Here is a 144,179-nt window from a genome sequence, read left to right on the forward strand (position 1 = left end):
AGTATCTGAAGAAAGTACGTACTTGAATTCTTTAGGAAAAATATGTTTTAACAAAGGGGGTTTAAAAGGTAGGGTTGTTTTTATATTTTGATGGATCTCCACAGTAATTTATATATTGGAATGAATAATTTACTTTCCAAACAAACATATATATATTTTTTTTCCAAAATTTTTAACTGCTGGGGAATGATCAGACCACATGGACACCTGACAGGGGAATGTGGAGATGATTGAAAGATAAAAGAAAATATTCAAGGGCCGGGGTTTAGCTCAGTCACACAAACTCCCTATCTGGCAAGTGCAAGGTCAGGAGTTCCATCCATTGTACAAAAAAGATAATGTTCACGATACAAGGGCACCATGAGGAACTTGACTCTAGTGGAGAGGCACACCAATCTCCACAGCTGGCCCACTTTTATCAGCAAGAGAAAAGCACAGGGAAGTGAGTAGGTTGCTTTTCATGGGACAGAAATTGTAGTAAATGGGGACCAAATGAACGCAGAACAAGGCCGACTCCAGATCAACACACTTGTACCCTTCACACTGTCCTCTACGGACGTCCTCTTGCCTGAGAACTGCTGTGGCTGCAGGCTTTTTCCATGCATCCAGGAAGCATGCAACTTTCTCCATGCTCCTCTGTTGCCAAAGCAAGGTCACACTGGTCTCAAAGCCATGGGACCCCAGTCATGTAGCCTGATCCCCAACATTCAGCATTATCCTTTGTTAGGTATATGGTGTTTATTCAGATGAGGGAGGTGTAATTTTAAGGCACTATATATTTGTATTTCACAGAGAGATAATGATGTAGAAAATATTTTTATAAACTTTTTTCCCATAAATTCTTTTGAGAAATAACAACTGAATTCATTTTTACATTTACTGATTTTATATGTCATATTTTAGTGTAAATTTTGAAGTTATTTTTATACTATAAATATTAATATTCTATATTATCAGCTGTTGTCAAAGAATTTCTTGCATTCTGTAACCTGTCTCTTCACTCTGTCTTCATTGTGCATGTTTTCAGTTTGATAACATCATATTTTTAGTTATTTCTGTCATTTATTTGCTATTTAAATCCCATTCAGAAAACTTCATTTATCCTTCTGGGCGAAATACTTCTTTCTAGTATCTCCAAGCTGAAATGGTTTTGACAATATGCTTGGGTATCTGATATATTTTCAGTGGATTTTTTATACCGTGTGAATATTTAGGATCTACTTTAAATCATCTTTTTTAAATGCCCAGTTTTTCCAAATTATTTGTTGATCATGTTATGGCAGAGAGAGAAAGGCAAGGAATCACCCATGGAGGAATCGAGCGGGTACAAGCAAGCTTTATTACCTGGCAGACAGCATTTTTACAAACTACTGGGACATGACACTGAGGGGCCACTGGGTTAGGTTTATACAGTTTAGTTCCTGACAGAAACAGGCAAAGATATATTGTCTTGGGGCTGGGGATTTAGCTCAGCGGCATGAGCGCCTGCTTTGTAAGCAGGCAGTCGTGAGTTCGATCCCTAGTACCGATAAAAATGAAAAAGACAAAAAAAAAAAAAAAAAAGATATATTGGGATGTCTTATTTAGCTTGAAGTATAGCTGGCATGGAGGGTACTGTCCATCATGGGTGGTGGGCACGGTTTAACCAATCATCCTACAGCAGCTCAGGGTACAGCAAAGGCAAGGCTTTGCAGTTTGATCTGTGCCGTTGTTTTTACAAGAAACAAGTGTGAGAATAGGATTTTATATTCTTCTTATAGCTAAGCTGTTGGCTGAGACCTGCGATGGCTCTGGAGTGTGGCTCATTCCCATATCTCTCAGAGTGCACATTTATGTTCATCTTTAAAGAGTCAGATAAGGATTATTGCATGTATTTCTTTCATTACTCTCCATTCCAATCACCTTTGTCTGCTTGTATACTGACATCAGGTAGTTTTGTGACTATTTGATTGTAATATCCTGATATCTAAAACTGTTTTGATTCCAGCCTTTTTCACTTTCTCTGCTGAAGATTGCTTTGGTTATTCTTGGTCTCTTCTGATAATGATGAATTTCAGGGTTGTTTTTCTCATCTTATAAAGAAGTGTTTTTAATGTTTTGATTGAAATGAATTGAATATGTAGATCTACTTTTATAAGAAAGTTCATAGAACAGTATCATTTCTATTGACTTATGAACTTAAGAGACTTTATTAGTTTCCGTTGTGCTTGTGCAGAAAAATATTTGATATAGACACTTTGTAGAAATAGGAATTTTACTGTGACTCACAATTTCAGAGGCTTCACTTTATGACTGGCTGAATGCAAAGGTGACTATCATGGCAGAATGGTAGGGGTTAGCACCTCACATCATGGAAAGTGAGGTTGGAAGACAGGAAGAGACAAAGTGAAAGGTAATGCAGGAGAGTTCCACTTTCCAAATCTTTTCCCATGACCACCCTCTTCCAGTCCGAGAGAACTTCCAAATATTGTACTCGGCTGTGAACTTCTCTGCATTTATTCAGTTATTGATTCTGTGCTGCCATTCTTCCTTCACTTTTGGAAATCCAAGTCATTTTCCACACAAAAATTTCATGTGACATTTTTTATCTACATTATAATAGAGCTCTTTCTATCTTTTGGTGTATTTTTCAACATCACATTTACTGTTCTGTAATTTAATTAATATAAACATTTTAAAATTTGGGTAAGCTTATATTTTTGAAAGGTATTGTCAATAGGATCATTTCCTGAATTTGGTTCAGTAGATTTTTTTCTGTCTAGAAAATCTATGAAGTTATTTTGATATTTGCTTCCCATCATTTGGATAAATTAGTTTTTAAACCAATAGTTTTCTAATGTTGGTGTTAGGGTCTTCGAACACAAGGATCATATCATCTGCAACTGTGAATTATTTGACTTATTTTTCTATTTTTACTTGCTATTTTCCATTATTCCTATTCCTTTTTTTCTTTCCATTTTCTAATTGTCTCATGTGAAAACACAAGCAGAAGTTTAAACAGGACTATACAGAAAACTTTTTCATATTGGTACTGTTTGTAGCACAGATATGTTAATATTCAGTATGATTTTATTGAGTTCATTGAAATTTACTATTATTAATAGTGGCACTTGGTCATTATGAAATTTCTGAATTTTTTGACATTGAAAGATATCAAATTTAAAGGAAGTGTTTCTGTTCATCATTTGACATCATTCTGGGATTTTTGTCTTTGAATCCATTTGTGTAATGTATGACAATTGTATTATGTTGCACCATCTTTGTATTCCAGTAATGAGTCAATGTGTATGATAAAAATGTGTTCTTGAGTTCTAATCTAAGAATTCTGTTGGCAATTTTTATATCCATTTTTATCATATACTTTAAACCGTAATTTTCTATTTTCACCATTTATTTATGCACTTTTGTTAGTGTGATAATGACTCCATAAAAAGAATTTAGATGCATTTCTTTCCTTCTTATTTTGTACTTTTAGTAGCAACACTGAAATCAATGCTTGCTTTATACTGTAGTAAATTTAGCAGCCATTCCTTTGGTAATGGCTTCTTTTGCGGGGAGCGAAATTTTAATGCTTCAATTTCATTTCTTATTATTCCCTTAGGTTTTCAACATTAGATACCATTTGGGTGCATTGTATTTATCTACATAGGTATTCTTTTTTCTAAGCCTTTCAGCTTATTACAATATAAGTTTTTTCAAGTTTATTATTATGGTTCTGAGTATTTCAGTGATATCTCTTGTAACATTCATATTCTTATGTATGTTTAAATTATTTAGCCTAGATCATTTTTCCTTTAGATTTTGATAGTATTATATTTTCTAAAGAAATTCTTCATTTAAGTGATAATATTTATTGTTTTTTGTATGTCTATCATTAATTTCAGAGCAGCATCTATTTATTTACTTTTATTAGCTTTCTGTTTGGTTTATTCTTGTTATTTTTGGGAATTTGACATATAAAATTATAGTATTTATTTGAGATCTGTTCAATTTGAATAAAAATAATTACACCTATGGCCTTGTTTGGTTTTTTTTTTTTTTTTTTTTTTTTTTGCCTTTGTCCTTTTTATCAGTACCAAACTCATGACTGCCTGCTTCCAAGTTAGGAGCTAAACCTCCAGCCCACACCTATGGCCTTCTATTACAGGACTTTCTTTTGAGTTTCCAGAATCTGGAGTATTTAAACTTCCAAATTTTATTGAATTTTAGAATTTTTCAAATTTCCTCAGTGATATCTTGCATACTCCACTGATCAGTCAAACCCTCATTTTTCAATCTACATATGTTTGTGTTAGATTTTTAGTACATCTATTTGCAAAATTCTAATTATTATTTAAGTAAGTGCCATGTATAAGAAAATAGACATTTGGTCTTGGTGTATTTCATTTTTTTCATTGCTCTCAATTACTGTTAATTATTCTTTTTTGCAATAATTGCAGGAAGCACAACTGCCCATAAAAAGGTAGAATGCATAATTACTCAACATATTCGCAGAAAGGACAGAGGAGCCATCAAGATAATGGTTAGTTGATGTACAACTGTACTTTTCATCTATGGTAAAAAATTTTTTATTGTGATAAGATAATAATTGAGCTCCTTTGCCTCACTGTAAATAAGATGTGATTAAGTATTCCCTTAAGTGAAGATTCTGAGTATTTTGAATCACATTAGAATTCACATGTTTTAAAAACATGATATGTGAACTTAGGAAAAAAATAAAAATATTGCACCTAGGGTTTGAAATGAATCAAGTACCCACATTAATGTAATACTTCCTACGTTGTGAAGCAAACAGAAAGCACTTACTATTACAGATAGAAATATTTTGAGAGTATTCAAGGTAAAAATAAAAAAAATAACACTAGACTTCAGTGATTAGTCTTGAATTCACATGTTGATAAAAATACCATAAGAACATATATATGAGTATATCATGAACAATAGTTTTATTGCCAAAAGATAAGTCTTTGAATGAATTAATTCAATTCCTTGAGTATTCAAGGTAAAAATAAAAAAAAAACACTAGACTTCAGTGATTAGTCTTGAATTCACATGTTGATAAAAATACCGTAAGAACATATATATGAGTATATCATGAACAATAGTTTTCTTGTCAAAAGATAAGTCTTCGAATGAATTAATTCAATTAGTATAAATTGTTAGGTTTTACTTACTCCTAAGCCTTTATTCATCACTTCTTAGTTCATATTGTAAATAATATGTGCTTCAACACAGAATGAAAACAATCTCTTGGAACTCATAGTTGAAGAGACAAAAAAATCCATTGTGAAATATTCAAAGAAATATCATCCACATGAGAAACACATGCGAACTGCTCAGAATGAGACAATGTGGTATGATTTCTAGTAGAGATAAGCTATAAGATTTTTATCTATTTGAAAAAGGATTCAGTGGTCTTATGAACTATAACCAATGTCACACTAAAGGAAAAAAGTTCTTATGTAATTTAAATGGTAATGACATGGAAAATCATCAAAGATAAATCCCCTCATAAAAGAATCAAGATGAGTTAATCTGGAAAAATGTATTAAAATGGAAAGCCTTTATAATTGCTATAACTTAGAGGTTACACTCAAAGTAATGTAGGAGAGAAGTATTCAGTCAGTCCCCTAATCTATATCAGCATGAGGAAACACATACAGTTGAGAAATAATATGAATGATATCTGTGTGGAAAAGTCACTCATCTAGCTATAGTAAACACAAAAAAACTTAAAAGGGGGGAAACTATATGAATGGCATTTGAATGGGAAAAGCTTTAATTAATTAATTACTCTCAAGCAGCTTGAGAGCCTACGAAGTGGAGAGAAACCCTATGAATGTCATCTGTGTAAGAAATCATTCACTACTTCATCAAGACTTAAAAGTCATCAGAGAACACACTCAGGAGAGAAACAACATCAATGCCATCTGTGTGGGAAAACCTTCACTCGTTCAGATTTCCTTCGTGAGCATGAGAAAATACACACTGGACGGAGACCATATGAATGCCGTCTGTGTGAGAAAGCATTCTTTCGTTCATCTCACCTGAGAAGGCATCACAGAACACATGTGGGAGAGAAACCATATGAATGCCATCTGTGTGGGAAAACTTTCACTCATTCATCTAACCTGAGAAAACATGAGAGAACACACACAGGAGAAAAACCACATCAGTGCCAGCTGTGTGGGAAAACCTTCACTCGTTCAGATTTACTTCATAAACATGAGAAAATACACACTGGTCAGAAACCATACAAATGCCATCTGTGTGAGAAAGCATTCTCTGATTCATCTTACCTAAGAAGGCATCACAGAACACATTATGGGAGAGAAACCATATGAGGGCCATCTGTGTGGGAAAACTTTCACTCATTCATTTACCCTGAAAGAACATGAGAGAACACATACTGGAGAGAAACCATACAAATGTCACTTGCGTAAGCAAGCATTCATTTCTTCAACTTACCTTAACAAACATAAAAGAACGCATACAAGAGAGAACCCATAAGGATATCAAGTGTATAGGAAAGTCTTTACTCAATCATCTACCCTTTGTCAGCATGTGAAAACACACAGGAGAGAAATCATATGAACGTCATCCATGCGGGAAAGCCTTAACTCGTTCTTCTAATCTTAAAATCAAAATAACACATTTATGAGATAACCATATGTATGTTATCTGTGTGTAAAAGACTTCAGTCATTCATATCACTTCAAAAGGCATGAAAAATGCACACAGGAGAAATGTTATGAATGTTATCTGTGTGGGAAAGTCTTCACAGGTTCAGATTGCTTACTCTGCATGAGAAATCACACACTGGACAGAAACCTAATGAATGCTATCTCAGTGCAGTGACCTTCCTCCAAACTTACCTTAGACAATAACAGTAATTTTTTAAAGAATTATGGTAGAGATGAACCATAAAATTTTCCTCTCTGGGAGAAATGTTTCTTCCAATATTCTGTAGATGGTCTTTTAAAAGACTGCTCATTACAGGAAAAAATCAATGCCACAGAATATATTGTGACAGATGTGAGAAAACAAATAAAATGAATCTGTGGAAATTGAGTCCGTTTAGACCTAACTCACCATAACTAAGAATTTATGAATTGTTATTATATGTATTAATAATGTGGTGCAATAATTTTGATATTTATCTGCCATGCATGGTTTCTGATAATTCACTCTGGAGTCTAATGTATATAGAATTCCTCAGACATACACATCAGGTAATATTTGGCATATAAAACTGTCTATAGTGAATGTTGGAATATGGCCATTTGTAATTTATTTTTAAGCAATATTAGAAATCTTCACTTGGCAGGATTCTCAGACCCTCCTTTGACGTTTGGAGCTGTTATTCTCAATATAATGCTTGGTTTACAAAAGAGTATTAGGGAATGAACAGGACATGAATAGCTTATAGGTGGATGAACATTGCTGAGCCACATCAAACCACTATCCCAAGGAAAAAATTTCCTCTGAAGCAACAAAAAGTTCTTTAGTCAAATAGCAACACCTGTGGAAAATGGGAGCGCCCTCACAGGAAGACACACTGTATCATGAATGAATCAAAGTTCAAAATGATTAGATATTTATCATCAAAGCTAAGATTTCCTTTCTGAGGAGCCATCTATTTTATAAGTAATTGGAGTAAACTTTAGATAAGTTTTACCTATAAAATGGTTTTGAAACACTACAACCAATGTAAAATAAGTTATATAGCACAAATTTCAGAATACCAACAAGATAATGATTTATCCTATAAGTTACATATTGATACATGACAATGTGATTATCTAAAGATATCAAATAAGGTTATGTGTGAGAAATTTCATTAAAATTACAAAAACCATATTCAACATACCTTGCCAACAGAATACAAAACAATTGTATTGTTTTAAAATAATTATTTTACTTGTTTTACTAATAAAAGCTAATAAAAAATCTGAATGTTCAGTAATAATTTTTAATGCACTTTTATACTCCTGGATTTAGGTACAAAAATATTGTGATGGATAGATATTTGGGTTTTATTTCTACTCCCACTTCTCCCAGAATTTCTGCCATACAGGTAAAGTCAACTCACACTCACTTCCTACCAACATCAGCAGTGCACGTGTATTCCATGAAGTGATTTGAGAAAATCACCATTCTGTCCATCTTTTTCAAGGTATTGAAACAAAATGTCATGTTGGAAAATACAGAAAGTGTTCATTGAAGCTATTTAGATTCCTTGAAATTCATGTATTTTCTTGCCAGTATAATGTGAGGCTAGAGACATCTATCCTTCCCTTTTATCTCATAGAACACCTGGTATATTTTCCCTTACATTTCAGAGTTGAACTAAGTTGATCCAAGAGCTCATCCACTGCTATCTCTCTCATTGATATCAAGCTAATTCTGTGATTACTTACAAACATCTCACAAAGTACTTTTTGCTAAAATAAAAGCAATCTTTATAAAAATAATTTATGCAAAGTTTTTGAAGCAAGTATTTAGTCTAATGTTTGAACAAATTGGCAGTGTCCTTCAATGAATCATCCTTCTGTTTTATAAAGGTCATGTTCACTAGATTTCTATAGCCATTCTTAAAGACATAATAGCAGTTACAGTGGAAGCTTTCATCAGAAGTAGTGAGTGCCTCCCACATGTGAAGGAACCTTGCTTTCATGTGTTGTTGGCATAACTATGTATGAATATCAAAGATGATTTTCAGGGCATTCATGAATTCAAGAAGAATTTAAAACTTTGAGAGTCAGCAGGTCATTATACTTTATAAAAGGTAAAAGCATTGAATTTCAATATATATTCATCAGTTTTGCTATTGGTGAAACAAACACAATACATAAAAATCTTTTTTTTTTTTTGTACTAGGGCTCGAACTCATGACCTCGAGCTTGCCAGGTTCCCACTGTGCTAAGTCCTCAGCCCCAGTGCACAAAAATCTTAAAGGAAAATTTCATTTGTCACATGGTTTCCAGTACTTCAGGCAGAAGTCAGTTGGCTTCAAGGATGAAGGCTTCAAGGCTTCAAGTGGAAGTGTGTAGTGGATCCAGGTTGCTTACTCCTGGCATTAGGTATGTGGAAGAGGCCGATATCATCAGGGAGGATGTAGCCACCAGACAGGAAGCACACAATGGCATGTCTGCACTACCCACTCACAGTCACTGAGAACCATGCTTGCCTGAGCCCCTCTTCAAAAATTTTGCCATCAATATCACACTTCTAAATGGCTGTCACATTTTTTCCCTTGTCAACTGACAGCTAAAGTCCTTCCCAGAATCTACACTTAACCTGTGATTGATTGCATATCCTTTCATCTAAAATGTTATAAAAACATATACTCATTTCTATTACCAAAATTTCCATTAGTTATCAAAACAGCACACTTCATGACTATTCTGAGACTCAAGGCAGTTTTACTTGTAAATAACTGAAAATTCAAAAAGTAAGTCATGTACAAGTACCAGCTCCGTAAAATAAATGTAATCATTTTGTAAAACGAACATATACTAATAACATAAAAATTACACAAATTAGTACACACAAATATATTTTAACAACATTTTGTGATTATTAGCATTTTAATAGGCAGGATGGAAAAGCCATCCTATCATTTGACCCGTGAGAGAGATGCCCATTTCGCTGGAACATCATTAACCTTTAGAGCCTCAGCTCCAGCATCTGGGGCCATCATGGAGAGAAGTGAGTACAGAAGTCTTGATTGGCCTCTTCAGTGATGTTGCCAGACACAGTCCACATGGCTTATCTTGAGCTGAATTTCCTCAGTGGCTCCAGTTTTACTGAAAGGACATTCTGTGCTTCTTGTATATTTAGTGCCCCAGGTCTTCACCTTTAAATTCATTCTCAAGCACATTTAATGAATATATTGCCTTGACTAAATTGATCTAAAATATTGAACACTTTCTCTCATAAACATCAGAGTTGCTCATAAAATTTTAGCAAACAATACATTAATGTGTCAAAAGTATAAACAAATGGAGTACTTTCTAAAAATGCAAGATTGGTAGGCATAGAGCTATCAGCATAATTTAGTTTATCAACAGACCAATGAAAGCATAAACAGTTGACAACATAAATATAATAAAGAATTCATTTATAATTAAAATTTTGAAAAAGTAGATCATAAAGAGATGATCTCACTCTACCAGTAGTACTTATGAAGGATTTCAAACGTTACAGTACGAAATGGTGAACATTTGAATATTTATGCTTATTAAAGGAAAAAGCTAAGATTTTTATGCCTACTCAGTTCAGGTGATATTCTGTAACCAGAAAAAGAAGTAACATGCCTATATAAAAAGACATTTATTTGGATATATAGAAAGAAAATTATATTTATTCACAATGTCATTTTTGTGGAAAAATTCTCATCCATAGGAGCAATAAATAATTTTAGTAACTTTATAGAAAACACTACATAATAGTTAATGATACCACAATATTTAACCAATGAAAAATTGACTACTGAATAAACACATTTTAAAATAGGTTCAAGAGCATAAAATAATCACACTAAATCTAGAAATACGTTTGCAGTATTTGTACCCTAACCAGTACCAAACTGTACAGGGAAAAACTAAACAAGTAAAAGAGTACATGGAGCCAGGCATGGTGGTGGAATCCTATAATCCCAGCATTCAGGAGGCTGAGGCAGGAGGACCACTGCAAGTTTGAGAGTAGTCTGGGCTACAAAGTAAGCCCAAGGTCAACCTGCATAGTGAGCCCCAACCCAAAAAGTTAAAAAAAAAAAGTGCATGGGACAGAAGAGTGGCAATAGCAAAAATGTCACTTCTCCAAATAGCTTTGTAATAAACACAATATCAAAAGAATTGAAATAATAAGATTATTTTTTATTTAAAAATAAAGGAGATTAAGATAAAAGAGGACATAACAACAAAGGTCAGAACAGAACAATTTAAGAAACATAGTGTTTCAACACAAGATAAACCGGCATAACAGTATTTACCATAGTGTCTCTTTCCTTGAAATATTTGAGTATACCTTCATATACTATAGCATCAAGCATAACAATACAGTGTAAAACCATTCAAGAGGATGAAAGTATTACAGGGTATTTAGAACCAACTAACAGAAAATGAACAGTGGTTACTATATTATCTCCTTGTCTATAAAAAATTTTTGTTTATACTATCACATATAATAAAATCCAGTAAGATAAAACATGATAAAACCAATGGAGACAGAAGGACAAAAGCTTGATGGGACTTCAAAAAAAGATGATATTAAATCAGCACTAGCTATTATAATGTCTTGTTTTCTTCAAAATAACTGTTCATACCATCACAGACAATAAAATCAAACACACCAGAATAAAACCATTCCAATTAATGAATGCAAACATTATAAGGCTTCAAAATAATATAATGGGGAATAATGATTACCACATACTTTTATGTATTCTTACAATTTTTTACACTAGGAAAACTATTCAGTATTTATACGTGTGAGTTTGATTTATTTTGCTTATGAGTATGGTCTCAAGCTGCACCCATTTACGTATAAATATCTCAATGTGCTCATCCTTAATAGCTAAGTAGTACTCCATTGTATAAAAATACAACTTTTTAATCCATTCCTCAGTTGACACTTAGGTTGTTTCCAAGATCTGGCTATTACAAATTGTGTTGCAATAAACATGGGTGCACATATATCACTATGGTGTGATGCTTTCAGTTCTTTTGGGAATATGCCTAGAAGTGGAATACCTGGAAATATGGGACTTGCAATACCAGCTTTTTGAGAAATCTCCAAACTGACCTCCACAATGGTTGCACCAGTGTACACTCCCACCAACAGTGCAGAGTTCCTTTTTCAACACAGCCTCTCCAGCATTTGTTGTTGGTGGTTTTCTTGATCCTGGCCATTCTTTCAGGAGTGAGATGGAATCTCAGTGTGGTTTTAATTTGCATTTCTCTAATGAGTAATGTTGTTGAACATTTTTTCATGTATTTATTTTCCATTTGTATTTCTTCATCTGAAAAGTGTGTATTCATCTTAGATGCCCATTTTTGGATTGGATCTTTGAATTTTGGGGGTCTGATTTTTTTTAATTCTTTCTATGTTTTAGACAGAAGTCCTTTGTCTGAGGGACAGTTCACTAAGATTTTTTCCCACTTTGTGGGTTTTCTTTTCACTATACTGGAGATTTCTTTTGACAAACAAAACTTTTTAATAAGACATGATCCCAGTTATTGATTCTGGGAAGTATTTCCCATGTGGTTTGAGCCCTGTTCATGAATTCTCTACACACCCCTATGTGTTCAAGGTTTTAACCCAATTGGTCTTCCAATAGATTTAGTGTTTCTGTTTTAATATTCAGATCTTTGATCCATTTAGATTTTAATTTAGTACATGGTGATAGGCATGGGTCTAGTTTTAGTTTTCAGCATATGGAGAGCCAGATTTTCCAACACCATTTATTAAAGAGACTCTCCTTTTTCCAGTTAACATGTTTGGCTCCTTTATAGAAGGTAATGTGGTTGAGTGTGTTTGTAGTTGTGATTATATCTTCTAATCTATTCCATTGATCTTCAGTACTGTTGTAGTCAGGGGTTGTACATAGAGAACAACTAGAAGTAGGACATGGAGTTTATAATATTTTTTTATGGTTACCGGAAGTTAACACAGGAAACTGCAGGAAATGTACTGGCAACACCAAAGACATAGATTATTTAGTGAAAAGCCTAAACCCCACAACAATGTCCCACATGAGTCCAGAAAAAAACCCAGAGCTCAGGACAATTCCTCCCATGAGTCCAACTGGAGGTCCAGAGCCACAAAAAGGACTCACGCCAGTCTCTTTTACAGATCCATGCCTGGAAGACCCAAGGGTCAGTGGTGGAAGCCAGAAAGTGTATGCCAGCAGCATGAAGGAGCTGTGCTAGCGGGATGAGGGTTCTACGCTGGAGCTGAGAAGTCACACTCACAACAAAGACTAGGGCTATCCTGAAAGGCACCACAGCTATCCTCAGTGACACGGAGGCCCCCCGAGCTCCTCTGACGACAAGCACAGTCAGGTACGTGCCAGGAAGCAGTGTGACGAGTTCATTGTGGAGACCAAGTAGTGCAGGTCTTCCCCTCCGGGGCCAGGAAGCAATGCTCGATGGGAGGACCAGAGCTTCTCCAGGAGAACCAACAGCTCAGAGAGCAACTCGTAGGAGAACCCACAATGCCTCCTTAACACCTCAACCCTCAACACCTCCCTTCTTCTCCACCTATTTATCCTGGCAACTTTCCTCAGGTGGAGCATCTCCACTCAATGCCTTGCTGATGTAATCCAGCTGGCATTAAGTTGACCACTAGTTCTCAACCCATAACAAGTACCATATTGATTTTACTACAGTTGCTTTGTAGTATATCAAGTCAGGGATTGTGATGCCTCCTGCCTTGCCTTTGCTGCTTAGAATGGTCTTTGCTATTCTAGGTCTCTTCTGGTTCCAGATGAATTTTAGGAGTGATTTCTCTAGATGTGTGAGTTATGTTGATGGTATTTTTATTGGGATTGCATTGAATCTGTATAACAGTTTTGGGAGAATGGCCATTTTCACAATATTTATTCTTCCCATACATGAGCAAGGGACATCTTTCCATTTTCTGAGACCCTCTTCAATTTCTTTTTCCAGTGTATTATAATTTTCCCTATATAGATCTTCCTAATTATTTCATTTTTGGGTTGCTAGTGTGAAGGGTGTGACTTCTCTTATTTCTCTCTCTGTGTTTGTTAGTGAATAAAAATATTGATTTTTGATTATTGATTTTGTATCCAGCTACATTGCTGAATTTATTTATTATATCTAATAGTCTTTCAGTGGTGCTTTGGGGGTCTGCTATGTACAGTATCATGTCATCTGCAAACAATGATAATTTAGCTTCTTCTTTTCCTATCTTTACCCTTTTATTTCACTCTCTTGCCTAATTGCTCTGGCTAATATTTGCAGTACTACATTAAACAGGAACTGTGAAAAGGGGCATCCTTGTCTTGTGCCTGATTTTAAGGTAAAGGCCTTTAGTTTTTGGCCATTTAGTGTGATACTTGCTGTTGGTTTGTCATAGATGGCCTTTATCATATTGAAGTAAAGACTATTCCAATTTTCTGTAAGGTTCTTATCATGAATGAATGTTGGACCATATCAAAAGCTTTTTCTGCATCTATAGAAATGATCATGTGATTCTTACTTTTGGCTTTATTGATATGGTGGATTACATTTATTGATATATGCATGTGAAACCATCCTGCATATCTGGGATGAATCCCACTTGGTCATGGTGTATAATCTTTTTGATGATTTGCTGCATCCTATTTACCAATATTTTATTGAGGATTTTTACATCTGTGTTTATTAGGGAAATTGGACTGTAGTTCTCTTTTTTAGTTGGGTCTTTCTCAGGTTTTGGTACTAGAGTAATATTTGCTTCCAGGAATGACTTAGGAAGGATTGCTTCCCTTTTGATTTCATTGAAGAGTTTGAGGAGTGTCAGCATCAAGTCTTTTGTAGAATTCTGCAGTGAATCCATCTGAGCCTGGGCTAATCTGTGTAGGTAAGGACCTAATTACATTGTCAATTTTATTAATAGAAATTGGGTTATTCAGCAGTTTTACATCTTCCTGACCTTGCTTTGGTACTTCATATGTTTCTAGGAGCCTGTCTATTTCTTCTGTATTATCAAACCTATGAGAGTAGAGGTTTTTGAAATAAGTATTGATGATCTTCTGTATTTCAAAGAGTTTATAGTGATTTCATGTTTTTCATTCCTTATTGCATGAATTTGATCTTTTTCTTCCCTTTTTTATAAGGTTGACAAAGGGCTTATCAATTTTATTTTTCTTTCAAAGAACCAACTCTTTGATTCATTGATTATTTGGATTGTTTTCTTAGTCTCTATTGCATAAATTTCTGTTGTGATTTTTATAATTTCCTCCCTTTTTTTGGCTTTGGGATTGACTTGCTCTTTTTCCAAATGTTTGAGGTGTAGCATCAGGTTATTTATTTGTATTTGTTCTGTTTTCCTGATGTGGGAACTCAGTGCAATAAATTTTCCTCTGAGGACAGTTTTCATTGCATCCCACAGATTCCAGTAATTCATTTTTGTATTTTTGTTTCCTTGGGGTATTGTTTAGTTTCTTCTTTAATTTCCCCTGTCACCCACTGATTACTCACGAGTGTGTTATTCAGTTTCTATCTGTTTGTGGGATTTTTACAGTATCTTTTATCATTAGTTTTTAATTTCTTGGCACTATGATCTGATAACATGCATGGGATAATTTCAACTCTTTTGCATTTATTTAAATATGTTCTGTGGGCTAGTATTTGGTCTATTTTAGAGAATGTCCCATGCACTGCTGAGAAGATTGTGTATTCTGATGTTGGATGGAACACTCTGTATATGTCTACTAAGTCCATTTGTTCAGAGGTGTGATTCAGTTCTGTTATTTCTTTGATGATTTTCTGTCTGGTTGATCTGTGCCTTAGTGTCAATGTTGTGTTAAGGTCTCCTGTTATAATTGCATTACAGCTAATTTGGTTTTTCATTTCTGTTAATACTTGCTTTTTATACCTGGATGCTCTAGAATTTGGTGCATATATGTTAAAGATAATTATCTCTTCCTCTTGATGTTTTCCCCTAACCAGTATGTAGTGACCTTCTTTATCTCCTCTAATCATTATTGGTTTAAAGTTCAAATTATCTGTAAACAGAATAGCTACCCCCACTTTTTGGGGGGTTCATGTTGCATGAAGTATTGTTTTCCATCCTTTGACTCTCAGTCTGTGAGTATCCTTTTGGGTTAGATGGGTTTCTTATAGATAGCATATGGTTGGATGTTTTTTTCTTGATCCATTCTGCCAGTCTGTTCTTTTAATTGATTAATTGAGACCATTTACATTAATGGTTATCACTGTTATATATTGGTTTATTGTTGACATGTTTTCTTTCTGCTGTTGCATCTTTACATTTCCATTCTATTTAATTGTTTGCTTTTCTTAGTGGTTTTTTCCTAAGTGTATCTAAACTGTTTTTCAATATTCTTTGCAGGGTTGGCTTGGTGATCCTGAAGTTCTTCAGCTGTTCTTTGTCATGGAAGTATCTTATTTTTCCATTGATTTTGAAAGACAGTTTTGCAGGGTACATCAGTCTAGGCTGGAAATCATTTTCCTTTAGGATCTGAAATACTTCACTCCATGCTCTTCTTAACTTTATTGTTTGTGCTGAGAAGTCTGCTGTGATTCTGAGAGTTTTTCCTTTATATTTGACCTGTCTTTTCTCTTTGACAGCTTTTAATATTCTATTCTTATGTTGAATTTCTGGGATGGTGATTTTTGTATGTCTGGGTGTAGTTTTATTTTGGTTATGGTTATTTGGAGTTCTACAAGCTTCATTGACCCATATGTCGGTTTCCATTCTCATGTTTGGGAAATTTTCAGCTATTTCTTCTGTAAATAACCTTTTGATATCATTTGTGTTGGTCTCTTCTTTTTATTTATCCCTATCAATCTTATGTTATTATTCTTTGAATCATCCCACAGCTGTTGAATTATTTCCTGATTCCTTCTTATTTTTGAAAGATCTTTCTTTTCCTGTTCACTAACTGCAATCTTGTCTTTGAAGTCTGAAATTCTATCTTCACTTTCATTGAGGTGGTTATTACAACTTTCAATGGAACTTTTGATTTCCTATATATCTCTTTGCATCTGCTTCATATATTATATTTGTTTCTTATATTATTCATCCAGGCATTCTGCCTTTTTGTTTAGTTCCTCCAATTTTTTAACTGTGTCTTATTTAGATATGTTCAGCATCTCTTTCATTTCTTTTATCATTTCTTCTTTTACTTGGGAGATTATTTCTAGTTTGAATTCCTTTAAAGCTTCCCAAAGTTGCTTCCTTATTTCAATTGGTATTGTGTCAGGTATTTCAGGTGTATGGCATATATTTTCTTCTGTGTACATAGCTCCCAAGGTTTCTTCAGGTGGGGTGGAGGTTTGAGATTGTATTTTGATCTTTCGTTTTGTCATTTTCCTATATTTCTGTGTTTCAAGTGTTATTCCAAGGCTTCCATAGGGCCTGTTGGAAATCCTCTTCTATCCCCTCAGCTCCTGGGTCTCTGGCCACCCATTTCCCTGGATTGAGAGAGAGTCACTGGGGGTGGGGCAGGCAGGCCCAAGCCCTAAGTTGCTGGTTGAGTGTGGCAGGAAGCTGTGAAGTTCCTTGGCTGGTGGGAGCAATGATCCCAAACTCCCCGGTTCTGGATTGTGCAGGGAACTCACCTCACGCTGCCCAGTTTCCAAAATTTAGAACACCCACAGACCCCAAACCCCAGAGTCCACCAAGCATGGCTGGAAGAGGGGCAGTTGGCGCAGGTGGGCTCAAGATCCACTGAGCTGTTCCAAGTGCAGCAGGAAGCTGCAAAGTTCCCTGGCTGGGGCTGCAGAGAGGATCCCAGACTCCCTGGCTCAGGAGATGGTGCAGGGACACTCACCCCAGGCCACCCAACTTCAGGAACTGAGAGTGCAGGCAGGCCCAGGACCCCAGAGTCTGCCAAGCACAGCAGGGAGCAGGGCAGTTGGTGCAAGCAGGCTCAAGATCCACTGAGCTGTTCCAGTGCAGCAGGAAGCCGCAAAGTTCCCTGGCCAGGGCTGAAGCAAGGATCCCCTAAGATTCTTTTTTTTTTAAAAAATGATAATCTGATTCCAAATCTTTTTCAGATACAAAGACTAGATTTATCACCATTTTGAAAAACAATGTTAAAATTTTATTATCCATTTTTAAAACGTATTGTAATTGGAATAATCAAGATAGTTTAGCTTTGATATAATGTTAAACATATAGATCAATGAGACAATAGTTTAGAACAAGTCTCACCAAATTATGGTCTATTGAAATTTGACAGTGCTATCAATGTAAACCGCATTTGATACTATATTTGAGGTCATGTCACTTTCATTTTTGTGGCACTGCAGAAGAGAAAGATTACACCTAATTTTGGATGATAAAATTTATTGCGTGAAGACATTTTCCTTAATTGTTACAGTTTTATCAATTCTGAATTAAAATGTTAGGAATGCACGCACATTCACACACAAACATACACACATGTTTCTCATGACAGCTAGTCAACATTTTGAATTAATGAGCCAAGAGTGTCCTTTCCAATAACCAGGATTTAGAAAAGCTGCTAGGGTCTAGTATGCATCAAACATCAGCTGGATACTTTGGCTAATGGTTAAGAATAGCACATGAAAGAGATTTTTATTTTGGAAAACAAGACTAATTAAAAGTTATTCTTATGGAGAGCCATGTGTTAGGAGGTCATTCTGGTCAAGAAACCCAAGCAATTGAAAAGCGAAACTACACAACAGTGTCCCACCATGTGTGGAAAGATGCCAGGAGGCCTCCTCCCTAACAATTCTAAGGGATCTTTCTCTCCATCTGGTTGGGAACAGTGGTGTTGTACCCAAAACTTGTTGACTCTTCCAAGGTCTTGACTCTTTCCTGTGTATCTGTAATGGTTTTGTTTTCTTTGCATCATCTGCCTTTTCTTGCAAACATTATGAACACAGTTTTGCAGTATTTTTGCTTTGTTTTATTAACACCATGTTCCAGAATACAACAGTAAGACAATCACTTTTAGCAGTTTATGGCATGCCAGGCCACGTGAGCATACTGAAAGCCATATCATTTTGAGTCAGGTTGTGATAGCTCATCCCGGAATAAAACCAAGGAAGCAAGAAATTAAAATTTGGGGAGCAAAGGCTTTATTTTAGGCCAGGCCTGGCGAAGCAATCTCCAGGATCCAATTTGGAGACTGTGTGCCTTACAGCTAAAAAGGTTGGGTTTTAAAGCCGAAAACCACAGGAATGTTGTGAACTTTGACCCAGTTTGATAACTTCTTTGTAGTTAAATGTTTCTTAAGGACAGCACATTGTATTGCAGATAGGCTGAAGGGGGTGGGGTGGATTACAAGAAACTGAAACTTAAATCTTTACTAGAGATGGAACTGTAATCTCTATTGAAATGATGCATACAGAACAGCAAGGGGCGCATTGATTAGAACTAGGTTACAACAAGGTCAGCCAGAGTGAGCCTCTGTTCTCTAACCCCAGGCTGAGGAGCATTCACGGGAAGTTAGTTTACTTGTGTCCCCGACTTCGTAGAGCTCAAATATGGATAAGCAATGAGAAGCCGGAAAGAACTCAGTTTATTATCTGCACCTGACAGAAATAGGTGTCCTAGTGAAACAGGAGCATCTGAGGTTGGGCTTGGCCAGGAGCTCTGCTAAGGGGAGTGGAAGGAAGGGCAAAGGAATGAGAGGAAATAACTGAGCTCATTCCCTTTGTGCACACTTGCCCTGATCTGTGGCATACCGCCACTGTTTTTAAGCATTTTTCTCCAACTTTAGTCAAGGTTGTCCCATATCAATGTGGAAAATAGCCACACTCTGATAATTTAATAATAAACTAAGCACTTCATAAATATTGCACTCTAGGTGGAGAGAAAGTGAGTCCTTAGGGTCCAATCATATATTTATAGTCCTCAGAGGTCTTAAAATGATATAATTGAAGATTTATCCCAATAATAAGTTTGAGTCCTGATACACAATCTCCATCTCATCACCTTCAATGAAGGCAAATAAGACTTCATGATAAAGAGAGTAAAATGCATTTGTGGTCAAAATTAAAGGAATATCAGAACTAATACTGACAGATTTTACTTCAAAGAGGTGGCTATGGTTTTATTCTAAAATGCTTCATTTCATTGAAGGGAAATGCTTTAGATATCCTAGTAAAATAAAGATTATCTCTAAATGATTATGATGTTGCTCATATGAAGAAAACCTGAAGATGTATTGGCTGGGTTTGAAGTTTTACAATAGTTAACACCCATGTATTTTGATCACAGAGAACACTTTCTTCTTCAACTTCTTTCTCTCTATCTCTTTCTTGCTCTCTCACTCTCTCTCACTCTCTTTCATTTTCACCTCCTGCTGAATAACTCTGAGTTAAAAATCTTTATGTATTGCTCCAGCATTTTTGTGTTGGCTTTATCCTGTCTTTCCTTCTTTCTCCCTATACCTATCCCTCTATGCTGACATATCCTAAAACTCCTCTACATGTTAGTTACTTCCCTGTTCTCTCTGTGTATATTTAATTAAGTTTTATATAATTATTCATTCTTGTAACTTTGTTGTTTGCCTTTTGGTCTTTCTGTGATGACAGGTAAAAACTGTTTCTTAAAGATTCTGTCAGTCTGTAAAATTTATAAAGTAATAACTTCTGAGTATATTTGAAATCTACTTTATTTATTTGTTTATTTATTGTTACTGACATTGGCCAATGAAAGGTGGTGAAAGCACTGGAAACATTTAACCTGAATGTTTATTCTTAGAGACTTAGAGACTGAGAGACTTAGACTGAGAACTGAGAATTTAGAGACTGAGAACCAAGAGCTTTTCTTTTGGTGCTTTTCATGATTTCATTTCAGCCGGGGCTTAAGTCCTTCTTCATATTCTGAAAAGATAACAGGTGTTGGAACAGGAAGTAGAATCCACCATGGTCGACAGCATTTCCAACGTCTTCGGCAGCCTCCAATTTCATCTTCGATTAGTTTGCAATTGGTTCTTCTGCAGATGCCTGAGAGACTGAGACAGTGGCCTTCAGCAGAAGCAATACCACTTCTTACTGCAGGAAAAGAAAGCCAGTGAGACACTCAGCCCTTGAATAGAATGGAAAACCATCACAATTCTCATGTGTGAGGACAGAATTATTTTGGTATGTTTCTTTGTGGAAAACAATGGCTGAAAGATGTAATTATAACTCCCTCACCCTGTTCCCTAGTTTAAGTCCCTTTACTTGGTATCCAGCATTTGAAGTACCAGTAACTCATTTGTCTTCCAATAAATTCTTGTGATGCCTAATTTAAGTTTCAAAAGTAACTTTGGTAAACATCAAAGTAGAACAAATGTTGGGTAGACAAGACATAGATCCTAAGTTCACTAATTGCTTCATGACTTTATTCTATTATATAATTTTTCACCAGATATTTACTAAGTGCTATTTTCGAGGCATTTTTTCAATGCATGATTAGAAAAGTAGAGTGGGAGAAACCTTTCTTACCCATATGGAGTGCATATCTTGTGAACAAAATTCTAACCACACAAAACTAGATTGAGATAACCCAGAAAGCAGTAAGTGCTTAAAACATATCACACACCAATGGGCCAAACACATTCTGCAACATGGAATTGGGATGAGGGTTAGAGTGCTTTAGGAGGTGGAATTTGAACTGATTTCAGAATGATGAAAACGCCAAAGGCAAAAAAAGAATGATGAGGTCACTTGACATATGTATAACAGCAAGCTTAAGGTCATCTACTAAGTTATTTAGAGAACAGAAAGAATTTTGTAGAAAAAGCATATTATAAAAGATATGTTTTTATAAAAGTACAATAGGAACAAAATCATACATGGCTTGTCAGATGGTCAGGTTGTAGGCTAACATACATCGTATTGCAGTTGTTTTATATTAACTCCTTTGGCAAACAAAGGGCATTTCTTGTTTCAAAATGATATTTCATTTTTTTCATGTCTTTCTTTCTCTATTTTCTTTACAGTAGGATTAATTTTAAAGTGTCATGGAAGAATATTGTATGGAGTTACAGACTGAATTTAGATGTTCTCCCTTGTAAATCTTTGTGTGCTCTCAGGTGGGACTTTTGAGATCTGGGTGGATCTAAGGTGTGTGAAACTGGAATTTAGTGTATGTGATAATAAATTAGTCCACTGATTGGTTTAGCATAGTTTTGGGGATGGAGAATCAGAGGGTCCGCTCTGGGTGTGGGTGGCACCACTGAAATGGCTTGTAGCCCTCATGACACAGAAGTTAAAGGCAGCCTCTCTGATTGGTGACTGCTTGTTTTGCTGCTTCTTTGCCTTCTGCCTGCTCTGGAATGGACTGCTTTTTCTCTGTGATGCAATTCTACTATTCCAACCTGCCATAGAACCTGTCAACTACTGGTTGAAATCTCTACAAATTGTGATCTGAAATAAATCTTTTGTTCTTTAACTCTTTAATTTGTGGGTGTTGTGTATCTTGGCTCAACAATAAGAAAAGTAAATAAAACAGATTTTGGTACTGAGAGCTGGGTCATTGCTGTGACTATTCCTCACTGTGTGGCTCAAGAATCTTTGGAACTGCCTTATTGAGAGAGGATGGAAAGGCTTGGAAATGCTGACTGGAGAAGAAACCCTGGCATGCAGTGAATTTAGCCTAATGAAGTTCTTGTCAGAGTTCAGAAAACTAGAATGTTTACTGCACTGCAGCTGGAAAAGACCAGCTTTGGGAGGTTTTATTTAAAAACAAGGAATGCTTTGATGGTTACACACTAGAACATGTGTGTTATTCTATAGCAGAAAATTTGTACATATTTTGCTTATCTCCAGAGACTTTGTACAGGACTAAGTTTAAGTGTTGTGGTCTACTTAATGTGACAAAAAATTTAAAGCATCCTAATTTTGAGCCTGTCAGATGGCTACTGTTGGCATTTAGTTGATGATCTATGCTGAGAATGTAGAAGAAAGGACCCATAAGAATGGGTTTTAAAAGTTTTGAGATTGGCAGAAAAGAAACTTCCAGTAAAGGTGTTGCCTACAAAGATGGAGCAGAAGAAAAATTGTTTGTTGAAAAGATAAAAATATAATAAACAGTCAAAAATCTTGGAGTGCAATAGAAAAGATGGCCTGAGGCTATTGCAAGTCTCAGAAGGACTCCAACCTTTACAGCCTCAAAATTGTAAAAGTGAAATAACTTCTCTTTGAGAAGACAACACCAAAGCACCATGCTTTAGAATGGCGTGGCCTAGAGTCTCCCCATTGGGACTGTGCTCAGAGTGCTCAATGATCCAAGTGCTTGATCCATATGGAAAAGGGGGCTTTTATATCATCCATGTGGTGCTGGTTTTAGTGCATACAGCAAGAAAGAGTCATGGGGTCAGGAAGGCTTCCACCCAGATTTCAGAAGAAGCCCTGGAAGGTTAAGCAGTGCTCTCCTTAGAAAGCAGTATGTGAACCTGGGAATGTGAAGCTGAATGTTTAGTGGAGAGACCAGAAGATTGGAGAATCCAGGTGCATGAATTATCTGATTAAAGCACCAAGGAGAGAACAAATCTAGCCAAAGAGAAAAGCCCTAGGAGATACTACTATCTGCAGTGCTGTAGTAGGGGAGCCCCCCAAGCACTTTGGAGTTTCTTGCCACAGATTGATATAGATGCTTGACATGGAACTAAAGACCTAAGTGTTTGCCCTGCTAGATTTTGGACCTGCTTTGGTCCCATTCCTTTGTAACCCCTCACTGAAATGGGAATGTTTATCTTGGGCGTTGTATGTTGGGAGTTTATAACTTCTTGTTCATTTGTCTAGGACTCGCAGCTAAGAGTTTGCCTTAAATCTCAGAACACATTTTGGACTCGCAGTTTTGATCAATGCTGAAACTGTTAGGACTGCTAGAGATAGATTAAATGTCTTTTGCATAAGGCAATGCACAAATGTCTTTTGATGGCCAGGTGCAGACTGTTATGGTTTGGATCTGAATGTCTCCCAAATGTTCATGTGCTCATAGGTAAAACTTTTGGGAGCTGGCTGGATCTAGGTTGTGTTATATTGGGATTAAGTATATATGGTAATAAATTAGTCCACTGATTGGTTCAGCATAGTTCTGGTTTGGATAATGCCACCTGAGTATGGGTGGTATGACCCAAATGGTTTGTAGCCTTGATGGGAAAAGAGATAGGTTTGATTCTTGATGCCTACTGGTTAGGCTGATCTCCTGCCTTCTCCCTGTTCTTCTATGGACTGTTTCTCCACTGCTATGTTCCTCAGCCATGCCACCCTGTCTTGAAGACTGCTCACTGTGGACTAAAGCTACCATAATCTGTAAGCTAAAATAAACTTTTTTTCCTTTAATTTTGTCAGATGTTTTGTCTCAGCAATGAGAGAGCTAACTAAGACAATATCTGTTTAGGTAAATTCTTAACTTATTCTTTCATTATGGAAGTTAAAGGGAATTTATTAAGCACACTAAAGGACATACATAAAATTGAGTGCAGGCCTTCAAGGGAGTCATTTTATAGTCTGAAGGAGGCGAAATTGATAGTTCATTGTTGGGTACACAGATAACAACTCATTTTACAAGTGAAAGATGACTTAATTTGTAGAATAAAGGCATGCTTCCCCCTAGGGGAAAATTCTTTGAAGCTTTTGAATATGTTTCTCTTACGGTCAAGTTTCTCTCTTACCTTTTCAAATAAGCTAATTTATGTACTTATAATATTTTTAATGGATTTTTGATGTGATGAGCCTGGAAGAAAAGAAGCATAGACAAACCTATGATGTACTGATATGGATGATATTGATAAATTTTGGGCGTGTATTGAAGTTGCAGTCTTCTTAAAGATTCAGTTTTTAAATTATAATTTTCTTAGGCTCCTTCTTCCTATCTTTGTTTATTCCATCCTGTAGCCTTTATTCCTTGAGTTGTCATCTTGTTTTTAATGGACACAAAGTAACCAAAAAATTCATATTCTTATAGTTTCTTTAGGCTGAGGAGAGGCACTGATTTTACCTAGACAGAGATTGAAAGTCTCATCCTGACTGATGTAAGACAACATAAGAATATCAGGTTCTGTTTTTCAAATCCATCAATTTCAATAATCTGGTAAAAAAGACAACAGCATTCTTGAATATTGGTGATTTATTGTCATCTTATAATTGGGTTAAATAAGAAAAGGCCAAAAATTGAAAGTAGAATCATGTTGCATAGTGGATTCAAAAAGTAATAGAAATCAGACAAAATTAGGCAGCAATTGGAAGTTTTATTAATCTCTATTTGTACAGAAGTTTTTACCTACCTTTAACAGGAAGATTTTAAGAGCCTAACCCAGGGGCTGGAGATTTAGTTCAGTGGCAAAGGCACTTGTCTGGAAAGCTTGAGGTCATGAGTTTGATCCCTGGTACTAGAAATCAGTAAGAACCTAGTTCCTAATCATGTTTTAGCAATAAAAAATCCAATTTCATCCTATTTTTAATCTTGCCATATTGTCTAGGCAGGAATCAAAATTATGATCCTCTTGCATTAGATTCTTCACCCATTTTAACTGGGATACTAGTTTATAAATAAATAGTTTATAAATAAATCACTATCTGGAAAGCTACTGCAGTATATACTAGAATTTTGTGAGTTTCTTACTACTTTGCAAATATATGATCAAATATTTTTCCATTCATAAATTTTCTTCCCACTCCACTCATTGTTTCATTTTCTATACATGAGCCTTTAGTTTGATGTGACCCCACTGATCTCTTCTTGTTTTTGATATCTGTGATTTGGGCGTCATATCCCAAGACATCATGCAGGCCAAAGTCATGGAGATTTTCATCTTATTTGTTTCATGTTTTTTTCCTTAATTTATTTTAAAAATAAATCACTATCTGGAAAGCTACTGCAATATATACTAATTTTGCATCCCTCAGGTTCACTAAGCTGACTTTTACTTCTAGTAGTCATCTGAAGCAGTGTTTATGGTTTTTCATACATGATGTTACATCATTTCCTGAGTCAATTTAGCTTTTTTTAAAATTTTGGAATCAGATGTGTTTCATGGCTATCTCTCTCTGCTTGCTCTAACTAGGACTTCTAGTATTATATTAAATAGAAAAGAGAGCAAAAGCATTTTTTTTGAACAGCACAAGTGAGGGTTTAATGTAGTCAGTTTTGTAAGTCTGGGTGTTTGATGGACACACAGAAACAGAGTTATCACAGCAAACCATTTATTACTCTACCATGCAGGCTCCCTCCCCAGTTTTTTTTCAAAAGCCTGAGAACTGTGGGAGGGACGTTCTTTCTGTATGATGCCAATGAATTCCCTGGTCCTCCTCTCAATTTGAGTTTAAGTGTTTTCATAGTGTTGTCTGTTTTTTAATTTGCAGATGCAGCCATTTTTGAGAAACAGATGTTTCAGGTACTCTTGGATATCTGTGATTACTATAATTGTGCCTACATTTTACAAGGTTCCTTTAGTCAATGTTTTTTAGAATGACTATCATTTTAACAACAAAACAACAACAACAAAAAAAGATAAAAATTTTCAAAACAAAATAATAGAAAATTAACATTAGTTAACATATTGCATGTTGCTGTCTTCTAAGGAGTTGTTCAGATCTCAAAATCTGAACATGAAACAAAAGTGATCAGACAATGAACGTACAAACTATTCTTTCTCATGAACTAATAGAGATTAGTAATATAGTTGTCTATCATATACATGTATGATATATTACTTCATTCAAGAAAGAATATCTGTCATCAAGAAAAAAAAAGAGTAACAAATGCTGGAGGGGGTCTGGGGAAAAAGGAACTCTTTCTGACTGTTGGTGGGAGTGTAGACTGGTACAACTACTGTGGAAATCAGTGTGCAGATTTCTCAAAAAACTAGGACAGGGTGGCCCATTCAATTCAGCTACTTCCCTTTTGAGTATCTTCCTAAAAGAAGTGAAAACATCATGCCACAACGATACACATGCAGTTACTCATTATTTTAATCTTTCTCTCAAGGTCCCACTTGCCTGGAGTCTCTCTAAGTGAATGAACTCTACCAGGCAGTTAGAAAACTGTCATTATTTACTCACTATTTATCATTATATCTTGAAAAATGGAACACATAGGCTTTTCTCACAAATTCCTTTTTTGTAACATTTATGGTATCATTTTAATGTTAGTTTTATTTATTTTAAAATCATACTTGCTGTTGTATTACTCAGTCTCAGTGCTAATCTTTGCAGGTAAAGGATAATGTAAGTACCCTACTGTAGTCAAGACTCCTGTCACAATTATAAGAGAGATGAGGGTTAAGGTTTCCATCTCTTTTTATTTTTTAAACCATCTCTTTTAACTACCTGATGAATGAATCAAATTTTTAGCATTTTTGACAGTTTATTGACTAATATTGTTAATCCTTGCAAGGTCTTTATAATATTTCCAACTGGAGCTGTGTTATTGGGAATGACATATTTTTCACCTAACATTACATCAACATTTTTTTGTATCATATCCAGCATAATTTTATTTTTCCACAGTATTTGACTGGTTGCATTTTGCTGGCTGGCTGTTTCTTGTAGAGCATCTCTCATTTCGTTAATAAATCCCTGTCAATTATAATATACATGCAATTAATATAATTTATATTTTTGTTAATAGTGGACCACCAGAAGAATACTAACACAAATCTAGCAGCTATCTAGCTCCCTGCTTTAAATTTATTGAGCATACCTCTGAGCACCCCAATTAAGTCAACACATGCTTGAGTGATGGAATATCCTGATAAATTCTTTGAGTTTGAGGAGTCTCTGGTTTTGTAAGGGAATGGCCAGCTGGACTAAGGCACACATCCCAGTCACATTTGGTGGGAGTGAACTCCAGACACTCCTTTTTGCACAATACCAGCAAACATCAGGGGAAATATGAGAGATACACAGTTGCTTGGTCTACCCGTGATATTTAGGATCTGGGTGCAGTTGGTTAAGCCTTCTACAGGTTTACTGAATTGCACTTGCTGCCTAGAGAGGGAAGAAGATTCACATTTTCTATGGAGAAAGCAGCGACATCCTTTGGATCCCTTTCCTGCGGCACAAGGGCTAGCAGCAATAAACTCTCACAAGCCTCATTTCCCCAAGCATTCTTCTCCTAATCTAAGGATAACATGCAATAAATTCCATCAGGACCAGTGCTCCACCCTAGAAGGAAAAGAGCCTCATATGTCTGGGGTATAGTTAGTCACTTTTGTTTTAAAGCATTTTCACTGAAATTTTATCCATTTAACCCAGGAATCCATTGCCTTAAATCCTGTTTCAGTGTCTAAGTCTATCTTGGGTTTTTTAGTTTAACCATTTTTAATCCTTTGGGGCTCATTTTTCTCTGAGTTAGGATCTAAGGTTGGAGTAAGCTTTGGTTCAGTTGAGTTAAAGTTCAATTCTAAGGGCAAGCCTGTCCACAGCATGTGCTTCTGTGACATTTGGACCTAATCTGTATACTGAAGGTGCCGCTTCATCTTGCTCTACAGTTACTGGGTTGTTGGTAATTATGCATATAGAATTGTGTTCTAGGTCTTGATATTTAGTTCTAGGGAAGCCCTTGTAAGGTCTGTCTTTTGGGGCATCACATTTGTTGTCTGCCAGCTAATATTGTCTATTGCTAATATTGGGTGATCCACCAGCTATCACTCCTGTGGACACAAGGAGGCCTAGAGTAACCCAAACTGGATTTGGGGATTTTTCCAACCGTAAGAGTTGCTTTTGACACTTTAAGTGATTATAAGATAGAACTTTCTAGGCATCAAATTTCAAAGTTAGAGTGGCCACAGTTTTAGTTACATTAACTATCAGTCCAACAGGGAACTAGAGAGTCCCATTATAATTTTCCCATTGCCACCTCCACCTCCAGATTTTTATATTCCAGGCAAATTAGAGAGACCAGCTCATATTTTTTTCTTTTATAGGATCAGCTTTAAAAGTTTCTCAGGTGACCATAATATCTCTCAATATTCTGCTATGTGTCCATTGACCCAAGTACACTGAGATCACTATTTTTTGGAAGTCTTCATGGACATCTCAATGGTCAAGAGCACTTATCAATACAGGTACTTAACTGCTGTAAAATTTTCACCTAAAACTGTTTTTGTTGCGTCTCATAAAATTTGCAGTGTCACATTTTTTGTTTGCTTTCCTCTAGACATTTTTATTTTTTATTATTGATGAATAGTTTCTCAAAATCTGTATAGTTACTGTGTATCTGTGTTTACAATACTTCCTCCTATCAATGATTTCTACTTTTATTTCATTGTGGATGGAAATATTAGTTGGAAATTTCAACTCTAAATTTTTAACAATTGTCATTATTGTTACAGGATCGCTTATGGAGAATCACAATATATAGCTCCTATCAAGAGACAACTGTTCACTGTCATCACCTTACTTTCATTACATCTACCTATCGAGACATTATTTGTGTAAAATGATAGGGAAGCCCTTAAATCTTAGAAATGATGTTTTTGTTTGCTAAAGCTGAAAATAAGTGTAATATATCAAGTTCATCACACTGTTTAGATGTTTGAATGAGACAATTGAAAAGAAAGTTCACATTACCTCCTGAAAAATATTTTTAAACATGAAGAATATTGAGTTCACAAAGTAACTTTTCTGCCCCAAAACACATAATCATTTCATAGTAAAATGTGAACCTTAATTCCATTGACATTAGAAACAAAGGAATGTTCACTGTTCTTTCTGTGTTAATTTCATTCTGTAATGTGCAGATACTAAAAAGAAAAATCAGTGTTGACCAACAGCCACAGTTTTCCTCTCTTTCTGTGCTAACACTATTAGGTTGTTACAAGTAGTACCTAAAGGAGTCTTCAGGAGCACTCAATATTACAGGCTTCAGTGAAGACATTGGAAGCCAAGCTACAGCTGGGAGTCATGGCCCACACCTGGATTCCTTGAACCCAGGAGGTTGAGGCAAGAGGATTATCTGGAGTTCAAGGCCAGCTTGGGCTACACATTGAGTTCAAGGACAACCTAAACTGTATAGCATGAGCCTGTCTCATAAAAGAGGAAGATGAAGAAGAAAAAGAGGAGGAAGAAGCAAAAGAAGCAGAAGCAGGAGCAGGAACAGGAGGAGGAGGAGGAGGAGAAGAAGAAGGAGGAGAAGGGGAGGAGGAACAAGAGGAGAAGGAGGAGGAGGAAGAGATGGAGGCAGAGGAAGAGGAAGAAGAGACTGATGTATAACAGAGACAGAAAATAAATCATTTAGACTGAAGTAAAGACTTAAGTTTGTGGCCCTAATTGTGCATTAGCTTCTTGCTGCAGAGCAATAGATCTTAGTGAATGTCTTTGAAATATTGCTATTTTTGAAAATGAGAGAATAATTTCCTGAATTACTACTAGGAAGACAACAATACACAATGTATTAATTGTTGTAACTGTCCTACTAACCTGTTTTGAAACTCCATTTCATTATTTTTATATTTTCCTATTTAAAACAAAACAAACAAACAAACAAAGAAAGCAAACTTGTCCTCCAGGCACAGCAATGGTCTGTGATCTGGAGGTGGAGCTTTGAGACACTATATTGATCAGCTGAGGAGGCTGGATTGATTACCTAGCATCCCCAGGTCAGCTCAACCAGCAGCAAAGCTAATGGGGATGCTGATTCCAAGCCTGCAGCAAGGCCTGTTTGTGAACCCTGATGTGAATCATGGTGATGATTTCACAGAGGTTTCTGTGCATGATTGCCACACATGGACCATTGGACAGTGGTGGATCACACATAAGCTAAGAGCTCACCATCTACAATGTGGCATTAGGTGGGGAATATAAGGAAAAGGTGATGAATTAACTATGATGCTTGTGTCCTCGAGGATAAAGAGACTATGGAAGTGGAGAAATAATTAAATAGTGATGCAGTTGTTCAGTGCAACAAGATCTATTACCATAAGCAATAAAAAGAAGAGGAAACAATACCTATGAAAAACTGAATTACATTTAAAGAGTATAAACTTTTAGAAATGGAAAGATTTTCAAAGGAAAAATGAAACAGTGAAATGACAAATTGTCATAGATGGCAGGGAAATCAGTGAATGAAGAGACATATTTAAACTACTTTAACAGAAAGTAGCACTGGGACATAATGACTAACATTTCTCTAATGCAAATCATAAGAAAAAAGAACAAGAATACCAATATTTTAAAAGATTTTTTAAAAATAAACAGTGTAAAACTATGACATAATGTTACTGAGAAACATTAGTCTTAACAGATAGTATAAAGAAGCAAGTTAGTTTAATTGTGAACTTTAAAAGCAAACGTCAGATGATAGAAACACTGAGAAATGAAGATAACTTATGATTGAATGTTAATCAAGCTGAGTATGATAGCAACAACAAAGGTGGCAAGTTTAACAATTTAATTAGTAATTGAATACTTCACAATTTTGCCTTTCAAGAACAAGCATAACCTTAGTAAAATGACAATAAAAGCTGAAAAGTTTTGCGACCAAGAGATGTGCTGAAAAGATAATCCTACACAAGATAGATCAGGAAGAAAGAATTTACAAAAGTTATCTCAGTGTCCAATTGGAACTCTGAGTGAGTAATGCAATCCTGACGGTAACAATAATTACCTCTAATATGAGAGTGTGAAAAGAAGCAAAAGGAGTGCCTCTAAGCGTGATCAAAAATTACAGTGAATGTTTAATACATTTTATCAGAATGACAGGCACAGTATCATTAACCCCCTTGAAATAATTCTCACTTCAAACACACATATCCATTTGTTCTTGCCAATTTCTAAAGCAGTTCTTCATGACTTCTGCTATGAGTAGTTTATGAAATATGACTTCATAAATAGAGTAAATTGTACTGAAGATGCCTCCTGACAGAGGCAGGATAATGAAAATATTCCAGTGTGTCCTCATCTCTCCTATTCACCAGGTCTAGCATTGTGTGATTTGGCCTCTTCCCCAAAGTCAGAACGGCAATTAAAGGTATACATTTTGAAATTAAAGGTAAACATTTTGAATTGACCCAAGAAGCTGCATTACTGCTACTAAACCCACTCAAAGACTTGCAGAACTGCTTCCGAGAGCATCAAGACTGGGGCCTATGTGTATCTGAAGCCAGGAGGATGAATGGCAAATGTGAATTTGAGGAGCATTACTGGCAATGTGTCTTTCACTACAGTAAGTCTTATAATTTGAACACACATCATATAGTCTGATCACACTTCCTATGTCTGTTAAGGATGTAGAAAGTTAAAAAAAAATGTTCTTGCCTTTCGAAAAAGGAAAAGTTGACTTTTAGTTTACAGGTTTGCAAAGCCCATGGCAGAGCTGAGCTCCCAGAGAAAGCTGATTAGCTGCAGTCTGGGTGACAGGGTCCTGCTGAAAGAAAGCGACTCCCCACGCCTTCATGTGTAGATGAGCTGCAGGAGAGGAACTGTGTAAAAGGGAGACGGGCCATAATTGTGAGCAGCAGGTTGTGAGTGTCAACAGTGTGCCTCAGTCATATGTCTGAAGAGTTCTTAAAGAGGTGGGTCCATAAGTGAGCAATAGCTGTATTATTATTTCTGTCCTTCTTTCTTTTTAGGTGTTCTATGCCATCCAGTCCAAATTTTCAAGATGACTGTATGTCTTATTGTTTGACTCACCTTTTTCCAGATCCATAGTTATGTTCATTACTGTGTGAGCCTCTTGCATACCGGGATCATTGCACTGTGGTGACTTTACTCGCTGCTCAGGTCCCTTGCTCAGGTCCCTTTATCTCTATTCCACAGGCTCACACTGGAAACCATGTGTCATATATAACTGAGTTCAATCATCAACCTTGTGAAATACTGTGTTTATACTTAGACATGTCTCACAAAAAGCACCAGATCTTCTATAACTATGTTATCAAACATTTAGCATGTGACTTCTCCCTTACTTTGGAATTATCATTTTATATGTTTTTTCACATTAAATTGTCAGATCTCCATGACCCTTACTTATCTCCTAGCAAATCCTTTCGATTGGATTCTGTCCTTTTCTGACCTAACAAGTGGACACAATTACAAATACTTCTGTAAACTGTTCTTGTCGGATATAACCACTTGCAGAAAGACTCCATTCTTTGTTTTTAACAAATAGTCTCAAGCTATAAAGAGTAAAGCAGAATGTACACTCAGTTGGCAGTTTGATTAAAGGCAACAGAATATGTCTTTTCTATTTTACCCTCTCAAAATCCTAGTTAAGCAGTTATTAGATGGCTAAACAGGCAAAATAGATTTCAAAATTGAGTCTGATTTGCCAAACCGCAGCCTTTTGTCAGACACCAACTTACCTGGAAGTAAGAGAGTCAAAAAGAAGAGGAGAGCGTACAGCAACAGCTGGAGTCGCATAGCTGAAGAGCCAGAGAAAGAGGCTACAGATTCGGCTGGACCTGGGGATGGTGAGCATGGCGGGTCTAGTCCTTTTTATAATGCCCTCTTGGTTTGTTCTTGGTTAGCAGAGCCTAACGAGAAAGAGAATAAGGCTGTCTCCCACATGAAGTCTCCAGAGACACCAAAGTACACAAATGTTGCAATAACTCAATGGATGAAGAAGCAGACCAAAACATATTGAAGGGAAAAAACAAAGTCAGAGAACAAAATTGATATTACATAGAGAGTGCCATAAAGAATTCTGCTGGCCATGGTAGGTATGTTTTCATTCTTTTTGTTTTGTTTTGCTTTTGATACCAGGGATTGAACTCACAATCTTGGGCTTACCAAGCAAGTGCTTGAACTGCTGAGCTAAATCCTCAGCCCAGTATGTTTTAATTCTAAAGTAGATAATTTGATTCTAGAATTTGCACTCTGTTATAAGGAGAGCTCTCTGTGATCCTAGAGTGACCTTCCTAAAAGGAGCACCTTTCTTTAGCTGGGAATTTTGACACAGAGAGCATTTTTTATAATTTGTGATGGGGGCTTTGGACCATGACGTTAAGTTCCCACAGCTGGGAGAACTGGCATATGTAAGTCTGGACAAACGTCCAATCCTCTATAAGGTGATGGAGGCTGTACACCTGGGCAGCATATGGTCTAGCCTCAACACACTGGTCATCGCAGATGGCTGGGCTTCTTGCTGGCCAGAGGTGCACTGGTGTCTGTCCAGTCCTGCTGGTCTCATGTGCAACCTTCTGCAATTTTAAAACTGTAATCCCACACACAGAGGCCCCTAGTTCTGGGAGTCATTTTAGGGAATTGTCAAATCAGACAGTGACCAAGGGAAAGCCTTTATTTGCAACTTGGTGTTGTGAAACATGAGGTCCTGAGGAACCCTCAGTGTCCAGCTGGTGTCTAAATTGAGGGTAGTGTTCCGGGATTGTCACCAGACTTCGCAGTTTGGTTTAACTCCTTGGAGGTTAGTGGCCAAAGACCTGGGCCTGCTTGGTGTTTTGGAGAGCTGTTCCTTTTATCTATGTTTTGCCTAATTTTTTACATTAAGATTTCTTTAAAGAACTTTTCCATAAGCAGTTACAAAAAATATTGGGTATGCAGGGATTTTAAATTTTTTTTTCCTTTTTTGTTTAGGCATATTTTGCATTCAGCTAAACCTGGATTCAAAGAATGAAATCATATCTTTCCCTAGTTTTTGGAAGAATATTTGAAGATTTAGTACGAAACCTAAAGATTTGGAAGTCATCCATTGTGTGATGTTCTGAAAGCATTTTTTTTCTGAGAAATTCCAAAATTTGTAATTTAATGTTTCTCTTTGTAAGTCTCCTATGACTTTCTATTTATTTCTGAGTAAGTTTTGTTGATTTGTATTCTTCTGAGAATTTTTCCATTCTTTGTAATTTATATAATTTGTTGGCCTACAATTGTTCTGAATATTTCTTTACAAACCTTTTTATTTCTGGAGGTTGTAGTATTCTTCATTATTTTGTTCCAGATTTTAGGGGCTTTATGCTTCTTTATTTTACTGTCTTCAATGTTTTTTCTGCTGCCTATTCCATTGATTTCCACTCCAGTATTTATAAATTCCTTCTTTCTTCCCTTGTTTTGGGTTTAGTTTGCTATTTTGTCTATATTCTTAAAAAGAGTGCTTATTATATTACTGAATTTTGTTCTAATACAGGCATTCAAAACCATTAGTACCTCTATAGGCATTGCTTCAGATACTTTCTGTAAATTTGATATTTTTTGCTTTTCCAATGGATTTATAATACTTTATAATTCCCATGGTCCTTTCTTTTCTGATTGGCAGGTTATTTATACATGGTTGTTTGATAAGCAAATGTTTAAGAATTCCTATATTTGTTCCCATGGCTCCTTTCCAGTTGGATTCCATTGTCCCTGGAGAATATACCACTGGGAAAGGTAACCTCGTGTGCACAGGTGCCCAACACTGCTTCACCATACTCAAATGGGCATTAGAGCAGGAAAACTTCCTTGCCAGGAGATGAAGAGCCCACACAGCCTTGCAGGGTCCATTGCTCTGTGTGGGGGTCTCTTTCCTTGTTTCATACGCACTGCCCACTCTTGTTCTGCCCAGTCATGCTTCTCAGTGAGCCTCAGGCACGCACGCCAGCTTTCATTATTTCTGACTCCATAGAGGAGGGGTAGGGGTCTTTCTTATGAGGCAAGTGAGGTGGAGTGTGCATGAGCCCATGGCTTTCCAAGGACTCCTGCGAGAGTGGGGGCTGCTGGATAGAAGGCTCTGATAAACCCTCTTGAAAGCGATCTTGCTCTCTCTCTCTTTACTTTTGTGTAAAAAATGCAGTTTCATCTAATGCTTGACTGCTAGTCAGTAAGAATAGACATATCTCCTAGTATGTCTTCTCTGTAAATTGTAAGCAGTATCTTTTTGCAAACACAAAGCAAAACAATCGAGTGTTCTTGATAAAAATGTGAAAGGATTCTCAGCATTCTCACATGCCTATGAGAACTTTCTCGTGCCTTTCCAAACCTTGAGATCCTACAGTCTCTGAAAAAATATGTGATGATCTTCCTGATGTAAAGGAATAAGCTGCTTTCTCATCCTTGCCTCTATGTATTCAGAAGTTATAGGAGATGTTTTGATCTATTTTTTGTTTTCTGCTAAGTCCCTTAAGTTAAGCAAGGAAACCTCCAACTATTACTGAGTGGCTGTACTGTGGCTCTTGCTTGTGTGGTGAAGACAGGAAGATACAGTGTGCTGTCTGCTGATGGCTGATGCCTGTCTAAGGTCTACTGCAGCAGACTAGGTAGTGTACAAGGAGAGGGAAGGTAAGGTTGGGATGGAAACTTTAGGAGCATAGTCAAATCCCAGGGAGCAAGACATTCAAGGTGAGGATTCAGAGATTTCTTAGGCTACAATAATCATTTAAGGAGACTTCCTCAATCAAATCTTTTTACCTAGCATCACTGTGGCTCAGCCATACATATTCTTGACAAAAATGTCTTAGGATGACTACCTTTTGCACAAAGAAAGCAAAGGAATTTTAGAAACAATGATTTAGTTAAATAATGCCTGGATTTGAATTACCATGATTGCTCTCCAATTGGTTTCCAGTGTCCCAGGAGAATATATCACTGGGAAAAGTGACATGCGCATGAATGTACAGCACTGCTTGACCATATTCACATGGACATTAGACCAGGAACACTTCCTTACCAGAAGACGAAGAACCTACACTGTTAATAAACCTACCTTGGTATATTCATTTCAGTTATAAAGAGGAATTCAAGAACTTGGAGCAAACCTCAGCATCATCTGACATGAACCGCTGTGGTGAACTAGAGCTTTAGTTGTCTGTGGAACTCAGTCGAGGTGTTTTTTTCATATTTCTTCTAAGACCCACTTTTCAGCCACAGCAAATTATGATTTTTTTCTTTGAGTATTTGATCCCAGTAAGATCTTAGGCACTCTATGCACGCTTCTGCAGAGTTTATTTTGTCACCTGGAAGAATGCTAAAAGGAGATGGAAATTTTCAAAGCTGAACAAAACAAGAAACTTGGCTTTATTTCCAGGAGGAAGAAAGCCCTTTCATCTGTGGCTCTTGAGGTATGTTTGGAAACTGATTGCCCTTCTGTACCCTCACAATGGATAGCAGACAGCAGTGTTCTGTGGATGCTAAGTGGGCGTCCCTGTTAGGTTTGCCACTAAGCTCATTAGACGGATGTGGGTGCACAGTTTTGATCACAAAACCTAGTTACAGGAACACAATCTATAAATGTTTGGCAACAGATTCAAATTTTTTAAAAATTTTATTTAAAGAAAGAAAAAAAATACAAAACAGCAAAAGGGTACAAGTAATACAGGGTTTCAAAAAACATAAACAATAAGAAATTGCTAGTTAATAGATTACATATTATCATCTTAGAAATAGTTATTCAAGTTACAAAATTAAAGCATACAAAGTAAACATTTAAACAGTGAGACTGCAAACAGTTGTGTTCAATGATCCAACAAAAACTTAGTAGTATGGTCATCTATATTACACACCTAAACACACTTGCAGTTGTATCATTTAGAGCACTTTCTTTTCCTCTCTTTTTTAAAATAACAATTAGACACTTTGGGTTTTATTACTTCCACAGTTCTTATTACTTTTTTTGGAAGAGAATAAAACCAAATTTGACAAAACAAAGCAGAGTCAGTCAAAACAAAGGATGGACATGGTACATGATGTAGAAACAGAATACAAGGTAATCAACAGTGGTTACCATAATAGCTCTTGCTACCTTAAAAAATTGCCTATATAATCAGGTATAATAAAATTGAACAAAACAGTACAGAACAAAATCAATAAAACATAAACATTGGAGACACTGCAGGACTTCAAAAGATGATAATATTCAAATAAGAATGGGCATTATAGTAAATCTTATTGCCTTCAAAGTATTTACCTATACCCTCAAACATGATACTATCAAACAAAACAGAATAGAGTAAAATCATTCAAAACAAGATGGTGAGAGCAATACAGGGTGTCAAATCAAGTTAATAGGAAATCAAAAAAGCTCCTATAATATATCCTGCTATTTTTCCCTTAATTACAAAATAATAAAAAAAATAAATTTTCAAAAAGGAGGAGATTGAGATAAAAGAGGACATTACAACATAACAATACAGGTCAGAACAGACCAATTTAAGCAATATAGTGTTTCACCACAGGATAAACTGACTTAATAGTACTTACATAGTGCCTCTTTCCTTGAAATATTTGAGTATAACTTCATATACTATAGCATCAAACATATCAAGACAGTGTGAAACCATTTAGGAGGAAGAAATTATTACAAGGTATTTAGAACCAGCTAACAGAAAATGAACAATTGTTTCTATATTATCTCTTTGGCTATAAAAATTTTGTTTATACTATCACATATAATAAAATCCAATAAGATAAAACATGATAAAACCAATGGAGACAGAAGAACAACAGTTTGATGGGACTTCAAAGCAAGATGATATTAAATCAGCAAAAGCTATTATGATGTCTTGTTTTCTTTAAAATAGCTATTCATATCATCACAAACAATAAAATCAAACAACCCAGAATAAAACCATTCCAATTAATGAGTGAAAACTTTATAAGGCTTCAAAGCCATATAGTGGGGAAGCATGATTACCACATACTTTTATGTATTTATATCATTTCTTACACTAGGAAAACTATTTGGTATTTATACATGTGAGTTTAATTTATTTCACTTACGACTATGGTCTCAAGCTGCTCCCACTTATTTATAAATATCTCAATGAGATCTTTCTTTATAGCTGAGTAGTACTCCATCGAATAGAAATACCACAACTTTTTTTATCCATTCCTCAGTTGATGGACACTTAGGTTGTTTCCAAGATCTGGCTATTACAAATTGTTCTGCTATAAACATGGGTGCACATATATCACTGTGGTATGATACTTTCAGTTCTTCTGGGAATATGCTTAGAAGTGGGATAGCTGGAACAAATGGGACTTGCAATCCTAGCTTTTTGAGAAATCTCCAGAATGACCTCCACAGTGGTTACACCAGTCTACACTCCCACCAAGCAGGATAATTCCTTTTTCCCCACAGCCTCTCCAGCATTTGTTGTTGGTGGTTTTCTTGATCCTGGCCATTCTTTCAGGAGTGAGATGAAATCGCAGTGTGGATTAAATTTACATTTCTCTAATGGGTAATGATGATGAACATTTTTTCATGTATTTATTTTCCATTTGTATTTCTTCATCTGAAAAGTGTGTACTCATCTCAGATGCCCATTTTTGGATTGGGTCTTTGAAATTTGGGCGTCGATTTTTTAAAATTCTTCATGTTTTAGATAGAAGTCCTTTGTCTGAGGGATAGTTCACTAAGATTTTCCCATTTGTGGGTTTTCTTTTCATTATGCTGGAGATTTCTTTTGACATGCAGAAACTTTTTAATAAGACGTGTTTCCAGTTATTGATTCTGAGAAGTATTTCCCATGTGGCTTAAGTCCTGTTCATGAATTCTCTACCTAACCCTATGTGTTCAAGGTTTTTACCCAATTTGTCTTCCAATAGATTTAGGGTTTCTGTTTTAATATTTAGATCTTTGATCCATTTAGATTTTAATTTAGTACATGGTGATAGGCATGGGCCTAGTTTTAGTTTTTGGCATATGTAGAGCCAGTTTTTCCAACACCATTTATTAAAGAGACTGTCATTCTTCCAGTGAACATATTTGGCCCCTTTATCAAAGATAAGGTGCTTGAGTGTGTTTGTACTTGTGGTTGTATCTTCTAATCTATTCCATTGATCTTTGGCTCTGTACCGCCCTGAACGCACCCAATCTCATCTGATCTTGGAAGCTAAGCAGAGTTGGGCCTGGTTAGTACTTGGATGGGAAACAGATTCAAATTTATGAACAAAACCTCTGTTGCAGAATGAGTTGGTCTCAGTAGTGAATAGATACTTAGTGGTTGATATTTCTACCGTATCAGACTTGCACTTATGCTCTCTTGGTCTGACCTGCCACAGTACACTGCTATAATGGAAAACCAACTGGGTCTAATGTCGATATTCTAAACATACATTTGCTCCCACTACTTATGTGTGAACTTGTTTTCTAGGACCAGGTAGTGTTTTCACAGCTAAGAAGTTGTGTGATAAAATCTTTAATTCTCAAATCATCCTTTTAAATTTCAGTGGTGGAAGCTAGAAAATTTATGCCACTGGGGTAAAGGACCTGTGCCAGTAGGTTGACAGTTCTATATTGGAGCCAAGAAGTGACTTTCAAAAGAAAGACCAGGGCTCCCCTGAAAAGTGCCACAGCCATCCTCAGTGACAGTAAGGTGCTGAGATTCTCTGACAATGAGAACAGTTGAGTATATGTCATGAAGCCAGCGTGACAAACTTTTCCTGGAGGTTAAACACCACATATCTTCCCCTTTGGTTCCAGGAAGTTATGCTCAATGTAAGGACCAAGGCTCCTTCAAAGCATACCACAGCCACTTTCCTCTGATGATAATGGCCAGATTCACATCAGTGAAGCCAGCACAACAAGCTCCTCCAGCAGAACCAACAGCTCCAAATGATGAGACTTAGGAGAAACCACAATGCCTCATGCTTCTTCTCTACATCTCCTTTTATGCTGGCAACTTTCCTCAGGTGGGCCATTTACACTCTGCACCATCCTGATTTAATTCAGCTAATGTTAAGTTGACCACCAGTTTCTAATCATAACATCTGGATACCTTGAGATGAGTTAGAATTTGACATGAATTCAGAGCCATGTTGTATGGCCTTAACAAAAAAAACAACAGTTGTACCTAAACTTTAAAGAACATTAAATTATCAATATTAATGCATTTGTAGTTTATTTATGATACTATAATTTTAAAAAATTGTCCTACCTGGTAACAGGGTACTGTGACTACACAAGTAAAAATTAAAACATTTCACTCTAGAATTCATTGAATAGTCTAGAACATAGAGTGAAAATTACATATGAAGCTATATTAGTACATCAAAAACAGCAACTGATTTGTTTCCCAAAATAGACGTCATACTGACAAAAACAATTCAATTAAAATGAATTAAACCATTTATGTGACTACTATGACTTCATACAGCATTTTTTTAGAGAAAAAAGGCAAAACAGAAAACAGGTAGAGATAATACAGAATTTAAAAAACAATAACAGTAAGAAATCACTAGTTGATAAGTAATGTATTTTTATCTCAGAAGTGGTTGTTTAAGTTACAAAAATCAAAGCATAAAAAGTGGACAATCAGGGGGCTGGGGATTTAGCTCAGCGGCATAAGTGCCTGCCTTGCAAATTGTGCAGCCATGAGTTAGATCCCTGGTACCAATAAAAAAAGAAAAAGACCAAAAAAAAGTGGACAATCAAACAATGACAGTACCAACTATTCTGTTTGGTGGACTAACAAAAACATAGTAGTATGATTATCTATCTTGCACACATAAATATACATACGGTCATATCCTTTAGAGCACTTTCCCTTTTATTATCACAATATCTGTTACACAGTTTGAATCTTATTACTCTAAGTTTATTATTATTATTATTTATATTAGAGACAATATGATATTTACAAATATGTCTGATTTATTTCACTTATGAGGATAGCCTCAAGTTGCCTCCATTTAGCTATAAAGGCTCAAGATCACCCTTTTTATAGCTGAGTAATATTCCATTGTTTAAAAATACAACATCTTTTTCATCCATTCTGCATTTGATGGGCGTTTGGGTTGTTTCCAAGATTTAGCTATTAAAAATTGTCCTGCTATCGACATGGGTGCACATATATTGCTGAGACATGACCTTTTCAATTTTTCTGGGAAAATACCAAAAAGGGGAATACCTGAATTGAATGGAGCTTCCAATGCTAGTTCTTTTTTAGGAATTTCTATACTGATTTCCACAGTGGCTGCACCAGTCTACACTCCCACCAACAATGGAGAAGTGTTCCTTTTTTCCCACAGCTTTGCCTATATTTGTTATTGCTTGATTTCTTGATGGCAGTGATTCTTTCCAAAGTGAGATGAAATCCCAATGCTGTTTTAATTTGCATTTCTTGACCAGTGATGGAGGACATTTCTTCATGTATTTATTTGCCATCAAACAACATTTTTAATTCATACTTCCCATTAAGATTGTGCACTTACAATGTGAAGAAACAGTAAGAATTCATACAAAATATAATTCATTAGGATAAAAATTGCTCTGAGGATATAGCTCAGTTGCAAAGCACCTGCCTGGCAAACCCAAGGTCCTGAGTTTGATATCCAGTACAAAAATAAAGACAAAGACAACAAAAAATTATACATATTACCAGCATGAAAAACCTTCCATCACTCAATAACCACTCAGGAAAACAGTAAATCTTATAGTCAGGAAGTTCACATAGATGTTATTTAAGATACGTTTTACAGTCTCGGGACCTGGGCTGCCAGAGGTGAGCACCAATGCCAGCCCAGGGAGAGTTTAAGATTATCACTCCCAGTGGTTAAGGACCCACCCAGCTTTCAGCCACACTAGATTGGGCTTAGTCCGGCTGGACCACACTCAGCAACCTTCTTTCAATCAGGGGAACTGGGCTGCCAGAGGTGAGTTCTAGCACACCAGCTCAGGCCCTGGAGAGTTTAAGATCATTGTCCCCAGTGGTTAAGATCCCGCTCCGATTCCAGCCACACTAGCCTGGGCTCTGCAGGTTTCCAGCCTGGCTAGGTCACGCCCAGCGACCTTTTGCAATATGGAGAATTGGGGCTGCCCGAGGTGAATTCCTGCACACCACCATGGGCCTAAGGAGAGTTTAAAATCATCAATCCCAGTGGTTAAGTGCCCTCCCAGCTTCCAGCCACACTGGAGTAGGCTTGGAAGGTTTTGCAGCCCAACTAGACCATGCCAAGTGACCTGCCTCAATCAGGGAAGTTCAGGACAGGTGAAGTGAGTTCCAGCTCATTGGTGCTTGCACAGGGGGAGCTTTGAACCATCACTTACAGTGGTTAGGAGTCCACCCAGCTTCCTAGAACACTGGAAGTCCCAAGGGAGGTCCTATGGGCCTAACTGGACCATGCTCAGTAACCTCCATTCAGTCTGAGAAGCCGAGGGCATAGGAGATGATTTCCAGCACACCCAGGGGAAACTTTGGAATATCACTTGAAACATAAAAATACAGGAAAATGACAAGATGAAAGACCAAAATGCAATCTCAAATCTCCAACCCATCCCAAGAAAGCCTAGGAGATATGTACATAGAAAAAAATACATGCCATACACCTGAAATACATGAAATAATAGCAACTGAAATAAAGAAACAACTCTGGAAAGCTTTAAAGGAATTAAAGTTAGAAATAATCCCTAAGGTAAAAGAAGAAATGATAAAAGTAATGAACGAGATGCTGAACACATCTAAAGAAGACAGTTAAAAAATTAGAGCAACAATGCAAAAAGATAAAATCCTTCAATGAACAGTATAAGAAAAAAACAGAATGCAAGAAGCAGATTCTAAGAGATATAGAGTAAATAAAAAGCTCCATTGAAAGTTGCCAAAACCGCCTCAACAAAAATGAAGGTAGAATTTCAGACATCGAAGACAAGATTGCAGATAGTGAACGGGAAAGGAAAGATCTTTTAAAAATAAGAAGGAATCAGAAAATAACAATTCAACAGCTGTGAGATGATGCAAAGAATAACAACATAAGATTAATAGGGATAATAAAATGAAGGGGACAACACAAATGATATCAAAAGGCCATTTACAGAAGTAATAGTTGAAAATTTCCCAAACATGATAATGGAAACTGACATATGGATCAGTGAAGCTTATAGAACTCCAAATAACCATAACCAAAATAAAACTACACTCAGAGATATAATAATCACCATCCCAGAAATCCAACATAAGGATAGAATATTAAAAGCTGCCAGAGAGAAAAGACAGATCACATATAAAGGAAAACTTGTCAGAATCACAGCAGACTTCTCATCACAAACAATAAAGTCATTAAGAGCATGGAGTGAAGTATTTCAGATTCTAAAGAAAAATGATTTTCAACCTAGACTGATGTACCCTGAAAAACTGTCCTTCAAAATTGATGGAGAAATAAGATATTTGTATGACAAGAACAGCTGAAGAACTTCATGATCACCAGCCAACCCTGCAAAGAATACTGAAAGACAGTTTAGATACACTTAGGAAAAGAGCAAAAAGCAAAGCAAACAATAAACAGAGTGGAAAGATAAAAGACGCAACAGCAGAAAGATAACATGTCAACAATAAACCAATATATGACAGTGATAGCATTAATGGAAATGGTCTCAGTTCACCAATTAAAATAAACAGACTGGCAGAATGGATCAAGAAACTGAAAGAGTTTTGGCCCAGACCAGACACTGTAGCTGGATAAGCCTCAGGTGGAACCAAGGAGTTCCATCTCCCTCACCCCTAGGAATTTATCTCTGGCACCAAAAGAATACCAATGGGCTACCTGTGCATCCCTAATGCCCCCTCAGGCTTCACCCCAAACCTAAGCTACATATATGCCTCCACTCCACATGTTCCACGGAGAGATCGCTGACCCCAGGGAGAGATGCCATGCCTCAGGAGATCGGGGGTGTCTCTCCCTGCATTTTCAAAATAAAGGTCATTTATATTTCATACTTCTTATCTTTTCAGCCACCACTGGTCCCCCACAGTTCTATTAGAAACAACATCCAAAGATATGCTGTCTACAAGAAACCCATATAACCCAAAAGTATAATCACAGACTGAAAGTCCAAGGATGGAAAATGATGCTTCATGCAACAGGAACCCAAAAAAGCAGGGGTAGCTATTATGTTTATAGATAGTGTGAACTTCTAACCAAGAATGATCAGAAGAGATAAACAAAGTCATTACATACTGGTTAGGGAAAAACTTGAAGAGGAAGTGATAACATGCACCAAATTCCAGAGCAACCAGTTATACAAAGCAAGCATTAATAGTAATGAAAGTCAATTTAGCAATAACATAATTATAACAAGAGACCCTAACACACCATTGACAGCAAGGGAAAGATCAGACAGAAAAATTACAAAAAAATAACAGAAATATATCATGCTTGTGAACAAATGTACTTGATAGATATATAGAGAATGTTCCATCCAAAAACATCAGAATACACATTCTTCTCAGCAGTACATGGGACATTCTCTAAAACAGACCATATTCTAACCCACAGAATATATTTAAATAAATGCAAAAGACTTGAAATAATCCCATGTATATTATCGGATCATAGAGCCATGAAACTAGAAATTAATGATAAAAGAAACTACAAACAATTGAACAATTAGTGGTCCACAGGGGAAATTAAAGAATACCTACAAGCAAACAAAAATACAAATACAACTTACTGGAATCTGTGGGATGCAATGAAAGCTGTCCTCAGAAGAAAATTAATTGCACTGAGTTCCCACATCAGGAAAACAGAATGAATACAGATAAATAACCTGAAGCTAACCTCAAACATCTAGAAAAACAAGAAAAAGTCAAGCCCAAAGTCAAAACAAGGGAGGAAATTATAAAAATCACAGCAGAAATTTATGCAGTAGAGACTAAGAAAACAATCCAAATAATCAATGAATCAAAGAGTTGGTTCTTTAAAAGAATAAATAAAATTGATAAGCTCCTAGACAACCTTATTTTAAAAAGGAAGAAGCTGAAATTCATGCCATAAGGAATGAAAAAGGTGAAATCACTACAGATTCTGTAGAACTACAGATCATCAACACCTATTTCAAAAACCTCTACTCTCATAAGTTTGATAACACAGAAGAAATAGACAGATTCCTAGAAACATATGAAGTACCAAAGCTAGGTCAAGAAGATGCAAAGCTGCTGAATAACACAATTTCTATTAATGAAATTGACAGCATAATTAAGTCCTTACCTACAAAGAATAGCCCAGGCCCAGATGGATTCACTGCAGAATTCTACAAGAAATTCAAAGAAGAGTTAATGCTGACACTCCTCAAACTCTTCAATGAAATCGAAAGGGAATCAATCCTTTCTAGTCATTTCTGGAAGTAAATATTACTGTAGTACCAAAATCTGAGAAAGACCCAACTAAAAAAGAGAAATACAGGCCAATCTCCCTAATGAATGCAGATGCAAAAATCCTCAATAAAATATTGGCAAATAGGATGCAGAAAATCATCTAGAAGATTGTACACCATGACCAAGGGGCTTCATCCCAGGCATGCAGGGATGATTCAACATACATAAATCAATAAATGTAATCCACCATATCAATAAAGCCAAAAGTAAGAATCACATGATCATTTCTATAGACGCAGAAAAAGCTTTTGATATAGTCCAACATTCAATGCAGGAAATCACCAATAACCTGGTCTCCCTTGTTGAGTCTGTTTACCACTTTACCATGTAAAGTTTCTATTACGTGTGCATATACAGACTTTCAAACTTTTACATAATCAGTCAAACATTATCTGAAATACATGCCCCTAATTCTCCTCAGAGTCTGTTCTGGATTATTCATAGAGATGACCACTAGGTCAAACCCAATTTCATTTACATTTATATATGATAAAGTTTTACCACTCTCTAACAGTCTTCAAAATTATTTCATTACATAGTGTAGCTAAATCTCAAAGTGTTGAGAAAATCTGGGAACAAAATTTTATGAAGTTTATAAATATACCATGTATTTTATGATGATGATGATTTGTATTTTTAAAATTTAATTATTTTGAAGGTAGTAATACAGCAGAATAAAACAGAAAAATGCCAATTGAGACATACAGTAAAATTGGCAGAGAATGTCACAACAGGTTACCAGGATAACAGTAATAGATGTCATAGTATATCTCATTATCTTCTCAATAGTTGTTCTTTCAATCAGGTATAGCAGAATCAAACCAAATACAGACCACTATAGAACTTATCAAAACATAATGTCAAATAGAGCAATAGAATTAATCAGGACAAAGCAAAACCATAATAGCATTATTGCCTTCAAATAATTGGTAGAAGGAAATCCCTTCTATTTGCTATATTGCATATAGTAAACGTTCCAAGAGATGCTCACACCTCTGGCTCCCATTTGCTAATGGGGGGGGGGGGGATGGGGTGCTTTATTCTCAGTGCATGCACTAGTAAGCTCTTGGTTGCTTACCAGGGAGGCAAGCTGGTTGCTTGTTTTCCCAAAGCCATAAGTTGCAACATAGCATGGAGCTCAGGAGACGCTGGCTGGTTTTCCCATTGGAGTGCTCACTGCTTGCTCAAGCCATGGCTGCTTACCAGGTAGGCAGGCTGGTTGCTTGGTTTCCCAGTGCCCTAAATTCTAGCATTTGATCTCAAGAAAGGCTGGCTGATTCTCCCCCTGGGGCAGCTGCTGCTTGCCTGAGCCATGGCTGCCTACCAGGGAGGTGAGCTGGTTGCTTCTATCATGATAATTATTATTTTGTGATCTTTATGATGAGACTTGTGATGGATATCAAACTAAAGGGACTGTGAGTATACTGAAGGATGTTTATATGTCATGTATTTTAAACAGCATTCACTGAGCCATAGAGTTGTTTGCATTTTCCATGTGAAAACATACTTAGTGCCCATTTTGAGCATTTTATATTTTTTTAATTTTGAGCAGTTCCTGTTTAGAGTACCTGATTAAATTCCTGTGGAGAGGTGCTTCATGTATATTACTCATTTCAAATATTTTTCCTCTTTCCCCTCTCCTGTCTCCCTGTTCCCTCAAACCAGGAGTTCCAATACCTTTTTTGAAAGACACATCTTGCTGTTTTATTTATGCTGTATATTTATCTTTATATATATTTTGGTGTTCTAAAAGAAGAGGAGATTTGTGTGCTATTTAATCTTGCATATCTGATTTATTTCTACTTAGCGTTTGTCTCACAGTGCATCTGTTTTGTGCCAAATGGCTAATTTATCCTTTTGGAAATTCTGCATTTCCTTTAAATTTAAGAATGAGCACAAGTGTCTAGAAGGTTTCATAGTTTTAGAAGATGGTGTAAATTTCTTCCTAATCTAATAGAATCCCCTCTCTATTTTCCTGCTGAGCACATGGCCTGGCCTTTCCAGCTATGTCTATCATATTTCTGCTGAGTAGTCTCCATGCACTTTGTCATAATGCAGATTTAGTCCTGCAAACATATTCAGATATTGAGATATTTATAAATAAATGGGCGCAGATGGAAGCCATACTCATAAGTGAAATAAGTCAAACTCGCATGAATGAATATCAAAGTGTCCCTAGTGTAAGAAATGATATAAATACATAAAAAACAAATGATATAAATACATAAAAGTATGTGGTAACCATCATTACCTATTATATGGCTTTGAAGCCTTATAAAATTTTCACTCACTAATTAGAATGGTTTTATTCTGTTTGATATTATTGTCTGTGGTGACATGAACAGCTATTTTGGAGAAAACACATCATAATAGCTGGTGGAGATTTAATAACATTTTGTTTTGAAGTCCCATAAAGCTTTTTTTCTTCTATCTCTTTCGGTCTTAACATGTTATATATCTTATTGGATTTTATTACATATGATAGTATAAAAAACTTTTATAGACAAGGAGATAATATAGAAGCCATTTTTCATTTTCTGTTAGTTGGTTCTAAATGCCTTGTAATACTTCCATCCTCTTGAATGGTTTCTCACTGTCTTGATATGTTTGATGCTACAGTATACAAGTTATACTCAAATATTTCAAGGAAAGAGACACTATGGTAACTACTGTTATGTCGAAATATCTAGTGGTGAAGCACTAGGTTGCTGAAATTGTCATGCTTTGACTTGTATTGTTATGTTGTTATGTCCTCTTTGATCTCAATCTGCCCCTTATTTTAATTTACTTATTTTTTTATTATTTTTTATTTAAGAGAAAAATGTTTTTAAATTAGAAGGATATATTATAGTAACATTTTTATTTCCTATTATGTTGATTTGAACACCTGTATTGCTCTCACCATCTTGTTTTGACTGATTTTACTGTATTCTGTTGTGTTTGATAGTATCAAGTTTGAGGGTATAGGCAACTACTTTGAAGGCAATAAGATTCATTATGATGCCCATTCTGGTTTGACTATTATCTTCTTTTGAAGTCCAGTAATGTCTCCAATGTTTAGGTTTTATTGATTTTGTTCTGTACCATTTTGTTCAGTTTTATTATACCTGATGATATAGGCAATTATTTTTAAGGTAGCAAGAGGCACTATGGTAACCATTGTTGATCACCTGGTATTCTGTTTTTACATCGTATACTATATCCAATCCTTTGTTTTGATTGACTGCTTTGTTTCATCACATTTGGTTTTATTCTCTTCCAAAAAATTAATAAGAACTGTGGGAGTAATAAAACCCAAAATGTGTAAATGTTATTGTAAAAAAGAGAGGAAAAAAAGTGCTCTAAAGACAAAACTGCAAGTGTGGTTAGGTGTGTAAGATAGATGACTATATTACTAAGTTTTTGTTGGATCATTGAATGCAACTGTTTGCAGTCTCACTGTTTCAATGTCTACTTTGTATGCTTAATTTTGTAACTTGATCAACTATTTCTAAGATGACAATATGTAATCTATTAACTAGTGATTTCTTACTGTTTATTTTTTTGAATTTCTGTATTACTTATACCCTTTTACTATTTTGTTTTGTTTTTCTTTAAATTAAAAAAAGAACATACAAGGGAAAAACATGATAGGAAGAAGTTATCTTAACAAGAATATCCTCATCTATGTTACAATATGTCCCTATTCTACTAGATCTCAATGCTAATGAATATTAAAAAAAAATATCCAACTGGGATAATGTATACAAAAAATATAGGAATACATGAAAGACCACAAAAATATAAACCAATAAAAGAAACAGAACTTTCCCAACTGTACTAAGGTTAATCAAAGTGGTTACAAAAGGTAAAGAAAGCAAATATCAAGAGAAACTTTCCTGTTTCTTTAAAGATGAGTTAAACACTAGCTGAGCTCAAAGAGGATATAAGAATAAACTTATGATAAACAAGATAATCTGTGAATATGAATGAAAAATTCTTTTAAAAGTTTTGTAAACAAACCTTAAGAGCTTACTAAATATGTTACACATACTCTGTAATTACAGCAGTGCCACAGTTACAGCTTAAGTTACAGCTTATGCAAATCAAAATTTCTAATTCCCAAAAAAGTAGAATAATAAGAAAATATACAGGATTACCAATTGATTCTCAGGAAGTCTTCAATAAAATCAACATGATTTACTGATATAAACACATGCAGAAACTATACAGACATCAAGAGTCTAAATTATACTTGATGTAAACTCAACATCACTCTGCATGATACACAGAGATAATATTTACCCTACATTCAGAAAACATATTGGTGTTTATTTCAGGACTCCTATTCAATGGGGTACTTGTGATTTTACCAAATACAAATAAGAAACAGCACAAAATAAAGAAACAGGAATAAGGATGTGCTGAGTATTAAAATATATATTCTGCTTTTTGTTAATGTAAGAATCTTTACATCAGAAGCATTTAGCATATAATGAACAAATTTAGTCAAATGGCAAGAAAAATGTCATGATACAGAAAGCAATAGACCTATTGTTTACTAAAATTTAACTGAGGAAAAAGCAGGGAATCATACCATTCACAACAATTTCAAAATGTACAGTAAGTACTTAATATAATCTTAACCAAATAGGCAAAATTATTCTCTATATGAAATTTCAGAACAATTAATAAATCTATGTAAGTAGCCATTAAATGATAGAAAGGAGTCTCTTATATTCCATATCTAGAAAGTCACCTAGAAATTTTCTGTGTCCAGAGGGCTGGGTTTGGGACCATGAACACACCTTGGCAGTCCTCTGTTTATCACTGGGTTAATGCACTGACAATTTCACAGCTGAATGTACATTGAAGTGGAGAGGCGTGCTTCAAAAGAGATGGTTAATCAGGTGTGAACTGACCTACCTCTCTGTGAAACTTCCAATTATATTCTGTAGTTAAATTCTGAGAATCAAGCAACTTTCAGAGCAAAACAGGCCACTCTGCCATGATATTTTCATGTGAAAGTGGTGAAAATTCTGACATTGTTATCCCCAATATATGCAATTTTAAAATTTTTATGCTAACTTAGATAGGTGACAAATACAATCTGCTGTATTTTGGATGCAAGAGAATTGATATTGCTATAAAAATTTGTATCAAGAGTTATAAATTTATTGTATTCCCAGTCAAAGCAATCATTCTTCATAGGACTAGATAATAATTCAAATATGAAGAAGCCAAGACAATATTCCAAAAAATATTGAGGATTTTTTGAGTAAGTGAACAATGCAATGTTGTAAGAGTAGCATGTATCAAAATATAATACATGGTAGGAAAAACAACAACACAGTAACATAAATGGAGAAGTTAAACTATATCCAAAAAGATAATTCATAGAATATTTATACATAATGGATTATTTTTTACTCAAAACTGATATAAAAATCAGGGTGTGATGGAACTATAATCTGTTGAAAGAATAAATTAAAATAGGAAAATTAAATGTCACATGACCACATATATTTGAAATACAAAAGAAAATCAAAGTGACTGCAATGACATAAAATTAGAAAAGACAATATATGTGAGAAAATGAAGAGTAAATGAAGGAGGAAAGGCATTTAAAGAGGTACAGGTTGTTAGAAAGAAATAACTCGAGTTTCAAAAATGACAGCTTGCTAGGGGATTGGGCGGAGAGTCTCTCAGGAGAAATCATACTAGATGCTAGAATATGACAACATGGAGAGGGCCAGAGGAATGGATAATGATTCTTATTAACCAAGACAGCGCCGCTGAGACTGCAATGGCTGATAACGGGAGTCTGCAAATCCCGTGCCTTTAATGCAGCAAACTGACCAGTGGACCCAACAGGAAAAGCTGTGTTGGCTTTTGGCTGGAAATTGAGACCTGGGACCCCACGAAGCAGCCAGGACTGCCCCGCTGCAGCAGAGGAGATTGTGAAAAGCTCTGGAGCTTCGAAGTCAAACACTGTGCAGTTTTCTGACCATTCCACACTGTGCCGGGAACGCAGTGAAGGCAAGCACTGCAGTGTGCAGTAGACTCAAGAGGAAGACCTGCACCAAGCTCTGGTGAGTTCTAGGGACTGGGTCCCGCGGCTGCTGTGGTTGGCCAGAGAACATCTTGAAATTGGGCAGAGCCCGCCACAACAGCGACATCAATAACACAGAGAGTCTGGCAAAAGACATCTTAGAGTTGGGCAGAACCTACAGCTCGGTGACATCACCGAGTCCCCCTGTAGGGAGGTCTGGTGGAGGACATCTTAAAATTGGGCAGAGCCTGACGCCATGCTGGCTTCAGTGTCATACAGAGAACTAGTGGAAGACATCTTGGATTTGGGCAGACCTGCTGTCCTGGTGCTCCTGTCACAGAGAGGTCTGGAAGAGAACAGCTGGGATTTGGGCAGAACCCTGTGCCACAGTGACATTAGTCAGCTGCTTCTGGTACAGAGAGAACTGGCAGGAGTGACTGGGGCTAAACCAAGCCTCTGCTTGGGGCCCAATAAGCGGACACAAAATAGTCACAACTCAGTGACATCCAGAAAGTACAGCCTAATTTATGGATTGACTGGCACAGAGGCTGGAGGCTAGCCTGTACCGCCCCTGCATCCCATCCTACCCCAGATAACAGCAAATTGGGGAGGACAGCAAAAACTCAAGTCAGCACGCTTCTGAAAGGCCCTAAGCAATATGGAGAGGGCCAGGGCCAGAGAACCCCAGGACACTCCAGTCTGAAAGAATCCAGAAACATGACAAGAGATAAAAATTTAAAAAAAAAATCTCCAGCTGCCCAACATGAGAAAATAATCCCAGGAGAAGTAAACACTGAAGAGAACAAGCACAATAACCATCCAATACTCGACACAGCATCAGCCAAAATTAAAAAATACCTTCATGACCTCATAGATGAATTTAAAGCTGTACTCCTGATCCAAGTGAGGCAAAATATAAAGAGATTAATTAAAGAAATGACAAGCCCCGCCCAAGAGAACACAGATGGAAGAACTGAGGAAATCAGAAAAAAAAGAGAAACTTCTGAAGAAGAATTTAAACATAACTTAGAATGCATGAAACAGATCCAAAGAGATTACCAGGAAACTAAAAACTCCATTGAACACTGGCAAAATGCCTTGACAGAAACTAAAGACAGCCTTCTGAAACTTGAAGAGAGATTTATGGCTATGATCACGAAAGAAAAATCCTCTTAAAAATAACAAGGAACCAGAAAGAAACAATTCTAAGACTAGAAGATGACAAAAAGATACATAACTTAAGAATAAAGAATGTGAATGAGGAAGCAGGAGCAATAAAAAATGAAATACAAAGAATATTCACAGATGTATTAAAGCAAAATTTCCCATGTATAGCAAAAAGAAATGATATCCAGATAAAAGGGGCATACAGAACACCAGCTACCTACAACCAAAACAGATCTATGCCTAGACATATAATAATCAAGATTCCAGAAATCCACCAAAAGAACAGAATATTAAAAGCAGCCAGAGAAAAGAAGCAGATTACCTACAATGGGAAAATTATCAAAATAATAACAGACTTATCAACACAAACTCACAAACTCTTAAGTCAAGAAGGGAATGGGGAGAAATATTCCAAGTCCTGAAAGAAAATAATATGCAACCAAGACTCATATAGCTGTCAAAACTCTCTCTCAAAATTAATGGAGAAATAAGATGCTTCCAATACAAGGAGGAACTGTGGGAGTTCGTGGCCACCAATCCAACCCCACAGAGAGTGCTGAAGGACATTCCAGAGAAAGAGAGGAAGGGATACCAGGATTCCAGCAACAGTGGCAGAGAGGCCTCAATGAACAGGGCAGACAGTGGAATGGGGAATAAGGTGGACAAATTATAGCAGAAAAGTGGAGTAGCAGACATGAGGCAGAGACGGTAAGCTATAGTCTTTAGTATAGACAGCACTGAAACACTATTTAAAAAGGCAGAGGTCATTGTTAATAATGTATCAGGGTTTAAAAGACACAGTAGTCTTATCGCCATATTTAGTTTGAATTTAATTTGTTCTGGTCTGTCCACTCATGTCAGATTTGAGGGCACAGACATCTGACCCAAAAATAGCAGGTTATAACCATGGTAACTATCCTATTAACTTAAACTGAAATCTTGTATTACTTACATTGTCTCACTATGACTGATCTTAATTGAATCTGATTCATAAGACCACAGGTTTGCCTTGGCTGATTTTATTTGAATTTGGTATGCTTGCTAGTATCAACCCTAAAAGTAGAGGCAACTACTCTGAAGATGACAAGATGTAAAGGATATCCATACTGGTATTAATTATTAACAGCTCTCAAATCCTATGATGCTTTCAAATTTGTGTTTTTATGAAAATAGGTAATACTATGTTTAACTATAGTAAGCCAATGATGTGGACAAATCTATTGAAAATAACAAGAGAAAACATAGTAACTACAGAAGATCACCTATATTGTGGTCTTATATGTCTTATTCATTGCATGTTTTTCTAGGAATTTGTTTTGCTGTCTTGTTATGATTTGTTTTTCCCTATAATAGAGAAAGGATAAATATATATATATATAGAAATTCACACATGAGATTTTTTTAAAAATTATTTATGGGAACAGATTATATAGTGCAGATGTAATGAACAGATACTCTGAAGAAGAGACACTAAGAAACACAATGCTAATTTTGTAGTATTATGATATAAATTCTAGCAATTATTCACTGATCAGAATGATATTAGTCTAGTCTCTTGAGTTCAATTTTAGCATATGTGAAGATGGGGATGGCTACCACGAAGAGAATGAGAGATGCAATGCTAGTTATTATTGTCTTCCCCAATGTTAGATCTTGAAGACCTAAAAAGCCTTCATCATCCTGTAATGATTTGATTAGTTCTATAATACGCAATATGTATATAATGTGGGTGAAGATGGGAACAACTATTTGTAGAAAACTGCAGACAGTTAGATAGACAGTGGGGATCTCCAGTGGACTTGCTTTGAAATATGTATTTCTTTAAATTGTTTTTTAACTGTTTTGTTCGGTTTTGATATGTTTAATCTTACTCTCTTTGAGATGTAAAACAAGTGTGTAGGACCGATAACCTTATTACTGAGTTTTTGTTCGATCATTGTACAGAACTGTTTGCAGTGTCACTTTTTGAATGTCATTTTAAATGCTTTGATTTTGTAACCTGAACAGCTATTTCTAAGATGACAATATGTAACTTATCAACCAGAGATTTCTTACCATTTGTTTTTCTGTAATTTTGTATTATTTCTACCCTTTTTTATCTCCATGTATTTTTTGTTTCCTTTTCTTTAAATAAAAAAAGAAAGAAAGAACTCTCTATATTTTGCATATATGCATGTACTATAATAGTTCTACAATTAGGTATGATTAATATTTAACAGTGAGTAAAGACATACACATACTACCTAAGCAGATTAGATCAGACAGGTGGACTGTGAAACAGTAGCAGCAAAAATTTCTATGACTTGTTCCCTGAGGATGATTGTTACCTGAACATTCCTGATTCATGCACATCATCAATATTTTCTGGAATTTCAAGACAGCATTTTACCATGTGAGTGTTGTATTTCAATGTTATTATTCTCTTCAGATCTGAACAAATGCTCTCCCAGGCACTGGCAATCCAATTCTTCAAAATATTACCAGGGGAATATTACACTGATGTAAAACAAGGCAAATTTGAGCCATTTGTAACAAGATAGAATCAATTTGTGCAATAATGTTCACTGAAATCAAGTGGACACAAAAATTAAATATCATCAGGGTAAACTTAAAGGATAATTTGCGATGAAAAATTAAAAATAATGCAAGACAGATGCTAAGAAATAGGGAGATACTTCCTTTGTAAACATGAAAATCAGGAGATGAAGAAAGCCAAAAGGACTTGGAAAATATGAAAATGTTTCTGCACATGTATCAGTGGCACACAAGGAATGCAGTCAGTAAGCACTGCAAATACATAACAACAATAATAATATTTATGTATAATTACCCTTTTTATTGTACTGATTTTAATTTTTCTTGTCTGTTATTACTTGTCTAACCTCACTTAACTTAGTGATTAAACCACTGCATATCTAGCTATCAAATATATAGTTTGATTAAGATCTATTACAACTCTTTGAAATTTCCCTCATTTCATCTTTTCAATCCCATTTACTGACACATATCATCAACATATTACATTTCTTCTCTTGAGTTAGTACATGTGTATAATGTACATTAATTCCTTATTACAACCTCTTACTCTTCTTCTATCTCTTGATTCCATTACCATTTAAAAATACTTATCTCCTAAATTCCTATTATGTTATTATATTTTATTCTTCATTCGTTGTGTTTCTCACATTAGAGAAACCACATGCAATATGAATTTGGCAATAAAGTATACACACTTCAGGAATATAAAAACTCACAAAAATATTTTAATACTTTTATGTATGCAGAAATTTAAAGATGCTGTTTTTCACAGAAAACCCTCTACTCTACTGGGCTTTACAGAAGAAACTAAGAATGCATGTGCAACAATCTTAGTGGATATTTTGACTAAGGTTACCCATGCAGCAGTTTACAGTGTTAATAATTGTCTTTAAGCTAATCTCCACAAGCTTTAGAACATAATTTAATTATAGAAGTGAAAAATAATTTGTCTTAATCTCTCAGTATCTCAATAAATGAATTGAAAATATTGATACAATATTTCCAGGATTTATACCTTACTCATGAAGAAATTTTTCAGATGGTATCTGTATATACATTTGTGCCTGATTTATTTCATTTAACATTGTAAACTCAAAGTGCATCTGTATTTCTACAAATCATTCCAGCCTATTTTCTAGTACACAAGCTTAGTACTTTTAGGAATACCTTTTAAAGAACATTTGAACCAATGATATATTCTTTCCAATTTTAAGAAATAATTTAGATCATAAATGATTTCTCATTCTACATCTCCCTAAATTCTTTTCATACTCTTCAACATAGCACAGACATCTTTGCCACGAGGTAGACAGGACAAGGCCATCAGTTAGGATGCGATGTTTCACTAATATTTTATTCCCTTTGTGCCCTCACAGCAATGCTAACATCCTTAGAGTGAAAAGCACAGGAAATGAAGCACTTATTTCCAAACTAAACTAGGATCCAAACACTAGAGGAAAGTATTTTAAATGATCTTTGTACAGACAAATACGTCATGTGGACAAATATACACACAGAAATACATACAAAATTGTAGTTCTATATTTATGTGAAAATATATTAGATATTAAGTATTTTCAGACCTATGGTAACTACTTCACTGTCAAGAAAATCCTAACCACAGATTAGTTGCATTAATCCTTCCTACTTGCGCTGAACACAGTCTGTCTCTCTCAGTAGGATTGTCAATTTTGAAGAAGATATCACCTGACTCACCCGTTGATGCAATGCCATTAGCAGATTCCTGTCAGGGCTCACACACAGGTGAGACAAGGTAAAAGTTTGAATATTGTGGAGAGAATTTCAGACCTCTCAGAAGATGATGGAGGGGTGAGCAACAGAAAATTGGTCTCTCCAAATTTTGGGATCCAGACAGTGGAAGATAACAATTGGGGGGGGGGGTGGATCCCTGAGGCTCAGGAAGGGTCTCATGGTTAAGTCGCAGCCTACAAGAAATGAAAAACAGAATACAACACAGATAATGAAAGGTTCTATCTGCACTCTCCTCCAGCTTTTGGTTCACAGATAATGAAGAATGAAATTACAAATCTACACTGATAGAGTGAAAGAAGGTGACTTTGGGGAGATGTGCAGTGGTGAAATGGGGCAGTGGATGCTGTGAGCTACAACAGCTGGTGAATAACTCCAGGCCCAGGGTCTGCCATGGTCCCTGGAGGTAGTGCTGTTTCAGATGCCACTCTACAGAGGGGTCCAGAGAACCTCAGAAAACTCATGGGTTTGCTTCATTTCTGGATTGTGAGTGTTAAACATGCTCAGTGTTCATGTGAATGAAAAGGCTGAGAAATGACTATGGCCCGGACACCATGCTCAGCCTAGCACAGACACCAAGAGGGAAAAACACTGAAACATTTGGGCCTCAAGCTTATATCCAAAGGCTTATTTAAGCCTGAACTTCTGTAGATTGGAAAATCATGGAACCAGCAAGCCACTCTCATGCTCCTCCTGGCCTGCTGATTACCCCCATCGCAGATCTGGGACCTAACACTTTTTTCACCAACAGACATGACAGACTTGCTTCAATAAGACACTGCAACAAGACAGTCAATGCCAAAACATAGTCACAGGTTTGAAGTCCCAGAGAAATTGAATTTTTTTTAATTTTTAATTTTTTATATTTAATTTAATTTTTAATATTTATTTGTTGGTACCAGGAATTGAACTCACAACCTCACTCTTGCCTGGCAGGAGTTTTTGCTGCTGAGCTTAATACGAAAACTCTGTTTTTAACTGAAAGCAAAATATAAACATAAAAATGAACCATAGTTTCATAACAGGATCCTAGACAGAAATAATAGTTGATACCTTGTGTATTGTTTTCCTCACAGTTGTTATTCAGAGTATAAGGCACACGAAGATACCTTGCCCAAACAATATCAGCACAATTTTCTTTTCAAGGAACTAATAGAAGCTAGCTATGTAACTACGTTGGAGATATATATATCCAGATGCACAGAGATATACAGGAAATAAAAAACTCCACTGAAAGTTGTAAAAACTGCCTTAATGAAAGTGAAGATAGAATTTCAGACCTTGAAGACAGGATTGCAGCTAGTGAAAAGGAAAGGAAAGATCTTTTAAAAATAACAAGGAATCAGGAAACAACAATTCAACAACTGCAAGACGATGCAAAGAAGAATAACATAAGAATGATAGGGATTAATGAAAAAGAAGGAGACAACATAAAGGATATCAAGAAGATATTTAGAGAAGTAATAGCTGAAAATTTCCCAAGCATGAGATCAGAAACTGACATCAGGATCAGTGAAGCATATAGAACTCCAAATAGTCATAACCAAAATAAAACTACACCCAGACATATAATAATCACCATCCCAGAAATCCAACACAAGAACAGATTATTAAAAGCTGTCAGAGAGAAAAGACAGATCACTTATAAAGGAAAACTGATCAGAATCACAGCAGACTTCTCATTACAAACAATAAAGTCAAGAAGAGCATGGAATGAAGTATTCCAGATCCTAAAGCAAAATGATTTCCAACCTAGACTGATATATCCTGTAAAACTATCATTCAAAATAGATGGTGAAATACGATACTTCCATGACAAAGAAGAGCTGAAGAACTTCATGAACACCAAACCAACCCTGCAAAAAATATTGAAAGACAGTTTAGATACACAAAGGAAAAAACCACTAAGCAAAGCAAATAATTAAACAGAACAGAAAGATAAAGATGCAACAGCAGAGAGATAACATTCCTACAATTAACCAGCATTTAACAGTAATAACCATTAATGTAAATGGTCTCAATGCACCAATCAAAAGAAACAGACTAGCAGAATGGATCAACAAACAAAATCCAACCATATGCTGTTTATCCATCTAACCATCTAACCCAGAAGGATACTCATCTAACCCATCCATTATCCATCTAACCCAGAAGGATACTCACAGACTGAAAGTCAAAGGATGGAAAACAATTCTTCATGCAGCAGGAATCCAAAAAAAGGCAGGAGTAGCCATTCTGTTTGCAGACAACGTGAACTTTAAACCAACAATGACCATAAAGGACAAAGAAGGTCACTACATACTCGAAAGGGGAAAACTCCAAAAGGAAGAGATAACTATCTTAAATATATACGCACCAAACTCCAGAGCACCCAGTTATACAAAACAATTATTAACAGAAATGAAAACTCAAATTATCAGTAACACAATTGTAACAGGAGACCTTAATACGCCACTGACACCAAGGGACAGATCAACCAGACAGAAAATGAGCAAAGAAATAACAGAACTGAATCACACCTGTGAACAAATGGGTTTGATAGACATATACAGAATGTTCCACCCAACAACATCAGAATACACATTCTTCTCAGCAGTACATGGATCATTTTCTAAAATAGACCATATATTAGCTCACAGAACATATTTAAACAAGTGCAAAAGAGCCAAAATCATCCCTTGCATGTTATCGGATCATAGCGCTCTGAAATTACAAATTAATGATAAAAGATACTGCAAAAATCCCACAAACACATGGAAACTGAATAAGACACTCTTGAGTAATCAGTGGGTCACAGAAGAAATTAAAGAAGAAATTAAACAATACCTAAAAGAAAATGAAAATGCAGATACAACTTACCGGAATCTGTGGGATGCAAAGAAAGCCGTCCTGAGAGGAAAATTTATTGCACTGAGTTCCCACATCAGGAAAACAGAACGAATACAAATAAATAACTTGATGCTACACCTCAAACAGCTAGAAAAAGAAGAGCAAGACAAGCCCAAACCAAAAGAAGAGAGGAAATTATAAAAATCAGAGCAGAAATCAATGCAATAGAGACGAAGAAAACAATCCAAAGAATCAACGAATCAAAGAGTTGGTTCTTTGAAAGAATAAATAAAATCGATGAGGCCCTAGCCAACCTTATTTAAAAAAGGGAAGAAAAAGCTCAAATTCATGCAATATGAAATGAAAAAGGAGAAATCACTACAGACCCAATAGAAATACAGAAGATCATCAACACCTATTTCGAAAACCTCTACTCTCAAAAGTTTGATAACACAGAAGAAATAGACAGATTCTTAGAAGCATATGAAGTGCCAAAGCTAGATCAAGAGTATGTAAAACTGTTGAATAACTCAATCTCTGTTAATGAAATTGAAAATGTAATTAAGTCCTTACCCGCCAAGAAGAGCTCAGGCCCAGATGGATTCACTGCAGAATTCTACAAGAAATACAAAGAAGACCTAATCCCAACACTCCTCAAACTATTCAATGAAATTGAAAGGGAAGCAATCCTTCCTAAGTCATTCCTGGAAGCAAATATTACTATAGTACCAAAACCTGAGAAAGACCCAACTAAAAAAGAGAACTATAGACCGATCTCCCTAATGAACACAGATGCAAAAATCCTCAATAAAATATTGGCAAATAGGATCCAGCAAATCATCAAGAAGATTATACACCATGACCAAGTGGGATTCATCCCAGGAATGCAAGGATGGTTCAACATACGCAAATCAATAAATGTAATCCACCATATCAATAAAGCCAAAAATAAGAATCACATGATCATTTCTACAGATGCAGAAAAAGCCTTCGATAAGGTCCAACATTTATTCATGATAAAAACTTTACAGAAAATTGGAATAGATGGTCTTTACCTCAATATAATAAAGGCCATTTATGACAAACCAACAGCCAGCATCATACTAAATGGCCAAAAATTGAAAGCCTTTAGTTTAAAATCAGGCACAAGACAAGGATGTCCTTTATCACCACTCCTATTTAATATAGTACTGGAAGTACTAGCCAGAGCAATTAGGCAAGACAGAGAAATAAAAGGGGTAAAGATAGCAAAAGAAGAAGTTAAGTTATCATTGTTTGCAGATGACATGATACTCTACATAAAAGACCCCCTAAACTCCATTGAAATATTCTTAGATACAATAAATAAATTCAGTAATGTGGCTGGATACAAAATCAATACTCAGAAATCAATAGCATTCCTATAAACAAACAACAAAATCACAGAGAGGGAAATAAGAGAAACTACACTGTTCACATTAGCAAGCAAAAAAATGAAATATTTAGGAATTACTCTTACGAAAGAAGTGAAAGACTTATACAGTGAAAACTATAATACACTGAAAAAGGAAATTGAAGATGATCTCAGAAAATGGAAAGACATCCCTTGCTCATGGATAGGAAGAACAAACATAGTGAAGATGGCCATTCTCCCAAAACTCTTATACAGATTCAATGCAATCCCAATAGAAATACCATCAACATACCTCATAGATCTAGAGAAATCACTCCTAAATTTCATCTGGAACCAGAAGAGACCTAGAATTGCAAAGGCAATTCTAAGCAGCAAAGACAAAGCAGGAGGCATCACAATCCCTGACTTGAAATTATACTACAAAGCAACAGTAGTAAAATCAACATGGTATTGGGATCAAAACAGAGCTGAAGATCAATGGAATAGATTAGAAGATACAAACACAACTACAAACACACTCAACCACCTTATCTTTGATAAAGGAGCCAAGCAGGTTCACTGGAAGAACGACAGTCTCTTTAATAAATGGTGCTGGAAAAACTGGCTCTCCATTTGCCAAAAACTAAAGCTAGACCTATGTCTATCACCATGTACTAAATTAAAATCTAAATGGGTCAAAGATCTGAATATTAAAACAGAAACACTAAATCTATTGGAAGACAAATTGGGTAGAAACCTTGGAGACACAGGAATAGGTAGAGAATTCATGAACAGGACTCAAACCGCACGGGAAATACTTCCCAGAATCAATAACTGGGACCACTTCTTATTAAAAAGTTTCTGCATGTCAAAAGAAATCTCCAGCATAGTGAAAAGAAAACCCACAAACTGGGAAAAGATTTTAGTGAACTCTCTCTCAGACAAGGGACTCTTGTCTAATACATATAAAGAATTAAAAAAACTCAGACCTCCAAAATTCAAAGATCCAATCCAAAAATGGGCATCTGAGATGAATACGCACTTCTCAGATGAAGAAATGCAAATGGCAAATAAATACATGAAAAAACGCTCATCATCATTGGTCATTAGAGAAATGCAAATTAAAACCACACTGAGATACCATCTTACTCCTGAAAGAATGGCCAGGATCAAGAAAACCAACAACAAATGCTGAAGAGGCTGTGGGAAAAAAGGAACTCTCCTGCACTGTTGGTGGGAGTGTAGACTGGTACAGCCTTTGTGGAGGTCTGTCTGGAGATTTCTCAAAAAGTTGGGATTGGAAATCCCATTTATTCCAGCTATTCCACTTCTAGGCATATTCCCAGAAGAACTGAAAGCTTCATACCACAGTGTTATATGTGCACCTATGTTTATAGCAGCACAATTTGTAATCGCCAGATCTTGGAAACAACCCAAGTGTCCATCAACTGAGGAATGGATAAAAAAGTTGTGGTATTTCTATACGATGGAGTATTATTCAGCTATAAAGAAGGATCACATTGAGATATTTATCAATAAATGGGCGCAGCTTGAGACCATACTCATAAGTGAAATAAATCAATCTCACATGTATGAATACCGAATAGTTTACCTAATGTAAGTAATGATTCAAATATATAAAAATATGTGATAATTATGATTCCCCATTATGTGGCCTTGAAGCCTTATAAAATTTTCACTTATTAATTAGAAAGGCTTTATTCTGGGCTTCTTGATATGGAAATATTTGAAGCTATAGTATATGAAGTTTTATCCAAATATTTCAAGGAAAAAGACCGACACTATGGTAACTACTATTCTTTAAAAAAATTATTTAGTTATTTCTTATGTTTATTTTAATTAAGGGAAAAATTTTAAAAATTAGGATATATAATAACTCTTTTTGATTTCCTATTAACTTGTTTTGAAGTCCTGTAATACTCCCACAATCTTGTTTTGACTGATTAGACTCTGTTCCATTCTGTGCGATAGTATCAAGTTTGAGGGTATAGGCAACTACTTTGAAGGCAATAAGATTCACTAAGATGCCTATTCTGGTTTGACTATTGTCTCCTTTGGAAGTCCTGTAATGTTTACAATGCCTAAGTTTTATTGGTCTTGTTCTCTACTGTTTTATTCAACTTTATAATATCTAATGAGATAGACAAATCTTTTTAAGGAAACAAGAGACAACGTTGATAACCATTGTTAATAACCTTGTACTCTGTTCTACATCATGTGCTATGTCTATCCTTGGTTTGACTGACAGCTTTGTTTTGCCATATTTGACTTTATTCTCTCCCCCTCTAAAAAAGTAATAAGAACTAAGGAGTAATAAAATCCAAAATGGGTAAATTTTGTTGTAAAAAAGAGAGGGAGGAAAAAAAAAAGAGCTCTAACGGATATAACAGCAAGTGTGTTTAGGGGTGTTAAATAGCTGACTATATTAATGTTTTTGGATCATTGAACACAGCTGTTTGCAGTCTCTCTGTTTGAATGTCTACTTTGTATTCTTTGATACTGTGATTTGAGCAGCTATTTCCAAGATGATAATATGTAATCTATTAACAGGTGATTTCTTACTGTTATGTTTTTTTTTTGGTAGTTCTGTATTATGTGTAACCTTACACTGCTTTGTTTTGTTTTGTGTTTTTCTCTTTTTCCTCTTAAATAAAATAAAAAAAAGAATACTGATGCAAAATTCCTCAACAAGATACTGATAAATAGACTGTGGCAAATTATCAAGAAGTTTATATGCCATTATCAAGTGGTATTCATCTCAGGGATGCTTCAACATACATAAATCCACAAATGTAATCCACATAGTAACCAGAGCCAAGGGCAAAAATTATATGATTATATCTATGATTATATCAAAGAATGCAGAAAAAGATTTTAAAAAACTCCAGCACCTATTCATGATAAAAACCCTATAGAATTACTCAGCTATAAAGAAGGATCACATTGAGATATTTATCAATAAATGGACGCAGCTTGAGACCATACTCATAAGTGAAATAAATGTAAGTAATGATTCAAATATATAAAAATATGTGGTAATCATGATTCCCCATTATATGGCCTTGAAGCCTTATAAAGTTTTCACTTATTAATTGGAAAGGCTTTATTCTGGGCTTCTTGATATGGAAATATTTGAAGCTATAGTATATGAAGTTTTCTTCAAATATTTCAAGGAAAAAGACAGACACTATGGTAACTACTAGTAAGTCGGGTTATTTGGTGGTGAAGCACTAGGTTCCTGAAACAGTCATGCTTTGACCTGCATTGTTATATTGTTATGTCCTGTTTTATCTCAATCTCTCCCTTATTCTTTAGTTATTTCTTATGTTTGTTTTAATTAAGGGGAAAAATTAAAAAAGTTAGCAGGATATATAATAGTAACTTTTTTGATTTCCTATTAACTTGTTTTGAAGTCCTGTAATACTCCCAAGATCTTGTTTTGACTGATTAGACTCTGTTCCATTCTGTATGACAGTATCAAGTTTGAGGGTATAGGCAACTACTTGGAGGCAATAAGATTCACTAACATGCCCATTCTGGTTTGACTATTGTCTCCTTTGGAAGTCCTGTAATGTTTGCAATGCTTAAGTTTTATTGGTCTTGTTCTCTACTGTTTTGTTCAACTTTATAATATCTAATGAGATAGACAATTCTTTTTAAGGAAACAAGAGACATTGTTGATAACCATTGTTGATTACCTTGTACTCTGTTTTACATCATGTGCTATGTCTATCCTTGGTTTTGACTGACAGCTTTGTTTTGCCATATTTGACTTTATTCTCTCCCCCCCAAAAAAGTAATAAGAACTAAGGAGTAATAAAACCCAAAATGTGTAAATTTTTTATAAAAAAAGAGAGGGAAAAAAGAGCTCTAAAGGATACAACAGCAAGTGTGCTTAGGGGTGTTAAATAGCTGACCATATTAATGTTTTTGGTTGGATCATTGAACACAACTGTTTGCAGTCTCACTGTTTGAATGTCCACTTTGTGTGCTTTGATACTGTGATTTGAGCAACTATCTCTAAGATGATAATATGTAATCTATTAACTGGTCATTTCTTACTTTTTTTTTTTTTTTTGTAGTTCTGTATTACTTGTACCCTTACACCGCTTTGTTTTGTTTTGTGTTTTTCTCTTTTTCCTTTTAAATAAAATTTTAAAAAAGAGAATATCTATCCCTATTTCAGGGAGTTTCCCAGTTGAGTGGAGTCCTTAGACAGACCTTATCAAATGGCTCCAGTCTCTTGGGTTCACTGGCAGGGACCTTACCAGTCTTGGAGCAAAGCACCAAATCTTCTCTATGGGCTGGAGAGTGCTGTGAGCACTTTTGGCTTACCAGGCCATATGCAGGCAGGTGAGGTCAGCTGGGAGTTTCTAGGATGAGCCTTTATAGTCCCAGAGGAACCTCCTGTAATGCCCTCTGGTGCTGTGGGATGAGGGCTGGAGTCTTACTAGCCTCCCAGGAAAGCACCAAAGCTTCTGTGGCCTGAAGAGTGCCGTGTACACTTTCAGCTTGCCAGGAAGAATGCAGGCAGCTCAAGAGTTACTGGGTGGGAAGGCCTACTTTCTTCAACACACAATTTGATTGGATTTGCCAAACAGTAATAAAGCTACAAGTCACACAGAAATTAATGAGCAAAGAGAAGATACTATAATAATGGTAAATTAGGAAAAGTCATTCCATCTTTTATTCATTTAAAAATACTCTTAAATGTTACTCCTAAATGTATTTTAGGAAATATTCTAGGTTGGATATAGGTATATATAGACATAGACATATATATATTCAATGTAAGGAGTGGAAACTCCCTTTTTCTTTTTAATGTTTTATTAGTATATCTTTGCAATACAGCATGAATACATGAAACTGTATTCAAGAGCTGGGCCATGCACACATCACACCATAATCATTTTCCTTTCCCTCCTGCTCCCCAAAAAATATTTTCTCTCCACCCCTGAGTCCCCTTACTATCACCAAAGACATCTATCTTTCATTTTGCTCTTTAAATTACTTATATTGTGAATTCTCATATGATAAATATCAATATTTAAACTTCTGGATCTGATTTCACTTAGCATTATGGTCTCAAGTGCTCCCATTTTCCCATAAATAACTGGGACTTGTCCTTTGTGGCTGAGAGGTACTCCACTGTGTGTTATCACCACGTTGGCTTTATCCTTTCATCTGTTGATGGACATATAGTTTGTTCCTAATAGTAAGTTACTTTAAATTGTTCTGGCATACACATGGTATTCATGTATCAGTGTAATAAGATGTGTTTATCTCTTTGGGGAGATACCAAGAAAGAGTATAGCATGGTTGAATGAAATTTGTCTTCACTTCTTTAAGGACTCTCCATCTCAATATCCATATTGCTTGTACCCATTTATTTTTGGAAAAACATATGCACAATGGCTAATTTTATGTGCTTCCCAAGGTGTGAATGGAGGTCTGAAATTTGTGACATCACCCTTTTGAGATTTTTCCATTATCCCTTGAGTGTTGGGCCATCCTCTCCCACTACTGACACTAAGTCTAAGACCACTAAGACTGACAACTGTCCAGGGAAAGATCCTAATAAGTTTAAGCTCACCATCACCCTCTGAGTCACCAGATAATCCCCTCCTCGGTCAATAAATGCCAGACTTCCAGCAGCCTCATGGCCTTTTGTTCTTCATGAAAAGTTGGTGGCCCCAGAGCCCCACTGTTGAGCAATTGAAAAAAAATAGACACTTCTCAGAAGTACAAATGGCCTATACGTCCCTGAAAACTGTTCAGTGTCCTTGACCATTAGAAAAATACACATCAAACCAAGGAGTTCATATCTTACCCTGAAAGAATGGCTGTCATCACAAACTCATAAAACTGAATGCTGGCAAGGCTGTGGAGATGGGGCAACACTTTTACCCTGTTCGTGGAAATGTAATTTTATCAGGGACCTTTGCAGTAAACCCCAACTCCCACCAGGTGTACAGCTCACAATGAAAGAAAGAGAAAGAGACATTGTATGATTTGAGTTACAGTAAGCACCAAGCACAGTGGAAATGTGTGGACAGATCAATACAATTTGAAGGACATACATTTGGAGCACTTGAGCTCTGTCTCACAGACCCACTGAGAGAGAGCTGGGGATGGTAACTGAACTGTGATTAGATACAGGAGACCCCTTCATAATTAGCTATTGAAGGCATATGTTGTCAATCAGTTGCCCTTTGTGTAAATGATGCATTGACTAATTGTCATCTAATTAAATTGTTTCCTAGGTCCCTATTTCATAAGTGTTGCAGTATTGTTGTCCTTGAGCTTCTCTTGACATGCTTGTGTTATGCTCGTTCTGTGACTTCATCATCAATTACTTTTGTATAATTTCATTCCAGCACAGCTACTCAATTTAATTGGCATAAGAAAATTTCCCTTTAGCAGGTGATAAAGTTGGGAAAACAGGGATCAAGTGTAGCTAATACTCAAATTGAAGTCAAACAAAGATGAAAAATATGTTCAAAACAATGTATTTTCAGAAAAAAAAGTTAATTAAGCATACAATAATAATAATAATAATAAAATTCATCATCATTGTAACAATAAGACATACAAAAAATACACAGTTCTAGTCCAGAATAGAAATGCACACAGAGAAACTAATGGGTCAGTCTGGAGTGAGAGAGATGAGTTGAGGGCTAGGGATAATGGCAGGGAAGGAGCTGGGGGCAGAAAGGGACTGCAGGAAGCCTCCTGTATTCCACTGGGGTGCATGGAAGATGTCCTTGGATGGGAGAGTGTGGTGATGGCACACATGATGGAGACAAGAGAGTAGAGTGCTGAAATTTTAGAATAAATTAAGACAGCAGCAATATGAGAATTGTGGTAAAACAATAAGCAACAATGGAAGGAATCTAGCCAAACAGGACAAAAATCAATTTGAGGATGGAAGCAGGCGGAGAAGGCTTGAGACTGAGAGGGTGCAGGGACTGTCCCTCATGCACAGGGAAGGACATGATAGGAAGGCAGAGGGTGCCCTAGGATGACCAGGACTTTGAGGAAATGAGATGTTGTAAGGAAGCAGAAGAATCAGCAGAATGCTTTGTATTTGGACGATTCACTATCAGCAGCACTTCAGAAATTGGGTGGAATTGGATGGGAGGTGGCACACATCTGTAATCCCAGCACTCAGGAGGCAGAGGTAGGAGGACCATTGTGAGTTCAAAACCAGTCTGGGCTACAAAGTAAGCACAAAGTCATCCTGAACTGCATAGTGAGATCCTGTCTCAAAAAAGGCAAAAAAAAAAAACCAGAAAGGTAGGTGGCAGTGCCACACTAGGAGACTGGAAATGAAGGGAAGCCAAGGACTTAGCAGGGTGGTGCACAGGTAAACTGAGGCAAGAAGAAAAAGGCCAGGGGCCATGACCTTAGCCGACTCATGTATGGGCAAGAAATGATGAAATGGAAAGGGAGTCAATGGAAGAGGACAAACTGGACATGCTCAGTACAATCTGCTGACAACTCCAGTGTGAGGCAGGGAAGGCAGAGAAGGAAACAGAGAGATGGTGATGGGAGGCCCAGCACTGTGGCTGTCATCTCCATTGTGCTGGCCTGAGGGTGCGGGGAAGAGAGACTGATGGCAGGAAGATGAGTGAAGAGGACAAAAGAGAAAAGAAAGAAGATGATGGAGAGAGTAAAAACCAAGTGACAACTAAGGCTAACTCACCCACCAGAGCCCAGAAACATCATAACTCTACATGAGGGAAAAGGAGAGAGGATGAGTTCTCTAATTCACTTAATGCAGAACCAGATCAAGGAAACCACCCAGGACCTCCACTGGGGTTCATATTAGCAGCAGGGACCTGAAGAGTCTGTTCTGCAGGGAAGAGAGTCCTAAAGTACTACCACTATGGCAGATTTTGGTAAATACATGTATTAATATACATTATAAAAAAATGTGAAAACATCACAGGAGAATATATAAATCTTGCCTGATACACCACGCTCATTCTACACTAGGACCTTTTGTCAAGTACACATATGGAACACTTGTCACCTGGCCCTAGTCTACAGCAAGGAATGAGGATGTGGGTTTTACTGGCAGTCACAGCAGGGAAACACTGCAGAGGGAAAGATAACTTCATGGGGGAAGCAAAGAAGAATGAAGCACCAGGTCACAGTCTGTTACTCGTCGTCGGTGAGCCCAGTGAGAACACCAAACTCAGAGGTTGTGAGGCCTTCTCTATTTATTCTCCTGGCTCTGTGATTTTCACCCTATTTCTTAAGGTGTACAAATAGTACAGGTGGTCACAATGCAGTAACAAATGTATACTCATGTGCAGCTCTTCCTGAACAAGGCTCTGTAGTCACCCTCTTTGAACATCAAAAAAGTCACCTAATTTCATCTGAAGCCCCAGATCACTGCTCCACATGATGGCACTTGAGTCCCCATCATCTTCCTCTCCTTGCCTCTCCTGGAGAGGTCTTACATTACCACTTATGTGCCTGAGTCCAAGGAAGGAACTGGGATCTTCTTCCCTGTATGAGAACCTCACTGCTGTGTGTATAAAACAGATGTCAGGTTCAGGAACAGGAAGTGTCTGTGCACAGAGCACAGCCCTCAGCAGCATGCCCCACACCATTTGCACCACAGTCAGGCAGCATCAGAGGCACCTGTGGAAGCCAGAAGCAGGTGACCTGGGAGGCTGAATCACCCAGTGTGGGAGGTACTGCATCCAGAACCTCTTGCTGGTGACAATTGTTATGAGCAATAGTTTACAGTAGTGTGTGATGGTTCCTCATGTTGCTGCAGTATTAATGTGATGTCATGATGTTCCTTTTTTTTAAATTTCATTCAGGTATGTCACTTTTTTGGTTAGAACTGCCAATGTTATGTCTATATTATTTGTGTTTTTAAAAAACAAACATTTGTGTTCATTGATTTGTAGTGTCTGTATACTACATTTACTTATTTCATCTGTCAACTTCAGTACTTATTTCTTTTCCTAATTTCCAGCTTGCTTAATTCTTGTGTTTCATGGTCTTTCAGCTCACAGTTGTTTTGTTCAACTCAATCTTCTTTATGATATATGCACTTACTGCATGATTTTCCTCTTAGCCATGCTATTTCTATTCGTGTGTCCCATTGGTGTTAGATTTCTTTTAATTTTGTTGAAATTTTTTTGTAAATTTCTGCTTTTCATTACTGAACAGCAAATGGTAATTGTAAAGTGTGTTCTTTATTCTCATTGGTTTTGTACAATTTAATTTTTTCCTAATGTTAATTTCTACCATCAATTCAAGGTGAACAAATAAGTTCTATAATAGAATTTCAATATTTCCCATGTGTATAAGTATTATTTTATAATATAGGATATGCTCACCTGAAGAAAATGTGAATTTTGGAACTTTTCTATAAAATGTTCTGTAAATATGTTAGATGACTTGTAGTTTAAAGCTTACATTTATTATTGCCTGGCAACCTCATCCTTGTCCCTCTTCTCTTTATTTCAACTTCTAAATGGAAGAAAGTGTGTGGTAAAATTCAAAAGGAACCTCAATGACCTCTTGCACCTCACATCACCTGAGCATGACCACTTACCACAGGTCCACCTCTGAGCACAAAATTAAGATATGGGAGCACTTGTCCAGAGGCATCAGGAAATATGTCAGCAAAACAATAATACATGAAATTTCCTCTTTAGGTCAAAGTTCCTCTCTCAAATAGTCATTGGATTTACATTTGCACTTTTTTCCTAAAGTAAAAAATATAATTTTAAGATCCTGGCCCCAACATAACCATCATCTTTATGTAGTTTGACAACACATAAATACACAAAGCACATTCACTTCCAAAGCAGAATATTTGCACATGACTAATTTTCTTTGTTACCCTTACCCTTGAGATATACCCAGTTTATCAAAGTTTATCACAAAGGGAAACCTGGAAAAGGGCCCTGAAATTCTGTTCATTTCTCTCTCACTTTGTGCCTCATCTGACTCCTTCAATAAGTCCCCTTCCTTCTGCTCCTGTATACCAGGAGCTCCTACTACAGTAGGATTTAAACCCTGAAATAATGAAGAGATGAACATCAGGATGAGGACAGTGCAGGAGGAGCAGTGAAGCAGAAAATGCCAGGATCCCAGGGTAGTCTCATCTGGGAACTCATCTGCACCTCAGCAGGGAAGCAGGCAATGCATGCAAAACAAATATAGAATTTCAGAGAACTTGTATAAAACTTCCCCAATTTCACCTTGCAGACTTTCTCTGTTCTAGCCTCACATCACTCCCCACCACAGGTTCCTGGGCTTCTCTCCCCTGGCACCTACATGACCAAGCTGGCAATTTCATCCTCCATCCTTTCCTCTCATCCAGATCCACCGTGGTCACCACTTTGGCCCATTAGAACTCATTATCTCAGTTGTTCTCCCTGTAGCACAGAATCTCTCTTTTGTCCCTTGGTGTCCTCATCTCCACCTTAAACTTGACTGCCATTTCTGAGACTTTTATGCTCATACATCAAAATCACATTCTTCACAAATGTCAGCAGAAATAACTGTTCACTGCATACATTCACATCTGCACTCCCCACATTACTCTGCAGTACAGAACCAAAATAAAAATAAGCCTGGGGCTATTGGAATACTGTAGGGTAAGAGAACAAGAAGTCATCAAGAAGCAAGCTTTCCCTGTAAATCAGCACCACGTACAGCTTGCTAGGGGGAGAACCAGATTCCAGCTCCTTCAGCTCACAGGCTGGGAAACAAGAAGAGCCAAATCCCGCCTCCCACTGCGTAAGTGACCAGCTAATCTGGAGAAACACAGGCTGTGTTGATAACTATTGAGGTGACATGCAATTGGATGCTTTGGTATTTGGTGTTTCATTGACTTTGTGGGTTTTCTGATCATCTATTCAGAGGATAATAGAACACAGTGTGGCATCTATGGGGGAATCTCCCTCTGAAGGTGGTAGCCATTGTTAATTCCCTATTATCTTGTTTTGAAGTCCTGTGTCATTTTTACTGTTTTATTAGGTTGGGTTTTATTCTGTTTTGTTCTTTTTGATTTTGATATATTCAATGGCATGAGCAGCTCTTTCAAAGATAAGATATATTATGGTAGCTATTTTGGACTTACTATTGTTTTGTGTTGAAGTCTCTTATTGCATTCATTATTTTATTGGTTCTATTCTGTTCTGTTCTGTTTGATTTTTACTATGTCTGAAGGTATTTATAGCTATTTTGAGGGCAACAAGAGGCATTATGGTAACTATTATTGATTTCATATTGTTTTGAAGTCCTGTATCATTTACACTGGTTCATTTTGATTGGTTTTATTCTGTTTTATTTTGCTTGGTTTTATCCTATTTAAAATAAAATAAATGAATAAATAAAAATAAATGTAATACACCACATAAACAGAAACAAGGTCAAAAACCAAATGAACTTATCAATAGGTGCAGGAAAAGCTTTTGAAAAAAATCCAAAACCACTTCATGACAAAACCCTGAAGAAAACAAGTAGAAAAGGACCATACTTGACTTTTCAAAAAGCTATTTATGACAAACCAAGAGCTAGCATCATATAAAATGGAAAGCAATGAAAAGCATCCCCCCTAACATCAGAAACAAGACAAAGAATGATCACTCCTATTCAGCATAGTACTTGAAACACTAGCCAGAACAATCAGGCAAGAGAAAGAAATAAAAAGAAGCACTTGAATTATCATTATTTAGGTATCAAGATACTCTACACAGAAGATTCAAGGACCTTAGCCAAAAAATTCTTAGAATTACTTCCAACTTCAGCAACATAGCAAGATACAAGATCAACAAACAAAAGTCATTGGCATTTGTGTGTACCAATAATAAACTTGGTGAGAAGGAAATTATAAAAGCAATATTATTCAGAGTACCTTCAAGAAAAATAAAATACATGCACACAGTAACTCCCCATCTTGAGTTCTGCTCAAGGAGAATTCATAAATCAGACTCATTTAAAAGTCCAATGTGAGTCTCATACTCCTCTGACAAAAGTATATGAAAACACACACAAAAAAACAAAACAGAACACAACCAATAAAAACAAAACAATGAATGCAGTAAGGGACTTCAAAACAAAACAATAATAAATCCAAAATAGCTACCATAATATATCTTATCTTACCAGTGTTTACAGCACCTCAATTCATAATAGCCAAAACCTGCAAACAGCCTGCATATCCATCAACAAATGACTGGATAAAGAAATTGTGGTATCTATATATAATGGAATATCACTGGCTATAAAGAACAAATTTGAGATATTTGTAGGAAAATGTTGCACCTAGAAAATATAATGTTGAGTGACATAAATCAGACACTTGAACTTAAACACTATATGATATCTCTGATCTGAGTAAGGCAAAATACAAACTAAGAGAAAAATAAATCAAGGATAGTTCCAGACAAGAAGATGGCTCTCTTGCAAATGGAAAGAGATCCAGGATAAGCTTAGGGTGTGGAAGGGGAAACAGGTACAGTGAAGATATGCCAGATACAAGATACTAATAACTTCAGTGAATGTAGACATCATAAGCCATTAGTGTGAGCTAAGAGTAACAAAATCAAGAAAAACATAAAGGGAGAAAGGAGAACTAGAGAGTGAAGGAGGGACAGAGGTGAGGAAGGGATAAAAAAAGAAACAAGCTGTGTTAAGTATATGTACCAACTCCCCAAGATGCTTGTAAACTGCATGTACTCCAATTATATACTGATAAAGTAATATTTGGGAAAAAATTTTCCTACCTGTGTCCATAATTTCAGTAGCAGCAGATCTAGAAGTTTACAACTCAAATTCAGACCCCTTGCCTTCATGGACAGTGGCATTTCATGGTCTGGCATTCTTCCACTTAAAAAGAAGATTTGAGAATAAATGATCATATCAAGCAATTTCTTCCCCACCTCTGAACAATACAGCTTGGTCTTAGCAATCAAAAAATGTACACATTAGTGATGGAGGTGAATATATGTTTGGGAAACTAATGTGCCATGCAGTAAGCTCTCTACCCATATTTGCTATGGACGTTCAGACCAGCATTGAGCATGCTGAGTAATTAGAAGCCAGGCTAGTAACTCTGAAAATTACTTATAGTCAAGCATTTGTCATACACTAACTAGACCAACTGGCTAATGCAGACCACTCACTGCACCTTCCTACAGCTGGCTCTCTGTCCATTAGCTTTCATCTGTTGCCAAGGTGTTTGTAGGTTATGTTCCTATTTAACCAGGTTTTCTGTTCAAAAGTGAACACTCACAACCTTTTCATGAATAGCTGTCCAACAGAACTAGAACTTTTAGTTCTCCTATCAAATCCATTTGGCATACAAAGAACATCTCTTTTCGTGACTCTCCCTAATGAGGTACAAAAATGGCATGCCACCAGTCCTAGAGGACCTCAGACAGAGATGAAGCCAGGCTTTTGTATTTCTTCAGTCCTGAAAATAGCTGTCCTCTCTTTACTATTCTCTTTCTTTATGAGTCAAGTTCTACAGGTAATAAAATAAACTTTGCAGAAGTTTAGGTAAAAGTAGAATACCTAAGACCTTACAGGCATCCAATACTCAAAGAAAAATAATGGTCAGAACCTCTTGCTTTTCTCTAGCACTTATGCTTCTTTTGCCATGTTTGTCTTGTGGTCCTCACCAGGATGCTCAGGTCACGCTGTTGGAACCCCCCATATACTAAAATATTGAAGCATAAACATATAATTTGTTGTATTAACATAATTGATCTTAGACCTCTACTATTTGACATATCACAAAAAATAAAACAAAACTAAGCACATGTAGACATCTCACCAGAGGCAGCAGTTGAGCACTGCTGATTAGCCTGTGCTGCAAGGGATGCTTGCTGGAGAAACTGCGTGCTTGGCAGGAGCCTGACTCTGGACACGTTACCTATGCCATGGGAAGCAAAGGCTGCATAAGTCACTTGTGCTCCAGGGATGGTGTGGAAAAGCAGCATGCTTGTCAGCAGCAAGGCCATGCAGAAATCCCAGTGCAGGATGCTAGCCAGCAAGCACACTGACTTGTGAACCAAATGTTCTTTCTTCCTGCCATGTTACTTCATTGCCCTCTGCTGATGAAGTTCAACATTTTGCCACCTGGCAAAGGCAAAACCTTTAAAGAATCCAGATCCACTGTAGAGAGAAGGCAAAAAAGATAAGAAGCAAAGCCCACTGCTTGTACCTTACAATGTAGATAGGTACATATCAAATCCCCAAGTTTAAAAATGTGCTGTTAGGCATGCCTATACCATCCTGCTGCCCTTCGCTGGACACAGTACCATCAGTGGTGCACAAGGTTAGCCCCTGAGACTGCCACTTCCATGCCCATGCTGTCCTGCTGCTTGCTGTGGGACACAAGACCATCAGTAGAGGAAGCTGGAAAGCCAAGCAAACACCACTCCTCCCTGGTAAATGGCTGCAGTGTGGCAGAATGCGGCCTTTCCAGGGCAGAACCAGCAGCAGCTCCTGAGATCCGTGCCATGTCAGAACTTAGAATGCAACTTCCGGGAGAACATGGTGGACAGATAACAGCAACTACTGGAGGTTCTCTGAAAGACTCGGCTCAGAAGCCAGGAATGGTGCGGATTAAGGAGACATAAGCAGGTGGAGATATGCTCTGCTGACTCAGGAACGAACTGGGCTGAGAGAAACCAACTTGGAATGCAGTCCTGGTGCTAAAACAGGAACAGAAAAGCCTCGGTGTGGAGGCTGGACCCTGCGCCATTGTAAGCCGTGATTTGGGTTTCCCGCCGCGCGGGGGCTGGCTGCCTCTACAGTGGCTCGGCAAGGAGAGAGACGTGCAGAAGCTCTGAGAACGGCAATCTGCGAACGGCAGGGAGGCGTGCACTGACTTGTGGCGAGGTGAGTGAGAGAAACTGACACTCTACCACAGTTTGACTCCAGCAGAGGACTTTCTGGGCCCAAGCAGTCCTGCGGGAGCAGGGCGCAGTGGTGACTCCAGCCACACATCCCCCTCTCGGGCAGGATTGGTGAAAAGTGCCTGGCCTGCGTGACGCTGCCGGCGGACCTGGTAGACTGTCCCAACCCAGATCCCAGAGCCTGACGGTGGCCAGGAGGGGAGACGTGTAGGCTGCCTGGTCCGTAACTCCCTGGTGCGCAGCGGTGAGCGGGAACAACTAACTGGCGCAATTCGATCAGGCTGTGGCTGACTGGGAGAGAAGCTGGGCCTCTTATATAAGCTTGCATATATAAGGAACAGAGAAGAAGAGGCAGCATGGGAAGAGGCAGCAACAAGAAAGGCTCTTCGGCCCCCAATTCTGAGAAACAGGCAATAGCAGACACCGCACCAATACACATAAGGCACCATATAGAGAGCCTCATAGACCAATTCAGGAATGAAGTTATCAACGACCTGAAGCTAGAAGTATGCAGAATAGTTAGAGAAATGCTAAGTACCACCCAAGAAAAAACAGGTGGTGGAATGGAAGAACAGAAAAAAAGGGGAGAATTGTTTGATGGAGAAAACAGAGAAAGCATAGAGTACGTGAAGCAGGTTCAAAGGGACTACCAAGATACTAAGAAGTCTATCGAAGACTGGCATAACAGCTTGAAAGAAACTAAGGACAGACTATCTGAACTGGAGGGCAGACTTGTAATATGGGAGAATGAAATGAAAAACTTCTTAAAAATAACAAAGAAACAAACAGCAATAATACAAAGACAAGAAGATGATAAGAGGAGCCATAACTTAAGGATTAAGAACATAAAAGAAGAAGTAGGGACACAAACAAGGGAACTACAAAAGCTACTCACAGAAATAATCCAGGAGAATTTTCCTAATTTAGCAAAAGGTAAAGATACTCAGATGTATGAGGCATACAGGACCCCAGCTACCTACAACCCAAACAGAGCAACACCCAGGCATATAATAATCAAAATTCCAGAAATTCAATACAAGAACAGAATATTAAAAGCTGTAAGAGACAAGAAACAGACCACTTACAAGGGAACACCCATCAGAATTACAGCAGATTTCTCTGCACAAACCATCAAATCACGAAGAGCGTGGGGGGAAATAATTCAAGCTTTGAAAGATAATAATCTCCAGCCAAGATTGAGATATCCTGCACAACTGTCCCTGGAAATTGATGGAAAAACAAGGTGCTTCCAGGATAAAGAGGAACTGGGGGAATTTGCAACCACCAATTCAACTCTACAGAGAGTATGGCAGGATATTCTAAAAAAAAGAAAAATACAAAGAATCCAGAAATAATGGCAGAGAGGCCACAACGAATGGAGCAGAGAACAAAATGAAGAAGACAAACTGACAGCTACTGACAGAAAAAGAGCTCAACAGAAATGAGGCAGAGAAGATTGGATGATTGGAACAGCTATTTTGGAGAAAATGACATCTTAATAGGTAATACTGATTTAGTATCATCTTGTTTTGAAGTCTCATCTAGCTTTTGTCCTTCTGTCTCCAATGGTCTAAATAGGCTGTATCTTATTGGATTTTATTATGTACGATAGTATAAGCAAAAACCTTTTAAAGACAAGGAGATTATACAGAAACCACTGTTCATTTTCTGTTAGTCAATTCTAAATACTCTGTAATGCTGTCATTCTCTTGAATGGTTTTACATTGTTTTGATATACTTAATGCTACAGTATACGAAGTTGTACTCAAGGATTTCAAAGAAAGAAACAATATGGTAACTACTTTTAAGTTAGGATTATCTGGTGGTGAATCACTATTCTGCTTAAATGGTTATGTTTTGATCTGCACTGTTTCGTTGTTATGCCCTCTTTTATCTCAATCTCCACTCCATTATTTACTTTTTTATCTTTATCCTTTTAATTAAAGGAAAAAAATAGCAGGATATGTTATAGTAACCCACTTTGACTTTTCATTACCTTGATTTAAAGCCCTGTATTACTCTCACCATCTGGTTTTTAACTGATGTTCCCCTATTCTGTTTTGCTGGATAGTATCAGGTTCGAAAGTTTAGGCATCAGCTGTGAAGATAATGAGATTCAGTATGATGCCCATTCTTGTTGACTTTTATCTACTTTTGAAGACCTACAATGTCTCCAATGTTTTGGTTTTGTCGGTTTTATTCTTTACTGTTTTGTTCAATTGTATTATAACTAACGATATAGGCAATTCTATTAGAGATAGCGGGAGGCATTATGGTAACCATTGTTGATCACCTTGTATTATGTTTTTACATTATCTATTATGTCCACCCTTTTGACTTGACCGATTCTGTTCTGTTATGTCACATTTGGTTTTACTCTCTTCCAAAAAAGTAATAAGAACCGTGGGAGCAATGAAACCCAAAATGTGTAATAGTCATGGTACAAAAGAGAGGAAAAGAAAGTGCTCCAAACTATATAACTGCATGTATATTTAAGTGTATAAGATAGAAAATGATATCACAGAGTTTTATTGGATCAATGAACAGAACTGTTTGCAGTATCATTGATGGAATGTCCACTTTACAAGCTTTAATTTTGTGACTTCAACAATTATTTCTAAGATGACAATATGTAATCCATTAACTAGTGATTTCCTACTGTTCATTTTTTTTCTGTAAATCTGTATAACTTGTACCCTTTCCCTGCTTTTTTTTTCTTTTCTCCTTAAATAAAATTAAAAAAATAAACAAAAAAAAAAGAACTTAGAATGCTGGGAAACCAAGCAAGCAGCTCCCCCTTCCCCCAATAAGCAATGGCAGCATAGCAGAGTGTGGCCCTTCCAAGGGGACAACCACCAGTGTATCCTGAGATTCTCGCCATGTTGGAACTTAGGACGCTGGGAAACCAAGCAAGCAGCTCCCCTCCCTGGTAAGCAGCTCCCTGGTAAGCAGCGGTGGTGTGGCAGATTGTGGCCCTTTCAGGGGGTGAACCACCAGTGTCTCCTGAGATCCATGCCATGTTGGAACTTAGGATGCTGGGAAACCAAGCAAGCAGCTCCCCTCCTGGTAAGTGTCTGCAGTGTGGCAGACTATGTCCCCTCCAGGTGGAGAACCACCAGTGTCATCTGAGATCCACACCACATTGGAACTACAAAGGTGGGAAACCAAGCAACCAGCCTGCCTCCCTGCTAAGAACCTTGGACTGCAGTGGATTAATCATGCTGTGTTGATAGGAAACTCAGTGACCTCTCATCCAAACAGAAGACCTCAGCAGTCTTCCATCAGATGCTGGGAAAACCAAGCAAGCAGCTCCCCTCCCTGGTAAGCGACGGTGGTGTGGCTGGCTGTGGCCCTTCCTGGGGAAAATCAACAGTGTCTCCTGAAATCTGGCCATGTTGCAACTTAGGATGAGAAATACTTGAGCATAACATCATATACAATAGTATCAAACATAACAAAACAGTATAAAACCATTCAAGAGAATGAAAGCATTACAGGGCTTTCAGAACCAAATAACAGAGCAAACAATGGCTACTATATTATCTCATTTTCCATAGAAAATTTTTTTGTACTATCACACATAATTATATTCAATAAGGTATAACATGATAGAACCAAAGGAAACAAAAACAAAAACATACTAGCACTTCAGAGCAAGATGATATTAAATCAGCACTGGCTATTATAATGTCTTCTTTTCTTCAAAATAGCTGTTCATTCTATCACACATAATAAAATCAAGCAAACCACAATAAAACCGTTCCATCTAATGAATGCAAACATTATAAGGCTTCAGAGCAATGTAATGGAGAATCATGATTACCATAAACATTTATGTACTCTTACCATTTCTTACACTACAGACACTATATAGTATTTATACATGTGGGCTTGATTTATTTTGCTTATAAGTATGGTCTCAAGCTGCATCCATTTATTTATAAATATACCAATGTGATCATTCTTTATAGCTGAGTAGTACTCCATTGTATAAAAATACCACAACTTCTTTATCCATTCCTCAGTTGATGGACATTTAGGTTGTTTCCAAGATCTGGCTATTACAAATTGTGCTGCTATAAACATGGGTGCACATATATCACTGTGGTATGATATTTTCAGTTCTTCTGGGAATATGCCTAGAAGCAGAATAGTTGGGTCAAATGGGACTTCCAATCCCAGCTTTTTGAGGAGTCTCCAGCCTGATCTTCATTGTGGTTGCACCAGTCTACACTCCCACCAACAGTGAAAGAGTGCTCCTTTTTCTCCACAGCATCTCCAGCATTTTTTGTTGGTAGTTTTCTTGAACCTGACCAATTTTTCTAGAGTGAGATGGAATCTCAATGTTGTTTCAATTTGCATTTCTCTAGTGACGAATGATGAAGAATATTTTGTCATGTATTTATTTGCCATTTGTATTTCTTTTTTAATTTTATTTTTTAAATTAAGATAAAATAGGACATAACAAAACAGGTCGGAACAGAACAATTTAAGCAACATAGTGTTTCACCTCAAGACAACTCGACATAAGAGTAGCTACGGTATTGTCTCTTTCCTAGAAATATTTGAGTATACCTTCATACACTCTAGTATCAAACATAAAAAGAGAGAATAAAATCACTCAAGAGAATGAAATTATTGCAGGTATTCAGAGCCAACTAACAGAAAACAAAAAATGGTTACTATATTATCTCATTGACCACAAAAATTTTTGTTTATACTATCATATATAATAAAATCCAATAAGATACAACATGATAAAACCAATGGAGACAGAAGAACAACAGTTTAGTGGGACTTCAAAACAAGATGATATTAAATCATCACTAGCTATTATGATGTCTTGTTTTCTTCAAAATAGCTGTTCATACCATCACAGACAATAAAATCAAGCAACCCAGAATAAAGCCATTTCAATTAATGAGTGAAAACATTATGTAGCTTCAAAGCAATATGATGGGGAATCATGATTATCAAATATGTTTACGTATTCTTATCACTTCTTACACTAGGGAAACTATTCGGCATTCATACATGTGAGTTTGATTTATTTCACTTATGAGTATGGTCTGAAGCTGCACCCATTTATTTATAAATATCACAATGTGATCCTTCTTTATAACCGAGTGGTACTCCATTGCATAAAAATACCACAACTTTTTATACATTCCTTAGTTGATGGACACTTAAGTTGTTTCCAAATCTGTCTATTACAAATTATGCTGCTATAAACATGGGTGTACAAATATCACTGTGGTATGATGCTTTCAGTTCTTCTGGGAATATGCCTAGAAATGGAATAGCTGGAACAAATGTGACTTCCAATCCCAGGTTTTTGAGAAATCTCCAGACTGACCTCCACAATGGTTGTACCAGTCTACACTCCCACCAACAGCGCAGGAGAGTTCCTTTTTTCCACAGCCTCTCCAGCATTTGTTGGTGGTGGTTTTCTTGATCCTGGCCATTCTTTCAGGAGTGAGATGGAATCTCAGTGTGGTTTTGATTTGCATTTCTCTAATGACTAATGATGATGAACATTTTTTCATGTATTTGTTTGCCATTTGTATTTCTTCATCTGAGAAGTGTGTATTCATTTCATATGCCCATTTTGGATTGGATCTTTGAATTTTGGGGGTCTGATTTTTTTAATTCTTTTTTTTTTTTTTTTTTTTTTTGCCTTTTTCGTTTTTATCAGTACTGGGGATCGAACTCACGACTGCCTGCTTGCAAGGCAGGCGCTTATGCCGCTGAGCTAAATCCCCAGCCCCGATTTTTTTAATTCTTCATATGTTTTAGACAGAAGACCTTTGTCTGAAGGACAGTTCAGTAAGATTTTTTCCCAGTTTGTGGGTTTTCTTTTCACTATGCTGGAGATTTCTTTAGATGTGCAGAAACTTTTTAATAAGACATTACCCAAGTCATTGATTCTGGGAAATATTTTCTGTGCAATTTTATTCCTGTTAATGAATTCTCTACCTACCCCTATGTCTTCAAGGTTTTACCCAATTTGTCTTCCAATAGATTTAATGTTTCTGTTATGATATTCAGATCTTTCATGCATTTAGATTTTCATTTAGTACATGGTGATAGGCATGGGTTTACTCTTAGGTTTTGGCATATGGAAAGTCAGTTTTTGCAACACTGTTTATTAAAGAGACTGTAGTTCTTCCAGTGAAAATATTTGGCCCCTTTATCAAAGAAAAGGTGGTTGAGTGTGTTTGTAGTTGTGGTTGTATCTTCTAATCTATTCCACTGATCTTCAGATCTGTTTTTATTCCGGTACCATGTTGACTTTACTACAATTGCTTTGTAGTATAGCTTCAAGTCAGGGATTGTGATGCCTCCTGTTTGCCGTTGCTGCTTAGAACAGTCTTTGTTATTTTAGGTCTCTTCTGGTTCCAGGTGAATTTTTGGAGTGATTTCTCGAGATCTATGAGGTATGTTAAAGGTATTTTCATTGGGGTTGCATTCAGTCTGTATAACAGTTTTGGGGGAATGGGCATTATCACAATATTTATTCTTACTATCCATGAGCAAGGGATGTCTTTCCATTTTATGAGATCCTCTTCAATTTGTGTTTTCAGCATATTATAACTTTCCCTATGTAGATCCCATCATTTGTGAGAATACTTCCTAAATATCTCATTTTTTTTGTTGCTAGTGTTAAGGGTGTGGCTTCTCCTATTTCTCTCTCTGTGATTTTGTTGTTAGTGTATAGGAATGCTATTGATTTTTGAGTATTGATTTTGTATCCAGCTACATTGCTGGATTTATTGATTATATCTAGGAGTCTTTCAATGGAGTTTTGAGGGTCTTCTATGTAGAGTATCATATCATCCATGAATAATGATAATTTAACTTCCTCTTTTCCTATCTTTACCCCTTTTATTTCTCTCTCTTGTCTAATTGCTCTGGGTAGTATTTCCAGTACTATGTTAAGTATGAGCAGTGATAAGGAACATCCTTGTTTTGTGCCTGATTTTAAAGTAAAAGCCTTCAGTTTTGGGCCATTTGATAGAATGCTAGTGGCTGTTGGTTTGTCATAGATGGCCTTTATCATATTGAGTTAAAACCATCTATTCCAATTTTCTGTAAGGTTCTCATCATGAGTGAGTGTCGGACATTATCAAAGTCTTCATGTGCATCATGGGAAATGACCATGTGATTCTTACTTTTGGCTTTATTGATATGGTGGTACTTCATATGTTTCTAGGAATCTGTCTATTTCTTCTATGTTATCAAACCTATAAGTGTAGAGGTTTTGGAAATAGGTTCGATGGTCTTTTGTATTTCTATAGAGTCTGTAGTCTTTTTCATTCCTTGTTGCATGAATTTGAGCTTTTGCTTCCCTTTGTTTAATTAGGGTGGCTAGGGACTTACTAATCTTACTTATTCTTTCAAAAAACCAACTATTAGACTTCCGGGAGAACATGGCGGACAGATAACAGCAACTATCGGAGGCTCTCTGAAAGACTCGGCCCAGAAGCCAGGAATGGTGCGGACTAAGGAGACATAAGCAGGTGGAGATATGCTCTGCTGACTCAGGAACGAACTGGGCTGAGAGAAACCAACTTGGAATGCAGTCCTGGTGCTAAAACAGGAACAGAAAAGCCTCGGTGTGGAGGCTGGACCCCGCGCCATTGTAAGCCCTGATTTGGGTTTCCCGCCGCGCGGCGGCTGGCTGCCTCTACAGTGGCTCGGCAAGGAGAGAGACGCGCAGAAGCTCTGAGAACGGCAATCTGCGAACGGCAGGGAGGCGTGCACTGACTTGTGGTGAGGTGAGTGAGAGAAGCTGACACTCTACCACAGTTTGACTCCAGCAGAGGACTTTCTGGGCCCGAGCAGTCCTGCGGGAGCAGGGCGCGGTGGCGACTCCAGCCACACATCCCCCTCTCGGGCGGGATTGGTGAAAAGTGCCTGGCCTGCGTGACGCTGCCGGCGGACCTGGTAGACTGTCCCAACCCAGATCCCAGAGCCTGACGGTGGCCAGGAGGGGAGACGCGTAGGATGCCTGGTCCGTAACTCCCTGGTGCGCAGCGGTGAGCGGGAACACCTAACTGGCGCAATTCGATCAGGCTGTGGCTGACTGGGAGAGAAGCTGGGCCTCTTATATAAGCTTGCATATATAAGGAACAGAGAAGAAGAGGCAGCATGGGAAGAGGCAGCAACAAGAAAGGCCCCTCGGCCCCCAATTCTGAGAAACAGGCAATAGCAGACACCGCACCAATATACATAAGGCACCATATAGAGAGCCTCATAGACCAATTCAGGAATGAAGTTATCAACGACCTGAAGCTAGAAGTATGCAGAATAGTTAGAGAAATGCTAAGTACCACCCAAGAAAAAACAGGCGGTGGAATGGAAGAACAGAAAAAAAGGGGAGAATTGTTTGATGGAGAAAACAGAGAAAGCATAGAATACGTGAAACAGGTTCAAAGGGACTACCAAGATACTAAGAAGTCTATAGAAGACTGGCATAACAGCTTGAAAGAAACTAAGGACAGACTATCTGAACTGGAGGGTAGACTTGTAATATGGGAGAATGAAATGAAAAACTTCTTAAAAATAACAAAGAAACAAACAGCAATAATACAAAGACAAGAAGATGATAAGAGGATCCATAACTTAAGGATTAAGAACATAAAAGAAGAAGTAGGGACACAAACAAGTGAACTACAAAAGCTACTCACAGAAATAATCCAGGAGAATTTTCCTAATTTAGCAAAAGGTAAAGATACTCAGATGTATGAGGCATACAGGACCCCAGCTACCTACAACCCAAACAGAGCAACACCCAGGCATATAATAATCAAAATTCCAGAAATTCAATACAAGAACAGAATATTAAAAGCTGTAAGAGACAAGAAACAGACCACTTACAAGGGAACACCCATCAGAATTACAGCAGATTTCTCTGCACAAACCATCAAATCACGAAGAGCGTGGGGGGAAATAATTCAAGCTTTGAAAGATAATAATCTCCAGCCAAGATTGAGATATCCTGCACAACTGTCCCTGGAAATTGATGGAAAAACAAGGTGCTTCCAGGATAAAGAGGAACTGGGGGAATTTGCAACCACCAATTCAACTCTACAGAGAGTATTGCAGGATATTCTAAAAAAAGAAAAATACAAAGAATCCAGAAATAATGGCAGAGAGGCCACAACGAATGGAGCAGAGAACAAAATGAAGAAGACAAACTGACAGCTACTGACAGAAAAAGAGCTCAACAGAAACGAGGCAGAGAAGATTGGATGATTGGAACAGCTATTTTGGAGAAAATGACATCTTAATAGGTAATACTGATTTAGTATCATCTTGTTTTGAAGTCTCATCTAACTTTTGTCCTTCCTTCTCCAATGGTCTAAATAGGTTGTATCTTACTGGATTTTATTATGTACGATAGTATAAACAAAAACCTTGTAAAGACAAGGAGATTATACAGAAACCATTATTCATTTTCTGTTAGTCGATTCTAAATACTCTGTAATGCTGTCATTCTCTTGAATGGTTTTACATTGTTTTGATATACTTAATGCTACAGTATACGAAGTTGTACTCAAGGATTTCAAAGAAAGAGACAATATGGTAACTACTTTTAGGTTAGGATTATCTGGTGGTGAATCACTATTCTGCTTAAATGGTTATGTTTTGATGTGCGCTGTTTTGCTGTTATGCCCTCTTTTATCTCAATCTCCACTCCATTATTTACTTTTTTATCTTTATCCTTTTAATTAAAGGAAAAAATAGCAGGATATATTATAGCAACCCACTTTGACTTTTCATTACCTTGATTTAAAGCCCTGTATTACTCTCACCATCTGGTTTTTAACTGATGTTCCCCTATTCTGTTTTGCTGGATAGTATCAGGTTCGAAAGTTTAGGCATCAGCTGTGAAGATAATGAGATTCAGTATGACGCCCATTCTTGTTGACTTTTATCTACTTTTGAAGACCTACAATGTCTCCAATGTTTTGGTTTTGTCGGTTTTATTCTTTACTGTTTTGTTCAATTGTATTATAACTAACGATATAGGCAATTCTATTAGAGATAGCGGGAGGCATTATGGTAACCATTGTTGATAACCTTGTATTATGTTTTTACATTATCTATTATGTCCACCCTTTTGACTTGACCGATTCTGTTCTGTTATGTCACATTTGGTTTTACTCTCTTCCAAAAAAGTACTAAGAACTGTGGGAGCAATGAAACCCAAAATGTGTAATAGTCATGGTACAAAAGAGAGGAAAAGAAAGTGCTCCAAACTATATAACTGCATGTATATTTAAGTGTATAAGATAGAAAATGATATCACAGAGTTTTATTGGATCATTGAACAGAACTGTTTGCAGTATCATTGTTGGAATGTCCACTTTACAAGCTTTAATTTTGTGACTTCAACAATTATTTCTAAGATGACAATATGTAATCCATTAACTAGTGATTTCCTACTGTTCATTTTTTTTCTGTAAATCTGTATAACTTGTACCCTTTCCCTGCTTTTTTTTCTTTTCTCCTTAAATAAAATTTAAAAAAAATAAAAATAAAATAAAAATAAAAAAAATTAAAATCAAAAAACCAACTATTTCATTCATTGATTCTTTGCATTGTTTTCTTAGTCTCTATTGCATTAATTTCTGCTCTGACTTTTATAATTTCCTCCCTTCTTTTAGCTTTGGGCTTGACTTACTCTTTTGTATCTATATGTTTGAGGTGTAGCATCAAGTTACTTATTTGTATTCATTCTGTTTTCCTGATGTGGGAACTCAGCGCAATAAATTTTTCTCTGAGGACAGCTTTCATTGCATCCCACAGATTCCAGTAAGTTGTATTTGTATTTTTGTTTGCTTTAGGTATTGTTCAATTTCTTCAACTTCCTCTGTGACCCACTGATTGCTCAAGAGAATGTTATTCAATTTCCATGTGTTTGTGCAATTTTTGCAGTTTCTTTTATCATTACTTTCTAGTTTCATGGCGCTATGATCTGATAACATGCATGGGATAATTTCAACACTTTTGCAGTAGTTTAAATATGTTCTGTGGGCTAGTGTATGATCTATTTCAGAAAATGTCCCATGTTCTGCTGAAAAGAATGTGTATTCTGATGTTGTTGGATGGCACACTCTGTATATGTCTATCAAGTTCATTTGTTCACAGGTGTGATTCAGTTCTGTTATTTCTTAGCTGATTTTCTGTCTGGTTGATCTGTCCCTTGGTGTCAATGGTGTGTTAAAATCTGCTGTTATAATTGTGTTATTGCTAATTTGGTTTTTCATTTATATTAATACTTGCTTTATATAACTGGATGCTCTTTCAATGGAGTTTTAGGGGTCTTCTATGTAAAGTACCATGTCATCCACAAATAATGATAATTCCTTTTTTCCTATCTTGACCAGTTTTATTTCTCCCTCTTGCCTAATTGCTCTGGCTAGTATTTACAGTAATATGTTGAATAGGTAATAAGGGACATCTTTGTCTTGTGCCTGATTTTAAAATAAAGGCCTTCAGTTTTTGGCCATTTAATACAATGCTCGCTGTTGCTTCATCAAAGATGACCTTTATCATTTTGAGGTAAAAAAACATCTATTTCAATTTTCTGTAAGGTTCTTATCATGAATGAGTGCTGGACCTTATCAAAAGGTTTTTCTGCATCTATAAAAATGATCATGTGATTCTTACTTTTGAATTTATTGATATGGTGGATTACATTTATTGACTTATGTATGTTGAACCATCCCTGCATGCCTGGGATGAATCCCACTTGGTCATGGTGTATAATCTTCTTGATGATTTGCTGCATGCTGTTTGCCAATATTTTATTGAGGATTTTTGCATCTGTGTTCATTAGGGAGATCGGTCTATAGTTCTCTTGTATAGTTGGGTCTTTCTCAGGTTTTGGTACTAGAGTAGTATTTGCTTCCAGGAATGACTTAGGAAGGATTGCTTCCCTTTCAATTTCATTGAATAGTTTGAGGAGTGTCGGCATTAGGTCTTCTTTGTACTTCTTGTAGAATTCTGCAGTGAATTCATCTGGGCCTGGGCTCTTCTTTGTAGGTAAGGACTTAATTACATTTTCAATTTCATTTATAGAAATTGGGTTATTCAGTAGTTTTACATCTTCTTGACTCAGCTTTGGTACTTCATTATGTTTCTAGGAAGCTGTCCATTTCTTCTGTGTTATCCAAACTATGAGAGTAGAAGTTTTTGAAATAGGTGTTGATGATCTTCTATATTTCCTCAGGGTCTGTAGTGATTTCACCTCTTTTATTCCTTGCTGCATAAATTTGAAATTTTTCTTTCCTTTTTTTAACAAGATGGGCTAGGGGCTTATCAATTTTATTTATTCTTTCAAAGAACCAACTCTTTGATTCATTGATTATTTACATTGCTTTCTTAGTGTCTATTACATTAAATTCTGCTCTGAGTTTTATAACTTCCTCCCTTCTTTTGGTTTTGGGCTTGACTTGCTCTTCTTTTTCTAGCTGTTTGAGGTGTAGCATCAGGTTGTTTATTTGTATTTGTTCTGTTTTCCTGATGTGGGAACTCAGTGAAATAAATTTTCCTCTGAGGACGGATTTCATGGCATCCCACAGATTCTGCTAAGTTGTATTTGTATTTTCATTTGCTTGTATGTGTTGTTTAATTTCTTCTTTATTTTCTCCTGTGACCCACTGATTGCACAAGAGTATATTATTCAATTTCCATGTGTTTGTGGGGACTTTGAAGTTTCTTTTATCATTAATTTCTAGTTTCATGGCACTATGATCTGATAACATACATAGGATAATTTCAATTCTTTTGCATTTATTTTAATATGTTCTGTGAACTAGTATATGGCCTATTTTAGATAATGTCCTATATGCTGCTGAGAAGAATGTATATTCTGATGTTGTTTGAACACTCTGTAAATGTCTATCAAGTCCATTAGTTCACAGGTGTGATTCAGTTCTGTTATTTCTTTGCTAATTTGCTATCTTGTTTATTTGTCCCTTGGTGTCAATAGTGTGTTAAAATCTCCTGTTATAATTCTGTTGTTGCTTATTTGAATTTTCATTTCTAAATATTTTCTTTGTATAACTGGGTGCTCTGATACTTGGTGCATATATATTTAAGATAGTTATCTCTTCCTCTTGAAGTTTCCCCCTATCCAGTATGTAGTAACCTTCTTTATATCTTAGGATCATTCTTGGTTTGAAGTTCACATTATCTGCAAACAGAATTGCTACCCTTGCTTTTTGGGGGTTCCTATTGCATGAAGCATTGTTTTCCATCCATTGACTTTAGGTCTGTGGGCTTCTTTTTGGGTTAGGTGGGTTTCTTGTAGATAGCATACGGTTGAATGTTGTTTCTTTTTTTTTTTTTTTTTTTTTTTTTTGTCTTTTTCATTTTTATCGGTACCGGGGATCAAACTCACGACCGCCTGCTTGCAAGGCAGGTGCTTATGCCGCTGAGCTAAACCCCCAGCCCCTGAATGTTGTTTCTTGATCCACTCTGCAAATATTTTTCTTTTAATTGGTGAATTGAGACCATTTACATTAATGGTTAGAACTGTGAAATAGTGGTTTATTGTTTACATGTTATTTTTCTGCTGTTGCATCTTTATCTTTCCATTTTGTTTAATTGTCTACTTTGCTTAGTGGGTTTTTCCTATGTGTATCTAGACTGTCTTTCAGTATTCTTTGCAGGGTTGGCTTAGTGTTCATGAGGTTCTTTAGCTGTTCTTTGTCATGGACTATCTTATTTATTTCTCCATCCATTTTGAAGGACAGTTTTGCAGAGTACATAAGTCTAGGCTGAAAATCATTTTCCTTAAGATCTGAAATACTTCACTTGATGCTCTCTTTGACTTCACTGTTTGTGTTGAGAAGTCTGCTGTGATTCTGATAGGCTTTCCTTTATAGGTGATCTGTCTTTTCTCTCTGACAGATTTTAGTATTCTATTCTTATGTTGGATTTCTGGAATGGTGTTTATTATATGTCTGACTGTAGTTTTATTTTGGTTATGGCTATTTGTAGTTCTATGTGCTTCACTGGTCCTAATGTCAGTTTCCATTCTCGTGTTTGGGAAATTTTCAGCTGTTACTTCCCTAAATAGCCTCTTGATATCCTTTGTGCTGTTCCCTTCTTTTTCATTTATGCCTATCAATCTTATGTTATTTTTCTTTGCATCATCTTGAAGCTGTTGAATTGTTATTTCCTGATTTCTTTTTATTTTTAAAATATCTCTCCTTTCCTGTTTGCTAACTGCAAATTTGTCTTCAAAGTCTGAAATTCTTTCCTTTTATTGATGTGGTTTTGACAACTTTCAATGGAATTTTTTATTTCCTTTATATCCCTCTGAATCAACTTCATGTATTCTGTTTTTTTCTTATATTTTTCATCCAGGGATTCTTTTTGTTTTGTTCCTCTAACTTTTTAACTGTATCTTCTTTAGATGTGTTCAGCATTTCTTTCATTACTTTTATCATTTCTTCTTTTAGCTGGGAGATTATTTCTAGCTTGATCTCCTTTAAAGCTTTCTGGAGTTGCTTCTCTATATCAGTTGCTATTATTTCAGGCATTTCAGGTGTATGGCATATATTTTCTTCTATGTACATGGCTCCTAGGCTTTCTTGGGATGGGGAGGAAGTTTGAGATTGCATTTTGGTCTTTTTGTCTTGTATTTACATATGTGAGTTTGATTTATTTCACTTATGAATATGGTCCAGTAGTATCCATTCACTTATAAATATCTCAATGTGATAATTCTTTATAGCTGAGTAGTACTCCATTGTATAAAAGTACCACATCTTTTTAATCCATTCCTCAGTTGATGGACATTTAGGCTGTTTCCAAGATCCAGCTATTATAAATTGTGCTGCTATAAACATGGGTGCACATATATCACTGTGGTATGATGTTTTCAGTTCTTCTGGAAATATGCCCAGAAGTGGAATAGCTAGGTCAAATGGAACCTCCAATCCCAGGTTTTGAGGAATCTCCAGACTGACCTCCATAACGGCTGCACTAGTCTACACTCCCACCAAAAGTGCAGAAGAGTTCCTTTTTCCCATCAGCCTCTCCAGCATTTGTTGGTGGTGGTTTTCTTGATTCTGGCCATTCTTTCTAGGGTGAGATGGAAGCTCAGTGGTGTTTTAATTTGTGTTTCTTGGCAGGTCAATCATGCTCAACATTTTTTTCATGTATTTATTTTCCATTTGTATTTCTATGTCTAAGAATGTGTATTTATCTCAGATGACCATTTTTAGAATGGGTCTTTGAATTTCAGGGGTCTGATTTTTTAAATTCTTTATATGTTCTGGACAGAAGCCCTTTCTCTGAGGGACAGTTCACTATGATTTTTTCCCAGTTCGTGGGTTTTCTTTTCACTATACTGTAGATTTCTTTTGACATGCAAAAACTCTTTAATAGGATGCAATCCCAGTTATTGATTTTGTGAAGTATTTCATTGCAGTTTGATTCCTGTTCATGAATTCTCTACCTACCCCTATGTCTTCAAGATTGCTACCTGCTTTGTCTTCCAGAAGATTTAATGTTTCTGTTTTAATATTCAGATCTTTGATCCATTTAAATTTTAGTTTAGTACATGGAGATAGGCATAGGTCTAATTTTAGTTTTTGGTGTACAGAGAGCCAGTTTTTCCAGCACCATTTACTGGAGCGACTATCTTTGTTCCAGTGAATGTGTTTGGCCCAATTATCAAAGATAAAGTGGCTGACTGTGCTTGTAGTTGTAATTGTATCTTCTAACCTATTCCATTTATCTTCAGATCTGTTTCTTTCCCAATATCATGCTGATTTTATTACAATAGCTTTGTAGTATAACTTCAAGTCAGGGATTTTTATGCTTCCTGCCTTGCCTTTGCTGCTTAGAATTGCCTTTGCTATTCTAGGTTTCTTCTGGTTTCAGATCAATTTTAAGAGTTATTTCTCTAGATCTGTGAGATATGCTAGTGGCATTTTGATTGGAATTGCATTAACTCTGTATAACAACTCTGGGAGAGTGGCCATTTTTCACATATTTGTTCTTCCTCTCCATGGACAAGGAATGTCTTTCCATTTTCTAAGGACCTCTTCAATTTCTTTTTGAGGGTATTATAACTTTACTAGAAGAGAACTTTTGCTTCTTTTGTTAAATTAATTCCCAAGTATTTCATTTTATTAAATGCTATTGTAAAAGATGTTGCTTCTTTTATTTCTTTCTCAGTGGTTTTTTTGTTAGTGTTCAGAAATGCAATTAATTTTTGAGTATTTACTTTGTATCCTGTTTCATTGTTGAATTTATTTATTATACCTCGGCGTCTTTCAGTGGAGTTTTGGGGGTCTTCCATGTAGAGTATCATGTTATCTGCAAATAATGATAATTTAACTTCTTCTTTTCCTGTCCTTACTCCATTTATTTCTCTCTCTTGTCTAATTGCTCTGGCTAGTATTTCCAGTACTATATTGAATATGAGTGGTGATAATGGACATCCTTGTCTTGTTACTGATTTTAGGATAAAGGCTTTCAATTTTTGGCCATTTAATATGATGCTGGATGTTGGCTTGTCATAGATGGCTTTTATCATATTGAGGTAAAGATCATCTCTTCCAGTTTTCTGTAAGGCTTTTATCATGAATAAGTGTTGGACCTTATCAAAAGGTTTTTCTGCATCTATAGAAATGATCATGAGTTTCTTATGTTGGCTGTATTGATATGGTAGATTACTTAATTGATCTGCATATGTTGAACTAACCCTGCATTCCTGGGTTGACTATGGTCAAGGTATATAATCATCTTGATGATTTGCTGCACTCTGTTTGTCAAATTTATATTGATTTTTGCATCTATGTTCATTAGGGAGATTGGCCTGTAGTTCTCTTTTTTGGCTTGGTCTTTCTCAGGTTTTGATATTTGAGTAATGTTTGCTTCTAGGAATGACTTAGGGAGAATTGTTTCCCTTTCCAACTTCATTGAAGAGTTTGAGGAATGTTGACAGTAAATCTTTTTTGAATATCTTGTAGAATTTCACAGTGAATACATCTGAACCTGAGCTTTTCTTTGTTGATATGGAATTAATTACATTTTGAATTTCATTAATTGAAATTGGGTTATTCAGCAGTTTTACATCTTCTTGACTCAGCTTTGGTAATTCATACGTTTCTAGGAATATGTCCATTTCTTCTGTGTTATCAAACCTATGAGAGTAGAGGTTTTCAAAATAGGTATTGATGCTCTTCTGTATTTCCACACGTTCTGTAGTGATTTCACGATTTTCATTCCTTATTGCATGAATTGGCACTTTTTTCTTTCCCTTTTTAATAAGATTGGCTAGAGGTCTGTCAATTGTACTTACTCTTTCAAAGAACCAACTCTTTGATTCATTGATTCTTTGTGTTTTCCTAGTCTGTCTTGCATTCATTTCTGCTCTGATGTTTATAATTTCCTCCCTTCTTTTGGCTTTGGGCTTGACTTGCTCTTCTTTTTCTAGATGTTTGAGTTGTAACATCAGGTTGTTTATTTGTGCTCATTCTGTTTTCCTGATGTGAGAGTTCGCCACAATAAATTTTCCTATGAGGACTACTTTCATTGCATCCCACAGGTTCTGATAAGATGTATTTGTATTTTCCTTTGCCTATAAATATTAAGTCCTTCTTTAATATCCCCTGTAATCCACTGATTGCTCAGAGTGTATTTTTCAATTTTCATTTCTTTGTGAAGTTTTTACAGTTTCTTTTATTATTAATTTCTAGTTTCATGCTGCTAGATCCATTAACATGCAGAGGATAATTTCAATTCTTTTGCATTTACTTAAGCATGTTCTGTTGGCTATTATATGGTCTATTTTAGAGAGCATTCCATTTGCTCCTAATGTTGTTGAGTGGAACAATCTGTATACATCTACTCAGTCCATTTGTTCACTGTCCTGGCCTGCGGGTAAGTTCACGGAGACCCTAGAGGGGGAGTGGGGATGAAAAGAGACAAGAGAAGTGAAGAATGGAGACAAGACAGGATTCTGAGCAAGTCTCACTCACTCAAAGAAAGAGTAACAAATATATAGGGCATCGGGAAGGGGCTGGGTTTTGACAGGTCAGCAGGTAACTTAGCAACAGTGTGAAGTTCTAATGAGGCCAGGGGCTATAGGGTAATTTGAGTCTCCTGCGCATGGGCCCATAAAGCAGGCTAATTAGCATAATCACTGTACAGGCTGGATCACAGGGAGATGTGACAGGCTTGGTGAGGAAAGATAGAAACTTAACTACTAAATAGAAACTCAACATTAAGATGCCTGTGGTCTTATTAACATAAAATGATGGCCAATTGCAGGGTTTCCAACAGTTCACAGGTGTGATTTGGTTCTGCAATTTCATGGCTGATTTTCTGTCTAGTTGATCTGTCCCTTTGTGTCAATGGCATGTTAAGGTCTCCTGTCCAATTATAACATAATTGTGTTATTGTTTATTTGATTTTTCATTTCTGTTCATATTTGTTTTGTATAGCTGGATGCTCCCAAATTTGGTACGTATATATTTAAAATTGTTATCTCTTCCTCTTGAAGTTTTCCCCTAACTAGTATGTAGAGGCCTTTTTATCTCTTTATGTCATTCTTGGTTTGAAGTTCATATTGTTTGCAAACAGAATAGCTATTCCTGCTTTTTTGAGGGGATCCTGTTGCATGGAGTATTGTTTTCCATCCTTTGACTATCAGAATGAGTCTCCTTTTGGTTAGATGAGTTTCCTTTATACAGTATATGGTTGGATGTTATTTTTTGATCCATTCTGCCAGTCTGTTTTCATTTATATTAATGGTTACAACTGATATATATTGGTTTTCTTTTGACATGTTATCTTTCTGCTGTTGATTCTTTACCTTTCTATTCTGTTTAATTGTTTTCCTTGGTTAGTGATTTTTTCCTATGTCTGTCTAGAATATCTTTCAGTATTCTTAGCACAGTTGGTTTGGCGGTCATGAAGTTCTTCTGCTGTTCTTTGTTGTGGAAGTATCTTATTTCTCCATCAATTTTGAAGGACAGTTTTTCAGGGTACCTCAGTCTAGATTGGAAGTCATTGTCCTTTAGGATCTGAAATATTCACTCCATTATCTTCTTGACTTCACTGTTTGTGTTGAGAAGTCTGTTGTGCTTCTGATAGGCTTTCCTTTATAGGTGATCTGTTTTTCTCTCTAGCAGCTTTTAATATTCTATTCTTATGTTGGATTTCTGGGATGGTGGTTATTATATGTCTGGGTGTAGTTTTATTTTGGTTTTGACTATTTGGAGTTCTATGTGCTTCACTGATCCTGATGTCAGTTTCTGATCTCATGTTTGGCAAATTTTCAGCTATTATTTCTCTAAATAGCCTTTTGACATCCTTTATGTTGTCCCCTTCTTTTTCATTAATACCTGTCAATCTTATGTTTTTTCCTTTACATCATCTTGCAGCTGTTGAATTGTTATTTCCTGGTTCCTTATTATTTTTAAAAGATCTTTCTATTCCTGCTCACTAGCCAGAATCTTGTCTTTGAGGTCTGAAATTCTATCTTCACTTTTGTTGAAGTGTTTTTGCCAAGTTTTGATGGAATTTTTGATTTCCTGTATATCACTTTGAATCTGCTTCATGTATTGTTTGTTTCGTATATTCTTCATTGAGTTTCCATCTTTTTGCATTGTTCCTCTAATTTTTTAACTATGTCTTCATTAGATGTGTTCAGTATTTCTTTTATTACATTTGTCATTTCCACTTTTACCTAGGAGACTATTTCTGATCTGAGTTCTTTTATACCTTCCCTGAGTTATCATTTCAGGAATTTCAGGTTTATGGCTTATATTTTCTTCTATGTCCATATCTCCTAGGCTTGCGTGGGTTGGGTTGGAAGTTTGAGACTGCATTTTGCTCTTTTGTTTTGTCATTTTCCTATATTTCCAGGTTTTGAGCTATGTTTCAAAGCCTCTGCTGTGCACTGGGAATCACCTGGCTCATCTTTGGCTCCAGGAGAAGACAGCAGGCAAGTGCTAGCTGCTTGGAGTTTTCTAGACATGGGCTCATGTGTCTTCCTGTAATTTGAGATGCAGGGCATAGTCTTACCCCCTGGGAGTGATGTTCCAAGGCTTCTTTGTGTGCTGGGATTCAACCTGCACACACTCAGGACCTGGGACTTCATTCAGCTGCCAGCTGCTTTGAGTTCACTGGGTATGGGCCAGTTAGTCCTGTGGGGAACCCCCTGCTTCCTGTGGTGATTTCAGAGTGTGGTATGGTCATACTGCCTGGGAACAATGTTCCAAGGCTTCCCTGTGTGCTGGATGTCAACTCATGTATGCCCAGGGCCCAGGACTGAATTCAGGCCCTGCCAGCTACTTGGAGTTTGCTGGACATGGCCTAGGTAGTAGTTTTGAGCAAGTTTTGGTACTACTAATTTTGCAGTTTGGGGATTTTCTATATATCAAACATTATTGAAAGAGTAATTCTTGGGGGCTGGGGATTTAGCTCAGCGGCATAAGTGCCTGCCTTGCAAGCAGGCAGTCGTGAGTTCAATCCCCAGTACCAATAAAAAGGAAAAAGACCAAAAAAAAAAAGAGTAATTCTTTAAAAATACTGGCCTCAGCTTCCGGGAGAACATGGCGGATAGTTAACAGCAACTACCGGAGGCTCTCTGAAAGGCTCGGCTCAGAAATCAAGAATGATGCGGACTAAGGAGACATGAACCGGTAGAGATATGCTCTGCTGACTCAGGAACGAACTGGGCTGAGAGAAACCAACTTGGAATGCAGTCCTGGCGCTAAAATAGGAACAGAAAAGTCTCAGTGGACCCCGTGCCATTGGGAACCGCGGTTTGGATTTCCCGCCGCTCGGCGGCTGACTGCCTCCACAGCGGCTCGGCAAGGAGAGACGCGCAGAAGCTCTGGGAACGGGAGTCTGCGAACGGAATCGAAAACAGGACGGACAAGGAGGCGTACACTGACTGGTGGCAAGGTGAGTGAGAGAAACTGACACTCCACCACAGTTTGACTCCAGCGGAGGACTTTCTGGGCTCAGGCAGTCCTGTAAGAGCAGGGCGTGGTGGCGACTCCAGCCACACATTCCCCTCTCGGACAGGATTGGTGAAAAGTGCCTGGCCTGCGTGATGCTGCGGGCGGACTTGGTAGGCTGGCCTAACCCAGATCCCAGAGCCTGACGGTGGCCCGGAAGGGTGACTCCCGCGTAGGCTGCCTAGTCCGTAACTCCCTGGTGCGCAGCGGTGGGCGGGAACACCTAGCCAGTGCAATTTGATCAGGCTGTGGCTGACAGGCAGGGAAGCTGGGCCTCCCATGTAAGCTTGCATATATATAAGGAACAGAGAATATGGGGAAGGGAAGCAACAAGAAAGGCTCCTCGGCCCCCAATTCTGAGAAACAGGCAATAGCGGACACCGCACCAATAGACATTAAGCGCCATATAGAGAGCCTCATAGACCAATTCAGGAATGAAGTTATCAATGACCTGAAGCTAGAAGTATGCAGAATAGTTAGAAAAATGCTAAGCACCACCCAGGAAAAAACAGATGGTGGAATGGAAGAACAGAAAAAGAGGGGAGAATTGTTTGATGGAGAAAACAGAGAAAGCATAGAGTACGTGAAGCAGGTTCAAAGGGACTATCAAGAAATTAAGAAGTCTATCCAAGACTGGCATAACAGCTTGAAAGAAACTAAGGACAGACTATCTGAACTGGAGGGCAGACTTGTAATATGGGAGAATGAAATGAAAAACTTCTTAAAAATAACAAAGAAACAAACAGCAATAATACAAAGACAAGAAGATGATAAGAGGAGCCATAACTTAAGGATTAAGAACATAAAAGAAGAAGTAGGGACACAAACAAGTGAACTACAAAAGCTACTCACAGAAATAATCCAGGAGAATTTTCCTAATTTAGCAAAAGGTAAAGATATTCAGATGTATGAGGCATACAGGACCCCAGCTACCTACAACCCTAACAGAGAAACACCCAGGCATATAATAATAAAAATTCCAGAAATTCAATACAAGAACAGAATATTAAAAGCTGTAAGAGACAAGAAACAGACCACTTACAAGGGAACACCCATCAGAATTACAGCAGATTTCTCTGCACAAACCATCAAATCATGAAGAGCATGGGGGGAAATAATTCAAGCTTTGAAAGATAATAATCTCCAGCCAAGATTGAGATATCCTGCACAACTGTCCCTGGAAATTGATGGAAAAACGAGGTGCTTCCAGGATAAAGAGGAACTGGAGGAATTTGCAACCACCAATTCAACCCTACAGAAAGTATTGCAGGATATTCTAAAAAAAGAAAAATACAAAGAACCCAGAAATAATGGCGGGGAGGCCACAACGAATGGAGCAGAGAACAAAATGAAGAAGACAAACTGACAGCTACTGACAGAAAAAGAGCTCAACAGAAATGAGACAGAGAAGATTGGATGATAGGAACAGCTATTTTGGAGAAAATGACATCTTAATAGGTAATACTGATTTAGTATCATCTTGTTTTGAAGTCTCATCTAGCTTTTGTTCTTCTGTCTCTAATGGTCTAAACAGGTTGTATCTTATTGGATTTTATTATGTACGATAGTATAAGCAAAAACCTTTTAAAGACAAGGAGATTATACAGAAACCATTGTTCATTTTCTGTTAGTCGATTCTAAATACTCTGTAATGCTGTCATTCTCTTAAATGGTTTTACATTGTTTTGATATACTTAATGCTACAGTATACGAAGTTGTACTTAAGGACTTCAAGGAAAGAGTCAATATGGTAACTACTTTTGGGTCAGAATTATCTGGTGGTGAAACACTATTCTGCTTAAATGGTTATGTTTTGATCTGCGCTGTTTCGCTGTTATGCCCTCTTTTTTCTCAATCTCCACTCCATTATTTACTTTTTTATTTTTATCCGTTTAATTAAAGGGAAAAAATAGCAGGATATATTATATTAACCCACTTTGACTTTCTATTATCTCGATTTGAAGCCCTGTATTACTCTCACCATCTTGTTTTTGACTGATGTTCCCCTATTCTGTTTTGCTGGATAGTATCAGGTTCAAAAGTTTAGGCATCAGCTGTGAAGATAATGAGATTCATTATAACGCCCATTCTCATTGACTTTTATCTACTTTTGAAGACCTACAATGTCTCCAATGTTTTGGTTTTGTCGGTTTTATTCTTTACTGTTTTGTTCAATTGTATTATAACTAATGATATAGGCAATTCTATTAGAGATAGCGGGAGGCATTATGGTAACCATTGTTGATCACCTTGTATTATGTTTTTATATTATCTATTATGTCCACCCTTTTGACTTGACCGATTCTGTTCTGTTATGTCTCATTTGGTTTTACTCTCTTCCAAAAAAGCAATAAGAACCGTGGGAGCAACGAAACCCAAAACGTGTAATAGTCATTGTACAAAAGAGAGGAAAACAAAGTGTTCTAAACTATATAACTGCATGTATATTTAAGTGTATAAGATAGAAAATGATATCGCAGAGTTTTATTGGATCATTGAACAGAACTGTTTGCAGTATCATTGTTGGAATGTCCACTCTACAAGCTTTAATTTTGTGACTTGAACAATTATTTCTAAGATGGCAATATGTAATCCATTAACTAATGATTTCCTACTGTTCATTTTTTTCTTCTGTAAATCTGTATAACTTGTATCCTTTCACTGTTTTTTTTTCTTTTCTCCTTAAATAAAAAATTTTAATAAAAAAAAAATACTGGCCTCAATTCTCTTTAAGGTAGCAAGAGGCATTATGGTAGCCATTGTTGATTACCTTGTATTCTGTTTTTACACCATGTACTATGTCCATCCTCTGTTTTGACTGACTCTGCTTTGTTTTGTCACATTTAGTTTTATTCTCTTTCAAAAAAAAGTAATAAGAACTGTGGGAGTAATAAAACCCAAAATGTGTAATTGTTATTGTAAAAAAGAGAGGAAAAGAAAGTGCTCTAAAGGATACAACTGGAAGTGTGTTTAGGTGTGTAAGATAGATGACCATATTACTAAGTTTTTGTTGGATCATTGAACACAACTGTTTGCAGTCTCACTGTTTGAATGTTTACTTTGTATGCTTTAACTTTGTAATTTGAACAACTATTTTTAAGATAACAATATGCAATCTATTAACTAGTGATTTCTTGCTGTTTATTTTTTTTGAAACTCTGTATTACTTGTACCCTTTTAATGTTTTTCCTTTAAATAAATTTTTTTTAAAAATACTGGCCTCACCAACACTTTCATGTATGTGCTGAGTGCCTTACATTCTTCTAGAAATATTGAGATATTCATACTATAGTAATTTACTAATATTCATAATCATGCACAAAAGCATTTGAAGATAATAATCACAATAGTGACTAGGAGAAAAAAATGAATCAGCTTAATAGCCAAACTTAAACTGCTAAGTTTCAGATTCATAATGTAATATTCATAAATTCTAAGCATATCCAGGCTAGATGTGGTCTCCAAAACTGAGCTCTAGATGTTTAGAGCTAGAAATGTTTGTAGATGTTTCTATGGTATCATTGTTGCTGGCTCCTCTCCTAAAGATGAGTGTGTGTGTGTGTGTATGTGTGTGTGTGTGTGTGTGTGTGTGTGTGTGTGTGTGTGTGTGTTGGTAAAGACAACATGGAATGGAATTCATTCTGCCTGGGTGAATATGAATGGATGGAGGGCAAAAAGGTCTTCTGTAGGGATCCAGGAGAAGTGTGGTTTTCCATAGGGCTTGAAAGAAGCCAAGGGGATGCTGGAACTTGGGAGACCAATCAAGAAAGCAACGAACCAGCCTTCCTGGTAAACAGTGTGAGCAAGTTGTGGTCATGCCAGGGAGAGAACAAGTCAGCATCTACCAAGAATCAGACATGCTGGAACTTGGAGGAACAACAAAGAAAGCAACAAGCCCATCCTCATGGTGAGTGGCACAAATGAACTGTGGGCACACCAGGGAAAGAACAAGTCAGCATCTCCTGAGAATCAGCCATGCTAGAACTTGGAGGACCAACCAAGAAAGCAATGAGCCATTCTTCATGGTAAGTGACATGAGCCATGAGCGCACCAGTAAGAGATAAGTCAGTGTCTCGCATGAGCCTACTGGGGCATGGATGAGAATCAAATGTCCTGTGTCCTGTTCCCCTCCCCTACCCCTGATAGCAACTGGATGGCTTCAAGGTCAGCCTGGGTTACTAGCAACTAAAGTACATAAAGCAACTAAATGATTGTATTGTTTGCTTGATTATGCTGACCTGGGGCCAGATGTCTCAGCATCTCTTGGGAGGATGACTGTATGCAGCATAGAAAATATGGAGGATTTTCTTCTATCTTGTCTTTGAAGGCCAATATTGTTTTCATGGTTTTGCTTTGTTCTGATTAATTGTTTTGCTCTATTCAATATTCTGTTTTGATTGGTTTTATAGTGTTCCATTTTTGGTTTGATTTTACTACACCTGATTGAATGGACAACTATTTTGAAGATAGCAAGATAGACTATGGTAGCTATTATTGTTATCCCGGTATCCTGTTCTGAAGTTCTGTACCAATTTCACTGCATTGTCTTGATTGGCATTGTTCTGTATTGTTTTGTTGAATTCTACTATCTTTAAAGTAAAAAAAAAAAAAAAGAAGAGTGTTGTACTTTATAAAAAGCCTGCTGGGCCATGTTGCCAGGGCTTTGAGGGAAGAAAGCAGTTTCTGGGCATGCCAGGTGCAGGCATTTGGCACTGGAGCCATGCTGTATGGGATCCCTGGCTGGGGACTCTCCCAGGTTTAATTAAAACTAGAATTTATATTTACTCATGGATCACTTCTTAATTTCACATTTACTCAGAATGATCCTTTGGGTTGTAAATACATACAGCTCAGTTTTCCAGTTTCTTTCTGTTTTATAAACATGTAAGTCCCTGTGAGCTTACCAACATGACTTGCTTTAATTCTCCCATGGTAGGGCAGTCCAGAAAACTATACAGCTGAGCATATGGTTTCCTCCTTTAAGGAGAAACTGAGGTAAACACAATTAACAGATGTATTTTCTAGAAAGAATACTCTTCAACAATGTAGTAAAAATATAAATTAGAGTAGCCACTCTGGAAAGAATATGAAATTTCCTCAATAATAAAAAGCAGAAGTACCATATCATTCAGCAAGTCTACTACTAGACATTTTTGCAAAGGTGATTCAAACATTATATCAACAAGATATTTGTATTTCTGTATTCACTGCAGCACTATTCCCATTGCCAAGATAGAAAACCAAAGTGTCTCTCAACAAATGAATGGCTAAAGTAAATGTGACAAATATGCACATTAAAATACATTTATTTTGTCCTGGAAAAGGACAAAATTCTGTCATTTGCAGGAACATGGATAGAACTGCAGACCCTAATGTTGACAGAAATAAGTCAATCAGGATCCTCACTCGGCTCCGGCCTGAGACTTCACAGCTTCCTGCTGCACTGGACCAGCTCAGCGGGTCTTGAGCCAGCCTGCACCAACTTCCCTGCTCCCTATCATGCTTGTCAGACTCTGGAGTTCTAGGCCTGCTGGTGCCATCAGCTCCAGAGGCTGGGTGGCCTGGGGTGAGTGTCCCCACACCATCCTCTTAGTGCTGTGAGTATAGGACCCTCGCTGGCCCTGGACAGAGAACTTCGAGACTTCCTGCTGCACTGGACCAGTTCGGCGGGTCTTGAGCCTGCTTGCGCCAGTGTCCACACACCCTGCTGTGCTTGGTGGACTTGGGATTTCTGAGCCTACCTGCGCCCTAAATTCTGGAGACTGGGCAGTCTGAGGTGAGTGTCTGTTCCTGCACAATCCCAAACCCAGGAGATAGAGGTCATTGCTCCCACCAGCCAAGGAACTTCAGAGCTTCCTGCCACACTCAAACTGCCCTGAAGGGCTTGGGCCTGCCTGCCCCACCACCAGGGACCCTCTCTCAATCTGGGAACTGGGTGGCCAGAGTCCTAGGAGCTGAGGGCATAGAAGAGGATCTCAAACAGGCCCTGGGGAAGCCTTGGAATAACACTTGACACAGGAAAATAGGAAAACGACAAAACAAAAGACCAAAATACAATCTCAAACTGCCAGCCCATCCAAATAAAACTTAGGAAGTATGTACATAGAAGAAAATATGTGTCATGTACCTGAAATACCTGAAATAATAGCAACTGAAATAAAGAAGCAACTCGAAGAAGATATAAAGGAATTTAAACTACAAATAATCTCCCAGGTAAAAGAAGAAATGATAAAACAAATGAAAGACATGCAGAACATATCTAAGGAAGACACAGTTAAAAATTTGGAAGAACTAAACAAAAAGGTAGAATCCTAGATAAGCAATATAAGAAACAAACAGAATACATAAAACAGATGCAAAGAGATATACAGGAAATCAAAAATTCCATTGAAAGTTGTCAAAACTGCCTCAATGAAAGTGAAGATAGAATTTTCAGACCTCAAAGATTGAAGCTAGTGAACAGGAAAGGAAAGATCTTTTAAAATAACAAGGAATCAGGAAATAACAATTCAACAGCTGAAAGATGATGCAAAGAAAAACAACAAAAATCCTCAATGAAATATTGGCAAATAGGATGCAGCAAATCATCAAGAAGATTATACACCATGATCAAGAGGTATTCATCCCAGGCATGCAGGGATGATTCAATATACATAAATCAATAAATGTAATCCACCATACCAATAGACCAAAAAGTAAGAATCACATGATCATTTCCATATATGCAGAAAAAGCTTTTGATAAGGAGCAACATTCATTTATGATAAGAACCTTGCAGAAAATTGGAATAGATGGTCTTTACCTCAATATAATAAAGGCCATCTATGACAGACTGACAGCCGGTGTCATACTGAATGGCCAAAAATTGAAGGCCTTTGCTTTAAAATCAGGCACAATACAAGAATGTCCTTTATCACCCCTCCTATTTAATATAGTACTGGAAATATTACACAGATCAATTAGACAAGAGAGAAATGAAAGGGGTAAAGATAGGAAAAGAAGAACTTAAATTATCATTATTTGCAGATGACGTGATACTCTACATAGAAGACCCTCAAAACTCCATTGAAAGACTCTTAGATATAATAAATAAATTCAGCAATGTAGCTGGATACAAAATCAATACTCAAAAATCAATAGCATTCCTATACACTAACAACAAAGTCACAGAGAGAGAAATAAGTGAAGCCACACCCTTATACTAGCAATCAAAAGATGAAATATTTAAGAATTACATTCAAGAAAGAAGTGAAAGACCTATACAAGGAAAATTATACTACACTGAAAAATGCAATTGAAGATGATCTCAGAAAATGGAAATACATCCCTTGCTCATGGATAGGAAGAATAAATATTGTGAAAATGGACATTCTCTCAAAACTATTATACATATTCAATGCAATCCAAATAAAAATACCATCAACATACCTCATAGATCTCGAGAAATCACTCCTAAAATTAATCTGGAGTGAGAAGAGACCTAGAATAGCAAAGACAGTTCTAAGCAGCAAGGGCAAGGCAGGAGGCATCACAATCCCTGACTTGAAGTTATACTACAAAGCAACTGTAGTAAAATCAACATGGTACTGGAACCAAAACCAAGCTGAAGATGAGTGGAATGGATTAGAAGACACAACCACAACTACAAACACACTCAACCACCTTATCTTTGATAAAGGGGCCCAACATGTACACTGGAAGAACGACAGTCTCTTTAGTAAATGGTGTTGCAAAAACTGGCTCTCCATACGCCGAAAACTAAAACTAGTCCCATGCCTATCACTATGGTCTAAAATAAAATCTAAATGGATCAAAGAGCTAAATATTAAAACAGAAACACTAAATCTATTGGAAGACAAATTGGGTAAAAACCTTGAAGACATAGGAATAGGTAGAGAATTCATGAACAAGACTCAAACCACACAGGAAATGCTTCCCAGAGTTAATAACTGGGATCACCTCTTACTAAAAAGTTCTGCACATCAAAAGAAATTTCTAGCACAGTGAAAAGAAAACCCACAAACTGGAAAAAAATCTTAGTGAACTGCCCCTCAGACAAAGGACTTTTGTCTAAAACATATAAAGAATTTTAAAAAATCATACCCCCAAAATTCAAAGACCCAATCCAAAAATGGGCATCTGAGGTGAATAAACAATTTTCAGATGAAGAAATACAAATGGCAAATAAATACATGAAAAAATGTTCATCATCATTAGTCATTAGAGAAATGCAAATTAAAACCACACTGAGATTTCATCTCACTCCTGAAAGAATGGCCAAGATCAAGAAAACCAACAACAACAAATGCTGGAGAGGCTGTGGGGGAAAAGGAACTCTCCTGCACTGTTGGTGGGAGTCTAGATTGGTTCAACAATTGTGGAGGTCAGTCTGGAGATTTCTCAGAAAGCTGGAATTGGAAGCCCCCTTTGACCCAGCTATTCCACTTCTAGGCATATTCCCAGAAGAACTGAAAGCATCGTACCACAGTGATCTATGTGCACCCATGTTTATAGTAGCAAAACGTGCAATAGTTTAAGTGTCCATCAACTGAAGAATGGATAAAAAAATTGTGGTATTTTTATACAATGGAGTACTACTCAGCTATAAAGAATGATCACATTGAGATATTTATAAATAAATGTACACAGCTTGAGACCATACTCATAAGTGAAATAAATCAAACTCACATGTATAAATGCCGAATAGTTTCCCTAGTGTAAGAAATGATAAGAATACATAAAAATATGTGGTAATCATTATTTCCAATCATATTGGTTGGAAGCCATATAATGTTTTCACTCATTAATTGGAATGGTTTTAATCTGGGTTGTTCGATTTTATTGTCTTTGATAGTATGAATAGCTATTTTGAAGAAAACAAGATGTCATAATAGCTAGTGCTGATTTAATATCATCTTGTTTTGAAGTCTCATCAAGCTGTTGTTCATCCATTTCCATGTTGTATCTCATTATATTTCAATATATGCGACAGTATAAACAAAATTTTTTATAGGCAAAGAGATAATATAGAAACCGTTGTTCATTTTCTGTTAGCTGGTTCTAAATATCCTGTAATACTTTCATTCTCTTGAATGGTTTCACACTGTCTTGATATGTTTGATGCTATAGCATGTGAAGTTATGCTCAAATATTTCAAGGAAAGAGACACTATGGTAACTACTATTATATCGGGTTATCTGGTGGCGAAACAAAATGATGCTTCAATTGTTCGGTTCTGACCTGTGTTGTTCTCTTGCTATGTCCTCTTTTTATCTCAATCTCCCTCTTTTTTTCCTTTTTTTAAATTAATTTATTTTTTTCTTATTATTTTTTGTAGTTAAGGGAAAACTAAATTTAAAAATAGCAGGATATATTATAGTAACTTTTTTGTTTTCCTATTAACTTGATTTGAACCCCTGTATTGCTCTCACCATCTTGTTCTGACTGATTTTACTATATTCTGTTTTGTTTAATAGCATCAAGTTTGAGGGTATAGGCAACCACTTTGAAGGCAATAAGATTTACTATGATGCCCATTATGGTTTGACTATTATCTTCTTTTTGAAGTCCTGTAAGGTCTCCAATGTAGGTTTTATTGGTCCTGTTCTGTACTGTTTTGTGCAATTCTATTATACCTGATGATATAGGCAACTCTTTTTAAGATAGCAAGAGGCATAATGGTAACCATGTTGATCACCTGGTATTCTGTTTTTGCATCATGTCCTATGTCCATCCTTCTGTTCTAACTAACTCTGTTTTGCTTTGTCACATTTGGTTTTTTTTCACTTCAAAAAAAAGTAATAAGAACTGTGGGAGTAATAAAGCCCAAAATATGTAGTTGTTATTGTAAAAAAGAGAGAAAAAGAAAGTGCTCTAAATGATATAACTGCATGTATATTTAAGTGTGTAGGATAGAAAACCATATTACTAAGTTTTTGTTGGATCATTGAACAGTAATCTCTGTAATATCACTGTATGAATGTCCACTTTGTATGCTTTAATTTTGTAATTTGGACAACTGTTTCTAAGATGATAATATGTAATCTATTAACTAGTGATTTCTTACTGTATATTTTTTTCTTGAAATTTTGTATTACTTGTACCCTTTTACTGTTTTGTTTTGTTTTGTTTCTCTTTAAATAATAAAAGAACAAATTAAACAATACCTACAAGCAAATGAAAATACAAATACAACTTACCGGAATCTGGGATGCAATGAAAGCCGGCGTCAGAGGAAAATTTATTGCACTGAGTTCCCACATCGGGAAAACCAAACAAATACAAGAAAATAACCTGATGCTACACCTCAAACATCTAGAAAAAGAAGAGCAAGTCACGCCCAAAGCCAAAAGAAGGGAGGAAATTATAAAAATCAGAGCAGAAATTAATGCAATAGAGACTAAGAAAACAATCCAAAGAATCAATGAATCAAAGAGTTGGTTCTCTGAAAGAACAAATAAAATTGATAACCCCCTAGTGAACCTTATTTAACAACAGTGAAGAAAAAGCTGAAATTCATACAATAAGGAATGAAAGAGGAAAATTCACTACAGACTCTGTAGAAATACAGAGGATCATCAACACCTATTTCAAAAAGCTCTACTCTCATAGGTTTGATAACACAGAAGAAACAGACAGATTCCTAGAAACATATGAAGTACCAAAGCTAGGTTAAGAAGAGGTAAAATTGTTGAATAAACCAATTTCTATTAATGAAATTGAAAATGGAATTAAGTCCTTATCTACAAAGAAGAGCCCAGGCCCAGACGGATTCACTGCAGAATTCTACAAGTACAAAAAAGATTTAATGTCAACACTCCTCAAACTCTTTAATGAAACTGAAAGGGAAGCAATACTTCCTAAGTTATTCCTGGAAGCAAATATTACTCTAGATCCAAGTGGGAATCATCCCAGGCATGCAGGGATGGTTCAGCATAGGTAAATCAATAAATGTAATCCACTGTATAAATAATGCCAAAATTAAGAATCACATGATCATTTCCATAGATACAGAAAAAGCTTTTGATAAGGTCCAACATTCATTTATGATAAGAACCTTGCAGAAAATAGGAATAGATGGTCTTTACCTCAATATAGTAAAGGCCATCTGTGACAGACTGGCAGCCAGTGTCATAATGAATGGCCAAAAATTGAAGACCTTTGCTTTAAAATCAGGCACAAGACAAGGATGTCCCTTATCACCCCTCCTATTTAATATAGTGCTGGATGTACTAGCCAGAGCAATTAGACAAGAGAGAGAAATAAAAGGGGTAAAGATAGGAAAAGAAGAACTTAAATTATCATTATTTGCAGATGATGTGATACTCTACATAGAAGACCCCGAAAACTCCATTGAAAGACTCTTAGATATAATAAATAAATTCAGCAATGTAGCTGGATACAAAATCAATAGCATTCCTATATACTAACAACAAAATCACAGAGAGAGATATAAGAAAAACCAACCCCTTCACACTAGCAACCAAAAAAATGAAATATTTAGAAATTACTCTGATGAAAGAAGTGAAAGACCTATATAGGGAAAATTATAACACACTGAAAAAAGAAATTGAAGAGGATCTCAGAAAATGGAAATACATCCCTTGCTCATGGATAGGAAGAATAAATATTGTGAAAATGGCCATTCTCCCAAAACTGTTATACAGATTCAATGCAATCCAAATAAAAATACCATCAACATACCTCATAGATCTCGAGAAATCACTCCTAAAATTTGCTTGGCGTGAGAAGAGACCCAGAATAGCAAAGACAGTTCTAAGCAGCAAAAACAAGGCAGGAGGCATCACAATCCCTGACTTGAAGCTATACTACAAAGCAATTGTAGTAAAGTCAACGTGGTACCGGAATAAAAACAGATCTGAAGATCAATGGAATAGATTAGAAGATACAACCACAACTATAAACACACTTAACCACCTTATCTTTGATAAAGGGGCCAAACATGTTCACTGGAAGAACGACAGTCTCTTTAATAAATTGTGTTGCAAAAACTGGCTCTCCAAATGCCAAAACCTAAAACTAGACCTATGCCTATAATCACGTACTAAATTAAAATCTAAATGGATCAAAGATCTGAATATTAAAACAGAAACACTAAATCTATTGGAAGACAAATTGGGTAAAAACCTTGAAGACATAGGGGTAGATAGAGAATTCATGAACAAGACTCAAACCACACGGGAAATGCTTCCCAGAGTTGATAACTGGGATCACCTCTTACTAAAAAGTTTCTGCACATCAAAAGAAATCTCCAGCATAGTGAAAAGAAAACCCACAAACTGGGAAAAAAAATCTTAGTGAACTGTCCCTCAGACAAATGTTTTCTGTCTAAAACATATAAAGAATTTTTAAAAATTGGACCCCCAAAATTCAAAGACCCAGTCCAAAATGGGTATCTGAAATGAATACACAATTCTCAGATGAAGAAATACAAATGGAAAATAAATACATGAAAAATGTTCATCATCATTACTCATTAGAGAATGCATATTAAAACCACACTGAGATTCCATATCCCTCCTGAAAGAATGACCAGGATCAAGAAAACCATCCATAACAAATGCTAGAGAGGCTATGGGGAAAAAGGAACTCTCCTGCGCTGTTGGTAGGAGTGTAGACTGGTCCTCCCTCAATGGAGATCAGGCTGGAGACTCCTCAAATTGCTAGTATTGGAAGTCCCATTTGTTCCAGCTATCCTACTTCTAGGCATATACCCAGAAGAATTGAAATCATCACATACCACAGTGAAATATGAGCACCCATGTTTATAGCAGCACAATTTGTAACAGCCAGAACTTTAAACAACCTAAGTTTCATTCAACTGAGGAATGGATAAAAAAGCTATGGTATTTTTATACAATGGTGTCTTAGTTACTTTTTACTCATCATTGAGACAAAATACCTGAAGCCCAACTTGGGAAAGGAAAGATTTATTTCTTACAGTTTTTGGAGGTTTCAGTCCACACTCAGTTGGCTCCAAGGCTGGTGGGCATGGCTTGGCCGCAGTTCATGGTGGCTACAAACAGCAAGCCAGAACCAGCAAAGAGCAAGACACACCTTGTTCCTGCTATTACATCACATCCTGGCTCCACCCCTATGTGGGTGGAGCACTGATACCATCAATCCACGCACTAGACAATGAAGCATCACAAATGCACAGTGCAAACTTATGAGGCCTGGGGACCACAGACATAAACCATGACAAATGGAGTACTACTCAGCTATAAAGTATGATCACATTGAAATATTTATAAATAAATGGGCACAGCTTGAGACCATATCCATGCATGAAATAAATCAAACTCAATAAACACCGAATAATTTCCCTAGTGTAAGAAATGATAAGAATACGTAAAAGTATGTGGTAATCATGATTCCTCATTATATTGCTTTGAAGCCTTATAATGTTTTAATTCATTAATTGGAATGGTTTTATTCTGGGTTGTTTGATTTTATTGTTTGTGATGGTATGAACAGCTATTTTGATGAAAACAAGACATCATTATAGCTAGTGCTGATTTAATATCATCTTATTTTGAAGTCCCATCAAGCTTTTGTTCTTCTGTCTTCATCAGTCTTATCATGTTGTATCTTATTGGATTTTATTATCTGTGATAGTACAAACAAAATTTTTTATAGACAGGAGATAATATAGAAACCATTGTTTGTTTTCTGTTAGTTGGTTCTAAATACCCTGTAACACTTTCATTCTCTTGAATGGTTTTAACTGTCTTGATATGTTTGATGCTATAGTATATGAAGTTATACTCAAATATTTCAAGGAAAGAGACACTATGGTAACTACTGTTATGTCGAATTATCTTGTGGTGAAACACTATGTCGCTTAATTCTGTAGTAACCTGTGTTCTTCTGTTGCTATGTCCTCTTTTATCTTAATCTCCTTTTTCATTTTTTAATAAAAAACGAAAAGAAATAAGCCAATCACACAAAGGTAATACCACATGATTTCACACCAATATATTTTTCAATAAAGTGAACACTTTACCAAACTAACAATTCTCTAGCTTAGGTCTTTTTCAATAGTGATTTTCGATGGTTCGCAAACTTCATCATTTGTGACAACATAAATGTAACTAGAAAATGTTATATTAAGCAAAATGTGACAGGCAAAGAGAGACAAAGAGTACAATAGATGTCACTAGAGATTAAAGAGAGAACAAGTTAGGTGGATTTAGTCAGAAGTCAGATAACTGGTATCAGAATACAATTAGACTTCCAAAAGGTCACACGTTATGTTAACAAGAAATTAGCAGTAGTCCACAACAATTAAATATACAGTTCAAAAGAAAGTAAAGAAGAACAGTTTGGAGCTGCTTAACATAAAAATGATAATATTTGATGAGATGAAAGTATAATATCCTGATTTCATCATTATACATTTTATAGAAACGTTGAATTATAACACTGTGCCCCAAAAATACAAACACATATTTTATATACCAATTTAAAATTTTGGGAAAAACAGAAAGAAGAAATTATTCTTAAAAGTTTCATAAGAGAAAACTGACTAAGGGTAGTAACCTCTCATTCATTTGAAAACCCATAGAAAAAGGAAACCATTAGCCATCCAGTTTCCTGTAGTTAGGTTAATTTTTCACCAAATTTAGATACTCCATGGTTTGGAAATATTCCATTAGAATTGCTTTATTTCTTTCCTTGTTAAGCTTCACTGACCAAGAGGAACCTCAGGCCCCCAGAAGTGAATAAAAGCTCTGCGTTTCACCAGCCTGAGCCCTGACCACTCTAGAGGGCACAGAACCATGAGATTTTGTACTCTTCTTCCCATTCTCCTCCTCTTGGTGACTATGGTAGCAAAAGGTAAGATGGTAAGCTGACTGTCGAGGAAGGTTTCCTAGGCACAGTCATCACTGGCCTTTGGTGCTCAAATAGTGATGCAAGCTGTAAATTTTCAAAAGTCCCATATCTCATTTAGAACTGGTGAGGTCAAAACTGAGAAGGGGACAAGGAATTTTATCAAATACAAAACAGAACCAAAATGGTATTATTAAAAATAGGATCCAGCTAGAGAAACAGAGGTATAGAAACTTTGACATGGAACCTAAGGCTTGATAATTAGAGGGTGTATCTACCAGTTGGAAGCCACTATCCACAAAGAGAGTAAAGATGGCAGGTGTTGATTATGACTTGGTTAGTGAATGAATGTATCTAGTGTCCTGATAAGAAACAGCTGTGCAGGTGAATATTAAGAAAATGAGACAGAACTCCAAAAGGGTTTTATCAGTAATAAACCTTCAATATAAATTTGGAAACAGAGCAAATTGAGGAACTATACACAACAAAATGGAGCTTCAAGGATAAATTTTTTTAAACAGTGTAGCAACCATTTTAATAATCTACATTTAATCTTTAGGGCAATAATTCTAATGTTTGAACATTTAAATGTAGAATCAAAAGTAAAAGCTATAATATAGTCACCATCTAAATGTTTCATTCATATCCTCATAGTAACTGATAAAATTCTTTTCCCTACTCTCAGTGGCAGGACACCTGTATTTATCAAAAATGTCTATGGTCACTGAACATGGACTTCTTCACTAGTTCACACCTGAGATTCTAAGTACAATGAAAGCTACTCACTTGTGGCCTAACTTACAATACATCTTGGACTCTATCTGCTATATAGCTGTCTTGTGCTTAGAAAGTATAAATTCTCATTTCATTTCTCAGCTTTGGTCAGAAGATATAGCTGTGGTAAGACACACTTTAATGTGTAATATTGGTATTTATTTAAGGTTAGAAGACACTTTAATGGTCAAACCTTTCACTCTGTCTAACAGAAACTGTGTCTACATCAGGAATATGATTTTCTAAGGTTACACAGATAAAGACAACACTCTATGTATCTTTAACCTGTCTCACCATTCCTGCTACCAACCCCACCAATGTGAGTATGCATATAAAAATGGCAATCGTAATTCCTGTCAGACCTCTGCTTCAAACACTTCCACTTAGATATTAAGGAAACTAAGAGTTTCTGCTATGTGTAACCACATGGATAAACCTGGGGGACCTTAAATTAAGTAAATAAGCCAGGCACTGAAGAGAAATACTGCATGATTCCGTCTTATGAGGTGGCTAAAATAGTTAAACTCATTGAAACAGATGCTAGGACAAAGTTTGGTAGGTACTAGGGGTATACCATGGAGTTTTGTATAAAACTTCAATTATACAGGATGAAAATCAGCTGGGCATGGGGGCACACACATGTAATCCCAGCACTTGGTAGGCTGAGGCAGGAGGAATGCCCTAAGGTTAATGCCAGCCAGAACTACATAGTAATACCTTGCCTCAATAAAAAAGGAAATATTCTGGAAATCAGTGATCATGTCTATAGGACTTAAAAATTTGTTAAGAGGGCAGATCTACTATTGTTTTTTATATATAGTTTGTGTTCACAATATTTAATAATTAACATTCCTATTGAAGATTTATATATGTACATATTAATGTATCTTTTTAATTTTTAGATTTTTAAATTTTTATTAGTATCTGTTTGCGATCTAATGATTATATGCATTGTAGGGAATTTGTGCATGTATAGAGCATAACTCAATTCTTTCCCCCTTCCTTCCATCCCCCTTCTTCTTTTTGCAGACTCAGATTCACTTGTATCTAGTAGTTACATTCATCATGGAGCTTTGACATGTATGCAGAATGCATATTAATTCTTTTTATCACCCCTTCTCTTTCCCTCTCCCCACCTCACTGAGGGAATACATCTTGACAATGTTTTATCCTTTTTTTCCCACCCTTACTCTTGCCCTCCTCCTTCTCCAAGGGGAAAAAAAAGAGCAGGCAACAATACTTCTATGCTGCTGAGAACTAAGTCTGCATTTTGGCTGAACACCACAACTGAGCCATCGTCTTCCCCAAGCTGGCTGGTGAGACTTTGGTTTTCTCCCTGACAATTCACTCATACCCAGAATTGTTCAGGCAAAGCAGAGGCAGCACTGCAGCATATTATCAAGCTCCATGATGCCATTATTTTTGTCCCTCAGAAACTCTGAGTCTGTAGGTCACTGCCCTAGCAGCACAGCATAGCACCAGACTGCTCTGGGTTGATATCTCTATCGGGGGTCTTACATGGGTTACAAACATTCAGTGCCAAAAGTCTGCAGTCTTATCTGACTAGAGATATTTTTCTACAGAGAAAACAAATGATGATAGCTTAGTATTTCAGAACAACTTTCAAAGCAAGAGAAAGAACCCTGGGTTCAACCCCCAGCACCACAAAAAAAAAAAAAATTTCAAATTGTTAGTGCAGCCATGGAAGTTAAGCATTAAAGAAGCCAGTCAGAAGTTAGCATATTACAGGATTTTAAAAACAAAATGAGATCAAAGTGGCTTCATAAGGTGATGAGGAACTGATTTGTGTTGAGAAACGTAACAGGAGTGTCACTCTGATGTACTGTGCACTGTCACCTCCAGTGGAAAGAATGAACTTTTGGGTATGTTGAACAGGCAAGAGGAAGAACACTAAAGAAAACTACTGAATACAAGCACACACTTGGAATGAACCCTCTCCAAGACGGTGGTGACCGGGACCAGGGCTGGAGGAGGATCTGGAATACTACCCTATAAAATGAGAAGGATGGCTGGATTCTACAAACACTTGGGAAGCTTTGCAAAACTCAAGTGCCCATTAATGTATCAGCAACTCTTTAATGACAAGCATAATTATTTATCTTAGCTAAAGACAGGCAAAGCAATAATTCCAAAAGATGATAACAAAACTTTGAAACTTGCTATTGCTCAGTACATTGCAAAGAAAGCTAAACAAATGCTAACTCTGCAAAAGAGGCAAGATGAACTCAGCAGAAGAAAGAACCATGAAGGAATGATATATGTTGGAAATACTGTTGCTTTAGAGGGCCCACCTCCAGACTTCTACTACCTTAATGAACACAAAGCAGCACATGGAATAGGCTTAGCCAGTGAAGTAACCTTTAGTTGTTCACACACACATTGCTTCTTTGAGAAACATTGCTCTCCTGAGGCTGATGCTATATTGGTTTATGATAAGAACCAACACATTAAAATCCCACCTCATACTCCCACCAATGAATGTGATTCAAGATGCCATTGTGGACCTGACTGTCCCCATAGGGTGGTACAGAAGGGCACACCGCATCCACTTTGCATCTTCTGAACCAGCAGTGGCTGGGGCTGGGGCGTGAAGACCCTTGTGAAGATTAAAAGAATGAGTTTTGTCACGGAATGCGTTGGAGAGGTGACCACAAGTGAAGAAACCAAAAGACAATGGCAGTCACATGACAACAGAGGAATCACATATCTCTTTGATCTTGACCCTGGATCTGATGAAATTACAGTGGGCACAGCTTGATATAGAAGTGTGTTTCACTTTGTGAATCACAGTGTAAGAAGAAATACTTAAGTTGTAGAGAAGAAAAATAATTTAATTTAGTAGTTTTAATGATTTTCCATACTGAAAAGTCATGATCTTTGAACTGTAAATTTCAGTATGTGGGCTTTTTCTGCTAAGTCACTGTATTACTGATTTGTTAGGAAGATAACCAGCCATATGCGCACTGAATGTGCAGGGTGTTTTGCAAGAATCCATACATACATTACTTCATTTAAACTTGGCAGTAACTTCTCAAGTGTGACCCAAATCTTCAGATGTTCATTGCTTTCATTGATAACCTCGATATTCATCTTCCCCAGATAGAATTATTTTCTACAAGAACTGTATATGTTGTATACAAGAACTGTATAACTTTTGATTACCAAATGAAAGGTTCTGGAGATGCATCTTCAGACTCTGTTGACTGCAGCCTTACAAGAAAGAGGGTCAGAACTGCGTGCAGATGCAGGGTGGTGACTGATCCTCTTTTAAGACACCTGCCAAATGCATTACCATTGCTACGAAAAGATGCAAGGTCACACAGGCTAATTTGAAATGCACCTCCCTGGTGGTCAGATCCCAGATGAGGAAGACTCTACCTACAGGTCAGCAGGTGCACACTTAAGAAGTCTGTGAGCAGAAAAGTGTGCCCCCTTCTGGGTTTGAAAAGTGTTAAACTGAAAAGTCCAAAAGACCCTGAGACGTCCAGAAAGCCTGGCCATGATGCTTTAAAAGGACAGGACAGTGGGGCCAGGAGGCACCTGCCAAGGAAGTGAAGCACTCTGAGGATGCCACGGTGCCTGCATTAGGAGGTTCATGCTGAGCACCTCATCTAATGTAACCCGGGCTCCAGGGGAGAAACTGGACCCAGGATTGTCTTCTCGCTAACACACACCCTCTCATTTCCAGCAAAATTAAGGTTTCCTTTCCACCAAACTACTTTTATATTTCCTGCATATTCTTCTTAAAAAGTAATCAGTTTTTGAATTGATAACTTGTTTTGTCCATGAATCTCTAGATGTGATAAAGCTAGTGCTGGCCAAAATGTGTACACGAATTGAGGTCTCAGTTCCACCTTTCCACCTTTATAGTAACACCTCAGTCAGGAAAACAGTTTCTCTCTCTGATGCTGGGATTTCTCCTGGCATTCAGTATGCAGGTAAGTGCCTCAGTGTCCCTAATTAAGTCTTCCTAAGCCCATTATTTTAGGTTTTAATGTCCTACAGTAAGTAAGCATGGCTAAAACTGAACTGAATTCAGGAATGCAGCACTCCAAATATCTTAATTCCTAACCTTTTTGTCAGGGAAGCCATACTTTATTCATTATATGGCTATCACATGACTTTGCTCTTTTAAAATATAGGATAAATTGTTTGCATGATTTGGGCTTTGTGTCTGTTAACCAAAAATTTCAGGATATGTCAAGAAAAAATATATTTTTAAATGGCATTTCTTGTGTTTTCTTTATGAAAAAACGAGTCAGTCACAGTGTTCCTGTTGAGAAACATAAAGTCTCAGGTTGCCCCCAAGTGGCTAAACTTATACAAGTTACCATTTTAAAAAAAAATGTTTTAAGAGAATAAAACATAACAACACCAAACAGAACAAAGCAGATCAGAACAGAACAATATAAACAACACAGGAGTTCAAAACAAGACAACAGGAAATCAACAGTGGCTACCATAATGTCTTGTTTTCTTCGAAATAGTTGTCCATACCTTCACACATAATGAATTCAAACAAAACAAAAGAGTATAAAACTAATGAAAACAAAAGAATGAAAGCATTATGGACCTTCAAAACAGACAATAGAAAATCAACAATGGTTACTATAATGTCTCTTCTTCAAGTTACCATTCTTACAGGTTTATGGTACAATTTTTTAAAGTCACTGTTTTACTATCTAGTTGTTTGATCTTGTCTGCTTTCTGGGTATTTGAAAATGTGAAAGTGGATACAGAGGAGAAAAGATTATTTTCAGTAAACCTGTAGTTCTGCTTGTCCCGAGAAATTTCATGGCCTTCAAAATTTTAAATACATCCTTGTGTAATATTTTTTAATAAAGATGAAGCTTAACTTACAAAAAAAAAAAAAAGAAGAAGAAGAAGAAGCACTCACTTAGCTCTGGGGTCGTCAGTGGCCAAATGAATTAGGAAACCATACAAATATACTTAGGAAAAAATGCCTTCCAGTTCTAACACAAATCGCTTTTCAGCTCTTAAGAGGTATCTTCCCAAGAATCTATATACAAGGGGCATTAAATAACTCAAGGAAGTTATTTGGTCTGTAGTTCTGAAAAGGAGTTAGTTAAGTTGGTATGTGAAGGACCCACAGGCTTTCTGCAGCAGGAGGCAGAGATGAAGACTCATTCCTCCTGGTGAGGATGATCTGAACACAGGCAGAAGTGGGAAGAGGGAAGACGGTCTTCCAAACAGAGCTTCTCCAGCGGAAGCATGGTTGGCATTTAGCCAGGGACAGTTCATTGTACAAGAAACCCAGCCATGCTGGGAAATAAAGGGTTTGCCCATTTCAAAGTGTACTACCCCGTGTGAGGACCACATCTCTAGGCTTTTAGAAATCAGCCTGCCACTCCAAGGTGGGTGCTATCACATAGTCCTGGCTCCTCTCCCGGGAAAGGAGAGGAGCCCTCCCTACTGTTGTCAAAGTCTGAACTTTCCGGGTAGGCAATATGTGTCTCATATCTTGAAGCCATGTTTTGTGGGTTTTAATGCTTCACATGTATTTCAAATAATTTCCGAGTGAATTCATCTGTAAACTTTCTTTCTGTGCAGGGAAAACTGGCGTTATCCCAGGAGAGAAGCAGTGCATTGTCCTGAAAGGAGTGTGCAAAGACATCGCGTGCACTTCCACGGAAGACACCATCGGTGTATGCAATGAGACAAAGAAATGCTGTAGAAAGTGGTGGATATTTGATCCCTACCCGACACCAGTTCCCAAAGGAAAATCTCCTTAGGTGGGAGCAAGCTGTCAGCCCATCAAACTCCAGAACGCTGGATAAGTTTTGCATGCTTCTCTTGAACAAAACATTTTCCTCCCTTAACTGGAAATAAATGTTGTCCTGATTCCACAGGTATTGGTCTTCAGGGCATTTCTTCTTGCTGGATATAAATACCTCTTAAAAACTATGAGAATTGTCTAAATAACAGAAGAACTTCGTACACTGAACATACTTATACAAAATATAAATTTTTATGAAAAAATTAATTGCAAATATAATATTAAATATAAAAGATGGATCTAAATATTTAAAGACTAAGAGTGTGAAATAAATAGTGTTTGTCTGATGTGGAATATTCCTCTGTTTCATCTGGTTAGGAAATAAACCTCATTTGAGAGACTGAGAGTTTTGCTAGATGGTAGAGAACTGGCCTAACAATATGTAAGGTCTTGATTTCTATCCTCAGCACCATAAATAAATTATATACATATAATATATACATAGTTTTATTTTAGTTACATTCATTTACACAAAAAGAAGATTTATAGGAAAGACATATAAAATCACTTCATATAATAAAATATGCAGAAATCATTTTTGCAACCATAAACACCCTGGCATAGTAACAACAGTTGCACAAATGTAACAGTTATGAGCAGGGTGAGTTCCCGCACAGCAGCAGCAGGGGACTGGGGAGAGTTTAAGATCATCACTCCCAGAGTTTAAGGACCCGCCCAGCTTCCAGCCACACTAGACTGGGCTCTGCAAGTTTCCGGCCTGCCTGGGCCACGACCTTCTTTCAGTCCAGGGAACTGGGCTGCCAGCAGTGAGTTCCTGCACACCGGAGGTGGGACCCCAGGGAGAGTTTAAGATCATCGCTCCCAGTGATTAAGGACCCACTCAACATTCAGCCACACTAGACTGAGCTCTGCAGGTTTCTCAGCTTGGCTAGGCCACGCCCAGTGACATTCTTTCACTCCAGGGAACTTGGCTACAGGAAGTGAGTTCCTTCATACCAGCTCAGGCCCCAAGAGAGTTTAAGATCATTTTTCCCAGTGGTCAAGGACCTGCCCAGCTACCAGCCACACTAGACTAGGCTTGGGAGGTTTTGCACCCTACTAGACCAAGACCAGCAAACTTTGTCTATCAGGGGAGTTGAGGGCACATGAAGTGAGTTCCAGCACATTAGCACTTGCCCGAGAAGAGCTTTGGACCATCACTCACAGTGGTTAGGAGCCCACCGAGCTTCCGAGAACACCAAAGGTGGCATGGGAGGGCCTGTGGGCCTGACTGAACCATGCTCAGCAACCTCCATTCAGTCCCAGGAGCTGAGGGCACAGGAGACAATTTCCAACATGCCCAGGAAAAGCTTTGGAATATCACTTGAAACATGGTAATATAGGAAAATGACAAGATGAAAGATGAAAAGGCACTCTCAAACCTCCAGCCATTCCCAAGAAAACCTAGGAGCCATGTACATACAAAAAAATATATGCCATATATCTGAAATAATAGCAACTGAAATAAAGAAGTAAATCCAGGAAGCTATAAAGGAATTCAAGTTAGAAACCACCTCCCAGGTAAAAGAAGAAATAATAAAAGTAAGGAAAGAAATACAGAGCACATCTAAAGAAGACATAGTTTAAAAATTGAGGAATAATGCAAAAAGAATCTCTGGATGAACAATAAAAGAAACTACATGAAGCAGATTCAAAGAGATATACAGGAAATCAAAATTCCATTTAAACCCACCTCAACAAAAGAAAAGAGAGAATTTCAGACCTCAAAGACAAGATTGCAGCTAGTGAACAGGAAAGGAAAGATCTTTTAAAAATAATAAGGAATCAGAAAATAACAATTCAACAGCTGCAAACCTGTTGCAAAGAAAAACAACATAAGATTGACAGCGATAAATGAAAAACAAAAAAATGACATCAAGAAGCTATTTACAGAAGTAATGGCTGAAAATATCCCAAACATGAGAATGAAAACTGCCATATGGATTAGTGAAGCATATAAAACCCTAAATAGCCATAACTGAAAGAAAACTACACCCAGACATATAATAATCACCATCCCAGAAATACAACATAAGAATAGAATATTAACCGCTGTCAGAGACAAAAGACAGATCACCTATAAAGGAAAACCTATCAGAATCTCAGCAGACTTCTCAACACAAAAAATGAAGTCAACGAAATTACTACAGACCCTATAGAAATAGAGAAGATCATCAACACCTATTTCAAAAACCTCTACTCTCAAAGGTTTGATAACACAGAGGAAGTAGACAGATTCCTAGAAGCATACCAAGTACCAAAGCTAGGTCATGAAGATGTAAAACTACTGAATAACCCAATTTCTATTAATGAAATTGAAAACATAATTAAATCTTTACCAACAAAGAAGAGCCCAGGCCCAGACGGATTCACTGCAGAATTCTACGAGAAATACAAAGATGACCTAATGCCAACACTCCTCAAACTCTTCAATGAAATTGAAAGGGAAGCAATCCTTCCTAAATCATTGCTAGAAGCAAATATTACTCTAGTACCAAAACCAGAGAAGGACCCAACTGAAAAAGAGAACTACAGACCCATCTCCCTAATGAACACAGATGCAAAAATCCTCAATAAAATATTGGTAAATAGGATGCAGCAAATTATCAAGAAGATCATACACCCCAACCAAGTGGGATTCATCCCAGGCATGCAGGGATGGTTCAACATACGTAAATCAATAAATGTAATCCACCATATCAATAAAGCCAAAAGTAAGAATCACATGATCATTTCTATAGATACAGAAAAAGCTTTTGATAAGGTCCAACATTCATTTATGATAAGAACTTTTCAGAAAACTGAAATAGATGGCCTTTACCTTAATATAATTAAGGCCATCTATGACAAACCAACAGCCAATATCATACTAAATGGCCAAAAATTGAAGGCCTTTACTTTAAAATCAGGCACAAGACAAGGATGTCCCTTATCACCCCTCCTATTTAAAATAGTACTGGAAATACTGGCCAGAGCAATTAGACAAGAGAGAGAAATAAAAGGCTTAAAGATAGGAAAAGAAGAAGTTAAATTATCATTATTTGCAGATGACATGATACTCTATATAGAAGATCCCCAAAACTCCATTGAAAGACTCCTAGATAAAATAAATAAATTCAATAATGTAGCTGGATACAGAATCAATACTCAAAAATCAATAGCATTCCTATACACTAACAACAAAGTCACAGAGAGAGAAATAAGAGAGGCAACACCCTTCACACTAGCAACCAAAAAAATGAAATATTTAGGAATTACTCTCATGAAAGAAATGAAAGACCTATACAAGGAAAATTATAATACACTGAAAAATGAAATTTAAGATGATCTCAAAAAATGGAAAGACATCCCTTGCTCATGGATAGGAAGAATAAATATAGTGAAAAAGGCCATTCTACCAAAACTTTGATATAGATTCAATGCAATCCCGATAAAAATACCATCAATATACCTCATAGAACTCGAGAAATCACTCCTAAAATTCATCTGGAGCGAGAAGAGACCTAGAATAGCAATGACAGTTCTAAGCAGCAAAGGCAAGGCAGGAGGTATCACAATCCCTGACTTGAAGTTATACTACAAGGCAACTGTAGTAAAATCAACATGGTACTGGAACCAAAACAGAGCTGACAATCAGTGGAATAGATTAGAAGATACAACCACAACTACAAACACATTCAACCACTTTATTTTTGATAAAGGGGCCAAACATGTTCACTGGGAGAATGACAGTCTCTTTAATAAATGGTGTTGGAAAAACTGGCTCTCCATATGCCAAAAATTAAAACTAGACCCATGCCTACCACCATGTACTAAAATAAAATGTAAATGGATCAAAGATCTTAATATTAAAACAGAAACACTAAATCTATTGGAAGGCAAATTGGGTAAAAACCTTGAAGACATAGGAGTAGGTAAAGAATTCATGAACAGGACTCAAACCACACGGGAAATACTTCCCAGAATCAATAACTGGGATCATCTCTTATTAAAAAGTTTCTGCACATCAAAAGAAATCTCCAGCATAGTGAAAAGAAAACCCACAAACTGGGAAAAAAATCTTAGTGAACTGCTCCTCAACAAAGGGCTTCTGTCTAAAACATATAAAGAATTAAAAGAAAATCAGACCCCCAAAATTCAAAGACCCAATCCAAAAATGGGCATCTGAGATGAATAAACAATTTTCAGATGAAGAAATTCAAATGGCAAATAAATACATGAAAAAATGTTCACCATCATTGGTCATTAGAGAAATGCAAATTAAAACCACACTGAGATTTCATCTCACTCTTGAAAGAGTGGCCAAGATCAAGAAAGCCACCAACAACAAATGCTGGAGAGGCTGTGGGGAAAAAGGAACTCTCCTGCACTGTTGGTGGGAGTGTAGACTAGTACAACCATTGTGGAGGTCAGTCTGGAGATTTCTCAAAAAGTTGGGACTGGAAGCCCTATTTGACCCAGCTATTCCACTTGTATGCATATTCCCAGATCTGAAAGCCTCGTATCCCAGTGATATATGTGCACCTATGTTTATAGCAGCACAATTTGTAATAGCCAGATCTTGGAAACAACCTAAGTGTCCATCAACTGAGGAATGGATAAAAAAGTTGTGATATTTTTATACAATGGAGTACTACTCAGCTATAAAGAATGATCACATTGAGATATTTATAAACAAATGGCCACAGCTTGAGACCATACTCATAAGGGAAATAAATCAAACTCACATGTATAAATACCGAATAGTTTCCCTAGTGTAAGAAATGATAAGAATACATAAAACTGTGTGGTAATCATGATTCCCAATCATATTGGTTTGAATCCATATAATGTTATCACTCATTAATTGCAATGGATTTAACCTGGGTTGTTAGATGTTAGTATCGGTGATAGTACAAATAGCTATTCTGAAGAAAACAACACATCATAAAAGCTAGTGCTGATTTAATATCATCTTGTTTTGAAGTCCCATCAAGCTGTTGTACACCTATTTCCACTGGCTTTAACATATATACTATATTTTACTATATGCGATAGTATAAACAAAATTTTTTTATAGGCAAAGAGATATATAGAAACCATTGTTCATTTTCTGTTTACTGGTTCTAAATACCCTGTACTTTCTTCATTCTCTGGAATAGCTTCAGACTGACTTGATATGCTTGATGCTAGTATATGAAGTTATACTCAAATAATTCAAGGAAGGAGGCACTATGGTGACTACTATTATGTTAGATTATCTGGGTGTGAAACACAATGATGCTTAAATTGTTCGGTTCTGACCTGTTTTATTCTAATACCATGTCCTTTTTTACTTCAATCCCATCCTTTTTAAAAATTAATCTATTTTTTTCTTACATTTTTTTTATTTAAGGGAAATAATTGAAAAATAGCGGGATATATTATAGTAACTTTTTTGTTTTCCTATTAACCTGATATGATCCCCAGTATTACTCTCCCCATCTTGTTCTGTTAGATTTTACTATATTTTGTTTGATACTTGATAGTATCAAGTGTACTTGATAGTATCAAGTTTGAGGGTATAGGCAACCACTTTGAAGGCAATAAGATCCACTAAGATGCCCATTATGGTTTGATTATTATCTTCTTTTGAAATCCTGTAAGGTCTCCAGTGTAGTTTTTATTGGTCTTGTTCTGTACTGTTTTGATCAATTCTATTATACCTGACAATACAGGCAACGTTTTTAAAAAATAGCAAGAGGCACAATGGTAACCATTTTAGATCACCTGATATTCTATTTTTACATCTTGTACTATGCCCATCCTTTTGTTCTAACCGACTCTGTTTTGTTTAGCCACATTAGGTTTTATTCTCTCCAAAAAAATAATAAGAATTGTGGGGGTAAAAAAACCCAAAAAGTGTAATTGTTATTACAAAGAGAGGAAAGGAAGGTGGTCTAAGGGATATAACTGCATGTATGTTTGAGTGTGTAGGATGGAAATCCATATTACTGAACTTTTGTTGGATCATTGATTGGCACTGTCTGCAATCTCATTGTATCAATGTTCACTTTACATGCTTTAATTTTATAATTTGGACAACTATTTCAAAGATGACAATATGTAGCCTATGAACTAGTGATATCTTACTGTATTTTTTTCCTTGAAATTCTGTATTATTTGTACCCTTTTACTGCTTTGTTTTTTATTTTATTTCCTTTCTTTTTTTCTCTCTTTAAATTAAAAAAAAAGAAAAGCAAATGAAGTCAATAAGAGCATGGAGTGAAGTATCTCAGATCCTAAAGGAAAACGACTTCCAACCTAGACTGATGTACCCTGAAAAACTGTCCTTCAAAATGGATGGTGCAAGAGTATGGTAGGAGTAATAAAACACAAAATGTGTAATTGTTCTTGTAAGAAAGAGAGGTAAAGAAAGTGCTCTAAATGATATAACTGCATGTATATTTAAGTGTATAAAATAGATGACCATATTACTGGGTTTTTGTTGGATCATTGAACAGAACTGTTTGCAGCTTCACTGTTTGAATGTCCACATTGTATGCTTTAATTTTGTAACCTGAACAACTATTTCTAAGATGACAATATGTAATCTATTAACTAGTGGTTTCTTATTGTTTATTTTTTGAAATTCTGTATTACTTGTACACTTTTTCTGTTTTTTTTTTCTTTTTCACTTTAAATAAAATTTTTAAAAATGGATGGAAAAATAAGGTACTTCCATGACAAAGAATAGCTGAAGACTTCATGATCACCAAATGAACCCTGCAAAGAATACTGAAAGCCATTCTAGGTACACATAGGTAAAAACCACTAAGCAAGGCACACAATTAAACAGAATGGAAAGATACAGATGCAGCAGCAGACGTTTCTGCATCTCACTGTAGATTTGGCTACAATTTGCCAACAATAACCATGCCACCTCCTCAATACTGAGCTGCCTTCAAATTTCCTCTGCCAGATTAATTAGTCCACTATTCTTAATCTCAATCTCCTCTAAAATCTCAGACATGGGCAAATGTAGACAATTTTTCTGCCAGAGCATAATACTCATGGCCTCTTCTGTTACTACCAAAGGAGTCTTTGTTCTTAATTGATTCCTCCTGAGCCTGGTCCTTATGGTCTGCATTCACACCAACATTCCAGACTTCTGAGCTCTAGCCAGTATCACACATCAAGTGCTGTTCACAATATTCTAGGGCTTCGCATTCTCCTCCTCAGCACACTTTGCACTGGCTAGGATGGACCACATGTAGGGCTACAAAACAAGCCTAACAGCAAAGGTAAATGAAAATTAATGTTTCCAGCTGTGTTTTATTTCTTCTTTTATTTATATATGATGCAATCTTTCTCTGTCTCTTACATCTTTGTGTCAGTTTTTTTATATCTTTTCATTTTATTCTTTCTTTAGATATTTATTTTTTTGGGACAGACACTCACTGTTCAGGCCAGCCTCAAACTCACTATGTAGCCAGGCTAGCCTCAAACTCATAGCAATCCTCCTGCCTGGATAACTTGTTTTCATGATTTTTAGTAAGTGTTTAGAAGAACTTTAATGACCTTTCCAAGGCTGCTTTGGTCCTATACCACAGGATTTGATTTATGGGGCTTTCAATATTTTCAGAACATATAATTTATATGTTTCCTTAGATCACGTGTTACGCAGGATTCTGTCATGTACCAACTGGGAAATATCTCTTGTTATTCTGGATTTCCAATATTAACATCTCAATTTAAAATGCATGATCTCTGGGATATCACTTTTATTTCAGAATCCAATTAAGGGTAATGGAAAGCATCTCAAAGATGTTGACATCAGAACAGAAACAATGAAATGAGGGGGAAAGTATTCCATAGAAATATCTTTGGGGAATATGAGCTTGTGCATTCATAGCAAAAAAGAATAGGAAGTAGAGATGAATTTTACTTGTTTAAAGAAAAGCAAGAAAACTAGTAGGATTGAAACAGAATTAAAAGAGAAGATAGTACCAAGCAAGAAGGAATACCCAGCAACTACATCAGGGAAGATAGCACAAGCCATGGAAAAGGATGCATTTCATCCTATATATATGTCAAAAAAATCTCACATTTTAAAAAAGAAAATAATGTGACTTCATTTACATTCTTAGAATATTTCTGGTGGGTGAACATAGACTATACAAACTGCTATGATTTGTGTATGGGTGTCCCCCAAAGTCTCATGCAGTCATGGAAGTGATTGAATCTAGCATTTGTGGTTGGTTACTTGTATAGCACTGGGATTGGCAATATAAGTGCTACACCCACCCAGGGCCCAGTAGCCAGCATACAGTGTAAGGGAGGGAAGGAAGGGTGCTTTCCCTTTTTGTCCCTTTTGCGCTTGTCACTTGTAGCCACTGTGAATGGCTGCCCCTTAGCCACACCACTCTGCCTTGGAACCAGGGGACTGAAGCCTCCAAAAACTGTAAGCTAAACAAATCTTTCCTTCCCTAATTTTGGGTGAAGGGTACTTTTTCCCAGCAATGAGGAAAAAGTAAACAACAGTCAAAGCAAAGAGCATAGTTAGAGAGCTATGTTCAGGAAGTGTTATAGATTAAAAACTGCTCATCAACTTAACACTAGCTGGATTACATTAGCGTGGCACTGCACATAGACATTCCACTTGAGGACAGTTGCAGCATAAATAGAGATGTGGAGAAAGCATTAAGGTACATTGAGGCATTGAGGCATTGTGGGTTCTCCTACGAGTTGCTGTTTGAGCCATTGGTTCTCCTGGAGAAGCTCTGGTCCTCACATTGAGCATTGCTTCCTGGCTCTAGAGAGGAAGACATGTGCCACTTGGTCTCCAGGATGAACTCATCACACTGGCTTCCTGGCAGGTACTCAACTGTGCTTGTCAGAGGAGGAGCTCGGGGCCTCCATGTTGCTGAGGATGGCAGTGGTGCTTTTCAGGACAGCCCTGGTCTTGTTGTGAGTGTGTCTTCTCAGCTCCAGCGTAGAACCCTCAACCTACCAGCACAGCTCCTTCACCCCACTGGCATAGACTTCCTAGCTTCCATAGCTGACCTTTTGACCTTCCCATCATGGATCTGTAAAAGAGACTTTTGAGTTCCTCTTGTGGGCTCTGGGTCTCCACTTGGACTCACGGAAGGCATTGTCATGAGCTCTGGGTTTTCATCTGGACTCACGTGGGACATTGCTATGGAATTTAGGCCCTTGACTAAATATTCTATGTCTTTGGTATTGTGGATAGATTTCCTGCATTTTTTTGTGTTAACTCCTGGTAACCATCATAAAAATAATATTATAAACTCCATGTCCTGATTCTAATTGTTCACAACCCCTAACTACAACAGAAAGACTGGCAACTTAGATAAGGATGATATCATGAAGATGGTAAAGACAGTTTTCTTTTAAGACACATTCTAAATACAGTCTTGAATTTGCTGAACAACTGACATTATGAAATGATGAAGGTTTGAATATATTACCTGAGGGTTTTTTAATTTCATTTTACATAAGAAAGCTAAATATATAAAGTTCTCTTCATTGGGAAAAATAAGGGAGATGTTTTATTTTTATTAGTATGTTTGTGATTTATAATATTTCATTCATCTTGGGGAATTGGTACACACATATATTGCAATAATTCTTTATAATTACTATTCTTTTCCCCTCCCTTCATTTTCTCCCCAATCCCAGGACTCCTTCTTATCTCCACAAGGACTACCTCCTTGTCTCCTATCATCTCTTATCTTGCTCAACAAAGTATTTATATTTTTAGTTGCTCATCAAAGAGAAATGATGCAGTACTTAATCTCCTGTGTCTATTTTATTTTTTGTTTTTTGTTTTTTTTTTTTTTTTTTTTTTTTTGTCTTTTTCCTTTTTTTATCGGTACCCGGGATTGAACTCACGACTGCCTGCTTGCAAGGCAGGCGCTTATGCTGCTGAGCTAATGTCCTCAAAGTGAACACATTTTTCTACAAGTGATTACAAACTATCCTTCTTTATTAACAGAGTAGCACTTTGTGAGAAGCAGCCAAGCTGCATTTTGACCACACATTTGTTGTTAGAGCAAAGCTGCCCCAAGAACATGGAGCACCAGAGGCAAGCTATGGGAAGGAGTTGTTGGTACGAGAGCAAGGCCAGGCCAGTAGGTGTCTGACCTTGGCATTCCCTATTGTTTTGAAGTCTTGTGTCACTTACACTGGTTTGTTTTGATTGGCTTTGTTCTGTTTGTTTTGCTTGGTTTTATTCTTTTTCAAATAAATAAATAGAGTTTGGGAATATATAGTAAAAGGCCAGCCTGGACTGCATAGCAAGATCCTGTCTCAAAATAAAAAACTTTACAATCTAATTATGTTTTTTTCTCTCTGCTATAATATCTTGTACTTGATAATTATCTAATTTTCTCCTCTAGTTTCTTTTAAGAAAGACAGCCATCAGAGCATCTTTTCTTTCTTCACTGAGACCCTACATGACCTGGCGGCAAATTCCTTTTACCATTCACCTGGTGTCCAGCAGCCCGCCTACAGAAGGCAGTGAACCTTCTTCTCACTCTCCTTTGATGTCTCTGATTTCCAGCCCATGGATCACAGTGTTCTTGGGCCTTCTGGGCAACACTCCAAGCACACCTCCTGGTTGCAGCTCTGTCAGAATGAGACATGTCAGGGTCACTGAAAACATTGTTCTTTATGTTCCACAAAGGACTCCCATTACCTGTTCTCATAAACTTGCTTCTTTTGCTATAGAAACCATGCTTTCACATTTTTCCTTGTGAATAAGAAGCCATTCACACATAGATACATGAAAAAAAACAAATCACAGAGCCCCAGATTCATGATCAAAGGTGGTAAAAATTCCAGAGCAGCTAGTCCAATGAATAGAGCAGTCAGCAATGCTAGCAAGGCCTCAATTATTGCCCTTTCAGTAGCTAAGGTGCTATGAGGGCTCCACCCCAGTGGTGCTGCTGAAAGAGAAAGAAGCTGGACCCGAGGCAGCCCTCTGTAAAGCTGTCGTTCTCCTCATTGGCCCTCTTGGGCAAAGGTTGAAGTTCGGTTCTTCCAGGAACCCCAGTAATGGTACCATAGCCTCGCTGAGTCCCTCTCCAACTCATGATGTTATTTTTAAACTCTCAACAGCCAAGAAGGCTCTGCTTAAGTAATGTAACCTCATGTTCCAATTCTTTGTGACATAGAAGACACTGTAGGAGGAATAAAGCCTCTTTCTTGGTATGAAAATGGTGCTTAACCTGGAATGAGAACATCCAGAACATTGTGAAGATCACATAAAATTAGGAATTAATGCACTTAGTTCCATCTATAAAGTTGGGGATTTACTTGTATGTGCTTTAAGCATTGCTTAGGCCGAGGTCCTCCAAAGGGCAGTACTTTGATACTCCACTGTTTCATTTTCTTAAGGTAAATGATATCATTTGGGCCACTTTGTCAGAAATATACCCATGTGGCACTGCCATTTTTTAATTTTCCATTTGACTTTTTAAGTGCTATATAAATTCTCTAAGGTTTTCTCTTCCTTGATTCGCCCCATGTTACATATAATGGTAACGCATAAACAATTTGTGTTCACTAAAATTTTACATCTAAAAGTTAGTTTATGTCATTCAGTTGCTTAGACAGAAACAATCAAACAGAACTGAATCTCATTACCCTGTGTATTGTTTTAAATATAATTTTATTGCTTATGTGCTAATAGCCCTTTTTGAAAATGTTAATGAGCTGGCATACAGTTATACACACTTCCTTCACTTCCTGTTATCAGGAAATTGAAGTGAAAACTTTTACTCTACAAATATTATTTCAACTCTTCCAGCTCCTCGGTAAGTTACAAGACAATGTAGTTTTTAGTGGACTGTCACTCTTGCCTTTAATGTGGCTTCTCTTTCCCCTTCAGTGCTATACATTCTATCATCTTTGCCCACATCTTGTCAACACTTGACAAGCACATTTTGAGTACATGACAGTCATGTCCTTTGCACACTGTCTCCTAACACAAAGTTTCATTGGGACACAGAAACATTCTTACTGCTGAGGTAAGATGCACAACATCTTTTGCACCAAATTTTTTGGGAATTGCATAAGCTTCATCTGCAGATTTTGCCACACATCCTTTGGGAGTAGAGATGCAAACTTCTTGCAACAATTTTGTACTCAGGTATTCATGTAGTGAGGTGTTCTGCTTTGTTTTGTTTTTGTTTTATTATTTGTTCTTGCTGACAATCAAACAATTCAGAATTTTCCAGAATCCGGTGGAGTGGCCTGCAGCACTGTCCAGGCCAATGACTCTCAGGGCAGCCACAGCCAATAACCAGTTATAGAACACAGGGCCACTACTTATTTTTTTATTTTAAAGAGATTAAGACAAAACAGGACATAACAAAGCAGATCAGAACAGAACAATGTAAGCAACACAGTATTTCACCACAAGACAACCTGTAATTAACAGTAACTACCATGATGTCTCTTTCTTTGAAGTAGTTGAGTATAACTTCATATACAATAGTATCAAACATAGCAAAATAGTATAAAAACATTCCAGAGAATGAGAGTACTACAGGGCTTTCAGAACCAAATAACAGAAACAAACAATGGCTACTATATTAACCCATTTTCCATAGAAAATTTGAGATCCTTTCTTTCTTTATATCCTTGGAATCTTCCTTAGTTACTTTTCTCATGGATCAGAAAAAATACCTGATGCCCAAAATTAAGGAAGGAAAGGTTGATTTAGCTCAGTTTGTGGAGGTTTCAGTCTATAATAAGCTGGCTCCAAACCAGGGTGACATGGCAGAGGGACAATGGTTCATGGCGGCAGAAAACAGCAAAAGCAAGAGCTAAGGAGGGGATGAACAAGCCCACCCTAGTGCTGATGTATCACTCATGCCATCTCCCTGCCCTCCTCTTGCACAGGCTTAGGATATTTACAAAGTGACGATTCTGGCCTCCTGCTGAGTCACTTAGTTAAATTTTTAAACTTCTCAAGCTGATATAATAAATCAACTATTACAAGTTGGAGCATAAACAGTCTCTATATCCTAAGATGTACAACCACTGAGTTACTCAGTTAAGCTTCTAAACTTCTCAAGTTGACACAGCGAATAAACCATAACAGAACCCTTACCTTGTTGTCCACAGCTTATCCAGATAAAATAGAAACTTTTCACTTCATGGTTAAGAAAATAGAAGTGGAATAAAATATGATATCTTCCAATTATTCCAAAATAAATTAGCAAGGATAGATTGTCCTGTAGCAACAAGGCCACTCAGAGGGTTGGAGAACTGAAGTTAAAGACAATATCTATATAAAGGCTCCTTTAGTGACTTCACTTTGGAACCTCAACTTGAAGTTCCTATTTGATTGAAAGATAATAGGAAAACATGCACAGAGCATGAGAAATTTGGGGAAATAAAAATAAAGTGATGGATTAGAGAAAGGTGGAACAAAAATGTGTGGACCTTATTCTGGTCTGGTTCACAGAAAACTCTAGTCAGTGATCTAGGCAAAGCTGCTTGAAACTTTCACGGTTTTATCTAATTTATGTGGAAATTACCCTATGTATAGTGAGAGTTAACATTATATATTAATGTTAATCAAATAAATAACAAGCTACATAGGTACATATGTATTGAGTAATCAATCTAAACTTTGGCCTTGGAACCTGCAAACTATGTACTGAAATCTCTAAAAAGTGAATGAGAACCAAAAAAAAAGTGAATGAAAACAAACTCCTTCAAGCTTCAGGTGTTGGGTATTTTGTCCAGTGACAAGAAAGTGATTAAGATAATGATCTTATGTAAAAGAGAGAAACTGTAAGCATCACATATCCTATTTCAAAATGCATTACAAAGCCAAAGTAGTATACTCTCAGTAAGATAGATATATTGTTCAATAGAACATAATTCTCCCAAAATAAGTGCCAAAAAAAACCAAACAAGTACATCATACCTAGACATCAATAATTAAACTGCTAAAAACAAAAAGACAAGGAGAAATTTTAAAAACAGGCAATGTCTGTGTTTGGTTTTGTTTTATTTTTGTCTTTTTGATACAGGGTCTCACTATGCAGTTCAGGCTGGCCTTGAACTTACTTTGTAGTCCAGGCTGGTCTCAATTATATAGCCATCCTCCTCCCTCAGTCTTCCTAGTGCTGGGTTTACAGTGTGCACGGACCATAACTGGCTGGAATCAGTATATCATATTGTCTATCTAGTGTAAGAAGCTGAAAGAATAAATAAGATCCAAAGTGTACAACAGAAAAAATAAAAAATAAAAATGTACAACAGATATTGTGAGACAGGAAAACACTATTCAAAGGAAAGAGGGGAAAAAATTTTTAAAAGGAAAGAGAAACTGGAATGGGAAAGGAGAAAAGAAGAAAAGATTGTAGGAAAGATGGCAGACCATAAGCAACAAAATAGAAAGCCTCTCTGAGAGAAACAGCTCAGATGCTGGAATGAAACATCCTGGAGAAGACCAGACAGAAGGGGATGGATCCTCTCAAGCCAGGAAGAAACTAAAAGAAAAAGGAGAAAGAGGAGAGAAAAAGGGAAAAAGAAAGAAAAGAAAATCGTGCTCTGAGGACTGTAGCCAGACGCACTCTCACCACAGCCATTCCCCTGGTGTATGAAAAGCCACTGGAATCTGAAGACCTGTGGTCACATTAAAGTTGGGGGTTGGTGAGCCTGATAGCCTCAGCAGGAAAAGCAGTCACAGAATGGATGGCAGAATGGAGAATGGCATTTGGCTTGGAGATCTGTGCCAGCTCACAGTGAATGCGGGAAGTTGGTCCTTCTGCAGGAGTGGGTAACTGACCAGGCGACATTTTGGAGTCAGGCAAGTTAAACCCAGAACTAGAACTGCAACAGCTTCATTCAGCCACTTCTAGTGCAGAGCAGATTGGTGAGAACTGCTTGGACTGAGTCCCAACCCTGTGCACAATCCAATAGTAAAGGATGAGGTCTCCCTGAAGTTATACCTAACTGGCCCATCCATGTGGCACACACTAATGTGGTGAAGACTCCTTGTGCTTGACCAGTTCAAAAGGGAGGGGCCAGGCTATCCCACCCCTGGGGGTACTTCAGTGGTCATCAGCAGACTGGGGAGGGCAGCAATCCCTAGCCAGCATGCTTCAGAGTAATTGTAGCCAATATAGGAAGTACAAGGGACCCCCACTTGACTAGAAGAAAGCACAAATATGACAAGCGGAAGAAACAAAAGGAAGTCTCGGAACCCCAACCCAAACAATACTGGCCCAGGAGAGGTAAACACAGAAGAGATCAGAGGCTGCACACCTGCAGTACCTGAAAAAGCAGCATCTGACATAAGAATTATCTTCATGATATTATAAAAGAACTAAAAACAGAAATTCTAATACAAGTAAAGGAAGGTATAAAAAATAACAGAAATGCTAAGTACCTCTCAAGAAGACACAGATGGAAGAATGGAGGGGCATAGAAAAAGGAGGGAAACTTTCAATTAAGAATATAAAAAACTCTAGAATACATGAAACAGACTCAAAGAGACTACTAGGAAATTAAAAACTCCATTAAAACCTGGCAAAACTGCTTGAAAGAAAAGAAACTGAAGATAGACTATCAAACCTTGAAGACAGGTTTGCAACATGTGATCACAAAAGCAAAGATCTCTTAAAAATAACAAGGAACCAGGAAGTAACAACCCAAAGACTAGAAAATGACAAGAGGAACTATAACTCAAGAATAAAAAATGTGAGTGAAGAAGCAGGGGTAAACACAAAGGAAATACAAAGGCTATTTGCAGAAATAATTGAAGAAAACTTCCTAAGCATAGGAAAAGGAAATTATATCCAGATATATGAGGCATACAGAACTCCAACCAGCTATAACCAAAATAGATCTACACATATAGATCTACAAAATAGATCTAGACACCTAATAATCAAGATCCCAGAAATTCAACAAAAGAACAGAATATTAAAATCTGTCAGAGAAAAAGAAACAGATCACCTACAAAGGAAAACCCCACAGAACCACAATAGACTTCTTGACATAAACAGTCAAATCAAGAAGGGCTTGGAGTGAAGAATTCCAAGCCTTGAAAGAAAATAACCTGAGCTGGGCAGAGCGGTGAAAACCTGCTCCGGCCTTGCTGACTGCCTTGTCTCACCTGGAGGTCACACCACAGCTGCCCCACCTGGAGGAAGGAGCTGAGCCAAGCCACAGGAAACTGCTCCAGCCTTGCCTGCAACCTTATTTCAGCCTGACGAGCAACAGCACTACTGCCACTGCCTGGAGGAGGTAGTAGCCCTGCTGAGGAGGTTGAGGCCTACGTAGGCCATAGGGGTGACCTTCTATCAGCCTGGGGAGCTTTGCCATCCAAGGAGGTGGATGGTTCCACAACATCCAATCCCCAGGAGAATATGAGATCCTTGCTGTAGGGGGTTGGCGGCCTGCTGGGTTTGCGGCCACACTAGATTGGGCTTAGTGGGATTTGGGCCTGCCTGGACCATGCTGGGCGGCCTTCTTTCCCTCAGGGCATTGTTGCTACCAGCGGAAGGAGCTGTGCAGCTTGAGGAGCCTTTAGGCCTACCTGAGAGGAGCATGGCAACCTTCGTTTAATCCCAGGGCCTCGCTGCCCAAGGAGGGAGCTATGCTATCAGAGGAGTCCCAGGAGCCCAGGACATAGGAGACAATTTCCAACATGCCCAGGGGAAGCTTTGAAACAACACTTGAAACACGGAAATATAGGAAAATTGCAAAACAAAAGACCAAAATGCAATCTCAAACGTCCAGCCCATCCCAAGAAAACCTAGGAGCCACATACATAGAAGAAAATACATGTCATATGCCTGAAATACCCGACATAATAGTAACTGAAATACAGAAGCAACTCCAGGAAGCTTTAAAGGAATTCAAACTAGAAATAATGTATGAACAGCTGTTTTGAATAAAATCAGACATCATAATAGCTAGTGCTGATTTAATATCATCTTTTTTTGAAGTCCCATCAAACTGTTGTTCTTCTGTCTCCATTGGTATTATCATGTTGTATCTTATTGGATTTTATTATCTATGATAGTATAAATAAAATATTTTATAGGCAAAGAGATAATATAGAAACCATTGTTTGTTTTCTGTTAGCTGGTTCTAAATACCCTGTAATACTTTCATTCTCTTGAATGGTTTCACACTGTCTTGATATATTTGATGCTATAGTATATGATGTTATACTCAAATATTTCAAGGAAAGAGACACTATGGTAACTACTATTATATCAGGTTATCTGGTGGTGAAACACTGTGTCGCTTAAATTGTTCTTTTCTGACCTGTGTTGTTATGTTGTTATGTCCTCTTTTATCTCAATCTCCCCTTTCTTTTCCTTTTTTTTTTTTTCTTTTTTTTATCTTTTTCATTTTTATCGGTACCGGGGATTGAACTCACGACCGCCTGCTTGCAAGGCAGGTGCTTATGCAGCTGAGCTAAATCCCCAGCCACCTCTTTTCCTTTTTTTAATTTATTTTTTATGTTTTTAATTAAGGGAAAAATAAATTTTAAAATAGGATATATTATAGTAATTTTTTTGTTTTCCTATTAACTTGATTTGAACCCCTGTATTGCTCTCACCATCTTGTTTTGACTGATTTTACCCTATTCTGTGTTGTTTGATAGTATCAAGTTTGAGGGTATAGGCAACTACTTTGAAAGCAATAAGATTCACTATAATGCCCATTCTGGTTTGACTATTATCTTCTTTTGAAGTCCTGTAATGTCTCCAATGTTTAGGTTTTATTGGTTTTGTTCTGTACTGTTCTGTTCAATTTTATTATACCTGATGATATAGGTAACTCTTTTTAAGATAGCAAGAGGCATTATGGTAACCATTGTTGGTCACCTGGTATTCTGTTTTTGCATCATGTACTATGTCCATCCTTTTGTTTTGACTGACTCCATTTTGTCTCCTCAAAAAAAGTCATTAAGAACGGTGGGAGTAACAAAACCCAAAATGTGTAATAGTTATTGTAAAATAGGAAAAAAAGTGCTTTAAAGGATATAACTGCATGTATATTTAAGTGTGTAAGATAGAAAACCATATTACTAAGTTTTTGTTAGATCATTGAACAGAACTGTTTGCAGTCTGACTGTTTGAATGTCCACTTTGTATGCTTTAATTTTGTAACTTGAACAACTATTTTTAAGATGACAATATGTAATCTATTGACTAGCGATTTCTTATTGTTTATGTTTTTTGAAACCCTGTATTACTTGTACCCTTTTACTGTTTTACTTTGCTTTGTTTTCCCTTTAAATTAAAAAAAATTAAAAGAAGCCCAGGCCCTGACCAAGTATGCAGGTTGAATCCCAGTGCACAAGGAAACCTTAGAACTTCAATCCCAGGCAGTAAGACCATGCTCGCCTCTGAAATCACCTAAGACACACAGTACCCACGAGCCTAACCAGGCCACCCAGCAAACTCTAAGCAGCAAGCAAGGCCAGGAATCCAGTCCCGGGTCCTGACCGAGTGCACAGGTTGAACCCCAATGCAGGGGGAAGCCTTAAAACTTCACTCCCAGGCAGTAAAACCATGCCCTGTGTCTGAAATCACCAGAGAACACACAGAGTCCCCATAGGCTCAACTGGCGCATACCCAGTGAGCTCCAAGTGGCAAGCAGTTGCCAGCAGTGGGCCCTGGGATCCAAAAGTGAGCCAGTTGATTCCCAGTGCTTGAAGGAAAGTTCAAAACATTGCTCAAAACCCAGAAAAAAGTGCAACTCCAGCTGCCACTGAGGAATGCCACGCCACCATGGGACCTTGGCCCACTCTACCATATGCTTCCTGAGGGACACTCATCAGCCCTGGGGAATACATGCTACCCTCAGACCTTGGCATGCACAGCTGCCCAATTCCTGCATGACTCCAGTCAGCACTGAGGAATGCCATGCTTCCCTGAGACCATGGACTGCACCCAGCAGATGCCCAGACCCAGGACATCTTCTGGCCTCTCAGAGACACTCCCTACTTCCTATACCTAATACCACTGTTGAATTTCAGCTCCCACCTTTTCTTCCAGAACCTTGGACTACAGCATATTAACTGTGCTAGCTTGAAGAGAGATTCAGTAACTGCCTCACCCAAACAGAAGATCTCAGCAGGCTCCAGTCAGTGTGGTGAATATGGCCCTAAAATAGAGGTGTGCAGTGGGTAAATAGGGCCAGTAGTAAAGCTCCCTCCAACTAATGGTAAGACTTGGTGAGTCTGACAAGAGTGTGGGTGACTCCTTCCTGCACACAGAAAACATCAGGCAGGGTGAGGAGTATGCCAATAAGGACTCCCTGAGTTGGATAAAATCAAAAGGGATTATGAGATACACTGGCACACAATAGGGACACAGTAGGGTCTCAGCTGACAAAAACACTCAACAGAGAGATTTGGTGACCTGGAATAACCTGAAGATAAAGTAATAGCAGGAACTAAAAGTTGACCTACATCAATATTACTAGGCTTGTCAGCCCAGGAAGAATATAGGACTCACCCAACAGGCCCTGTAGTGGGAAGTCAGGTGACTGGCCCACCTATTCATTGTGGGACCCAGAAATTGGACAAGCATCAGCCTTACATTAGGACCCCAAGATACACACTACCAACAGTTGTATACTAGTGGGATTGAAGGACCAAATATTAGCTCAAAAGGGGAAATGGCAAAATGAAAAGGCAAAACGAAATCTCAAACATCTAGTCCACCAGGAGCAAGTACAGGAGACACTGACATAGAAGGCTTCAAAAGTAACACAATGGAAATCTCTGAAAAGATAGTGAGTGAAATAAAAAAAAAAAACTCCATGAGGCTATCAAGGAAATCAAATTAGAAGTACTCTCCCATGTAAAGATCGAAATAACAACTTTAGTAAAGGAGTTGCCCAGCACAGCTAAAGAAGAAATAGATAAAAATGTACAGGAGCATGGGAAAATGATGGAAACTTTGAATGAACAATATAGAAAAGAAGCAGAATTCATTGAACAAACTCAAAGAGACATCCAAGAAACAAAAAATTCTATTCAAAGCTGGCAAAATAGTTTAAATGTAGGTGAAAATAGGATTTCCTGTAATACTCTCATTCTCTTGAATGTTTTTATACTATTTTGCTATGTTTGATACTATCACATATGAAATTATACTCAACTATTTCTTTTTGCTTTTTTTTTATTGGTACTGGGAATCGAACTCACAAACACATGCTTGCAAGGCAGGCACTCATGCCACTGAGCTAAACACCCAGCCCAATCAACTATTTCGAAGAAAGAGACATTGTGGTAGTTACTGTTAATTACGGGTTGTCTTCTGGTGAAATACTGTGTTGCTTACATTGTTATTTTTGATCTGCTTTGTTATGTCCTGTTTTGTCTTAATCTCTTTAAAATAAAAAAAAGAGAATAGAATTTCAAACCTTGAGGACAGGATCGCAATTAGCGATCATAAAAGAATAGAACTTTTAAAAATAACAAGGCAGCATGAAATGACAATCCATCAGCTTCAAGATGATGCCAAGAGCAACAATATAAGATTAATAGGCATCAGTAAAGATGCATGAGTCAATGTTCACAGAAGAAATAGCAGAAAATTTTCCAAACATAGAGGAAAATCTGATATGCAGATAAGTGAGGCACGTAAAACACCAAACAGTCACAATCAATACAAATCTACACCCAGACATATAATAATTGAGATCTCAGACATACCGCATAAAAACAGAACACTAAAAGCTGTTAGAGAAAAGACACAACTCATCTATCAAGGAAAGCCCATTAGAATCACAGAAAACTTTTCAGCACAAACCCTCAAGTCAAGATGAACTTGGAGTGAAGCATTTCAAGCTTAAAGAAAACAACTTTCAACCCAGACTCATGTACCCAGTAAAATTTTCTTCCAAATTTAAGGTAGAAACAAGATACTTTCATGACAAAGAACAATTGAAGAAATTTGTCGTGAGTGTCTTAGAGCACTCTGAACTCCGGGAAAGGTAAACACGCACACACGCCTGATCGGGACACGGGGGGTACAGTGCTCGGAAAGGAGGACAGGACACGGCACCTTTACTGTCTGTACCGCGTTACACCGCACTGCACGCACAATCTTTATTTTAGGATTCATATATAGTAAACCCGATCAGTTCACAGAGCCCAGATAATTAAGTAGTGAAAAGGCATTCTTTGTGGCAAGCTACAACGTGACAGACTACAATGTTTATTCTAAAGCTATCTAAGTGAAGTAAATAATCACAACCAGTTCTCATAACTTTTCTAGCCCAGGAAGAAATTTATTAGCTCAAGAATGTTGTTAATTTGTCTGCTGTTAGTGTCACAAAGGGTGGCCAGCCACTTCCTCAAGACTTCTGCAAAACAAAGCCAGCTCACAGTATGGATTCCAGAGGGTGAGGGGTCTCACTGAGAACAGGCATTCCTATTCTACCTCCGTCTCCCATACCAGGGCGGCTATTGTAAATTGTAGGTTAGAGGGGGTTGGGCCTACAAAGTGACACCTCATCCCCCACAGAAATTAATGTCCACCAAACCAACCCTAGAAAGAGTACTGAAAGACATATTAGACAGAGACAAAAATGATCACAATCCCCAGAACAACAACAGAAAGAAACCACCAGGTAGGACAAGCAATTAAACAAGAGGGAAAAGCAAAAAGCAAACAACTGAAACATAACATGGCAAAGTCGAGCCAGTACATATCAGTGATATCCATAAATGCAAATGGCCACAATTCACCTATCAAAAGAAACAGGTTGACAGCATGGATCAATAAACATGATCCCACAATATGTTGTATACAAGAAACACATCTGACCCAAAAGGAAACTTGTAGATTAAAAGTCAAAGGATTTAAAACATTCCATGCAACAGGAACCCAGAAAAAAGCAGGGATAACTATTCTATTTGCAGACAATATGAACTTCATATCTAGTGATTAAAAGAGGTAAAGAAGGTCACTACATACTCGTTAGTAGAAAAACTCAAGAGGAAGAACTAACAATTATAAATATATATGCACCAAAAAACAGGAGCACCCAACTATATAAGACGAATACTAATGGACATGAGAAACCAAATGCACAAGAACACAATTATAATGGGGGACCTTAATACCCCATTGTCACAAAGAGATCAACTAGACAAAAAGTAAGCAAAGAAATAATAGAACTGAATCATACCTCTGAGCAATTGGATTTAATAGATGTTTACAGAGTATTGACTCAACCATATCAGAATACACATTCTTCTCAGCTGTGCAAGGGAACATTGTCCAAAATAGACCATATATTATCCCTCAAAACATTCTTAAGTAAATGTAAAGGGATGGAAATTATCCCATGTGTAATATCTGACCATAACACACTGAAATTGGAAATTAACAGCAAAACAAATTGCAAAACCTGCATAAATACATAGAAATGAAATAACAACCTTTTGAACAACCAATGGGCTACAGTTGAAACTAAAGAAGAAATAAGTAAATGCCTACAATTCAATGAAAATATGGAAACAACATACTGTAATCTGTGGGATGCAATGAAACCAATCTTAAGGGAAATATATAGCTATAAATTGTCACATCAAGAAAAACAGAATGAGCACAAATAAACAACCTAATGCTTCATCTCAAGCTTCTAGAAAAAGAAAAACAAGTTAAACCCAAAGCTCATAGAAGACAGGAAATTGTAAAGATGAGAGCAGAAATCAATGCAATTGAAACTAAAAAAACAATACAAAGACAATGAATCAAAAAGCTACTTTTTGGAGAGAATAAACAAAACTGACAAACCTCTACCTAACTTTATCAAGAAAAAGAACCAAATTCATGCAATAAGGGCTTAAAAGGGGGAAATTACTACAGATCCCATGGAAATTCAAAAGATCATGAATACCTACTTTGAAAATCTCTATTCACATAAAGCAGAAAACACAGAGAAAATGGACAGATTTCTAGAAACATATGAACTACCAAAGCTCAACCAAAAAGATACAGCAATTTTGAATAACCCAATATCAGCTATTGAAATTGAAAACATAATTAAAAACTTACCAACAAAGAAAAGCTCAAGTCCTGATGGATTCATGGTTGAGTTCTACAAGAAATTTAGAGAAGATTTGATGCCAAAACTTCTTAAACTCTTCAATGAAATGGAAAGGAAAGCAATCTTTCCTAAATCATTCCTGGAGTCAAGTATTACTCTCATACCAAAACCAAAGAAAGACCCAACCAAAAAGGAAAACTATAGACCAGTCTCGCTAATGAACATTGATGCAAAGATTCTCAATAAAATACTGGCAAATAGAATGCAGCAAATCATCAAGAAGATTATATATCATGACCAAGTGGGATTCATTCCAGGAATGCAGGGATAGTTTATCATAGGCAAATCAATAAATGTAATACATCACATCAACAGAGCCAAAAAAAACCACACAGTCATCTCAATAGATGCAGAAAAAGTTTTGATACATGTTCATGATAAAAAATCGTTCAGAAACTCAGAATATATGGTGTCTACCTCAATCTTATAAGGGCCATCTATGACAAACCAATAGCCAATATTATACTAAATGGACAAAAACTGAAAGCTTTCACACTAAAATCAGGAACAAGACAAGGATGTCTACTATCATCACTCCTATTCAATATAGTTCTGGAAACACTAGCCAGGGTAATCAGACAAGAGAGAGAAATAAAACAATAAAGATAGGAAAGGAAAAAGTTAAATTATCACTATTTGCAGAAGACATGATACTCTATTTAGAAGACTCAAAAACTCCATTAAAAGACTACTAGAAGTAAACAAACTCAGCATTGTAGCTGGACACAAAGTCAATGCTCAAAAATCAATAGCATTCCTGTACAGAAACAAAAAACACACCAAGAAGAGAAATTATGGAAATATCACCTTTCACAATAGCATCTTAAAAAATGAAATACTTAAGAATCAACCTAACTAAGAAAGTAAAAGACACACATGCTGAAAATTATGCTATGCTTTAAAAGGAAATTGAAGAGGATATTAGAAAATAGAAGGATATTCCTTGCTTTACACTAGGAAGAACAAACATTGTGAAAATGGCCATACTCCCAAAACTCTTATAAAGATTTAATGCAATCCCAATCAAAATACCATTAACATACCTCAGAGATCTAGAGAAAACACTACAAAAATTCATTTGGAAACAGAAGAAACCTAGAATAGCAAAGGCAATTCTGAGCAACAAAGGCAAGACAGAAGGCATCTCAATTCCTGACTTGAAACTATACTACAAAACCACACTAATAAAATCAGCATGGTACTGGCAAAGAAATAGACCTGAGGATCAATGGAACAGATTAGAAGATTCACATACAACTAAAAAGATACTCAGTCCCCTGATATTTGACAAAGGGGCTAAACATGTCCACTGGAAGAAGGATAGCCTCTTTAATAAATGGTGTTGGGAAAATTGGCTGTCCACATGCCAAAGACTGAAACTAGATTCATGCCTATCACCATGAACAAAACCAAAGTCTAAATGGATCAGAGACCTAAAATAGAAACACTAAATCTACTGGAAGACAAGATAGGTAGAAGTCTTGGAGACATAGGGGTAGGCAGGGAATTAATGAACAAAAGGCAAACTGAACAGGAAACACTTCAAAGAATCAACAACTGGGATCTCATATTATTGAAAAATTTCTGCACTTCAAAATAAATCATCGACACAGTGAAAAGAAAACCCACAGAATGGGAAAGAATTTTAGCCAACAATCCTTCAGACAAAGAACTTATATCCAAAACATATAAAGAATTTAAAAACATCTTGCCTCCCAAATTCAAAGACCCTCTCCAAGAATGGGCATCTGAGATGAACACATAGTTCTCAGATGAAGATATACAAATGGCAAGTAAATACATGAAATATTCACCATCACTGGTCATTTGAGAAATGCAAATTAAAACAGCACTGAGATTTCATCTCACTCTGGAAAGAATAGCTGCCATCAATAAATCAACTGATAACAAATGTTGGCGAAGCTGCAGGGAAAAAAGAACACTGCTCCACTGTTGGTAGGAGTGCAGACTGGTGCAACCACTATGGAAATCAGTATGGAGAATTCTCAGAAGAAGAATTGGAAGTTCCATTCACCCAGCTATTCCCCTCCTGGGTATTTTCCCAGAAAAGCTGAAAAAGTCATATCACAGTGATATATGTGCACCCATGGTCATAGCAGCACAATTTGTAATAGCTAAATCTTGGAAACAAACAAAATGCCCATCAACCGCAGAGTGGATGGAAAAGATGTGATATTTTTATACAATGGAATATTACTCAGGTATAAAAGTGGATGATCTTGAGGCCTTCATAGGCAAATGGAGACAACTTGAGGCTATCATTAGTGAAATAAATAAGAATCATATTTATAAATGTCA

General features: G+C 36.9%; 2 protein-coding genes and 1 pseudogene across 3 annotated transcripts; 2 read left to right on the plus strand and 1 right to left on the minus strand.

Annotated features, from left to right (window-relative positions):
- Window positions 1-20,464: 20,464 nt before the first annotated feature.
- LOC134472612 (beta-defensin 109-like) lies at window positions 20,465-110,375 on the minus strand. Of its 2 annotated transcripts, XM_063234543.1 has the most exons (5): window positions 110,280-110,375; window positions 75,227-75,567; window positions 74,175-74,277; window positions 32,969-33,139; window positions 20,465-20,726 (listed from the first exon to the last, which is right to left on the minus strand). In XM_063234543.1, the coding sequence occupies exons 4-5, from the start codon at window positions 33,024-33,026 to the stop codon at window positions 20,521-20,523; spliced, it is 264 nt and encodes an 87-aa protein (XP_063090613.1). In that variant the 5' UTR covers window positions 33,027-33,139; window positions 74,175-74,277; window positions 75,227-75,567; window positions 110,280-110,375; the 3' UTR covers window positions 20,465-20,520. The 2 variants fall into 2 exon arrangements, with proteins under 2 accessions (XP_063090613.1, XP_063090614.1); XM_063234544.1 differs by lacking the exon at window positions 75,227-75,567 and having other exon boundaries at window positions 110,280-110,355.
- A 1,744-nt stretch (window positions 110,376-112,119) lies between these two features.
- On the plus strand, window positions 112,120-118,719 carry Defb130b (defensin beta 130B). The gene is made up of 2 exons (XM_003479382.1): window positions 112,120-112,177; window positions 118,538-118,719. Exons 1-2 carry the CDS (start codon window positions 112,120-112,122, stop codon window positions 118,717-118,719), a joined length of 240 nt encoding a protein of 79 aa, XP_003479430.1.
- LOC106025600 (histone-lysine N-methyltransferase SUV39H2-like) lies at window positions 113,434-116,299 on the plus strand (annotated as a pseudogene).
- Window positions 118,720-144,179: the final 25,460 nt, after the last annotated feature.

Source organism: Cavia porcellus, unplaced genomic scaffold (genome assembly GCF_034190915.1).
Source record: "Cavia porcellus strain 051 isolate PalLab524CR breed Dunkin Hartley unplaced genomic scaffold, mCavPor4.1 scaffold_24, whole genome shotgun sequence".
Classification (NCBI taxonomy): domain Eukaryota; kingdom Metazoa; phylum Chordata; class Mammalia; order Rodentia; family Caviidae; genus Cavia; species Cavia porcellus.

Bases quoted from the DNA above. Each gene is read 5' to 3' on its own strand.
- LOC134472612 (XM_063234543.1), bottom strand. From the start codon at position 33,026: ATGCGACTCCAGCTGTTGCTGTACGCTCTCCTCTTCTTTTTGACTCTC. The intron at 20,727-32,968 runs GTAAGTTGGTGT...CTTTTCCTGCAG, and splicing joins TTTGACTCTCTTACTTCCAG to TAAGAAGTGGTATTGCTTCT.
- Defb130b (XM_003479382.1), top strand. From the start codon at position 112,120: ATGAGATTTTGTACTCTTCTTCCCATTCTCCTCCTCTTGGTGACTATG. The intron at 112,178-118,537 runs GTAAGATGGTAA...CTTTCTGTGCAG, and splicing joins GGTGACTATGGTAGCAAAAG to GGAAAACTGGCGTTATCCCA.